The 108,023-nt window shown below is 40.2% G+C and overlaps 7 protein-coding genes across 7 annotated transcripts; 5 read left to right on the top strand and 2 right to left on the bottom strand.

The window, feature by feature from the left end:
• The first annotated feature begins 11,732 nt into the window (after positions 1–11,732).
• On the top strand, positions 11,733–18,837 carry LOC137888479 (transmembrane protein 26-like). Its single transcript, XM_068731881.1, has 6 exons — positions 11,733–11,914; positions 12,887–12,963; positions 13,176–13,285; positions 14,120–14,322; positions 14,540–14,619; positions 18,388–18,837. Exons 1-6 carry the CDS (start codon positions 11,733–11,735, stop codon positions 18,678–18,680), a joined length of 945 nt encoding a protein of 314 aa, XP_068587982.1. The 3' UTR covers positions 18,681–18,837.
• A 2,601-nt stretch (positions 18,838–21,438) lies between these two features.
• On the top strand, positions 21,439–29,620 carry LOC137888455 (transmembrane protein 26-like). The gene is made up of 6 exons (XM_068731857.1): positions 21,439–21,716; positions 22,675–22,771; positions 22,984–23,073; positions 24,914–25,122; positions 25,328–25,419; positions 27,354–29,620. The coding sequence occupies exons 1-6, from the start codon at positions 21,526–21,528 to the stop codon at positions 27,644–27,646; spliced, it is 972 nt and encodes a 323-aa protein (XP_068587958.1). The 5' UTR covers positions 21,439–21,525; the 3' UTR covers positions 27,647–29,620.
• A 3,658-nt stretch (positions 29,621–33,278) lies between these two features.
• Positions 33,279–39,773, bottom strand: LOC137888475 (high-affinity choline transporter 1-like). The gene is made up of 9 exons (XM_068731878.1): positions 39,759–39,773; positions 39,279–39,476; positions 38,845–38,961; positions 38,034–38,189; positions 36,965–37,113; positions 36,680–36,823; positions 35,738–35,891; positions 34,642–34,859; positions 33,279–33,897 (listed from the first exon to the last, which is right to left on the bottom strand). The coding sequence occupies exons 2-9, from the start codon at positions 39,460–39,462 to the stop codon at positions 33,337–33,339; spliced, it is 1,683 nt and encodes a 560-aa protein (XP_068587979.1). The 5' UTR covers positions 39,463–39,476; positions 39,759–39,773; the 3' UTR covers positions 33,279–33,336.
• A 3,573-nt stretch (positions 39,774–43,346) lies between these two features.
• LOC137888448 (ankyrin repeat domain-containing protein 1-like) lies at positions 43,347–50,523 on the top strand. The gene is made up of 8 exons (XM_068731849.1): positions 43,347–43,373; positions 47,462–47,644; positions 48,233–48,361; positions 48,983–49,081; positions 49,208–49,288; positions 49,753–49,851; positions 49,944–50,042; positions 50,431–50,523. The coding sequence occupies exons 1-8, from the start codon at positions 43,347–43,349 to the stop codon at positions 50,521–50,523; spliced, it is 810 nt and encodes a 269-aa protein (XP_068587950.1).
• A 2,500-nt stretch (positions 50,524–53,023) lies between these two features.
• LOC137888447 (high-affinity choline transporter 1-like) lies at positions 53,024–58,508 on the top strand. The gene is made up of 8 exons (XM_068731848.1): positions 53,024–53,207; positions 54,715–54,831; positions 55,276–55,431; positions 56,104–56,252; positions 56,751–56,894; positions 57,017–57,170; positions 57,276–57,493; positions 57,966–58,508. The coding sequence occupies exons 1-8, from the start codon at positions 53,024–53,026 to the stop codon at positions 58,506–58,508; spliced, it is 1,665 nt and encodes a 554-aa protein (XP_068587949.1).
• A 1,922-nt stretch (positions 58,509–60,430) lies between these two features.
• LOC137888458 (high-affinity choline transporter 1-like) lies at positions 60,431–68,737 on the top strand. The gene is made up of 9 exons (XM_068731862.1): positions 60,431–60,544; positions 60,723–60,920; positions 61,239–61,355; positions 62,290–62,445; positions 63,529–63,677; positions 64,187–64,330; positions 65,120–65,273; positions 67,471–67,688; positions 67,968–68,737. Exons 2-9 carry the CDS (start codon positions 60,737–60,739, stop codon positions 68,526–68,528), a joined length of 1,683 nt encoding a protein of 560 aa, XP_068587963.1. The 5' UTR covers positions 60,431–60,544; positions 60,723–60,736; the 3' UTR covers positions 68,529–68,737.
• Positions 68,738–74,084: 5,347 nt separating this feature from the next.
• Positions 74,085–88,656, bottom strand: LOC137888459 (high affinity choline transporter 1-like). Its single transcript, XM_068731863.1, has 8 exons — positions 88,473–88,656; positions 88,041–88,157; positions 82,240–82,395; positions 78,492–78,640; positions 77,895–78,038; positions 76,985–77,138; positions 74,927–75,144; positions 74,085–74,645 (listed from the first exon to the last, which is right to left on the bottom strand). The coding sequence occupies exons 1-8, from the start codon at positions 88,654–88,656 to the stop codon at positions 74,085–74,087; spliced, it is 1,683 nt and encodes a 560-aa protein (XP_068587964.1).
• Positions 88,657–108,023: the final 19,367 nt, after the last annotated feature.

The following is a 108,023-nucleotide window of genomic DNA, read 5'->3' as shown; positions in this document are numbered from 1 at the left end:
TGTAAAAGACGTTCACTATGAAAGCACATTTCTCACAGTAATGACACTGAGGCGCTTGCTGTGGATGCCTTCAAGAAACAATGTTACATGAAAGTTAATAGGGCTATCAAATGATTCCTCAAAAGGCAATGTGGGGACTCGTGAGGTGCCGGCTTTGCTTTGAGCGGAACTTGCGATGCTTTGGAGCTCAAGCGCGCGGGTTGGCGTTAATGCCGAAAAATAATGGCCTTTTTGGATATTTTGAGGCGAGCATGAAAAGACAAAAATTGGCCGAGTTAGAAAAGCGGGGCGTCACGAGACAGAATTCACGAGGCGGTCCATTATGCAGACATAAATCATCCTAGGACGCTGCGCTGACCTTGTGAAGACAGCGGAATAAATGTGACACGGGTTTACACATTTGCACGAGCAAAGCCTTTTATATAATTATGTTGATTGATATTGATTAGGCTTACAACACCTGGGGAATAACAAAAGGTGTTACAATACCAATACAAAGCTATGGATTATTAAATACAGCTACGATATTTAGACAAAGTTGCACAAACTTCACTGTTTCTATTTACATGTGTGGACTCATTGTCCTTTCGGTCTCCGCTGGTGAATGTGTCAGCTGTATTTTATCGGCTGTCTGGAATAAATAATGTGTTGAGAAGTACCGGCTCCGTCCACAGCGCTGTGCTGTTTCTACGCCGTCATCCACCCTTTGCCCTGCATTTATCCACTACTCAGATCACAGAGCATGCAACAGCGACATGGGCCTACTTCTGACACCAGCTATTTCAAGTACACTATTACGCAATGCGCTTTTTTTCCCCCCCTGAAATAACGGGCAGAGCATACAGGCGCATTAATTCACATCCAGTTAAGTGTTTTCCTGTCTACCAAACGGACATGTTTTTCTCTTCTGGTTCTGCTGCTGTTATGAATGTCTGTCTGGTCGTTATCTTAAAGACATATAGTGGAATCAAGGCTGATAGATGCCTTTTACCCCAATGAGGTGCAATAGACCATTATAATGCAACATCATACAATATAGAACATTTGAGAGCAGGATCATAATTTCAGTCCTCTAAAATTTAAATTGCATCAGCAGTTTCTCTTCACTGCCCTCTATTCAAAGAACATGATGTATTAATACTAAAACAGCTGAGGCAATGTTCTGTGACGCTTAGATATTTTAAGTACAAGTTCAGTGCATCCGTTGGGTTACACAGAGGCTCGTTGTCTTACATACGGCTGCTGCAGTGTTGGAATCCTGCAGTGAATCTCATATAAACCGCGACTCTTAAGTGTTATCTCTCCCGATTTCTCTCCCAGCCTTTTCAGTGGCTGAATCAATGGGGTTGCATTGTTAATGGCAGCCACTATAATGAAGTCCCTGGTTAATCAATGGCACCACTAGAGCTCTTATCTGGCAATTGCAAGTGTTTGCTTGTCAACAGACAGAGCCGAGCGCAGCGACTGCAACGTTGTGATGCAGATATTGATGCCAGTTGATGTGAGCGGAGCTTCATGTTGATCAAATCTTCATCGAGACAAATGTGATGGTTTAATGTCATAATATTAGGAACATTTTCTCAAAACTGATTGGTAGGTATAGCGCATGCTGCATGTTTAGTGTGAAGTCAATATGTTTGATCTCTTCTGCTTCTCTTTATCTCGACATGTCTTTGTGATTAGATAAGATTGCATGAAGGACATCAATAAGATATTTTTACATGGCTCAACGTCGCGAGTGAACTGAAAACATGAAAAGAATGAATGAATTAAAATAATAAGGGCTCTGGATTAGTCTGTAGACAAATAAGTAGCTTGAGGGATACACTGTAAGCCATATTGAACAGTTTGACATTAATTTCAGGCGCACTGGTTACAGCTCAAATCCCCTTCAGTAAATCTGAAAGTAACCCTCTTTAAGTCCAGCCACATATGTGGGTTGTGAATCCTGCAGGAGGAGTTTTTTTTTTTCACTTCAGACTGTTTACATTCTCAAGCTGTCTTTCCACTTTTGCAATCATTGCTTGCAAAATTGTTTATTGGGGCATTTTGCTGAGTGGTTGAGTGAAATAAAATCACTCACAATACGAATTGTCTTTGTTTCATTTTCAAATCTCGGACGCAAAACTTGTTTGCACCACCGATACAGTTCTGTGTTGACTGCATGTGAGTGAGCAAAGAAGCCTGAACAATCTCCACAATGGAGGCACTAAAAAGGCATTATTATGGGAAATAATGCGAGAAACTGGACAAAGACCTGTGGCAGAAGCTAGCTTATTTGTTGCGTATAGCAGACAAGTATAGAGGATGAGTGGTAAAAGCTTGGCTTTTCTAAGCACAGGTGTTCCACATTCTACCAAATGAGGCAGCATCAGCAGGGAGCCACAAATGAGTTTGGAAAGTCATCCCAAAATAGGAGAGCTGGGGTTACCGTTACAACCACAGCAAAGCAATACAAAAGCCATCAAAATAGCATATTCCTACATAATTCTGACCATCTTAATGATGAATATGAATGTTAGAATGCCTTAAAAATAGTATTAGAGCTACAGGTACGAAATTAACTCACAGAGAGCTGCAAAGATAAATTAAATCAACCCTTTGATGGTCCAACCCAGAAGAAAGCGAAGGGGAAATGATTTATTTGCATTTCTTCGTTCCTTTGAACAAAAAAGTTAATTAGGCTTATGAGCCTCTACCAAATGAAAGAAATGTTCATTTAATACACTTTTGACAATCTTCATCAATTATTCCTCATTAAATTGCCAAGCAATGTGCAAAACCTAATAAATAATACATTCAACATAAAACATAAACTTTTTGTATTTATAAATACAATAAAACCAAATTAATTGATGGTCATCATAAAACAAAAAAAAGTCATTAAATCGCAGTGTAATCTTTTTATATTACTGGCTTTTATTCAAAACACACACAAAATGATTTGCTTTATAGTTGAATCTGGACACAGAAGCTGCAGCTCACCCAGTGATCAGAGAGAAGTCGTCAATATACTACAACTGTTATTGTGTGATATCTTCAACATCTCCACATTAGCAATAAATCACATATTTGAAAGGGGTTGCTCGAAGTAACAAACCCAGAGATAATTATCACTTGACTCTGCAGCTCCCTTCAACTCTACGGAGCGTTTAGAGCCTTTTAGCTAATCGCTTTGGTCTGATAAGTCACTGTGCACTACCCGCCAAACAGCAGACAGGCAACGATAGCAACTAGCAAGTGAAACGTAATTTTCCACGGTAATATTCAGTTGTGTACCATTAATGGACTTTTGTACCAATTGTCGGAGCTTTTTTTGCTCTAATAAGAAATCAATAGACTGTGAGTATTCATTTACCTCATGCTGCTCAATAAGCCTGGGAATGTTTTGGGGCCTAACGTACTTAATGCAAACTAAGTGATAGAGATGCAAGTTGTCTTAAAAGAACAGTGTGTACCATTTAGACCAGGGGTATTCAATTAATATTCAAAGAGGTCCAAACTCCAGAACTGGAACATGACAACAATGTCTAACATGCGCTATGATTTAGTGCCATATACAGTATATTGAAGTAGCCTATAGTTGTACCAACGTCTGTATGTAGTCAACAACTGACTGTCAAATAACATCTCAACAATATATATATATATATATATATATATATATATATATATATATATATAGTCAGGTTTCAAATCGGCCTGGATGAATTATAAATAAAACAGTCTCTAATAATAAATAATAGTTCTTCTCTCATTTCAAGTAAAACAAGGGCTGGAGCATCTTAAAATAAAGTACTTAATCTTAGAAAAAAGTGTCCTTCCCCTGTACCTTTAAATACAGTTCATTCAGGTGTGATGTCAACCAAAAAAGCCACACTATCCATGACAAATGCTTCTGTTGACATACGTTCTTCTCCAAAGATTCTGTCTCTCGTCTCTCCCCATGTGTATGTATTTCTCACTCGAGTCGCGGTGCTTATCAGAAAACACGTAGTCGATTGGCTGAGTAGCATCGCGTGAGGTGATTTAAAACGCATTCAATTGGTCGGTGTGTTTCCCGGACCGCTGAATGAGCGCCGTAAAGGCTAGAAAAGTGCTCCGTCAAAATGTAATAACTCTCAGTTATCTATTGGTTATAGGTCCAGGTCTGGGTACAACCGCGTCAGGGTCCAGACCCGGACCGCGGCCCGCCTATTAGTGACCCATGTCCTACACACTTGGCACACGGGAGAATTTCAATCTGCAACATCATCACTAGATGATGCCAAATCCTACACACTGCACCTTTAAATAAAAAAAAATAAGAATTCTTTGACTCAAGTGAAAGTTGAGCAAAACCACAATGTAAAACTTTTACTTTTTAAAAAATATTTTTTTAATAAATTGTACCACTTATGGCCCAAACTCTCTCCCTCATCCATTTCTCTCTCAATGTGATTGGGATCCAAATTTCTAATGGTACTGCCAGGCATTATGAAAATCTACAGATGACTAAAGCAAGAACGCTTCTGAGAAATTAGGGCAACACACTCCTTTTCCTACTAATTCCACATGCACAATTGCATTACCCCAGTGGATATCCATCTATCATCAATGGAAAGCACCGGGACATTAAAAATCCATCAAGTAAATTTGTCCGGAGGAACACGTTTCAATAGTAACTTTACACCTACGTCTTTGTGCTGCTGTAATAACATGACAATGGCCCCCGTCTGCAGCGTGACTTTAGGAAAGGTAACAGGAGATGCGAGTGATGTTGCCGGGCTAATTTAAGCCTCTTAGACTCATTATAACGCGGTGTTACATTTCTCTCTCCGTTCAATCACATGTGAGTCCACCAACAGTCGAAAGCACACGCACACATGAAATCCAATTAGTTTAGTGAGAGGATCACTTTTAATCAGGACTTAAGTTTGATATGTTCATCTGGAGGCTATTTGAGATGATTTCTGTGTGTATTAGCAGGTGTCAGCCAGTGTACTGTTGGCTGAATATTAACTGACTTAGCTCATAAATATCTGTTACGCAGTGATATCTTCAGAACATCAAAGGAGTTGCTGCATGCAGTGAATTGTGTGGATTATTTCTGTTCACAGCAGAATAAAAAGACATATCTCTTTTTGTTCTTATCTATTACCACACTTGTTTATCTGAGCCACACTTCATCATGTTTCATGCATAATTTATGCTTTCTGCAATCCATCTATTCCGTTACAATATTCAACATTAAGGTCCGTCATTTCCAACAAACCAATTATTGAATCCATTCATAGCTGTGGTCATTGATCATATATCATATATTCATATATTTTAGGCGTAGTGATTCATAAGGCAAGCAGTGGTTGGGCCGGTCTGAATGACTGCCATGGCAATGAACTAATTGCCTGCAATACACAATTTCACATTCATGGGCCACTATTACTGCTGAATTGTTTGATAATGTCAAGTGAGTCATTTTATTAAGCGCCACACAAATGTAATCATGCAGCAGGGCAACGTGAATTTGAGTGTATACAAGTGTTAACATCACTATGGGTTTTAGGTTATTACCGCAGCAGCAAATGTAAATTTGCCTCATTGATCGAGAGTGCTCAACTGAATCAGAAATGTGCAAACCACAAACAAAATAGGCTGCTTCATTCCTCTCCCATCTGCATACACATCAGGACTCTCTCTCTCTCTCACACACACACACACACACACACACACACACACACACACACACACAGTCGCATTTGATATCTCCCCATCTGAAACTGGGATTAGAACCATGAATAATGTATTTATGTAAATGTCTGATGGGTATAACTATAAAAGATGAGAGTGATTGAAAAGGCATTTTGTTAGATTGAGTTACTGCCTGTGCGTTATGGATGTTTTCAGTGCAGAGAGAGAGACGAACACCGCTGAATCTAAAAAAAAATAAAGCTGTATTTTTGAAGCAAAGAGGTCACGGTGTAACCTCTACATCTGAGGAATACATTAATACACAACCTTTTTTGCTCGGTGCATTTCAACCATCAGTCAGGTTATTACACCCAGCGGTCAAACTATCATTGACTATGAAGTCGCTGAGGACAGTGACCTCAGCGTTTACCATCTGTGTAATGCATCACCAACTGACTTTTCTGTCAAACACTGAATTGTTATGAAACGGCTATAAATGTCAGCAGACATCTATGATCAGATTATTCACTGGTGCGTGTCACCCTCCCATCTGGGCTGAGAGAACTGCATTATGTACATGTCAAAAAAACAAAACGTGTGTAATTGCAATTGCAACGCAGCCATTTTACCCTGGTAGTTTTCAAGATTTGACATAAAGCATTCTATTTGAATAACAGCCTCAGTTGTCATGGGTGCAATACTATTGTAATGTGTGTAATCCCTGTGATATATCTGCAAATCAGGACGCAGCAATCAGCCCATTCAACAATGGAGACAATGGACACGCTTTGAAATATGACTGACAACTGCTGAATTGTTCCATTACAGCGGCTCAGGAGAGGAAATACAGTATTTTGTTCAGAGCTCAGAGTCTGAGCACACATAGAGGGAAAAAAAAACTCTCACCATTAATAATTTATCTCATTTTATAAGGCAATTTAGCAGTCACTTGGAAGTTGCTATGGTGACAGGGGGGTATTTTGAGACAACTAATGACCTATGCAAAACCCACTCGCTGTAAACTTCACTCAAGCTAAATGAGATTGCTGTCTGTGCTGTGTGTGATACATGGCTGAGAACTTAATCCCCACGCTATGCTTGGCCTTTTTCTGCAGAGGACAAATTAAGGTTCTTAATATCAATGTAAAACATCTGTGGGCTGTTTACTGTACAGGGAATATGAGCCAAGTAGCAACCAGGGGCCAGCACCGCGCTGCATAATAGTCTTTTGTTTTGATTGCTAACGCAGAATTCATAACAGTTGTCAGGTTAAGGTCCCCAAAAAAAAAAAAAAGCCAGCAAGTGAAAGGAAAATGAATACTCATGATATGGTTTGAATGTAACTCAATATGTTTCACACTAAATCCCCTTCAATATCTTTTTATTTTTCGGCTTACGTCAAAGATTCCACATTGGAAAAGCTTTGAAGACTCATTCTGTTCTGAGGCGAATCATATTTGTCCAATAACTGCTTCGCCTGTTGCAGCTGTCGAGCCTGAGACAGAATGAGTCATGTGTTATCCATTTAAGTCCAATTTCTCCCATGCAAATGCCTGACATGTGTGACTCTGCAGGGCCCCGAGTTGAAGCAGTATTTTTGAAACGAGGAGAGAGAATCAAGGCCAGAGCTGTGTGACCATTTAGCCACCTGCTTAGCCCGTGACCTGCACTGTTTAAAGAAAGTTTATATTTGGGAAACAATCCACTCGTGTCGTTTCAAACATGGCTTTAAAGCAGGCGCAGCTGCCATACAATTAAATGAATAAACAAAGGAGGAATGGGTTCTGTGGTTTCTCCTTAAAAGGAGCCCTCTTTAGGAAAATATGAGTTATATCCACTGAGCTGTGTGAAAACATTTGTATAATTCCTAAAAATAGATCGACAAACACATGGAGTAATGGCAGCTAATTTTAATAACAGCTCTTCAGTATCACCCCCCCCCCCTCTCTCCACAGTGGGCTGAGCCAATTGCACATTAGCATAAATGTCAGGTTGACTAATAAAAGGTGCGACTCCCAGAGCTGTTTTGCTCGGCTCCATCTGAAAGCTGTGGTGTTGAGTGCCACCTGTTGGGATACAACAGTAATGACACCGAGCTGGTGGCAGCTGTATTAAACGAGATTACTAAGGTTAATTTACTGTGTAACAGAATAGTCAAGTTATTAATTAGCCAGTCTTGAGAGAGGTGTAGCTGTTGGTCACGAGCTACTGATAAAAGCTGCACTGGAGCTGTGGCACGTTCACAGGCAGTGGCAGTGGTGGGAAGTAAGTACATTTACTCAAGTACTGTACAATTTTGAGGTAATTTACTTGAATATTACATTTTTTTTGCTACTTTATGCTTGTACCACTAAATTTCAGAGGGAAATATTACTTTTTACTTTAGTTACTTTGCAGATTTAGATTCAAAATACAAAATATAATGAACAATAAATGATTAAGTTATTATAGACTTTGATCCTCAGGGGTAAATTCACAAGCTACCCAACAGTACATAGGCAATTAAAAGTAGCTCTACCTTTACCAGCTGCAACATTAAAGTGATTTACACATTCATGTATCAACAATTATAATACCATAATATATTATACATTTTTCTGAATTGGCCCATTCTGGATAATGAGTACTTTTAATCTCTGCACTTTAAGGATTTTGATGCTAATACTTTTGCATTATAGATTTGAATGCATGTCAAGTATTTCTACTCTGTGGTATTGCTATGTTTTACTTAAGGCATGACTACTTCTTCCACCACTGAGGGCAGGCTGCAGTTTTGAATACAACCTGAAATGCCTCTAATATTCTCCTTTTAATATGATTATTTTAATGCTTTAAACATCAGTGTTTCACTTGAATTTTCTTCTTATCTGGGTGAAAAAAACCTAAACAGCTGTTCAGGCATGCAACACTTAAACTGTTAGCTGAAATCCAAACAAATAAAAGTCTCTGAGCGTTTGCAGATTTGTAAGACAGGATGACTCAACAAATCTATTGAAGGGGAAACTATCAGTAAAATTTGCACGATGCTTAAGAGAATGTAGGTGTATGAACGCCATCCAAATTAAAAGATATTGCCTAACCTTTCCTTTCTGCACCAAACTTGTTTAACTACCTTGCCTTCATTAGGGAACTACTTGAGTTGGTTTTCCTCAGATGTCAACCTCAATCACCTCAGACATGAAGGCAAGACAGCCGAAAACATTTGGCTAATTAAGCGTAACGTACTGCTCTAGAAAAGAGTTGTGCGGTAGTTTTACTTTGCAGTCTCAAACTTACAATCAAATACGTACACTATGAACGGCAACCCAACCAACCACAATTTTGAGTTCAGCTGTTAGAAAAAGTCGAATCATGCGTCCCTAATGTATAGAGCGACATGATCTTTTTGTTGTGTGTACACATTAGTTTCACTGATCCAGTTTTGATTGTGTTTTCGCCTCCCTGAGTGCCTTAATACGTTTTTAACAAAATATATTTAATAGTTATCATCCTTTGTAGTTTGTATAACTAGAAATATTTCGTATTATGAGTTGATTCATTGCTCCGCATTGCATTCTATTCTGCGTTACAAAGATACTTTTTTTATGCTGACACAGCAAACACAGCGGCATTACGTGAGCTTTGTAGCAGTGCTGATTGAAGCAGCAGAAAAGAGGGGAACGACTGTTCTGTGATCAGTGACCAGAGCCCCTCGGCCATCTCTTTCATTATCATCTCCACACAGCCAAGAGTCTTGAACAGCCCCCCCCCACACACACACAGAATCAGTGGGTAACAACAGGCCTGGGGTATGATGTTGCATGGCCTTTGTGTCTCAGTCAACAAAGGAGGGCTTGTTTCCCTTTATGACTGACTCTCACTCTCTGACAGAGTAAGTTGCTGTTGTCAAGAGGGAACAATTGGTTTGATTTTTGATTCAGTGCCACTTTTTTGTTTATTCTAGACGTCAATCGCTTGGAAACAAGAAAACGGGATAAAGATCAGGCACAACAAATACACAAGTGCTTTCTTAAAAAAACTTTTCTGAGGCAGAATGTAATATTTCTTCCCCTGCATACAGCTGGATACTCTCTCCCCTACTTGTTTCACTGTCTGAAACTCTCATTGTAATGTCACGTGACGCAAACCAAGAAGATGACAGATGCTTTGGAACAAAGACAGGAAAAGTCTGTCTCCTTTCCAAGGTCACAGGCCTTTCTACTGTTTCCTCTCTCCTACACTGGCGGGCCAGATTGATTTTAATAGAAATCTACTCCAAGTAGGGCAAACTGGCTTGAGTGTGTGTGTGTGTGTGTGTGTGTGTGTGTGTATGTGTGTGTGTGTGTGTGTGTGTGTGTGTGTGTGTGTGTGTGTGTGTCTGTCTGTGTGTGTGTGGGGGCTTTAGCCAGAGTGGACTTGGTCTGACATGTTATTTCCTGCATGGGGAAATAATAATATTAATAATAATAATAATAATAATAATAATAATAATAATAAAGATATGTGATCAGACTACATGATTGTGGCTTTATGTTGGACAAACCCTAATGACTGATGGGCAAGAACTGAGTTGTGTAAATTTGTATATATTATTAGAAATTATGAGTTGTTTTTTTAAACTTTAAACTTTTTAATCCATTGCTGTGTCAAATGTCCACCAGCAAAATCTGGTGGAAATGAGCTTCCATACAAAGCACAAAAAATATTTAAAAATAAAAGTCAAGGCAATAGAATGACCAACTAATCCTTATATAGCAAGCACATACCAGGGTAACATTAGAAGAAAATACATGAATGAATATAAATAAATAAACCTGGGCCGATGGGAGTATGTTAGCAACATTTGTTGACTACATGCAGTTTAATATGCATTTATCCATGTACACAGCAAAAATCAAGTTTTCGATTAATCAGTGCATAGTTTGATGCAATACAGTTCGTAATATAATTTAATCAAAGTCATTTTTGTGTTCACAGTTGTTTCTGTTGGCACTGATATTTGTTTTTCCACTGTATTGTGCTGTTGCTTTACCATATTTATACCACTAGATGGCAGTATACGTGTATTTAAACCATAGATTTAGACATATTTACCTGTGTCTTTGTTAATTATCCAGGTTATTGATACAGATGTATTTAATGCTGATTATTTCATCTGATATTTGATATTAATGGCTAATTTGCAACGTAGTTGTATACATCATGTATTTACTTGTTATATTTACATTTAAGAACTAAACATACCTACATGGAAGAGTGAGCATGTGTTGATCACGAGGCAATAAATAATGGCAGTTGAAAAATAAAGAGACGTTTGGTTCATTCTTATTAAACACTAAGCATAATTTACCACACATATTTGTCACACTTAAATCTTGAATTTAATAGTTAAACAGAAGAGGTCAAAGGGCCAAGATGAGAAGATATATTGTTGATCAAATACTGTGGTCCAAATAAAATGAATAAAATACAAAGATTTTGACCCCCTAATCTCACAAGACAAGAACAAAAACCAGATGAATTGGTTCTCTTTTCTTCTTTGCTACCATGTTAGCTGTCTCGTGACCCCTCAGATTGACCTCTGGAGCTGTCGGGGGATGCAGAACGTCAGAATTGGGTTGGGAACCAATGCCACAGACTACCAGCTCTTTAGCATGTTGGACACACCAGCATGACACTGTCTTGTAAAATGAATTTCCCATCCAATGACACTGGTCTGCAGAAGCAAGAAGCCTGCCCTCAAGATGTGATGCTGCCCTCTCCTGTACTTTGCATATTTTAGTGACGTACCCATTCATAAATCATTGATTGATTCTGAATGATGTTATGAGACACCTCGGTTTGTCATGTATAACAACAGCCCACTGAGTCCCGCAGTGCCTCACTGTCCCCTGTTAGGTAAAACTGGACGGGCCTTCCTTTATAGGCGCAGCTTACACTTTGGGGACTTTGTTCAACAAACTACATCCAACATTTTTCCCCTCACTGTTGAAGCAGCAACCACCGGCTTTCTGGGATCTTAACTTTTCAGGAATAACGGGGACATCTGCGGTGCACGATACTGATCTTCAACCAACAGCAAGATGTACAAGCTTATATGTGCGATTATACCCAGAGCGTTATTTATCCTCGCCTCTCTGCTCAGCATCGGCATGGTGAAACTTATTGAGGGCGAACTCTACTGGCTCCTCACTATCCTCTTGCTGCCGCTTCTCGCTGAAATGATAATAACGCTTAAGATTCGAAAGGGACAAGATTATGAATGGTAAGATGGGGTGCATGCATGGAAGTGTTTGTATAATTATATAGCTTTTATGCTGAGGATGCAACTTTACTGGAACATATAGGCTTTTTTGTTTTGTGTAAAACTAATCTTAACAACCTTGTTTGAAGATATTTTGTATACTGAATAGATTTAGAGTATAATGCATGGGTATTTTAAGCTTTTGTCATCTTCCCCGTTTTTATCCCTTCCCCCACCGCCATATATTCTCTGCATCCTGCTTGTCCCCCTGCTGCTATTGTTTAACCGGTCCTGGGACGGTGACGATGGGGTGGTACCCCTTAACATCCCCAAACATCCTCCATGTTTACATTTCATCTGAAAGATATTATAGTTGTTGTCGTTTTTTTGAACATTCAATGACAGCAGATATCTTTATTTATCACACAATAAAAAGAAAAAACTACAGTATGTAAGATTGTATAAGAGAAGCATTCACCCATTCATTTCCTTTCCAATGCTCAGAGATGTCCAAAACATGTAATTTGTTAAGCCTTACAAGAAGCAAAAGTTCATCATGTGGTAGTAACTTGATATATAGTAAACTGAAAGCAAAGTGATAATATAATACAATTGTAGGGCTGTAGCTAATTATTATTTTTATTATTATTATTACATTATCAATTCATCTCAATTTATTGTTCTGTTTATAGAATGTATCAACAACAAAAAAAGCCTAAGAACACGTCTTCAAACATCAACAGTCTAAAACCCCAAAATATTGTGTTTAACTTTATATAAGACAGACAAAATCAGCAAATCTTCATAATTCAAAACTAGATCTGACACATTTTGCTTGGAAAATGGTTAAATAATTAGTCAGTTGACTAATCGTTTCAGCCCTAAACAATTGTAATACGTATAACCAGTCTGTTCCTGGTGTGTGGACTTTTTTTTAACACAAAAGCGTCTTTATGAAGTTGTGTTGATGAAGGTCTTTTGTTTGTCTTGCAGGTTTTCTCCTCCTATCTTTCTGTTTCTCATCAGTATCATTCCCTCCATTTGGATCCTGGAGCTCCACCACCATCAGGGCAAAACCACTGACAATCTGGTACTCCACGCCAGAAACAAAAATACATTGTGTTTTAAAAAATAAATAAAACACTTCTAATGCTTTCTAAACATGTAATCTAATGACATATGTTGGTTGGTGTAGCTACAGTTTTATTCATAATCTACATTTGCTTTTAAACTTTTCATTTTTAACTGGAGGGGAAAGGACAAGCACTCTGTCTGTAAAAAGCCTCTTTCAACGATTTTCAGTGCAAAACGCTCGACTCCTGGGAGAATTTGCGTAAGGCGATCACTCTGAACGAGACCCTGGGAAACCTCACATTCCAGAGCGACGTGAAGGTAAGAGTGGCACACTGATAGATTCATAGAACGTCACTTGCCTCGTATAGACTACTAGAACATGCTCTATACTCTAAGAACTTCTTTTGTTTTGATCATGTATTTCTTGCAGACTGGATTATGCACAATATATAGGGTAATGAAAGAGCTTTACCCAAGAGCTCCTAAATGAAGCAACAGACAGGTGTAGTTGTATTTGTCAAGAAATTGCTTAGGACATGTTAAACTATTATTTCAATGTGGGAATCTTTCCAATCTTCTTAAGAATGTTGCTGATTGTTCTGATAAAGAGCAGGGTGCTTGAAACGTCACTCATAATAACACACTGTCTGCGGCACTGGATTCAGCAAGGCAATTATGTAAAGTAGCGAGACTTGAGCAAGAGCCTGAAAATCTCTGTGGACAATAATCGGGGGAAAAGAGGGGAGCATTTAAAATGGCTTCTATAAATAACAGCTAGACCACCACCACACCCGATAGCCCAGGAGAATTAGAAAGCTGGGGACACACCTCAAAAAGCTGTCTGAATGCCTCAATGTTTCAATTAGAAAAACAAAGTCCACACTGTGCAACATAATGGAGTCATTAAAAGGCTGAGGTATAGTTTTCTCTTTTTTTTTTACAATGAATTCATGCTACTGACAAGTATTGTCTTTGGCCTGATATAGCTTATTTCCTTATTTTAGTTATAACAGTGATGTAAATCTAAAAGTCTACAATAATATCTGACAGAAACTGGCAGCATCACATGAGCTGAGAGACAGCTTCATATTGAAGGATGCAAACTATTAACTTTCTGACAGAAATAACTCTCAATCTCTTCTCCTTTTCCAGAATTTGAACCAGGTGTCATCGACTGTCTGTTCCAACGACTGGATCCTGGCTCTTCATCAGATCCTGCTCCTCCTCCTCATCGTGGGGAAGTGGCTCCTCCCACTGGGAATCACGCGTGAGGAGCTCTCGCAGATTCTCCTAATTTTTGTTGGCACTGCAGCAGACATCCTCGAATTTAGTAGTGAGACGCTGTCAGATGTCAGGTGGGTGGCTAATCATGCATTGCATATAAGTATGTTCACTCACATAGTACACATATTATTGTACAAACAATAGACACAAAGGTAGGGAATTTACATAATCTGTGTCCCCAAATCATGACATTACATCAATGCATTAACTAGTAAAAGCAGCTTCCCATTGACATGTATTAAAACTATAGGGACTGACTTTGACTGTATTTTCTAGTGTCTTTTCCAGAGAGAACAGTCGTCAGCTGGTCTACATCGTCTTGGCTATATGGACTTGGAGCATGCTGCAGTTCCCCCTACATGTTTCTGGTCAGTGTGTGTTTGTGTCTTAAACAAATAACTTTGCTGCTTATCAAGCAGTTATTAAATTACTAACAGGAAGAGTGTATTTTAGGAGCTTGTATAAATGTTGACCGTCTTTAGGAGGAAATCCAGTCTCACATGTCTATTACAAAAATAGCTTTGCACCGACAAAGTCTCCTGATCTCAATTTAAGATAAGAGGAATCAGCCATTATCAGGCAAGGCCCAAAGAGCAGATGTCTTTCAGCAACTTACTACATTGAGCAAAAGGATGTAAACCCGCCTTCTCCAATCTGAGGGAACAAAGGATAGTGTTTCATGAATGACAGAAAGATAGATAGATAGATAGTTACTTTATTTATTTCGCTACTGCAGCATTTATGGTACAGGTAAAGCAATACAAATAACAGGATACAAATATTAAATATAAAAAATGCACATATAAAAATGCACAATATACACAATAAAAATAACAAAGTAACAAATATTAAATATAAAAATGCATATAATATGCATACATATACAATATACAATGAAATAGAATAATATAAAAAATTAACTAACTAAACAATAGTGCAAAGATTTAACCAAACAAACAAACAAACAAACAAACAACAGTGTAACGGAGTTATAGTTGTGTGAATGACTTGATTCACACAACTTTATTGTAGAGTCTTGTTGCAGTGGGCAGGAATGTTCTCCTGTATCTGTCCTTTTGACAGCAGAGCTGGAGTCTGTTGGAGAAAGTGCTCCGCTGTCCCTGCGGTAGGTGGTGGAGATGGTGATCCGGGTTATCCAATATGGATAATAATTGCTTCAGTGTCCTCTCCACCACCTTTTCCAGACTGTCCAGTTTGCAGCCGATGATGGAGCCGGCCTTCTTAAACAGTTTGTTAAGTCTGTTGGTGTTCCCGGCTCCAATGTTGCTCCCCCAGCAGACTACGGAGATGTACAGTGCACTGGCCACAACAGACTGGTAGAACATCTCCAACATCTTACTGCACACATTGAAGGATCAAAGTTTCCTTAAGAAAAAGAGTCGACTCATTCCCTTCTTGTACACAGCGTTGATGTTGGCCTTCCAGTTCAGTCTGTTGTCGAAGGAGACACCCAGGAACTTGTACTCCTGCACCATGTCCACATCCTCTCCCAGAACTCTCAGCGGTTGTGGATCTTCCTCCTGAAGTCGAACACCATCTCTCTGGTCTTGGTCACGTTCAGAAGCAGGTGATTTCTACCCACCCACTCCACAAAGTCATCCACTACTGCCCTGTACTCGTCATCAGAGAACTTGTAATGGAAGTCAGTGGTGTACAAGGAGAACAGGAAGGGAGACATAAGAGTTCCCTGTGGAGCTCCAGTACCACTGACCACCGTATCAGACACCACACCGCCCAGTCGGACAAACTGTGGTCTGCCTGTCAGGTAGTCAGTGATCCAGGAGACGGTGGACATATCTACCCCCACCACCCGCAGCTTCTCACTCAGCAGCAGTGGTTGGATGGTGTTGAATGCACTGGAGAAATCAAAGAAAGTGATTCTCACAGAGCCACCGGTTCGACTGAGCTCGTTGCAGCAGGTAGATGATGGCGTCATCCACTCCCACATGAGGCTGGTATGCAAATTGCAGAGGGTCCAGTGAGGATTTCACCTGCGGAGGTGGGCCAAGACCAGCCTCTCCAGCACCTTCATCACATGAGATGTGAGGGCAACCGGTCGGTAGTCATTGAGGCCAGATGGAGTCGTCTTCTTTGGAACAGGAACCAGGCACGACGTCTTCCACAGCATCGGGACTTCTTCCTGCTTCAGGCTCAGGTTGAAGAGGTGTTACAGGACATCAGACAGCTGGATGGCGCAGGTCTTCAGAACCCTGGGGCTGATGCCGTCAGGTCCTGCAGCCTTGCATTGGTGGAGTCTCTCAAGCTTTCTCCTAACCTGGCCAGTCGTCACAGAGAGGGGGGGGGGGGGGGGGGGGGGGTCATGGCATCAGTGGTGGAAGAGCCCTTTGATGTTGAACTAAACCTATTAAGGAGGAGGACAGTTAGCATACAGTAGGTCCAGAGTTTTATTGTTGCGCGTGGAGCAGTTAACATACTGGTGAAAAGTTGGCAGTGCTTTATCAAGTGTGGTGTGGTTAAAGTCTCCAGTAATTGCCAAAAATGCACCAGGATGTTGAATCTGTAGTTTAGACACAGTGGAGAGGATGGTGTCCACTGCTGCCTCTGCGTCAGCTGATGGAGGAACGTACACGGCGGCAACAATGGCGGATGAGAACTCCCTCGGCAAATAATAAGGACGCATCCCCAACCTCAGTAATGATCTCAATTATTCATAACCCAACATTAAACAATTTACAAATGGATGTTGAGGTTCTTCACAGTGATACTTTCATGTGTACCTTTACCGTCATAATGCATTTAGAGCACTCAGAGCATGCAGCATGGATCTGGTCACTCGACATTGTGGGCGTGTTTGATTTTGGTCACTTAGGGAACCGCTGGTGTTTGATTGAATTCTTGTTAATTTTTTGTACAGATGTCTTTCGGCAACTTATTACACTGAGCAGAGCAAAGAATGTAAACCCGCCTTCTCCAATCTGAAAGAACAAAGGATAGTGTTTCATGAAAGACATAAAGTAAGAACATTATAACGTGATTAGAAACCGCGTTACTTTGTTCTCGGAAAGGACAACTCCAGTAATGATCTTAATTATTCATAACCCAACATTAAATAATTTACAATTGGATGTTGAGGTTCTTCATAGTGATACTTTCATGTGTAGCTTTACCGTCATAATGCATTTCGAGCACTCAGAGCTTGAATGCGAAGTTTTCTGTTGTGTTCACAAAGGAAGCTGCTTTTATTTCCGTGTGTTCAGTTTGTGTTTGTGTCCGCTCACATGGGTGTGTCTTTTTGTTAGTTAGTGCAGTCATGTCCAGTATGTTTGCATGTAAACACAAAGTGTTGACAGACAGATGCAACATGTTCATCAGGGATGGAAGGAGTACTAGAATATTGTACTAAAGTTACTTTAATGACATTTACTGAAGGAAAAGTAAAAGTATTGTGTAAAAATATTATTATTATATTTAGATAAAGGAATGGAAATTATCCAGAAAGGAGGAAAAGAATCTGACAATAAACTAAAATGGCTTTCAATAAATATAAACACTATGACAGGAGCAACAAGCATTATCAAGCTACATAAATAAAATAACCAGACTTTTCTTCTAGAATTAACAGTAGAATAAACTAGAGACCATCAAAACAGCCGAGATGCTAAATCGGGCCAGGGGCATGAAGTGGGGAAAGGGGGCCATCTCTTCTTGTGGGCGTGTTTGATTTTGGTCACTGGCATTTGATTGAATTGTTGTTAATTTTTTGGACTATTCACTAACCGCTAACCAATTCACATCCCTATTCGTCCAGTGAGCTCAAACCACAACATGTATCATTTCCGGAGAGTCAAATCTGTGGAGCTCTTATCACTTTTTTATGGGGCTTTTGTAATCTGTAATGGATACAACTTGATAGAACTAAGCAGGCTACAATACTTGAAATACTAAAAATGTAATTTGTTAGCCCCACCCTTGATGGCTATACTTCTGATTTTGAAAGTTCATTTTTGACTTTGGAAACAGCAGTTGAGAAAAGTTAGGTCCATTTAGTAGCAGGTTAAATCAGGTTAAAACAACTAAACAAAGAAATCTATACAACAGACTGTTGCTTTGATTCTGAAGTCCTGTTTTTTTTTTGTCTCCCCATTTTTAAAAAGTGGTGAACGCCAAGCCAGACAATGAGGGTGAGCAGGAGGCCGGCGAGGTGTCCCTGTTGTCCAAGTACAGCAAGGACATGTGGAGCATTGTGGAGACCTTGTTTATCCAAGACGGGCCTTTCCTGGTGGTCAGGCTCACCATCATGATCTACTTTAAAGTCTATCATCAGATGCTGGTGTTCTTCACCGTTAAGAACTTCCTGGTGATCATACTGAACTTGTACAGGTTGGTTGGTATATACCAGGAATGGCGCAGTAGAGCCGGCCGGGGCAGCGCCGTCCCATTTGTTTGACAAGTCATCTCACGGGGTAATCAGGGAGACGTTGCACTTACAATGGCTAGGGAATTACAGCTGGTACAGTTACTTCAGACTGGTAAGAACTGCAATTGGAGCAGGAAGAGAAGGAAATGCTTGCTTTCTGTTTTCTTCTAACAATGTACTTAACTCTCTGGGATCATGGTGTTGTGAATAATTAACGTTGTTGTGAGCAGAAAACTGGGAACAACCATTTTCTTACACTTGCAAAAGGATAAAGTTGCCAAGTTGTCATTACGCCCTTGATTGCTCACCATCTGACTTCACAGCTCATACTTAACCTCAGTGACAGTTCAGTCCCTCTGGACAAAACCTTGGTCAACTCAGTTAAAACACCACTTTATTCAGTGCCTAAATGTGACTGTGTGCATGAGCATGCTGGGACAAAACCTGTTTTTATTTGTGTATAAAAATGCCTTATTATATATATATATATATATATATCTATATGTATATATATATATATATATATATATATATATCACCCAATAGCACAAATTTGCCTTGGGGGGCTTTGCAATCTGTACAGCGTACAACACCCTCTATCCTTATCGACCCTCGAAGTTTGATAAAGCCACCTTATCAGCACTGAATAAGGAAGGCCATGCATTTTATTATTTTTCAACATTTGAATGGGGATATTATTTTTAACTTATGTTATTTTGTTTCTCTTGGATAATTGGATAACAAGAGACATGTTATTGACAAGTCAAAAAGTCATCAAATTTATGATCTCAATCTATCCTTACTGTTACTGTTGGCCTGCTTTGACTGAGGGTTGTATCTCTGTGACGTGCAAGAAACTGCAATACCCCTATAAATAAACAGACTGAAGGCACTTAAATTTGCATTCAGGTGATCAACTTAGTCTGAGTTGTATTTGTTTCTTACCCTTTAAAGCTATTCTTTACTGTGTATGCTTTATAATGCCAAATAATCTGTATTATAACTCCCTGGTTAATGTAAACACAACCTCAGCTCAAAATGTGCATTTTGCCTCATATAATTGCTTTTGTCAAGTTACTTTTTAATTTTTTTCCCCCCAAAATAGTATAATATCCAATGTCGTCTTGCAGTTATTTTTTTTTTACCATGTTATAGTCATTGTTATATGTTAATGTCCTGACACAGCACAAATAAAACAATACATACCATTATCAGCTGTCTTATATTTATTTATCATTATTTCAAAAATATGTCCTTATAATATTGCTTTTACACAAGCAGTGGTAATCACTACTTTATGATTAGGTCTTCTGTGGCACATCCTGTATTATTTTACAGTAATATTTATTTATTCAACCAGTGTTGTTGCTTATGTAAACAGACAAAAACACAAATACATACTCATTCTCTAATCTCCTCTCTCAAAGAATAAATGATGTGAGCATAAAACAAGAGTTCACCTCACTGTAGCTACTCTCAATAATAAAATGAAAATCCATTCTACTGATAGTATTGTCGACATCCACAAACACAGACTACTGTCTCCCCTTGGTGGACATCAGAGTAATAACACCCACATTTCTTTTTGAATCGCTGACAGACTCTGTGAGCGCATACAGTTTTTGTTTCAGCTTTATTTAAATATAGAAGGGGCTTAATGTAAATGAGAAAGTGTTGCCTATATCCTACTAAAATCACAAAGCCTGCTGTCAAAGTGTCATGAGAGTATGGTGACTGAAGACCACAGCGCTTTGTTCACATCATTTTAACACTGACTGGTTGTGTCCTGTTTGGAAACATCTGCATGTGTTAAGTTTCTCCACTCTTTTATCATAAGATAAGAAACTTTATTGATCCTGAGCAAGCACTACAAATGAAGCATGAACAAAATAAAAACCACTAACCACTACTCCAACATAAATACAAACTATAAAGTGTATGGTGACAAATAAAATAAGAATAAAGTGTAGTGACCCCGTTGCTTATCAAAAAAAAAGGCCACAACGGTTGCTGATTGCTTGATTAGACGTGTGCCATAAATAAAATAAGTCCAACATTGGCATTTTATTTCTCACATAAACATAAGACAACCACTTACTCTGTCATAATCCATTTCCTCAACATAGACTGAAGAAATCATAATATTTACATTCCTTAAATATCGCACGGTCAAACAACTGTTTGCTCCTGTCTACTCAGCAACACCTGAATCAAGTGACCCTCCTGATTATATTAACCTGTGGCCTAATTGACAGCGGCACTACGCCCCCAAGTGGTGGGAGGTTGTACAAAACAAAACGATAACAACATGTCTCTTACAAGCTGGCCCCTAATTGGTTCTGGCTGCAGACAAAACCATTCTTTATATGTTTTACATAAGGAGCCAATACATTAGAAACAAAAATGTACTGTTTGAAACAATCAATTTCATAATAATTCCCTGCAATCAATAAAGTGTGTTTCCTTGTCTTAGAAACATGGTTGTGGGTCTTCACTATTATTCTTTACGAGTCACTTGCTTCACAAAGCAGACAAATCTTTGTCACTGGTCTTTCAGTTATGCTGGCCTTGATTTGAAGACGAAGGAAATGTTAACATAATTCACTCTGAATGATGTTATGAGACACCTCGGTTTGTCGTGTATAACAGCAGCCCACTGAGTCCCGCAGTGCCTCACTGTCGTCCCGTTAGGTAAAACTGGACGGACTTTCCCTTGTGGGCGTGGCTTACACTTTGGGGACTTTGTTCAAAAAACGACATCCAACATTTTTTCCCCCTCACTGTTGAAGCCTCAACCACCGGCTTTCTGGGATCTTAACTTTTCAGGAATAACGGGGACATCTGCGGTGCACGATACTGATCTTCAACCAGCAAGATGTGCATGTTCAAGTTTATATGCGCGATCACAACCAGAGCGTTATTTCTCCTCGTCTCTCTGAGCAGCGTCTGGAGGGTGACATACGTGAAGCAGGATATCAAATACTGGCTCCTCACTATCCTCTTTCTGCCGCTTCTCGTTGAAATGATAATAACGCTTAAGCGTCGTAAGGGACAAGATTATAAATGGTAAGACCAGGTGCATGCATGGAAGTGTTTGTACATTATATAGCTTTTATGCTGAGGGTGCAACTTTACTGGAACTTGTGTTTGTGTGAAACTAAACTGAGCAACCTGGTTTGAAGATATTTTGTATACTGAATAGATTTAGAGTATAATGCATGGGTATTTTAAGCTTTTGTCATCTTCCCCGTTTTTATCCCTTCCCCCACCGCCCTATATTCTCTGCATCCTGCTTGTCCCCCTGCTGCTATTGTTTAACCGGTCCTGGGACGGTGACGATGGGGTGGTACCCCTTAACATCCCCAAACATCCTCCATGTTTACATTTCATCTGAAAGATATTATAGTTGTTGTCGTTTTTTTGAACATTCAATGACAGCAGATATCTTTATTTAACACACAATAAAAAGAAAAAACTACAGTATGTAAGATTGTATAAGAGAAGCATTCACCCATTCATTTCCTTTCCGATGCTCAGAGATGTCCAAAACATGTGATTTGTTATCCTGTTTAACCATTAAGCCTTACAAGAAGCAGAAGTTCATCATGTGGTAGTAACTTGATATATAGTAAACTGAAAGCAAAGTGATAATATAATACAATTGTAGGGCTGCAGCTAATTATTATTGTCATTATCAATTCATCTCAATTTTTTGTTCTGTTTATAGAATGTATCAGAAAATAAAAAAACCAACAGTCTAAAACCCAAAGATATTGTGTTTAACTTTATATAAGACAGACAAAATCAGCAAATCTTCATATTTCAAAACTAGAGCCAGCACATTTGGCTTTCAAAATGATTAAATAATTAGTCAGTTGACTTATTGACTAATCGTTTCAGCCCTAAAGAATTGTAATATTTATAACCAAGCTTTAAAATTGTATAAATTCCTGGTGCGTGACTTTTTAACACAAAAGCGTCTTTATGAAGTTGTGTTGATGAAGGTCTTTTGTTTGTCTTGCAGGTTTTCTCCTCCTATCTTTCTGTTTCTCATCAGTATCATTCCCTCCATTTGGATCCTGGAGCTCCACCACCATCAGGACAAAACCACTGACAATCTGGTACTCCACGCCAGAAACAAAAATACATTGTGTTTTAAAAAATAAATAAAACACTTCTAATGCTTTCTAAACATGTAATCTAATGACATATGTTGGTTGGTGTAGCTACAGTTTTATTCATAATCTACATTTGCTTTTAAACTTTTCATTTTTAACTGGAGGGGAAAGGACAAGCACTCTGTCTGTAAAAAGCCTCTTTCAACGATTTTCAGTGTAAAAAGCTTGACTCCTGGGAGAATTTGCGTAAGGTGATCACTCTGAACGAGACCCTGGGAAACCTCACATTCCAGAGCTACGTGAAGGTAAGAGAGGCACACTGATAGATTCATAGAACGTCACTTGCCTCGTATAGACTACTAGAACATGCTCTATACTCTAAGAACTTCTTTTGTTTTGATCATGTATTTCTTGCAGACTGGATTATGCACAATATATAGGGTAATGAAACTAACCCAGAGCTCCTAAATGAAGCAACAGACAGGAGTAGTTGTATTTGTCAAGAAATTGCTGACACGCTAATGTTGACCTATTACTTGGAAAGCGTTCCAATCTTCTTAAGAATGTTGCTGATTGTTCTGATAAAGAGCAGGGTGCTTGAAACGTCACTCATAATGACACACTGTCTGCGGTGGGAGTTTCCTGTTTGCAGACTTTCATGACTCAAACAAAAAAGCTATTCTTTACCCTTTTGCAGCCACTTGCTTTTAGTTTCCCACAAGATATTTAAGTGTTTTTTTTTTTACCTGATTGAAGATGATTGGTCAACTTATTGACTAATGCTTTTAAAAGGATACATTTTGCCTGCAATTTTCTGTAAAAACTGTAAAATAACATTTTTACTTTTTACTCCAACTCCCCTCTTCAGTGGCAAAGAGTATAATCCTGTGTTTGTGTGAGGTAGTTATCTAAATCTAAATCTGATGACAAGCCAGCACGGGGTAATACGTGATCCTTGAAGAGAGTCACTCTCTTAGAAGTGGGGTTTCGGTCAGATTCCCAGATTGACAGTTTGGAAGGAATGCAGAAGAGAAAAACATAAACATGAATAGATTTGAAAGATGCAGCCCCAGGGTTCACAGAGTTCAGAAAGAATCCACCAGTGGGAGAAAGAAAGGCTCTTCCTACAAACACAGGCCTGGATTAGTTTTCTTGTGATTTAATATTAAAAAGCTATGAGTCATCTTGGTACTGGATTCAGCAAGGCAATTATGTAAAGTAGCAAGACTTGAGAGGTTACCAGGCTTTAGAAAAAGACTGAATATCACTAGAGTATAGGAATGATAAGAGACGGATTACCCTCAAAGCAGCATGTAGATGAAGAATAAAAGACCTTCCTTGAGGAACTTCACAGGTCAGAGGAACCAGAAATACACACAAAGAACTTGCAAAGTCATAAATAGGGAGAAACACACTCTTAGATAAACTGGTTAAATAGTGTATGTCAACAGTTCAATAGAAGCATTTAAATTAAGAACAACTCAAATGTAACGTTCACTGATGTGACTGCAACGGAAGAGTCGTCTTTTTGCTTTGCTTCAGATGAAGAGACAGATCTGAGAATAAACCTGAGAATGCAAGATGTAGAGCAGCATTCAAAATAATATTAAAACAGTTTACTTAGTCATTAGAATGAGAGGAAAGAGGCTTTCTGCCATTAATAACAAACACAAGAGCCTGAAAATCTCTGTGGACAATAACCGTAAGAGGGGAACATTAAAAATGTCTTCTATAAATAACAGAGAGACCACCACCACACCCTGTAGTCCTGGAGAATTAGAAAGCTGGGGACACACCTCAAAAAGCTGTCTGAATGCCTCAGCTCTTTACTGTGTTTCAATTAGAAAAACAAAGTCCACATTGTGCAACATAATGGAGTCATTCAAGGGAAATTCTGAGGCTATATTCTCTATTTTCCTCCTTTTTTTTTTTACAATGAATTCATGCTACTGACAAGTATTGTCTTTGGCCTGATATAGCTTATTTCCTTATTTTAGTTATAACAGTGATGTAAATCTAAAAGTCTACAATATCTTGACAGAAACTGGCAGCATCACATGAGCTGAGAGACAGCTTCATATTGAAGGATGCAAACCATTATTTTTCTGATGGAGAAATAACTCTCAATCTCTCCTCCTTTTCCAGAATTTGAACCAGGTGTTATCGACTGTCTGTTCCAACGACTGGATCCTGGCTCTTCATCAGATCCTGCTCCTCCTCCTCATCGTGGGGAAGTGGCTCCTCCCGCTGGGAGGCGGAGTCACGCGTGAGGAGCTCTCGCAGCTTCTCCTAATTTTTGTTGCCACTGCAGCAGACATCCTCGAATTTACTAGTGAGACGCTGTCAGATGTCAAGTGGGTGGCTAATCATGCATTGCATATAAGTATGTTCACACACATAGTACACATATTATTGTACAAACAATAGACACAAAGGTGGGGAATTTACATAATCTGTGTCCCCAAATCATGACATTCCATCAATGCATTAACTAGTAAAAGCAGCTTCCCATTGACATGCATTAAAACTATAGGGACTGACTTTGACTGTATTTTCTAGTGTCTTTTCCAGAGAGAACAGTCCTCAGCTGGTCTACATCGTCTTAGCTGTATGGACTTGGAGCATGCTGCAGTTCCCCCTACATGTTTCTGGTCAGTGTGTGTTTGTGTCTTAAACAAATAAATTTGTCGCTTAACAAGCAGTTACAGCCGTGCTCTGCTGTACATGACCTCCTCTCAGTGTGGGACAAACAACGTGTTTAGTCTGCAGCGTCCAGGCCAGTGCTGTAAGTAAACAGTGAAAAGCAGTTTGGCTCCTCTGTCTCCAGCTTTGTCAAATTATTAAACCAAAAATCAGTTTTCACTTCGCGAGCCATGGTAATGCCCCGACTTTCAGACTTCTTAAAAAAGACTTACCACAAAAATAAATCACTAACAGGAAGAGTGTATTTTAGGAGCTTGTATAAATGTTGATGTTCTTTAGGAGGAAATCCAGTCTCACACGTTCATTACATAAATAGCTTTGGACCGACAAAGTCTCCAGATCTGAACTTAAGATAAGAGGAATCAGCCATTATCAGACAAGGCCCAACAAGCAGATGTCTTTCAGCAACTTACTACATTGAGCAAAAGAATGTAAACCCGCCTTCTCCAATCTGAAAGAACAAAGGATAGTGTTTCATGAAAGACAGAAAGAAAGAACATTATAACGTGATTAGAAACCGCGTTACTTTGTTCTCGGAAAGGACAACCGCAGTAATGATCTCAATTATTCATAACCCAACATTAAATAATTTACAATTGGATGTTGAGGTTCTTCATAGTGATACTTTCATGTGTAGCTTTACCGTCATAATGCATTTCGAGCACTCAGAGCTTGAATGCAAAGTTTTCTGTTGTGTTCACAAAGGAAGCTGCTTTAATTTCCGTGTGTTCAGTTTGTGTTTGTGTCCGCTCACATGGGTGTGTCTTTTTGTTAGTTAGTGCAGTCATGTCCAGTATGTTTGCATGTAAACACAAAGTGTTGACAGACAGATGCAACATGTTCATCAGGGATGGAAGGAGTACTAGAATATTATTATTATTATATATATATTATTATATTTAGATAAAGGGATGGAAATGAACTAGAAAAGAGGAAAGAAATCTGACAATTTAAAAAAATGTCTTTCAATAAATATAAACACTATAGGAGCAACAAGCATTATCAAGCTACATAAATTAAATAACCTGACTTTTTTTTTTATAGAATTAACAGTAGAATAAACTAGAGACCATCAAAACAACCGTGATGCTAAATTGGGTCAGGGGCGTGAAGTGGGGAAGGGGGGCCATCTCTTCCTACGCCCTGCACCCTTGCTCGGACCACACCCATCTTCCAACTCGGCATTCATTTTGATCTCAACTACACACCTGTAAAGTTTAGAGTATGCATCTTGCACGGTTGTGACTCTATCTCGTGACAAAATCTGTCCACAGACATGAACACATGGCAAAGTACCCAAAACCGCTTCTGTGATAGTTCCGCTACGTTGTCTCCACAACCACATGCAGCATGCACCTGGTCACTCGACATTGTGGGCGTGTTTGATGTTGGTTACCTAGCATGCTCACTGGTGTTTGATTGAATTGTTGTTCATTTTTTGGACTATTCACTAACCGCTAACCAATTCACATCCCTATTCGTCCAGTGAGCTCAAACCACAACATGTATAATTTCCAGAGAGTCAAATCTGTGAAGTTCTTATCACTTTTTCGTGGGACTTTTGTAATCTGTAATAGATTTAACTTGATGCAACTAAGCAGGCTACAATACTTGAAATAAAAAATACACAAAAAAGTAGAAATATAAAAAAAACCCCTCACATTATCAACAGTAAATGTAATTTGTTAGCCCCACCCTTGATGGCTATACTTCTGATTTTGAAAGTTAATTTTTGACTTTGGAAACAGCAGTTGAGAAAGGTTAGGTCCATTTAGTAGCAGGTTAAATCAGGTTAAAACAACTAAACAAAGAAATCTATACAACAGACTGTTACTTTGATTCTGAAGTCCTGTTTTTTTTTTGTCTCCCCATTTTTAAAAAGTGGTGAACTCCAAGCCAGACAATGAGGGTGAGCAGGAGGCCGGCGAGGTGTCCCTGTTGTCCAAGTACAGCAAGGACATGTGGAGCATCGTGGAGACCTTGTTTATCCAAGACGGGCCTTTCCTGGTGGTCAGAGTCATCGTCATGACCTACTTCGACGTTTTCCACCAAATGCTGGTGTTCTTCGCCGTTAAGAACTTCCTGGTGGTCATACTGAACTTGTACAGGTTGGTTGTTATATGCCAGGACTCGCGCAGTAGAGCCGGCCGGGGCAGCGCCATCCCATGTGTTTGACGATGTCGCACGTACAATGGTACAGCTACTTCAGACTGGTAAGAACTGCAATTGGAGCAGGACGAGAAGGAAATGCTTGCTTTTTGTTTTCTTCTCACAATGTACTTAACTCTCTGGGATCATGGTGTTGTGAATAATTAACGTTGTTGTGAGCAGAAAAATGTGAACAACCATTTTCTTACACTTGCAAAAGGATAAAGTTGCCAAGTTGTCATTACGCCCTTGATTGCACCATCTGACTTCACAGCTCATACTTAACCTCAGTGACAGTTCAGTCCCTCTGGAGCAAACCTCCGTCAACTCAGTTAATAAAACAGTTATTCGGTGCTTAAATGTGTGTGCATGAGCTTGCTGGGCTTAAACCTGGTTTTAGTTGTGTATAAAAAGGACTTGTTGTTCAGATTGTAACTTGTATGACATTAAAATAATAGACATCAGGCAAACATCATGGAGGGGCCACAGAGGAAAAGAAGGGAACAGAGCAAAACAGGAAAAAGTTCAAATCAAATCAGTTTTATGTAGTATATACGACACCCTCTATCCTTTTTGACCCTCGCTTCAGATAAGAAAGAAAATAAGAAAACTGATAAAAAGGTGTGAGGGTCCAATATCACATGTCCACATTACTTAGCCTGTTAGCACGATAAACAAATGTGGTCACAAAGCACCACGTGTGCCAGCACCTACAGTAAGTGAAGCCAGGCTGCTGTTTCAGTGAGGACCGGACAGATTGACATTCTGCACAGTGTCTTGTTGAGCGGAAGTGAGCCCAGGGACAACAGGAAGACAGGAAGTTAGAGAGATACACTGGCTGACATAAAGGCCCAACCCTAATTTAGGGCTGTCCCACTGTCAAATCTCTCACAGACATTTTGAGCCCTTTATGAGCCCTTTCCATCAGTCTGCATTGCTGCAGACTTTGCCCAAGGGATTTACCCACAATTCATAGCAATGTGATGTTAAACAGGGGTTATTAGTGGAAGCATGGAGACTTAAAAAATAGGTAAACAAAGAGGACGGCACATGTGTGTTCAGCCTGGAATATTACATTAATTCAGAAACATTAAACATGGAACATAAAAACACATGAAATCAGAGGAATGAAGCAGAGATTATATTTCACAGATTCATTCATCAAACATTTCATTTTGTCATTGAAGCTGTTTGACAAAATCAAGTAAATAGATCATTAAAAATGGCCTCTCATCTTGTGAGGAAAGAGCCTGGAAGACGTTTAAATCATGGAGTAAAAAGTTAAAATGAATACCCTCTATTGGACATAATATTTTTTGACATTGTCCCATTCGTATTTCAAGCCCTTACAGTCTCTCACACTCAACCATTTAACAGTTGATGTCGTAAGTCCCCGAGGGTTCAGGGTTTAAGGCCTAAGGGGGGACATTGGGATTGGGCCATAAAGTGTAGACGGAAGCTCAGATTGAGGGGGAGCAATTTCCTTGGCTTAACCCAGACAGGAAGTTAAAACATTTAATTTAAAAAAAAGGAGAGACATGCTATTCACAAATCAAAATGTCATCAAATGTATGATCTCAATCTATCCTTACTATTACTGTTGGCCTGCTTTGACTGAGGGTTTTATCTCTTTGTGAAGTGCAAGAAACTGCAATACCCCTAAAAATAAACAGACTGAAGGCACTTCAATTTGCATTCAGGTGATCAACTCAGTCTGAGTTGTATTTGCTTCTTGCTCTTTAAAGCTATAATTACTGTGTATGCTTTATAATGCCAAAGAAACAGTATTATGACTCCCTGGTTAATGTGAACACAACCTCAGCTCAAAATGTGCATTTTGACTCTATAATTTGTTTTTGTCAAGTAATCTTTTGTATTTTTTGTATCCGAGATAGTAAAATATCCAACGTCGTCTTGCAGTTATTTTCTTACCATGTTATAGTCATTGTTATATGTTAATGTACTGACACAGCACAAATAAAACAAGACATACCATTATCAGTTGTCTTATATTTATTTATCATTATTTCAAAAATATGTCCTTATAATATTGCTTTTACACAAGCAGTGGTAATCACTACTTTATGATTAGGTCTTCTGTGGCACATCCTGTATTATTTTACAGTAATATTTATTTATTCAACCAGTGTTGTTGCTTATGTAAACAGACAAAAACACAAATACATACTCATTCTCTAATCTCCTCTCTCAAAGAATAAATGATGTGAGCATAAAACAAGAGTTCACCTCACTGTAGCTACTCTCAATAATAAAATGAAAATCCATTCTACTGATAGTATTGTCGACATCCACAAACACAGACTACTGTCTCCCCTTGGTGGACATCAGAGTAATAACACCCACATTTCTTTTTGAATCTCTGACAGACTCTGTGGGCTCGTACAGTTTTTGTTTCAGCCTGCTGTCAAAGTGTCATGAGAGTTGTTCTGTTATTCACCGTTATGAAGTGCGTTAGATTGACCCCAGATGTTTACCAGTCTGACAAAAGATTTCCCCTCATTTGGTGTTTTGATGGTGGTAGAGTGTGAAAACACCAAAATCTCCCCCAGGTGTTCAAGTGGGACGAGGTATGGTGACTGAAGACCACAGCGCTTTATTCACATCATTTTAACACTGACTGGTTGTGTCCTGTTTGGAAAAATCTGCATGTGTTAAGTTTCTCCACTCTTTTATCATAAGATAAGAAACTTTATTGATCCTGAGCAAGCACTACAAATGAAGCATGAACAAAATAAAAGCCACTAACCACTACTCCAACATAAATACAAACTATAAAGTGTATGGTGACAAATAAAATAAGAATAAAGTGAAGTGACCCCGTTACTTTTCAAGAAAAAGGCCACCACGGCTGCTGATTGCTATTAATAATGAAATTAGACTAAAGACACCATAACATTAACATTCATTAAATATTGCACGGTTTGCTCCCGTCTACTCATCAACACCTGTATCAAGTAATATCAAACAAAATGGCTCTTACAATTGCATTGGAAATGTAAACGCGCAGCAGTAATCATTCTACTTCAAGAGTAGAGACCTGTTCGAGGTCGATAGCAGAGCAAGTGTGCTTCATGTTGTTTTGCCTGATGAATGAACAGACGATGTGATGCGGCCCTCTCCTGTACATTCGTATTTTAGTGACGTACCATGTTCTCGTTCATAAATCATTGAATAATTCGGTTTATCATGTAACAACAGCCCACTGAGTCCCGCAGTGCCTCACTGTCGTCTTCTGTCAGGTAAAACTGGGCGGACCTTCTTTTATAGGCGTGGCTTACACTTTGTCCAAAAAACTACATCCAACATTTTTCCCCTCACTTATAAGTACCACTGATATTACGACAGTTACTGTTTTCATTACAGTCAGAGCATGTGAATGCAACTCCTACTCCAACTATTTACTTTTGCTCCTTAATTAAACACACGTATATTTTAGCCGATTAATCAATGGAATAATTACTAAAATAGTCAATAGCTTTTAAGTGGTTTAGAGTTTCCTCCTCAGGGTCACAGTGCTTTGAATTAATTTAGGAAGTAACTGATTCATCTTTGTTTTAGGCTCATAAGTCGACCATCTGGCAGGTGAAGCATCTTCCCCAAAACAGAGACATCTTCATGACTGCAGGGGGAGCAGGAAACTTACATCTCTGGAAATAGTGAGCGATTCACCTTTGACTACGACGATGTGTTCTCTAAGAATCAAGCGGGGCCTGTACGTGTGCTCGGGCTTCGACCAGGCGGTCGTGAAGACGCAGAGCGAGACCGAGGAGGTCCAGATCGATACGAGACACAAACAGAAAGTGAATCACTTCTGTGAGGCTCACTCGTCTTTTATCAGAAGACAACAACGTCCTTCTGCAGCTCTTGGCATCTAGATGTTTTTTTGAAATTCTCGCCAAAAAAAACATTTTACTTAAATGAACTCTGCTATAAAATAGCAGTGTAACAGAACATCAAATGAACTACGGCAATGTATGGTGCAGTATTGTATACAATAAAGAATTGATCCTATGATATAGAAAGACATATCAAATATCAGAATCAGAATCAGAATCAGAATCAGAACCATTTATTGTCAAGGAATAACCAATAACCAATTCAGGTTAATGGAGAAGATCTTCCCAAAACTGACGAGTTCACATATTTGGGCAACACTGTCAGACACGATGGGGGCACAGAAAAAGACATCAAGAATCATCTTAATAAGGTGTTAGAGAAATTCACTCGAAGCCGATGTAAAAGTAATTATCACAGGACATTTATTCTTGCAAGAAGGAGACAGAGTTGAAACACATACAAGTCATGTATCAAGGCTGCTCAGAGGTCTGTCTCTGAGTCTCTGATATTTATACTTCGGATAACACACAAGTGCGTTTGCACAGAATCATTTGCATAAAGCTACGTAGCATGTCTTGAACCTTGAACTCATCCCTTCCGCACAAGCAAACGTCATCTGGATGTTTAGTAAGATATACAATTGTTCCTTACAGAAGGTCACAGTGACTGCTAAACGAGGAACATCTGAGGATAACAAGTGTGAAGAGATTTCACACAGTAGTCACAGACTTCAGTGAGGTCTATTTTATGCGGACAATTGGTTGGAATTTTTTTTTTCTTTTTACAGTGCAGTCCCTCCCACCTCGGTGCATTCCAAGTTTTCATGACCTTGTGAGTGGACTTTTTATGAGTCCTCCTGAGTGGGAGAGACAAAACGTAATTTCTTTTCTTTTTAACATTTTTCACATATTCTGATTTAATTGTACCATTTGTTTTTTCAATCAACCCTGCTGACTGTGGGTGATAATAATTATTAATTTCATGTTTATTCCAAATACCTCAGTCAAATGTTTTATCACGTTATTTACAATATGTGTACCATTTTCACATTTTTCTATCTTGTCAATCAACAGTTGACATGCCAGGAGGCATGAAGGGCAATGAGATGAGATTAAAAAACACATAGAAATACAATGAAGTGTATGTCGACACTATAACAGTCTTACAGAATATAGCAGTGTAACAGAACATCAAATGAACTACAGCAATGTATGGTGCAGTATAGTATACAATAAACAAATAATCTTATAATATAGAAAGACATCAAATATATCAAAGTATATTAATAAATCAGCCCAACAGAGAGTCAAAAAAGATGGAGAGTGATGAGTCTGTGGTTTCCACTGTTGTTATAGTCTGATGGCAATGGGAACAAAGGATCGCCTGAAGTGTGATTATCTGGTGGCTAAATGAATCAGACAGCATGGAGAACTACCAAAAAGCAATTAAAAAAAAAGTAAATATTGAATTGATGGATTTCTTTCTAAAATATTTCCTCATAATAATGATAGTGCAAATGCTGCTGTAGACTAAATAAACACAATTTTTTTGATTAAGTGGCATCATTATCAAATTTGAAAACCTCTTTTTAAAAACCAAAACAAATTATAAAAATGTTGACAATTTGACAATGGATCCTGCCTTCTCTCAGGGTCTAGCTACATCACCTCATCCATATCACAAGCAATGTGATCATCCCTGGTCAAGTTCTTTGTTCCAGTCTTCCTCCTCAGAGGATAAGCCCCCGTTTATGAAAAACCCAAATACAGTAGCTTAAATACTCCAAAAGAAACCGCTTGCATGTTGATAATAATAATTATTATTATTATAATTACATTAAAGTACTGCACAGAAAATCTTTAACATGTGGTGGTAATCATTGGCTCTGATGTATCTTGGTGAGATTCGTCTTCATCAAGCTTCTCCTTCTCATTGTATCTGTTGCCGTCATCGCTTGGTGTCGGTGGTTGTGCTGAGTGCTGAGCTTTCGCTTTGAACACATCCCACTTCTCAGGAAGCAACCCTTTGTTAAAAAGCACACAAACCAGGTAGGAGAACAACAAGGTGGCAGCGATGGCAGACAGCATGGCGATGGTCCTCACTGGGGAGTACTGAACGTAAATGCCATCCTCGAGAGTGCATCCTGGGAAGTGTATGACTGGTGCTACCCCTAGTGATGGCTCTCCACTGAGCAGTCTTAACACCAACCCTGTCAACCAGCCCATAACAGCCCCGTAGAAGTTGGATATGTTGAAGAAGAGGACACAGACGAGCTGAGAGAAGATCAATATGTAGGACACTTCACAACCAAGGAACACCAGCCAATTGATACTATTTTTAAGGATGGTGAGTGATGCACCGATCAAGCCTGCCACAACCACAGTAGCACGGATCACCCACTGGATTTCTCTCTGTGATGCCTAAATAAGAAGGAAATAGAAAGGACAAATTTGTTTCAGAGAAGTAATGGAGTTAAGGTTTTACATTCTCTCAATATGAAGCATTGCGTTAGTTCATGCAGGACACGGAAGTCATACGCCCCTAGCTATAACCAGCTGACAGCTAGCTGATTGAATCATAGCTTAATCGGCCACACACCAATCACAGCCCACTCCCACTTCAAAGGAGGTTTATTTAAATATCACTCCCTCCTCACTGATTTATTCTACATCGACGCTGTTACAGACCATACTGCTGGCAAAGCTTTGCCTCCTTCACCCTTTTTTTAGTTCAGAGTTCATCTTTCATGGCAAATGGTGGAAATGTATTTAAAAAATGTACTTCTGGCTCATTCCTGTAAACCCTTGGGGGTTGTTGCACGGTGCTCCCGGTTTTGGCTTGGTAGCTGCTGGCTAATCCGGGGAGCATTCAAAGAGCGGAGCCATCAGCGCCAAGTTTAACTGTATTTCCATTTGTTGCAATAAATGGTTAAAATCTATGACGAGTGTTCCTGACTGAACTTTTCTCATTCTACACTTCTACTTTACCTACTGCACTTTTTCTCCACAATGCCCATTCATTACTTTTATTTCACTCACAGTCCCTTCCAACTGTTTTCAGTTTGTCAATCAAGTCTTTCAAATCTTTGAAAAAGGAAAAGGAGGTTTTGCCTCCTCTTTTTTTTGAGATGTAGCAATTTAAGAAACATTCTTAGTTGTTCACACCTGAGGCCTCAGGATAGTCTTGTAGATGTTGCAAGTGAAAATGGAGGCTGCAGAGAGCAAAGCAGAGTCGGCTGATGACATAGCAGCGGCAGAAATGGCTCCGGTGCCAATGATAGCGACGAAGGTTGGGGTGAGGTAGTTCAGGGCGATAGGCAGGACCATAGCTCCCTCCCCACGTTCCAACGGAGACGGAGAACCATAAGAAGTGAGGTTCCAGTCTGACATGTAGACAGATATGATTAACAAAGAGAGAATGAAGCATATTTTTGACCAGCTATGTTCACAGGAATTTAACAACTTGACCATTTTTGTGTTTGAGTTCAGTTCAGCCTAAATGATCTCACCAGGAGCTCCGCTTCCTTCTCTTATTTGTTTCCATGTCTCTCTTCCTCTTCCACTAATCTCTGTGCACTAATGAAGCAGATTCACAAAGCCTCGGAATTTGCACAAATTGGCTGCTCAAATTTTTCAATTTTCAACTATATGCTTCAATTCTAAATTGTGCAATTCCAAACTGAAGCACATACTTGAATTTCAAGTATGTGCTTCAGTTTGGAATTGCACAATTTGCCTGGGCGAATTTGAACCTAATCCTGTCTTTCCATTAACTTTGTATATAATGTTGTCCGTCAAATGAAGCGCTAGACTAAGTCCAGTCAGGAAGACTTCCCTGTTGCATGCTTAGGCCTGTAGTTTATTTCTCAAACTATCTGACACACAGTTCAGACATGCTCACTCTTAATCTCCATGCAGTCATTATTTGGTGCTTTCAATCAAGACTTATCATCTCATACAACTCATACATCATCTGTTATACTAAACAATTATTATCTTTGGGAACTCAAATGTCTCAGCAGTTATTAAACTTTTTTTTGTCTTAAACATCTCCTCTGATCCAATCAATGCAATCTTCAATTAACTATGCTAGGGACTCTTACCCAAACGTTGAGAAGCACAGCATTAAATGTGGTAACTTCTGGGGGATTTGTTTTAATGCAGTCATTAACTCACACACATTGTATGTACTTTTACTTTAGTTACCATCTTTACATGTTTTCAATACAAATCTGTTTATGTCTTTAGAAGTTTTTATTACCTGTGGATACAGCCACTGCCCCGATCAGTATAGAAGGTATTCCAAATATGATGACAGTGAAAGCTGCAACAAAGCATGTGGTCCTAGCCGCCAATGTGGAAGTAGCAGACAAGGTCCTCTGGTGGAAGGCTTGGGTTCCCAGGCATCCCAGTGACTTGGAAGTAATACAGTCATATTAATTGTTATTCCTATTGAATCTGTGAAAGTTGAGATAGTCAATCACGCATCATATTTAAGTAGTTTAATTCATTAAGACAACCATTTCATACCAATTGAACTCAGTGCTCTTCATTTATCAGCACTGGCAATCTTTTAGGGTCCTTCACATGGTAACAAGTGTCTGGTAACACACAAAACGTTCTTGTAATGGGTAACACATATGGATTTCTTAATGTGCGTACATGGGTATGGTTAGAAATTGATCAAATCTAGGTGGGCTGTGAGTTGAATAAACAGGAGAAAGAAGAAATTAAAATAACATCTACCAATGTCGTTTTATCAATCCAGGTGCATCAGTCCCCAAAACTGGACCGAAGCAGGACTCCCAATCAACCAATCTAGCACTGTGTAGGTTTTTTTTCACAACAAGTTCCCTGAATTATGTTTTTGTGGCCTACTTCATTTCCCTCTGAATGTTGTTTTTCAGGGTGGAGAAGGTCTGAAGAAACACTTAGACCATTGTGGGACATTTACAGTAAACCTTCCATTGCTTTATATTCCGTCAGCGAATTGACTGCAACTTGAAAGTGACAATTTGAATCAAATGATGATGATACAATTTGAATCATATTCCTGTGAGTTTTCATGAAAATCCTATGAAAATGTTATGCCAAACTTATACAAATCTATATAGCCATTTATTGTATGTAACCAGTAGCAACATTATATGGAGGCTGATCTATTTACACTGGAGCAAACCATCCTTGAATGTCTTGAGCTCACCATATACAAGAAGGTATCGATATTGGTCCAAGCAAACTTCCTCTCCAGTTTACCAATCCAGGGTGCCTGAAAAGTGTTGTTCAGGGCCGTCTGAGTAATGTCCACATGGGTGGGGTTTATCAGGACAAACGGTAAACAGACACTCTGCAAAGATAAAGAACACATGACAGCATGTCATGTCAGCATACATTTTTTCTGCACTAATGAAGTATGATTAGTCACAGGTTGTTCCAAACACAGTCAAGATTTCTTAAAACGTATAGCATAAAAGTATAGTATCCTCACCATGGTGATGAAAATGAGGATGACCTGTATGATGTCTGTGTATGCCACAGAGTAGAGGCCGCCCAGCAGTGTGTAGACAATCACCACAGCAGTAGAGATCCAGACGCTCACAGAGTAGGGCAAATCCAAAATCACATTCATAGTGGCACCTGAAACACACACATGCACCTGTTGTAGAAACTTGAGAAGATATCACACTGACTTAATGTAATTCCCAACCTATATGCAGCCCTAACCCACATAATAATCTTAATGTTTTTAAACTTAAGTGAAAAAACATCCTTGCTGTAAAATGGCATGGTTCACAATATTGGGAACAGCTCAAAACTCATCATACACATACATGACATTTGACATGCATAAAGTAGGAGCCAGGGATCAAAACTTGTGGTTACAGGATGACCCACTCTACCCAACAAGTACAGCCAACAATTTTGTAATAAGTCCCCATAATGTGATTGTGCTTAAACAAGAAGGTATGAATGAATAGTTTGGGTATTTTGAAGTGGGGTTGTATGAGGTACTTATCCATAGTCAGTGTATTACCAACAGTAGACAGCGGTTGGTGCGTCACCATAAGCAGACAGGAGTACCAGCAGCAGCATAACTATATCAGTTTAAGTGTACTCTTGAATATTTTCCGACATGGAACTGAACTGAATATTGCAGAGATACGTTTCCCTTTTAGTTCAGTTCCATGTCGGAAAGGACTGTCTGATTTTTGGGGGGCCTTTCTTTTTGGTGGCATAAATATGTTTTTGTGCCCCTGTCCACAGCTGTATATTGCTTTGCTTTCAGGTCGGTAATCCTCCCCGTTTCCCTAAACTGGAGGCGTGCCGACCGCCATCTACAGTAGGATAAGTACCTCATACAAACCCACTTTAAAACACCTGGACTATCCCTTTAATGTAGCTAAGGCTTTTCATTGCATCCCTGGTTTTAAACTCATTCTTCACTTGGACTTAACTGCGCTTCATCGTGGACTCAGGTCAGCTGGTTTTGACTACAACTCTGATTGTCAAAATAGAAACTATAAAGAAGTTGTAGGTATAGTGTTTATATACTGTACCTAAGCTGATCAGTGTTCCAGCCAACCACAAAATATCGGTTAGAAGTGCACCCAGTGACTGCATGGCTGTGAATGCTTTTCCATACTTGATCAGGAAAGGGTCCAACACGGTCACATATTTGTTGTCTCTCATTGGCTTGATGAACACAAGGCCACCTGAATAATGAAACAGACGGAGAGATTTAACAAATGCAAGATGCATACAGTCAAAAGAAAAACAACAGAAACATCACCTCCCTGGTATTTACATGCAGTGTGTCGTCTGGATACGTTATATGAACATCTGATCTATTTGAACATTACATGAACATCTGATCATGAGCCTTGCATTCACACCTGCTTTCATTAAGTGGCAGATCAGGCAGACTTCATCAAACATGGTCTCAAGTCTCAAGTCAAGTGAAGCTATGTGGGACTCAAGGCACAATGTGACGGACAGCAGAAGGTTACCTCTTCCACTTTGTTTGCGAACCTTTTGTTTGAAAATACCTAAGTTTAAATAAATACTGTTAAATTGTTACTTCCATTTTTTGACTATTTCACATTCGTTGGTTGTCATATGTTTGTCCCTACTTATCATCTAGCCTAATAGAAAAGGGGACGAAACAGGGACCAAAAATGCAGAGGAACAAAAAAGCCTGAAAAACGTTTTCAGTGTGAGCATCCTTTATCGTAATGAAAGGACCCAACCAATTTTTTTTAAATTTACACACAGCTAATCTGTCTTTTGATTGAAGCAATGTCAGTTTTTATTGTATGAAATATGCAAACATGATCAAACTTCTCTTGATTGTAATTCTTTAATACTTACCAAAAATCAACGAAAAAGAATAAGCTGTTATGAAGATTACTGCAGACATTAGTCCCATAGAGGGGGTGTATATCAGCTCACTTATGCCCATGATGAAGCAGCCTCCAACCCACGTGGCTACAGGATGGACAGACGTATACAAACACAGAAATTGGTTCACAGGAGAAACCAGTATTGAGAAAAGTACATGCATACAAAAGCAAATATTTTTTTCTGATGCTGTAGAGAATTCAGTTAGTCACCAAACCCGTCTTCTAGGATTTCTGTTTATATAATGCTAAATTGTTTTCCTATTTATGTTGTGGTAGCAAACGTGATGGCAAGTTGGAGTATGTTCACACATGTTTAAGCAGGCTTTAGCTACTTTCCAGTGAAAAGAATTAAATCCTGTTAAACTGCCACCTCCTCTACCTGTCTACAATGTAATGCTTCACCTGTCATTGTGAAGATCCCCACCACCTTTTTTATGCTTCGGTTTCCCAACAGAGCCATCTCCATTTTGTCAGCCGCACTTTTGTTCTCTTCCTTTTTGGACTTGATAGAAGACCAGATGCCGACTCCGAGAACCATCAGGTAGAAGAACAGCATTGCTATCAGTCCGGGAATGTTGACAGCCATGCTGAACCTGAAGACTGGTGAAAACAGTATAACTGTTTGACAGGAAAAATTAAATTCTTTAAGATGAAAAATAAAACAAAATAAATTATAGTCTTATTTCCCTTGAAGTTACAACAGTAGAAAACTAATTTCTGCTGTCAAAGTATGGATTTTAAAATTAGATTGTAGGTTTCAATTAAAAGTGCTCTCTCCTAATTAGTAAAACACAAAGTTGTCACTAAGTCTGATTTTAAGATATTAAAAGTTTTTAAAACTTTCTTTTTTTAACATACAAATACCAGGTTGTAGACTGTTACCTGAGCTCTGAAAGAAGTTCGGTGCTGCAACAAGAGAAGTATCCAAAAAGCAGGATTACATTAAGAGGTGCCACTGTTTGAAGTGGCCACTGCAGAGTTTTGATCTCAACCCGAGAGCTGCTAACACAAGACAGTTCAGAGGTACCAATGAAGTGAGGAAGGGCGGGTTTGTAGATACCTTGTTGCATAACTCTGATGAGCAGTGACAAGAAATGCTTTAAGTCATTCTCTGCTATGCATGAGAGACAAAATCCTGGACATTGTGGCTGACCCTCCCACGGTGAAAAACATCATTGTGCATACAGGAAGCTGTGATATTGTGAAACAACAGTCTGATGTTCTGAAGCGAGACTTTATTGATCTGTTAAACACAGTCAGCTCTGTCAAAGCTGAGGTGTTTATCAGTGGCCCTCTTCCACCAGTCAGAGGAGGAGATGAAGGATTCAGCAGGCTGTTTGCACTGAACAAATGGCTGTCAACTGCATGTACTGACCATTCAGTACATTTTATCAACAATTTCTACCTTTTCTGGGAGCGCAGGCATCTTTTTAAGGCACATGGAGTTTGCCTGAACAAGTCAGGGGTAAAACTATTTACCTCTAACCTATTTTTCTTCCTGCGTCACCCGTCTGTTCCCACTGCCAAGGACAAGAGACAAGAGGAATCTAAACAAGAGATAACCACACAGCATCGCCGTAGAGACCTTACAGGAAGGATGCCCCCGCCTAACGAGAGCCAAGAGGAGGAGTCTCCAACCTCATCATCAGGGACCGCCTCTGATCTCCCACTTTCCCCACCCTTCCGAGAGGAGGAGTCTTTACCTCCCTCCCCAGCACCTACTTCCACCCCCCAGACTCCATCCAGGTCCCTTTCCTCTCTCACACTCTCCCCATCCTCCCCCCACCTGGAGTTCACTGACCACATGAAAGAGCTGGTCATTGCTGGAACCAAACACACTCCTCGCCCCACTCCTCAACGTACAGTTCCAGCCCCACCCCCGCAACTGACTCCAAGTCCAGTTTTGACACAATTGGCGAAGTTAAAGCGCCGTGCCCCTCTCCCACCTCCACTACTGTCTCCCTTACATGATAAAGGCAATAATTGATATCTCCTGGGTCCAGGCTACAAGGCTAATGACACCAATGATTCTCTCCAGGAAAAGTCGGGGCCCTGTATGCAGCTAGCCTTCTCAATTCCTGTCCTGATAGTTTATAGAAAAAGAAAGGTGAGGCTGCGAGGAAACAATAGTAAACCTGCAAACTTATCAAACTTAACACTCATTCCTCGTCAGCCTGTCCAAATAAATTGGGCAAATAAAGCTTTAACCACATTAAACTTAGCTTTATTAAATGTCAGGTCTCTGTCAGGAAAAACATTTTTAATCAATGATTTTATTGTTAGGCACAAACTGGACATTTTGTTTTTAACTGAAACATGGTTAAACCAAGATAACAGTGCAGCTGTTCTTATTGATTCAACACCTCACAACTTCAGTTTCATGAGTGAAACAAGAGCGCATAAGAAAGGAGGTTGAGTTGATATTTTATTTAATGATTCTCTTCAATGCAAGCAGATGTCCTTTGGTCATTTTAACTCTTTTGAATATGTGGCTCTGAATTCCACTCGAGCTTTATTCCTAAACATGTACAGACCACCTAAATACTGTGCAACCTTCTTTGATGAGTTTACTGAACTGCTGTCTATAATCTGTATTGATTTTGACTGTGTTGTTATTGTTGGTGATTTTAATATCCATGTTGATAATTCCCAGGACAGAGGGTCTGTAGAACTATGTGGTGTCCTTGAAAACTATGATCTTACTCAGCATGTGACAGGACCTACTCACAACAGAGGGAACACTCTGGACCTAATCATCACCAAGGATGTAAACATTTCCAAGGTTGCTGTGACTGATGTTGCACTTTCTGATCATTTCTGTGTTTTCTTTGAGAGTGCAATCTCCTTGCACACAAATGTCCAAACCGAGGTTGTGACAAAGCGTTACATCTTTGAAAACACCAGTGAACTATTTATTCAGAAGTACTCTTCCACACCAGCCCTCTCTTGCATCTCAGTCAATGAGCTTGTAGATAGCTTCAATTCTAAAGTTAAACATGGTATTGATGCCATTGCACCCACTAAAGTGAAGGTTGTCTCGGGTATGCAAAGATCTCCTTGGAGAAATGCTACGCTGGTCCGAATAGAGAAAAGAAAGTGTCGGAAAGCTGAACGCAGGTGGCGAAAAACAAATCTCCAGGTCCACTGTGACATCTATAAAGAGAGACTTTGCAATTATAATTTGGAACTTAGAAATGCAAGACAGTCCTTCTTCTCTGACATCATAACTAAAAACAATAACAATACACGCGCCTTATTTGCTACCGTCAACAGGCTAACACACCCTCCAGTGTCAGTAGCTGCTGAGCTCCAATCCACCTGGGCATGCAATCAATTTGCCTAATTTTTTACTGACATAATTCAGAAAATTAGACAAGCAGTCAGTGCCTCCACACCAACCACAGGATATGTGTTGTCTCCATCTCTGAATAACATCCATTCAAATATCATGACACAATTTCATTCAATCGACCTTAGAAGCCTAGAAGACATTATTCAACATCTGAAGTCATCCTCCTGCTGCTTGGATATTCTACACTTTTTCAAAAATATTTCAAACTGCATGACCACTGATCTTTTACAGATTGTAAACACATCCCTTCTCTCAAGTGTCTTCCCACAAGCCCTAAATACTGCAGTTATTAAACCTCTCCTAAAGAAGGCTAATTTAGACTCCGCAACAATGAAAAATTATAGGCCAATATCAAACCTCCCTTTTTTAAGTAAAATAATTGAAAAACCGTTTTTTCAACAACTGAACAACTTCTTGGCTGTAAATAACAGTTTTGAATATCTTCCAGTCAGGCTTTCGACAGCACCACAGTACTGAAACTGCTCTTGTTAAGGTTTTCAACGACATCCACTTAAACACAGACAATGGCAGAATTTCAGTCTTAGTATTATTGGATCTCAGTGCTGCATTCGACATGGTCGACCATGACATACTAGAAAGACTAAAAATCTGGGTGGGACTCTCTGGCACAGCACTCAACTGGTTGGAATCCTACTTGAAGGACAGAGAATACTTTGTGTCTGTAGCTAATTACACATCAGAGCTGACTAAAATGACATGTGGTGTTTCCCAAGGTTCAATACTGGGGCCTCTTCTGTTCAACATCTACATGCTTCCACTAGCTCAGATTATGGAAAACAACAAACTGTGTTATCATAATTATGCAGACGACACACAAATCTACATAACTATATCACCAGGAGACTATAATCCCATACAGGGACTGGCTACATGCATTGAACAAATCAACAACTGGATGTGCCAGAATTTTTTTTGGTACCAAGGATGAACGATTGAAAGTCAGCGCTCAGCTTCAATCACTGATGTTAAAAACCACAAACAAAGCCAGAAACCTAGGTGTAGTTATGGATTCAGACCTCAACCTGAACAGCCACATCAAGACAATCACAAAATCAGCCCATTATCACCTGAAGAATATATCAAGGATTAGAGGATTTATGTCTCAACAGAATTTGGAAAAACTTGTCCATGCATTTATTTTCAGTAGACTGGACTACTGTAACGGTGTGTTCACAGGTCTCTGTAAAAGGTCAGTCAGAAAGCTGCAACTGATTCAGAACGCTGCAGCTCGAGTCCTCGCTAAGACCAAGAAAGTGGATCACATCACTCCAGTTCTGAGGTCTTTGCACTGGCTTCCTGTCCAACAAAGAATTGACTTTAAAATCCTGCTGTTGGTTTATAAAGCACTGAATGGTTTAGGACCAAAATACATCTCTGATCTGCTGCTACCTATGAACCATCCCGACCCCTTAGGTTGTCTGGGACCGGTCTACTTTCTGTTCCCAGAGTCAGAACTAAACATGGAGAAGCAGCGTTCAGTTTTTCTGCTCCACATATCTGGAACAAAGTCCCAGAAAGCTGCAGGTCTGCTGAGACCCTCAGCTCCTTTAAATCCAGACTGAAGACTTTTCTGTTTGCTGCTGCCTTTGATTGAACCACATTCAAGGATTTTAATCAATTGCTGCATTTTACTGTATTTTATTTCTTAAACTGCACTGCACTGTTTTTAGCTTTTTAGTGTTTTAATGACTGTTTTTAATGTTTCTTAATTGTTTTTAAATCTCCTTTAATTTTGCATTATGTTTTGATGCTTTTAATGGTTTTATGTGAGGCACTTTGAATTGCCTTGTTGTTGAAATGTGCTATACAAATAAACTTGCCTTGCCTTGCCTATGCTAGATGCCTGACAAAAACATCTGCAAAGCTGAAACCAAACCTACATCCTCGGGGCAAATTCATAATTTATACAGTTTTTCATTCTTTCATTCAATTGTCAGTTCAACATCCAGACATGTATGGATGGTGATATAACCATAAAATATATCAGCCGTTGAACACCCATAGTATCCTGTTATTACACAAAGTAACAGCTTGTCAACTGCCATAAATTCCACAAAACTTTCCAAGTGATCAAGTGTCGACTGGATTAATAGCTTCGAGAGTGACGGCTCCTCTCAGTCAAAGCGTCCACACACATAACTGTTGTCACAGATGGATCACAGATTGTCCATAAAAACACAAAATAAATGGTTACAAGCGTGCAGATTATATTTTGTCCTGAAATCTCTCATGGAAATCTTACTTCCTCTGACTGTTTTTGTTTATTCTTTGTCTTTTTCTGCTTCTCTCAGGATGGAAACCATAAGTTAACCAGATTGTGACCAGTAATATTCGTCTCAAACAGGTAAATGTGGCTGATGAATTCAGGAAAACCAAAAATATATGCCAACTACACATTGAGAAAATTCCAATAACAATGGTCAGAGGGTACATCACATTGCAAGTATGTAGATTTAACAGGATTTGGAATAGATCTTCTTTTTATACGTACAGCCAGTCAAGGTTTACAGTTATTTTAAGGGAATTAAAGTAATGCTCACCTTTGATTATCAACAAAAGAGTGTTTCTATGCACAAATTTCCCTAGAAATTAATGCTATTACAGTTTTTACCATGTTACACCCAAAACACAGTTACTCAATTATTATATATTGATGATCTGTCCAAGCAACTGAAAGCCTGTAATACTGGGTGCATGATTGGAAATACTCTGGTTAACCATATCGTGTATGCAGATGATCTGGTGATTTTTAGTCCATCTAGCACTGGTCTTCAACAGCTCCTTAATATATGTACTGTGTATGGTGTCAAACATGACATCAAATACAACGCCAGTAAGAGTGCTATCTTGATCTGTCCAACCAAAGAGGACAAATGTTTAAACTTCCCTGACTTCAAATTGTCTGACAAAAATCTTGGTGTCTGTGGTGAAGTAAAATACCTTGGTCATTTTTATAACAGAACACATAACCGATGACAAGGACATTTCTAGGCAATGCCGTATGATGTATGCACAAGCAAACAGTCTCTTTCGCAAGTTTGGTATGTTTATAGATAAAGTGAAGATGTCTCTGTTTAGAGCATATTGTACACCACTCTACACTGCACACTTGTGGTCAAACTACAGAAAGAAGAGCTTACAGAGACTTCAAGTAGCTTATAATGACGCCATGAGGATACTGCTGAAGAGACCGAGATGGAGCAGTGCTAGTGAAATGTTTGTGAATGCACGAGTCAATACCTTCCAAGCTGTTTTGAGAAATCTCATGTACAAATTCATTGGTCGACTTAATAACTCTGAAAATGACATCATAGTTGTTTTAACCAACATAAAGCTTAGTAGCACACGCTACCAGTCCCAGCTGTGGCAACATTGGTACAGCTGTCTCTTTGTAAGGCATTGCTAGGCCTATGTACTTTACTGTTCGTGTATGTCTTTTTATGTATTTGTCTCTCTGGACCCCGAGTCTGAAATAAAGTCTATCTATCTATCTATCTATAAATCATATATTTTAACAATTAATCTGCTGTTTAATTTACATACTTAGATGTAGTTGCAACTGGTAGCCCATTGTCATGTATTTATTTGCTTTTTACTGATAGTATCACTTTTTACAAATAGTATCACAAATGAATGATATTTGTTGAAATAGAAAGTTGAAATAGAAAGAAGGGAGGGTTTATGACATGTTGACTGCTGGAGGTTACAAGATTTTTATTTTTTCCGTTGTGATATATACAGTACATGACAACTTGTATTTTCACCATGTATTCATTCTGGGAATAAAAACAACTAAACTTGGCTTCATCAGTTAGTAGACAAAATTATTTCAAGTTTCCCTGATTTTCACCCCAGCAATGGCTCCATGTGAACCTGAATTGGAATCCAGATGAATACGGAGGCATCAGGAAGATCAGAGTCCCTTCAACCGACATATGGAAACCAGACCTGGTGCTGTACAACAAGTAAACACACACTACTCAAATATATATATATTTATTCACAGGGTTGTCAGATCAGTGTGAAAGCTTATGCTTGTGGTTTTCACTATATATATATATATATATATATATATATATATATATATATATATATATATATATATATATATATATATATATATATATATATATATATATCATTCCTGTCATAAAACTGTAGTTTACAACATGTAACCCCTATATATCTGTCTTCTAGGACAATGATCGGCCTGACCTCAGTAACTTCATGGAGTCTGGTGAATGGGTGCTGAAGGACTACAGGAGCTGGAAACACTGGGTTTACTACACCTGCTGCCCCGACACGCCATACCTCGACCTCACCTATCACTTCCCGATGCTGCGTCTGCCTCTCTACTTCATCGCCGACGTCATCATTCCCTGCATGCTGTTCTCGTTCCTCACCGGACTGGTCTTCTACCTGCCCACTGACTCCGGTACGAAGGCGTATACAGAAACTTGTCCAAAACAACTTTGACGGTGTGACTAAATAAAGTAGTAAACATGATTGTTTTAGTTTTTCCCACAGAAAATTTGAATCCCCATGAAAAAGACCATATTTCCCTTCAATATGGTTTATGTTCTTCCCCCTCTTCCACAGTGCTCCATCATCAGCAAGTGAGCAATAGTGAGCATTTTCGTAGACATCCAATATCTTTCGCTGCACTCCGCCGGTGGCTCCCCTCCCCAAGCTTGGACGATAAGTTTGGCCTTTTGTCCGTTTGGGAGTATGGTCCTTAGCCTCTCCATAAGCGCTGTCTCATCATACCCACGCAAGGCCAACTCAAAAGCCCCACAAAACTTCACACAATCAATTATTTTGGATAGAATGTGCCTGTTTTATTTCCACCTCCTCGTTGTGTTTCCTCACTGAAATCCTGTGTCTGTCGTCCAGCTGAGTAGCGATGTTCACTTTGCCTAATGTGGCTAGCTTGACGGAGTTATGCATGCGTGTCCTGGTATTCTCATGTTTTCTTAATTTCTCAGACAGGTGCTTCAAGTCCAAAATGCAAAGAAGTTTACTGAACTTTCAAATAAGCTATGCTCAGTTTTGTAAAGCTATGGAGAGAGATTTAGATTTTTAGAATTTTCCATAAAAAACACATGACATCAGTGTAACACATTTTATATCTGGTTTCATTTAAGTCTCCTGTCTGCCTGTGTCATGACTCAGGCTCGGAGTGTACAACATCTCCATCTCTTCTCTCCCTCAGGTGTCCGGTAAGAGGTCAGAGGGCAAAGAGGCGGACAACTTCCAAGGGGGCGTGTACGAGGCGGCTGTCAATCAAGAGAAGCAGGATGACCGCAGGTCCCACAGGGAGCAGGTGGACGGAGGTCTGTCAGAGGAGAGTGACAGTGGCAACGAACAGGAGCAAGTCAGCGTTGCAGCTCTCCATGTAAGAACACACACACAAATATATAGTACCTTTTATAAAGTTGTTTCTTCTTTTCTGGGAACTACAGTAAGAGTTCACACAAATAAAGAGTCTAAAAACAAGTTTTGAATTGACAATTGTACCGAGTAAGTTACATTAAAGAAGTATTATCAGCTTAATGTACTCACAGTAGAAAATATAAGGACACATATTGTTATACTGTTGGATCCATAGTATTTAATACATTAGCAGGTAAGAAGTAGTACTGCTTTACTTTACAAAGTATTTTCCGCTGTAGAGGGAGGAGGAAGAGTTGTAGCTTTAAATAACATTCAGTGAAGATTCTGAAGTAAAGTACTTAAAAATGTTGCATACATGTACTTAGTGACATTTCACCACTTGTAGTTAGTCAGTTACATTGCATGGAACGCCCGGCCCACATGGACTAATAGGCTGACGTTAGTCTTAGACAGTCTGTGGTTACCTCTTATGAGTTTGTCTCTTGGTCCATGCTGCCACCTGAAGGCGATGGCAGTGTAACACATCTTGATAGCAGTCAGGAGTACATAGGTTATAAACCTCATCATCAAAACCTCTGTGTTGTCTCAGACGGATAAAAGCGGCAGGCTGAAGTTGGAGACAGTGGATGACCTGTTCAACATCCTGCAGCTGAGGAAGAGGAGGAGGGAGAGGAAGGCTCCCGTCCACAAGAAACAGCAGCCAGAGCCTGAGATTGTGGTAAGATCATGTTCTTCATGTCTCTGTTATCATGATCAGTGTCTTACTTTCCCGACTCAACAAACCAACATTTGACTTTGCTCTCCATAAGAAGAACATACTTATATGCCTATCATGACATTATTACTTTGTTTAGTCTTTCCTGATTTTCTTTCTTTTATCCCTCAACTGATACAGTTTTATACTGTAACTCTGAGGATGACATCAGATGAATGAAGAGAAAGTTAGAGCTGAGGTGTTTCGGAACTGGCAAAATCATAAATTTAACAGCCACATGTAAATGTCGTACAAATGTTCTTTGTCGGGCTTGTAGTGCATTTGTTTTCATTAAACCTGACTGATGGAGGAAACCCCAATGCAGCCGACCACGTGAGTGTCACACAGTGATGTCTGCAACCTGTCAGAATTTCATTATAACATGCTAATCAACAAAAGAAATGTTCACATGTTATCAAACTTTCATGATAAAAATACTTGAGGCAGCTGAGGCTAATGATGATAGTAGCAGGCTGTAAAATACTACTATTATTATGAAGCATGAAGCTCTTTTAAATAGAGTATTAATTCAATACACTTTCTGTTTTGTTATCTTAACTTAATCTTAATCAATTTAATGTCCAGTTCCAGAGAACAGCTCTGCACAAAGCCTCGTTCAAAGGACACGTGGACGTCATGAAAAGACTCCTGGAGGCCGGCGCTGCCATCGAGAAAAAAGACAAGGTAAGAGATTTAAAACGCTCAAATGCTGCACAGACGGAAACACACACACACACACACACACACACACACACACACACAGACACACACAGCGTCAGTCTAACAGTTCTCTGTGTGTATGTGTGTCAGCTGGAGGCCACAGCAATCCACTGGGCCTGCAGAGGAGGCAGCCTGCCGGCCCTGGGAGCCAAGTTCACCTGCAGAGACAAGGTTGGTAGCAACACACTGGTTTGGCGATCTGTGCAGGTTACGGAAACCCCTTCCTTTGGCACCATCACCTGGTGGAAATTACATTACATTACATTACATTACAGTCATTTAGCAGACGCTTTTATCCAAAGCGACTTACAATTCAGTATCTATCTAGACACCGTAGACGCAGCTACGGGATCTAGCAGCTACTGTCTTGCTCAAGGACACATTGACATGGGCCTAGTAGAGCAGGAGCCGGGGATCGAACCGCCGACCCTCTGATTGAAAGGCGGCGACGCTCTCCACTTAGCCATGGTCACCCCATAAAATAAAATAAGACAACTGTTTCTTTGAGGATTTCTCTGCATACCTCCAGTAGTGACCACAAATTGTACATATTGGGCCTTTAATCTTTTACTGACATTTTTTGGAGTATTTTCCTCGCATTAATCGATAACACTGAAACTCTTTCCTCTCCTCAGTTGCACAGCACTCCTCTTCATGTCGCAGTGCGGACAGGACACTGCGAGTGTGCTGAGCATCTCATTCACTGTGGAGCGGACGTCAACGCCAAAGACAGAGTAAGGACTTAACGCAGAGATGATCAGTCGTCTCACAGCTACATTAAATGCTGAAACGATGCTGAATACTTTGCTTTCCTCCCCTGCTGAAGGACGGAGACACGCCCATGCACGATGCTGTGAGAATAAACAGATTCAAGATGATCAAGCTGTTGATGATGTATGGGGCCAGTCTCAACACCAAGAACTGTGTAAGTTCAGAACAACTTGGCACATCTTTCTGAATCCTCTGAAAGTAGTCAGAGGTAGTATTTTCAAATTCTGGCATGAAAGGCAACCAATTCAGGCACTTACTTTAGTGCAAACTAAGCTTTTTAGACTCTTATAGTTTTCCATTCAACGCGCTGTCGTCATGTGTGCTGTTTGTTAAGGTATTCTGTACAGTGCACCAACGTCTGCAATTAGAAAAACAGGTCTGACAATTGGCACAAAGCCAACAACGCAGACTCTATGAGGACAACTACTGAGGCTATAGACCTACCTGTGCCTCCCTTATCTACATGTGTGAATCTTAAGTGTACATGCTCCAGTTTTTCCAGTTTTCATTTTGAGTCCTGTGTGTTTGTTTCTCCTGTTCAGGATGGAAAAACTCCACTGGAGACACTGTCTTCATGGCAGAACGGAGCCAAGAGCCTCCTGTGCAACTTCAGCCAGGAGAATCCCAACCAGTAGACCCCAACACATTCCACTAAAGGCTGGAATTCAACATGAGACTCCAAAGGAGAAGTGTTTATCCAGCGAGGCTGTGGCAAGTGTTCACCTCACATTCAAACAGTCCCACGTTTTGACTGACAGATGTTGACGCCCTCAGGAAATATCTGTAGTATTAAATCTGAAGTTGTCACAGGAGTGCTGGCAAACATCTTAACTAAGTCATTCAATACTTAACGCCTGGTTCAGCATTTTGAAGGTTACCGGCAGAGTTACATTTCTCATGTTACATGTTCATGCATCCTACTTTCAGATGAACAGCAGAACCTGAAGAAGACTTTGATCAACAATGTGAAATCTAATCAGCTTGTTAATAATGTGATAATTAGCAGCGATAGATTAACTATCGCCAAATATTGCTGAACAATGTCTCGGCTGACAACATGAAGATGTTCTTCTTCTTTTCTTAACTTTTAATTTAAGCTGAGTTGAAGTCAGCGATACTGCATCGAGAAGATGGTGTATTTATTGATTAATGACAACTGTCAGCAATCAACCTATTGGGTTTGATTGATTGATATCAATACAATACACTTAATAACCAAGTGACTGTCTAGAGTTATACTGTAGTTAGATGTTTTGAAAATGTATCATGGTTAAACTTTATACTTTATTTATTGATTTTCATTCACTAACTAATGGAAACTGTTTTTTATCCAGATGTACAACACCTGGTTAACATGTTCCTCACAGTTCCATTGGATCAACAGTCTGTGGATCAATCCAAGTGTAAAACTGAAGTTATTTATTTGTGTAAAATGACTCCAGCTCAGAGTAAAACGTTAAAAAAGGGAGGAACTGAGCCTCACCTTGCTGACAGATTTTGTGTGTTATACTTAAACATTCAGAAGAGTTTAACTAAGTTCTTTGGTGTTATGCATTTTAAGATTGAGAGATGAAGAAAGTTTTTAGATCAGGATGAGAAGAACCTCTCCACTTACACTTGCTTTATTGATGTTGGTGATCTGCAGTTTTACAATTCTTTGTTTTGTTTCTCGAGACACACCTTTTCTCCTGCATCAACATCATAAGTAAGCTGTAAGTTAAATAAACTTACTGCTTGATATTCACACTTTTCCACATAAAGTCAAGTTATTTTGACTCATCTTAATCTTGGCTGTAATTTTGTTACTTTTTTCTCCTTTCAAACACCACTAATCATTGTGAAAATGAGTTTCATTTCATCATTTGCGTTCCCAAAAACAATCCTACAACCCTCTTACTCAATCCATAACATTGATTAGGCATTTGTTTGGAGGTTTAGTCTAGACAACCTTCAGACAAAAGTTGATCTTTTTCAGATTTTCCCAGTTTCTCCTACTGGAGCTAATTTTGAGCATCTGGGGCCCATACACCTTATCAAAGGTCACCTCAGTGATACAAATGCTTCAAATTGCCCTAGCTGACATCCCAGCTGCTGGCCCATTTTGTCACACACAGACACACACACACACACACACACACACACACACACACACACACACACACACACACACACACACACACACACACACACAGAGTGCAGAAGCAGAAAAGTCCGTGTTGGTTCAAAGGATGTTTGACAAGTGTTTATGAGGATGAAACAGGTCTTGGTATATGGCTGGAAATAAGATTTATTTTTTATTGTCAAAGATGTATGTGCATTTTGCCTTGTATTTATGGAGTGTTTAAATAAAACAGATTTCAAATTTGAGCTTTCTTTATTAAGAGAGAGAGAGAGAGAGAGAGAGAGAGAGAGAGAGAGAGAGAGAGAGAGAGAGAGAGAGAGAGAGAGAGAGCACTGAACACAACCTTCATGAAACACATGTACACGAAACCCATATATTTGCCACTTTATGATTATTTCGCAACCTGCCGTGATACTCGGCTGGAAACAATGGAGTTTCTGTCTTACAGTTTTTCTCAGGCGCTAACTTATGCACAGATACAGCCGCTGGCTTTTAACCAGATCCAGTTTTCCAGCTTTAGGTCTCATACTGTCTCAAGATAGAGGCCAGATGGGAGGAGAATGAACTTTCTCCCTCCTTTTTTTTCTTTAGGTGATCTCAATCAGACGTCACAATCAGTCTCCATGTGTTTATAACAAATTATATATTCATCCAGTATCTCTGGTTTCACCACAGCAACTCATAGAACCCAGATCTTGCATGAATGTATACATTATTCATACTGATCGTGTAGAAGATCATTTTCTTGATAATATTGGTTCAGCAGATTGATTTAAAAATAGCTCTTTCAATTGATCTAGTTGTTTAGTCTGCACCAGACACTTTGATGTACAGCTGAAACTGAACAAAAGCCAACCGACAAACCACACTTAACAAATTACAGGAGTAAGCACGTTCAAATTCTAGAGGCAGGAGTGAGACAGGCGACAAAAAGGCAATGATAACCCACTGGTACTATCATTATACTCTGTTAACACACAACCTCACTCTGTCAAACAACCCTCAGGTTCAGGATGGCTGTCAGTATCCCAGGAGTAATAGCAATGGTTTTCTTCTACCTGCTGATCCTTGGAGTCGGCATCTGGGGTTCGTTCAAGTCCAAAAAGGAAAGGAACAATTCTCCGGGTGATAATATGGAGACGGCCCTGCTGGGAAACCGAAGCATCGGTAGAGTTGTGGGGATGTTCACCACTGCAGGTGAGTTCACCTTATATTGCAACCCAGTATCATGACAGTGATAACGGACACAAATTGAAAACAAGGCAAAGGAAAAGTCAATAAGGATCCTTTGGTAACACTTTATAAAAACTACACACTATGAAGCATTAGTTAAGTATGAGTAAACACTTCAGTCATCATTTATAAAGCATTGTTCTAACATTAACACGCATTAGTACACAATTCGTAACAGTTCCAAACAGTTCGTCAATTATGTGTTTGGTGATTGTGTTTTCATACTTTATAAATTATGGATTCCCCATTTGTAAATGAAGTATTATATATATATTACAAACCAATTATTAAGGAGTTGTAGATGATTAATAACATCGCATTCATAGCATGAATGCAATATACTGAGTAGAAATATATACTACGTAAAAAATCACCATTACGCTCCTTATTAATTGATTTGTAATACATATAATACTTAATTTACAAATGGGGAATCCTTCATTTATAAAGTATGAAAACATAATCACCAAACACATAATAGACAAGCTTATTAATCAAGAATAAAACATGTATAACTGCTGTTATAAATTACATACTAATGAGTGTTAATGTAGGAACAATGCTTTATAAATGATGACTGAAGTGTTTACTCATACTTAACTAATGCTTCATAGTGTGTAGTTATTATAAAGTGTTACCGATCCTTTTTCATGGTTGACAGACAAATGAAATGCATCCATGTGACGATGCAACGGGTCATTGCTAGTGATGTAGCATTGAGTATTGACAAAGACCACTAATGGTGGGCTGGAGAGGAGGTGAATGGATCCAACAAACAGGACTTTCAACCATGAGATTGGTGTTCAATACTGCGTGTCCCAGAGTGCTGTTGTGAAGAGACTCATTTGTGACGGTGTTCCTCAACCTAACTTTCCTTCAGTAGCGTAATGTCATCCCTGAAAAATTAACAATTTGTGTCCGTGTGCGTGAAACGAATTTTGTGTAAAACTGCTGTGGACTGTGTTGGTGCATGTTAGTAGTAAGAGATGATGGCTCAGAGAGCACTTTTTGTAAAAGCCATATTACTGTTTTAGTTTCAACACCTTCAAAACAGCTTCTTTGATGAAATCCAGACCCCACAAGTACCTTAAAACCCATCCAAATGGGAAATCCATGAGAAGACTTTGTTTGCATTGTTTTGTTTTGTCTTTACAGATGTGCAAATCTTTAATACAAAAAACAATGTAACTTCCAAATTCTAAATCGGCACATTCTCTCTCATACAGATAAAAAGTCATCTTTGAAAGCATTGAAACATTTCCATGCACAATTTAACCTTAGCTAATTACATTCAAAACTGCTATTTTTAATATGAATCTGCAGTCCAAAGGGTATACTTTCCCTGTACAAAACTCAACAGAGCTTGAAACAATGTCAAGCAGACTTGCTGGTGTGTGTGTGTGTGTGTGTGTGTGTGTGTGTGTGTGTGTGTGTGTGTGTGTGTTTTCATATACGTTTGTTAATTTTTCAGCTACGTGGATTGGAGGAGGCTTCATTATTGGAACGTCAGAAATGGTGTATGACCCGTCAAAGGGCCTAATCTGGGTTTCCAGCTATATCATAGGAGACGCATTAAGTTTGGTTATTGGTAAGTCTACTAAAGTGTAGTGTGTTTTATTTGTGTTGCCAGACAAAACTAACAATGTTGAAGTTGTATTGTACCTTTTTGGCACATGCAGTTCTGTTGAAGAGGAATTTCCTCCTAACGAATGGAATCACAGATCATTTCCAGATTAGGAAACGTTGCAAAAATTGCCACTGAATGTATTTCATTTGAGTACATTTTTTTCACTATAGAGTCTCGACAGTCTTGTTTGTCTTGAACTGTTAATCCAGTCCAAAATGTTAACATTCATAAGCATGCAGAGGTACATGATGCATGTCAGCATTGCATTGAGTATGTCAAGCAGTCAAAATTGCAGATCACAGGTGGTAAGATGGTACAGTGGTTACCACTGCTGCCTCTAATTAAGTGGGTTCTGCATGTTCTCTGTGTGGGTTACTTAAAAACTGTCCTTGTCTCATTAATTAGGTGGTCTTTTCTTTGCTGAGCCAATGAGAGAAAAAAAATATGTGACCATGATGGATCCTTTCCAGATCAAGTATGGAAAATTACCAATGGCTCTTTTTGCTCTGGCCGCACTGATGACTGACATTTTGTGGGTGACAACAACACTGATTAGTTTAGGTATGTAAGCCATTACAGTTTGAATAAGATAACTGATTAATACATTAATAAACATTTTATGTATACATGTTTTGCATATATGATCTAATCCCTACCTGAAGGGACTAGCACTGCTGTTTCTTGCGTATGGAAAGATACACTTACACACACACACACACACACACACACACACACACACACACACACACACACACACACACACACGCGCACACACACACCTACACACACACACACACACACACACACAGACACACACACACACACACACGCCACCCAGTAATTACACACAATCTAAACTTGCTCCCCAAAACAGGCTCTTTAAAAACTGCATTCTGTAAAAAGACATACTGTTACTTTACTTTTATGCTAATTTTGTGAATGAATCAGTTTTTGTCCCTTTTACAGATACATAGAAATGACACTACATTAATACAGCTGGGTATATAAGGGAAGAGGTTCTATCGATGTAGCCCTGTTCGCAAGATTTATAACTGTTGCCAGACACCTCCAAAGAAAAGATTTCTCTTGTTTTGGGCATCGAATGTTTTCACATTTATATAAATAGAAAGGTATGTCTAATACATTACAGATAAATGAGCAACACATAGTAAGGATTGTTGCAAATAATGTAATTTGTACAACAATTAATGATTGCCACCTGTGTTTCTACAGGTGCAACCATGAGTGTGATTCTGGATTTACCATTCACCATATGCATCTGGATCTCTGCTGCTGTGGCTGTTATCTACACACTAATGGGAGGTCTCTACTCTGTAGCCTACACAGATGTCATACAGCTTGTCCTCATGTTTATTAGCTTGGTAAGTTTTCTCACGTCCTGGTGTTTTAGAGCAGGTTTGTAGTCACTACTCTCAGAAAACAAGCATGCGATAGTCACACACAGAGTGAGGGGCGTTGACTAACAAACAGGTATCAGCATGCGAGAGGATTGCTGCTTCTTTGGCTACAGAAGCTAAAATGTCTGTCTCCTACAAATTATGTTCATATATTACTAACTTGTTTTGCTAATTATGTGTTATGGGTGTTTGGTGGCCATATGTTTAGTTTATGCAACAAAAGCACAGGTTCAAGTTGGAAAAAGATCAGGTTTTTTCAACAAGTAAAAAACGTAAAACACATTGTATTGTCAGTGTCAACTTCTTCAATTAAATTTAAAGAGCAGTGTGAGAAGCTATGGAATATTGTCATATTTTTGTTACAAAGGATGTGGTCTCGCCATTAGAAGCATCAGATCACTTTTATGTATTGTTCTGGAAATCTGTGTGGGTGCTTCAATATTATGTTGCTTGTCTCTGCAGTGGTTCTGTGTCCCCTTTGTCCTGATGAGCCCCTCCTCCTCTGACATCACTCAGATAGCCCTCAACAACACTTTACAGGCTCCCTGGTTGGGTACACTAGAAGCAGACAAAGCCTGGAGATGGATTGACAATTGTTTTGTTTTGGTAAGTGAAAGATCACATCATTGTTTATAAAAAAAAACGTAGTGCAGAGCCAAAACCCTTTCAATTTGGAAAATGGTTGTGATTTTTATGGTGTGTTAAATTGACATTGCATTTCTTTGAAGACTCTGGGTTGCCTAGGCTATCAGACGTTCCATCAGAGGACTTTGTCTGCCTGTTCCTCAGCCACAGCTAAAATCAACTGTTTTGTTGCTGCTGCAATTATTCTTATTTTTGCAATTTCTCCTGTCCTGATTGGTGCAGTGGCCGCATCAACAGGTAATTTATTCCGAATCAAAACTCTGTTAAGGAATGAAACTTCCCTTTAAACCACTTAATGTGTCTCAAAAATGTGTACTATGTATGTATCTATCCATGCCTTAGATTGGAATCTGACTTCTTATGGTTCTCCATCTCCATTTGAACGTGGGGAGGCAACTCATGTAATGCCCATTGTCTTGCACCACCTCACTCCAACCTATGTCTCCATCGTTGGCATTGGACGTATCGCTGCCGCCGTGATGTCGTCGACTGATTCTGGCATGCTCGCTGCAGCTTCCGTCTTCACCTCTAGCATCTACAAGAGCATCCTGAGGACCCAGGTCACAACCTTGAAGTTGTTTTCATAATCATAAGCCCTGACTTACTTGGGCAAGAGTTAGATTGACAGATGGTTCTTCCAATCCCCTGCCGTGTATTTTGTGAATGTTCCTGTTCTTTCAACAGTTTCCAATGAATGCTACTCAGATAGTTATATGAAGCAAACAGGTCATGTTAATGGATATAATCCCTCTGCAAAACACTTGAGAAAATGAATCTCTTTTAGTCTTTCTGCCCACGGTGGTGAAATCCGTTAAAGTAATGCAGAATTAACAACAGCAGTGTTTTTAATCACTACAAAAATCTTGGGATAGGTCAAGAAGAAAAGAGAGGAGAGGAGGGAAGGAAGGAAATGAGCATTGTGATAACGGAAAAATGGAGTAGGAACAAACAGGAATAGGATTGAGTTGAGACAGATGGTAGATAGGATAATTAGCTCATCATGTCGTTTTTTTTCTATTTCTCCTTTCCCAGGCATCAGAGAGAGAGATCCAGTGGGTGATTCGTGGCTGTGTGGTGGGAGCAGGCTTGATTGGCACATCACTCACCAGTGTCAATAGCAGCACATTAGTGTTTTGGTTTCTTAGCACATTGATAACCTACGTTATTATCTTCCCTCAGCTGGTCTGTGTTCTGTTCTTTAAAATCTCCAATGGTTATGGGGCTGTTATGGGCTGGCTGGTGGGGCTGCTGTTAAGACTGTTGTGTGGAGAGCCATTGATTGGGCTACCGCCCATCCTCCATTTGCCAGGATGCACCCTTGAAGATGGTGTTTATGTCCAACACTCTCCAGTGAATACCATCTCCATGTTGGCTGTCATGGCTGCCAACCTCTTGTTTTCCTACTTGTTCTCTCTGCTCATCCACAAAAACCTGCTTCCTGAGAAGTGGGATGCATTGAACATGAAAGTCCAACAGTTGCCAAAACAACAGACATCAACATACAGCGTCAAAGGCAACAATGACAATATTTGTGACAATGAAGCTTCAGAGCCTATGATGAGTACAGCGTGTTAAATAAGCAAAACCATACCTTGTGTGACATACAAGCTGAAGCAAGTTTTTTGGGGGCAGCAGGGCATTTTCACATTAACTTTGACAGCGAAGAGGCAGACAGGAAACGGGGAGAGAGAGGGGTGTGCATGCAACAATGTTTTGGTCTTCTTTTTCTGTTCATTTTTGTCTATTATTTTTCTGTAAAAATACAAGTGTAACAAAATAAAAACATCTAAGTAAATGTCAAATAATGCCTATATCATCTCAATTTGGTAGATATCATCCCTGGTCAACCAGCTAACTGATGTCATCACTGACATTTTTAACATATCACTGTCACAGGAGAGTGTTCCCACCTGTTTCAAGAGAGCCACCATCGTCCCTCTACCTAAAAAGTATGCAGTGTCAAGATCGTAGTGAAGTTCGCAGACGACACAACGGTCATCGGCCTCATCAGGGGCGGTGACGAGTCTGCATACAGGCGGGAGGTTGAACAGCTGGTCCTCTGGTGCGGTCAGAACAACCTGGAGCTGAACAAGCTGAAAACTGGAGATGACAGTGGACTTCAGGAGGAGCCCCCCCAACACTGCCCCCCCTCACCATACTCAACAACACTGTGTCCGCTGTGGAGACCTTCAAGTTTCTGGGATCCACAATCTCCCAGGACCTGAAGTGAACCCCAAACATCAACACCATCAGGAAAAAGGCCCAGCAGAGGTTGTACTTCCTGCGCCAGCTCAGGAAGTACAACCTGCCTCAGGAGCTGCTGATCCTGTTTTACTCAGCCATCATGCAGTCCAGGTGAACCGAGCTGATTGTTGATATAAGAAAAAAATAAGGCACACACACACACACACACACACACACACACACACACACACACACACACACACACACACACACACTCCCCTGTCTACATCAATGGAGCTCAGGTGGAGCAAGTGAACAGTGTTTGCATCACAAACAACCTGACGTGGTCATCACACATCTCCATCCAGGTGAAAAAAGCCCTGCATATTTCTATTGGAATTGTAAGAAGTCAAAGTTCCTGTGCCCACTTCTTGTTAACTTATACAGAGGAGCAAAAAAGCATCCAGACTGGAAACATTACAAACCGGCATTAAACATGCACCGAGCTGGACAGGAGGGCTCCACAGCAGATGATTAAAGTCCAGAACACCATTGGTACCCATCTACCGAGCTTCAGTGATATTGGAGCCAACGAAGAGCCCAGAGGATATTAATAGTCAATACCCAGCACAGCCACAAGCTGTCTGTCTTGCGGTAACCTTGTATTCCTTCCATTGACAGCTGGAGACAAAACAAGCATGTTGCTTGAGTTCGGTCAGTAAGATAACTGTGATGTTTACTCTATTTATTTGATTATAACTCACCAATTTAAATAATATTTAGGCTTAAAATTGTGCATTAAGGGTGTGGACGCTTTGACTGAGAAGTGCTGTCACTCTCGAAGTTGCTAATAATACATAGTGTGTGATTCATAGAATCAACAAATTAGCAAGTGAATGAGCACCCAGCCATTAGCATTTTGAATGTGATTCAGAAACATTTACGCAGAGTTAATCCCAGTTGACTCTTGATCAATTGAAATGTTTTGTGGAATTTATGGCAGTTGACAAGCTGTTACTTTGTGTAATAACAGGATACAATGGGTGTTCAACGGCTGATGCATTTTATGGTTATGTCACCATCCATACATGTCTGGATGTTGAACTGACAATTGAATGAAACAATGAAAAACAGTATAATTACCCTGAGGATGTAGGTTTGGTTTCAGCCTTGCAGATATTTTTGTCAAGCATAGCAGAGAATGACTTAAAGCATTTCTTGTCACTGCTCATCAAACATGCACAACAAGGTATCTACAAACCCGCCCTTCCTCACTTCATTGGTAGCTCTGAACTGTCTTGTGTCAACAGCTCTCGGGTTGAGATCAAAACTCTGCAGTGGCCACTTCAAACAGTGGCCCCTCTTAAAGTCATCCTGCTTTTTGGATACTTGTCTTGTTGCAGCACCGAACTTCTTTCAGACCTCAGGTAACACTCTACAACCTGTTATTTATTTATTTTTATTATTTTTTGAAATCAGACTTTATTAGCGACAAAACTTTGTGTTTTACTTATTAGGGGAAATAAGACCACAAAGTATTTTCTTTTATCGTTCATCTTAAAGAATTTATTTTTCCTTGTCAAACAGTTATACTGTTTTCACCAGTCTTCAGGTTCAGCATGGCTGTCAACATTCCCGGACTGATAGCAATGCTGTTCTTCTACCTGATGGTTCTCGGAGTCGGCATCTGGGCTTCTATCAAGTCCAAAAAGGAGGAGAACAAAAGTGCGGCTGACAAAATGGAGATGGCTCTGTTGGGAAACCGAAGCATAAAAAAGGTGGTGGGGATCTTCACAATGACAGGTGAAGCATTACATTGTAGACCGGTAGAGGAGGTGGCAGTTTAACAGGATTTAACCTGCAAGCGGTGTTGCCAATTCCTTTCACTGGAAAGTAGCTAAAGCCTGCTTAAACATGTGTGAACATACTCCAACTTGCCAACTTTGCTACCTCATCATAAATGGGAAAACAATTTAGTTTTATATAAACGGGTTTGGTGACTAACTGAATTCTCTACAGCATTAGAAAAAAATCTTTGCATTTGTATGCATGTACTTTTCTCTATACTGGTTTCTCTTGTCAACTAATTTCTGTGTTTGTATACGTCTGTCCATCCTGTAGCCACGTGGGTTGGAGGCTGCTTCATCATGGGCATAACTGAGCTGACATACACCCCCTCTATGGGACTAATGTCTGCAGTAATCTTCATAACAGCTTATTCCTTTTCATTTGTTTTGGGTAAGTATTAAAGAATTACAATCAAGAGAAGTTTGTTCATGTTTGCATATTTCATCCAACGAAAACTGACATTGCTATAATCAAAAGAAATAGTTCGGGCCCATTCATTACGATAAAAGATGCTCACATTGAAAACGTTTTGCAGGCTTTTTTGTTTATGCTGGGCCCACTCTGTTGATTGGCCAGCTTGAAATGACTGACCTGCACAGGTGGAAATTAATCATCTGATTGGCACCTGAAGAGGAAACAAGGGAAGGAGAGAGAGAGAGAAAGAAAGGCAGGAGGGGATAAAGCACATAACACGTAACACGCACACAGAGGCCTTCTCTGAATTAATTAGTTGACTTCCTCTTGTCTGGTGCTTCAAGATTCGAATGAAATTCTAATCATAGTAGATTAGCAGTGTTTTTGACATTCAGTCATCTTATAATTATCACTGTAAAGCCATCTCTTTTGTAATGACTGTATGTATAGGGAGAACAAGTATTTTAGGGCCCGTGTGCATCATGTGATCCTGTGGGCTTGGTTTGGGTATATTAAGAGAGCTGGACACAGCACTGCCACAGAAATGAGTAGAACCAGCATTGCTTCAGGAGACTTTCAAAGGAAAGAACCAGGGTTAATAGACCAACAGGGATAGCAGAGTTAGCATGACTTCCTCTGTAAGTAAGGTTAGCCTAGTTAGCTTCACTTGACTTGAGACTTGAGACCATGTTTGATGAAGTCTGCCTGATCTGCCACTTATTGAAAGCAGGTGTAAATGTAAGGCTCATGATCAGATGTTCATGTAATGTTCAAATATATCAGATGTTCATATAACATATCCAGACGACACACTGCATGTAAATACCAGGGAGGTGATGTTTCTGTTGTTTTTCTTTTGACTGTATGCATCTTGCATTTGTTAAATCTCTCCGTCTGTTTCATTATTCAGGTGGCCTTGTGTTTATCAAGCCAATGAGAGACAACAAATATGTGACTGTGTTGGACCCTTTCCTGATCAAGTATGGAAAAGCATTCACAGCCATGCAGTCACTGGGTGCACTTCTAAGTGATAGTTTGTGGTTGGCTGGAACACTAATCAGCTTAGGTACAGTATATAAACACTATACCTACAACTTCTTTATAGTTTCTATTTTGACAATCAGAGTTGTAGTCAAGACCGGCTGACCTGAGTCCACGATGAAGCACAGTTAAGTCCAAGTGAAGAATGATTCTAAAACCAGGGATGCAATGAAAAGCCTTAGCTACATTAAAGGGATAGTCCAGGTGTTTTAAAGTGGGTTTGTATGAGGTACTTATTCTCCTGTAGATGGCAGTCGGCACGCCTCCAGTTTAGGGAAACAGGGAGGATTACCGACACAAGAGCAAAGCAATATACAGCTGTGGACAGGGGCACAAAAACATATTTAAGCCACCAAAAAGAAAGGCCCCCCAAAAATAATAAAAAATGTGTTTGAGTTGTTATGTAGAATATTTGTACCACTTTATCTTGCCGTCAGACAGCCCTGATGACAAGACAGGAACTGATAGGGAACTGAACTGAAAGGGAAATGTATCTCTGCAATCTTCAAAGCCACACGACTCTGTTGACAAAAAAAGTATTGATATGTTTCACTTTTAATTCAGTTCCATGTCGGAAAATAATCAAGCGTACACTAAACAGATATAGATTTTTTTAGGTGGGTCTTCCTTTTAGGTGGTTTAAATACGTTATGCTGCTGCTGGTACTCCTGTCTGCTTATGGTGACGCACCAACCACCTTCTACTGTTGGTAATACACTGACTATGGATAAGTACCTCATACAACCCCACTTCAAAATACCCAAACTATTCATTCATACCTTCTTGTTTAAGCACAATCACATTATGGGGACTTAATACAAAATTGTTGGCTGTACTTGTTGGGTAGAGTGGGTCGTCCTGTAACCACAACTTTTGATCCCTGACTCCTACTTTATGCATGTCAAATGTCATGTATATATATGATGAGTTTTGAGCTGTTCCCAATATTGTGAACCATGCTATTTTACAGCAAGGATGAGTTTTTTCACTTAAGTTTAAAAACATTAAGATTATTATGTGGGTTAGGGCTGCATGTAGGTTGGGAATTACTTTAAGTCAGTGTGATATCTTCTCAAGTTTCTACAACAGGTGCATGTGTGTGTTTCAGGTGCCACTATGAATGTGATTTTGGATTTGCCCTACTCTGTGAGCGTCTGGATCTCTACTGCTGTGGTGATTGTCTACACACTGCTGGGCGGCCTCTATTCTGTGGCATACACAGACATCATACAGGTCATCCTCATTTTCATCACCATGGTGAGGATACTATACTTTTATGCTATACGTTTTAAGAAAACATGAAGCAATAGTCTCTTGACTGTGTTTGGAACAACCTGTGACTAATCATACTTCATTAGTGTAGAAAAAATGTAATGAAAACAAACTGTTCTAATGAAATCCGATACAGTAGTTGTGCATTTAATGAATGGTGCTACAGTTTGTGGTGATCTAGTTGGTTAATTCATGTTGTTATTTAATGATGTTGATAACATATTGTAATAAAACACTAATTCTGTCCTAAAAAATTATTCATTTCATTATGAGCTTTGCAAAGGTCTTTTCTGGGCCTGTTGTACTGGATTGCATTGGAATGCAGGTGTACCTATTATATGAATATTAAAAGTTTTTGTTTGTCTTGAGAAGGAATTTGTTTGTCATATTGAAATGTACACACACACATGTTCTGTAGCTTACCTTGCCTTATTTTGCTGTTTAAGTGATTTATTTTTGCTTCAGTTGCTGTCATGTGTTCTTTATCTTTGCAGAGCGTCTGTTTACCGTTTGTCCTGATAAACCCCACCCATGTGGACATTACTCAGACGGCCCTGAACAACACTTTTCAGGCACCCTGGATTGGTAAACTGGAGAGGAAGTTTGCTTGGACCAATGTTGATACCTTCTTGTATCTGGTGAGCTCAAGACATTTAAGGATGGTTTGTTCCAGTGTAAATAGATCAGCCTCCATATAATGTTGCAGCTGTTTACATACAATAAATGGCTATATAGATTTGTATAATTTTGTCATAACATTTTCATAGGTTTTTCATGAAAACTCACAGGAATATGATTTAAATTTGATCATCGTCATTTCATTGGAATTGTCACTTTCAAGTTGCAGTTAATTCGCTGACGGAATATAAAGCAATGAAAGGTTTACTGTAAATGTCCCACAATGGTCTAAGTGTTTCTTCAGACCTTCTCCACCCTGAAAAACAACATTCAGAGGGAAACGAAGTAGGCCACAAAAACATAATTCAGGGAACTTGTTGTGAAAAAAATCCCTACACAGTGCTAGATTGGTTGATTGGGAGTCCTGCTTCGGTCCAGTTTTGGGGACTGATGCACCTGGATTGATAAAACGACATTGGTAGATGTTATTTTAATTTCTTCTTTCTCCTGTTTATTCAACTCACAGCCCACCTAGATTTGATCAATTTCTAACCATACCCATGTACGCACATTAAGAAATCCATATTTGTTACCCATTACAAGAACGTTTTGTGTGTTACCAGACCCTTGTTACCATGTGAAGGACCCTAGAAGATTGCCAGTGCTGATAGATGAAGAGCACTCAGTTCAATTGTTATCTAATGGTTGTGTGAATGAATTAAACTACTTAAATATGATGTGTGATTGACTATCTCAACTTTCACAGATTCAATAGGAATAACAATTAATATGACTGTATTACTTCCAAGTTACTGGGAAACATGGGAACCCAAGCTTTCCACCAGAGGACCTTGTCTGCTACTTCCACATCGGCAGCTAGGACGGCATCCTTTGTTGGGGCTTTTACGATCATCATATTTGGAATACCTTCGATACTGATCGGAGCAGTAGCTGCATCCACAGGTAATAGGAGTTTCTAAAAACATGAACAGATTTGTATTGAAAACATGCAAAGATGGTAACTAAAGTAAAAGTACATACAATGTGTGTGAGTTAATGACTGCATTAAACCAAATCCCCCAGAAGTTATTACATTTAATGCTGTGCTTTTCAATGTTTGAGTAAGAATCCCTAGCATAGTTCATTGAAATTGCATTGATTGGATCAGAGGAGATGTACCCGTAGGTCCCCCATTTGGACGCAGAGTACATCAAAACTTAGAGAGTTTTGTGTTAAAAGTAACTGGCAGAGAACCCACGAAGAACGAATATAGTGATGTTATAGTTCTGCAGAAACCTCAGCGTCCTGGGAACAACATGAACTAGGTCACTTCTACATGAGACAAACACATCTCCCATCAGCCAAGCAAACAAATAACAAAATATCATAAATCATACTCGATATGACTGGGACAGACCGGAGAAAACGGCTGCTACACTCCGTTAGCAACGTGCTACCTACAAACATGCAGCATGAAAAAGCACGAGCGCCTGACGGAGATTACGGACATAGTTTCCATTTCTCTCCCCGGTAAACCATCGCAGAGATATTCAGCTTCGAACACAAAAAGTCACACAGCTTTCATCAAATATTGTACTTAGTTTTGGTCGAATCTCAGCGAAAAAATGGAATATCTCCGTACTTCCAATGCATGTTTGTCCAGCTGCTGGTGCTCCGTGTGAATCCGTTCGATTCGTGTCTCTCCGACACTCCTCGGATTCTTGAGAGGGTTGGAAGCTCAGCAAATCAGATTTCAGAGCTGGACCTTTTTGAGCTTTATTGGCTAATAGTGCTGTCAATCATCTAGCTTTCAATTCCAGGCACTTCTATTGGCTCCTATGGTTCGAAGGATGTCTCAATGGTGAAAATCGGAGAAGGGGGGGCTGAGATACAGCCCTGAACAGAGAGTCTGAAGCAGTATTTGACCTTAAACTAAATAACTAAAAAGGGCATAGAAAGAGCTTAAAACACTCAAAAAAGGTCCAATCTTCGGTCTATTGATTCAATGAACATATAGATACATAGAAGTGATATAGAGTGTTTTTGAATTTAAAAAAATACTTTTTTATTCAAATATTGGAATATTTGATCAGTTTTCTAATTTGAAATGCTCTATATTTCATAAATGTTTCACTGTATCTATGTATAGCTGTGTATATAGAGCCTATATCAGTTGTTCTAAGAGCCCAGCATATTAAAAGTCTTGGATACCCATACTTTCCAAAAAACAATACCCTAAAAGTGCTGTTTTTCAAGATCGAGCTTTTGAGTTTTCCAAGTTCTGCTGTGTTCCATCCTTATCTTATGTGAACCAGTAACATGTATTCTGATAGTTCCATGATTTTTCTCATCTCAAAAATATATACAAAAGTTTTTTTTTTTTTTTTTTTTTTTTATTTATTTATTTTTTTTTTTATACAATTAATTAGGTATTTCTTATCTTTATTCGAGCTGAGGCCTGCAAATAGGCCTCGTTTTTTAAGACAAAAAAATAGTTTAAGAACTGCTGAGACATTTGAGTTCCCAAAGATAGCTGAAACAAGTAACTGTGTTAAGACAGAATAGGAAATCATTTAAATCAGCAGAGACAAGTGAATGGAGAAAAGATAATTGTTTAGTATAACAGATGATGTGTGAGTTCTGTGAGATGATGAGTATTGATTGAAAGCCCCAAACAATGACTGCATGGAGATTAAGAGTGAGCATGTCTGAACTGTGTAAGAAAGAAATTACAGGACTAAGCATGCAAAAGTGAAGTCTTCCTGACTGGACTTAATCTAGCGCTCAGGATTAGGTGCTAATTCACCCAGGCAAATTGCACAATTCCAAACTGAAGCACATACTTGAAAATTGCACAATTTAGAATTGAAGCATATAGTTGAAAATTGAAAAATTTGAGCAGCCAATTTGTGCAAATTCCGTGACTTTGTGAATCTGCTTTATTAACGCACAGAGATTAGTGGAAGAGGAAGAGAGATTACTGGAAGAGGAAGAGAGACATGGAGACAAATAAGAGAAGGAAGCGGAGCTTCTGGTGAGATCATTTAGGCTGAACTGAACTCAAACACAAAAATGGTCAAGTTGTTAAATTCCTGTGAACATAGCTGGTCAAAAATATGCTTCATTCTCTCTTTGTTTATCATATCTGTCTACATGCCAGACTGGAACCTCACTTCTTATGGTTCTCCGTCTCCGTTGGAACGTGGGGAGGGAGCTATGGTCCTGCCTATCGCCCTGAACTACCTCACCCCAACCTTCGTCGCTATCATCGGCACCGGAGCCATTTCTGCCGCTGCTATGTCATCAGCCGACTCTGCTTTGCTCTCTACAGCCTCCATTTTCACTTGCAACATCTACAAGACTATCCTGAGGCCTCAGGTATAAACAACTAATAATGTTTCTTAAATTGCTACATCTCAAAAAAAAGAGGAGGCAAAACTTCCTTTTCCCTTTTTAAAGATTTGAAAAACTTGAATGAGAAACTAAAACAGTTGGAAGGGACTGTGAGTGAAATAAAAGTAATGAATGGGCATTGTGGAGAAAAAGGGCAGAAGGTAAAGTAGAAGGGTTGAATGAGAAAAGATTGAGATAATGTAAAACCTTAGCTCCATAATTTCTCTGAAACAAATTTGTCCTTTCTATTTCCTTTTTATTTAGGCATCACAGAGAGAAATCCAGTGGGTGATCCGTGCTACTGTGGTTGTGGCAGGCTTGATCGGTGCATCACTCACCATCCTAAAAAATAGTATCATTTGGATGTTGTTCCTTGGTGCTGAAGTGTGCTACATATTGATCTTCTCTCAGCTCGTCTGTGTCCTCTTCTTTAACATATCCAACTTCTATGGGGCTGTTATTGGCTGGTCGACAGGGTTGGTGTTAAGACTGCTCAGTGGAGAGCCATCACTAGGGGTGGCACCAGTCATACACTTCCCAGGATGCACTCTTGAGGATGGAATTTACGTTCAGTACTCCCCAGTGAGGACCATCGCCATGCTGTCTGCCATTGCTGCCAACTTGTTGTTCTCCTACCTGGTTTATGTGCTTTTCAACAAAGGATTGCTTCCTGAGAAGTGGGATGTGTTCAAAGTGAAAGCTCAGCACTCAGCACAACCACCGACACCAAGCGATGACGGCAACAGATACAATGAGAAGGAGAAGCTTGATGAAGAAGAATCTCACCAAGATACAACAGAGCCAATGATTACCACCACATGTTAAAGATTTTCTGTGCAGTACTTCAATGTAATAATAATACTAATTGTTATTATCAACATGCAAGCGGTTTCTTTTGGAGTATTTAAGCTACTGTATTTGGGTTTTTCATAAACGGGGGCTTATCCTCTGAGGAGGAGGACTGGAACAAAGAACTTGACCAGGGATGATCACATTGCTTGTGATATAGATGAGGTGATGTAGCTAGACCCTGAGAGAAGGCAGGATCCATTGTCAAATTGTCAACATTTTTAAGAATAGTCCATTTATTTAGTTTTTTGACGAGGGGTTTTCAAATTTGATAATAATGCCACTTAATCAAAAAATTGTGTTTATTTCATCTACAGCAGCACTTACACTTATTATTATGAGGAAATATTTTAGAAAGAAATCCATCATTTCAATATTGACTTTTGTTTTTTTAATTGCTTTTTGGTGGCTCTCCATGCTGTCTGACTCATTTAGCCACCGAATAATCACACTTCAGGCGATCCTTTGTTCCCATTGCCATCAGACTATAACAACAGTGGAAACCACAGACTCATCACTGATTTGATTTGTCTTACTATATTATAGGATTATTTCTTTATTGAATAGTATACTGCACCATACATTGCCGTAGTTCATTTGATGTTCTGTTACACTGCTACATTCTGTAAGACTGCTATATTATAGTGTCGACATCATATACTTCATTGTATTTCTATGTGATTTTAAATAGATATTGTTAATTTGTCTTTATGGACAGTATACAAAAGAAAATGTATTTCATTCTGAACTCTAAGTAACAGTAGCAACTAGTCAGTTACTTTTAACATGAAATACATCAAGGTAAAATTTGCCAATTTTTATTTGGATGTTTAATTAGTGCTGATGGTAAATGCAGGCCATTGCAGAAATAAAGTCCCCAGGTATTGCTATATTGATGTTGGCTGCTGCACCCTAAAGCAGCCTCTCTCTGTCTGAATAGAGCTGAATAGCCGAGTTAGACCAAATACAAATAAAAAGAGTAAAACAATGTATCTTTTGTTTGAAGAGGAATTTTGGATGGATCTGGATGTGTGTGATGCTGTCAGATGGATCAGTCATGTCCCTGCACCTTGTTGTGGCTTGTCTTTTGGAGTTCTGATTAAAGTAATACATTATATTTGTATAGCACTTTAAAAAGTTCTCAAAGACACTTTACATGGTAAAAACAGAAACTATGAAGCAATTACTGTATTGGTTATTTTATATGTCTTTTAGCAACACCTAGTGGTGAATGTGAATAGCTGCACTGAACAGGAAGTGAGCTAACAGTAAATAGTGATGTTCAAAAAGTGCCGTGTGCCCATGGACTCATTGAGTGACCATCTCAACGTTCAATCTTTATAATCCTGTGTCTTGAAGTCCACAAAATCGGCTTCATCCGTAAGTGTGCTACTATTTACAGTTATATTAGCATGTTTACATTCATATTTCTATGGTTCGATTACAGTATTGTTGATGTTAGTTTACTGTCAACTACACATGTATGTATTAGTATCTAGTGGTTAAATCATTAGTGCTTGTCTAAATGTTATTTGCTGTTGTGTCTCATCCTTCATGTATATTGAAATACATTTGAATGCCTGTTTGGTTTGTGCTAGTAGCATTTTAAACTGATGTACTAGATATATTATTAAGTACTTTCAAAGGCACTTACTTTTTGTATTCTTGTGCTCTTTTTCAGTTTTACAAAAATATTACATATTTTCCTCCATTAAATTCTGCCAAATACAACAACCTGTCTGTTCCTTGGAGAATACGGTGCTGGAAAATATATTGTTAAAGCTGGCTGTATAGCTGAAAACTACATTCCTGAAACAACTTTTAGTGAGGACAGCACAATTACAATATAAACAAAACTGATGACATAACAGTAAGGAACAGCACAAAAACATACATAAGTAACTTTACAGGTTAGAAGCAGATTTAAATAGATGAGTTTTAAGTGCAGTTTTGAAAGTGGCGAGTAGCGGAAAATGTCTGAGGTGCTGGGGGAGGGAGTTCCAGAGGGAAGGGGCATTAATGGAGAAGGCCCTGTCCCCCCAGGTCCAATGCTTGTTCAGAATAGGGGGGGTGTGGAGGTTGGAGTCTTGTTTGGAGCGTGTCATTGCAAGAGGTCTAAAGGTATGAAAGGGCGAGGTTATGAAGGGCTTTGTATGTGAAGAGAGTTTGATCAAAAATGATACGTAGGTTACTAATGTGTGGAAGCAGGAACAGTGATGCCATTGATGCAGAGAGAGAGGTTGTTTTGGGATTTGTTTAGCGATTTGGGGCCGATGATGAGGGTTTCAGATTTTTCGCTGTTTGAGAAAGTTGGCTTGCATCCAGGTGTTTATATCTGTGAGGCAGTTGGTGATGGTGGAGTGGGTGGTGGCGGTGATGGATTTGGTGAAGATGTAGAACTGAGTGTCGTCAGCATAGCAGTGGAAATGGAAACAATGGTGGCGTATAATGTCGCCAAGGGGGAGCAGGTTGAGGATGAAGAGGAGGGGACCGAGTACCGACCCTTGGGGGACACCTTGAGAGACTGGGGCTGTGTCAGACTTGAATTTGTTGGTACTAATGAACTGTTCACGGTCAGAGAGGTATGATTTGAACCAGGAGAGGGCTGTGCCAGTAATATGGAGGGAGGATTTGAGACGGGAAAGGGGGATGGAGTGGTTGATGGTGTCAAAGGCTGCACTGAGGTCGAGTAGTACTAGGATGTTGAGGGAGTGGTCATCAGAGGAGAGTTATAATCAAATTCCCATCTGTACAGTTGTCATTTGTTTTTCAAGACAGTTTTAAGTGGCCATTTTTTGGCACTTGGGTGTTGGCTTAATTTTTTAACACCGGAGATTGCCATGTATCTCATGTATCTGATTTGATCATCTCCAAGGTTGAATACATACATATATTAGGGCTGGGCAAGTTAGCGCGTTATTATCGTGTTAACGCATTAGCTAATTAACGCCAACCATTTTTTTATCGCGCATTAATGGAGGTTTTTTTTATTATTATTTTAAAAGTCCGTTGCTCACTGGCAACGGTGGAGGGAGGCTTCGGCAGACTACTTTAGATGCAGCGTGTGGGAGAAGTATAAATAAACAAAAGCAAGACAAGCTAACAAATGCCATAGCAAAGTGGATAGCTACAAACTGCAGGCCGTTCAGTGTTGTGGAAGATGTCGGTCTGAGGAACGTTCTTAGGATCGCAACGAATGACGGCACGTATGAGCCTCCCTCAAGACGCACCATCACAAGAAGAATACACAAGTTGTATGAAAAGGAGAGGACTACAAAAGTGACGGCGCTACAACGTGCACCAACTGTTGCTCTCACTGGAGACTACTGGACATCACTGGGTAACCATAATTACCTCGGAGTTACAATGCATTATATTGATGAACAGTGGGAACTGAATTCACATAATCTGACTGTAATGAAAACAGAAGATAGACATTTTGCTGAAATGTGCGCAGAACATTTTATTCATGTTGCACAGCAGTGGAACGTTTCAAATAAAGTCAGCACACGTAGCAAGAAATATCATCGCTGCTGCGAAACATCTGCCTTTTGAGCACGTCCCCTACAGTCTCCAGCATTCTGTCACAGTGTGTTGAGAATTTAAGTTTTATAAGCATTCCTAGTATGTTTAATAGCACCCCTAGTGGTGGATGTTAAATGTCAATATCAACTTACAGAGGTCATAAAGCATAACATCATAATCATTGAATGCATTAGATTAGAAGTATAGTTACTGAATGTTTAGAGCTATAAGGGAGAGATAGGGATCTTTTAAGACAGGCGTTTCAGAGCTTTCATGACCATATGTGGAGATAAGATGAGTCGGAGTGGAATCGGCACCAAGTGGAAACAGGACCGTGGAGGCAAGGGTGTCGGATGGACGGAGCTTTTATGAGGTGGAGGACAGGCTGGACCAGCGGACACAATCCAGATCATCACTTTGACCAATATTGAGCATTGTCTGAGGCCAGGAGGAGACAATTGTATTTCAGCCAGTCACTGAAGCTAATACTGGATTTTGAAAGTAAACCACTGACTTTCAAGTATAAAGGCACTATACGGAGAGAAGTTATATAGTTCTCGGCGTTCCTATTTTACAGCTAACTGGCTGTTGCTCAAACAAACAACAGAGTGAGAGGTCCGCGGCCTCCTGCAAGGAGAGGTTTTCTACCATCACATGTGTAAAGGGAATACTGCTGTTAAAAAGCACCTTAATTGTTTAAAGTGTTTGCAAACCAAATGTTATTGCACTTTTGTTAATATAGCAGTACCTTTAAAATAAAATTGCGCAATACACTACTTTTTAATTTATTATTGAATTTTGCGCATAACAATGCGATTAATCGCGATTCAAAATTGTAATCGATATATATATATATATATATATATATATATATATATATACACACGCAGATGTTACCGGTAGTATCGTTCGATTGAGATAACGCTTCTCTTTTTTCTGCATTTGGCTCAATAACGTCCATCATTTTGTCTACGTTTTAAACTTTTAATCATTTTTCTACGTTAAAGTATGGCTGGTCAATATAGGTCCAAAGTTAAGTGGTTTTTTTAGCTCTCTTCACGACGAAACCCCATTCAAGTCAATGGGGAAATTTTGCTCCATTTTTGGGGATTTTCGGGAAAATCTCTTATAAACGTCATTACACACCATTCCCGATCAGGCCGCACGTTTTGGTGTATTTTTTGCGCAGGTGTTGGCAACGCTGTGTGAGGAGAAGCGCGCTAAACTTTCTGGATAAACATTAAACAGATTAAGCCCGATGGATTATATACAGTGTGCTTTGGCACAGGCAGTTTTACTGCCTTATGCTACAAAGCCACACTGAATAAGCCCACAGGATTACAGTCAGTGTGCTTTGGCACAGGCAGTATTACTGCCTTGTGCCACAAAGCCACACTGAATAAAGAAATAATCCTATAATATAAAAAGACATATCAATTATCAGAATCAGAATTAGAACCATTTGTTGCCAAGGAAGTTTGCACCTACAAGGAATTTGTCATAGCAGGATATAAATATATCAAAGTATATTAATAAATCAGCCCAACAGAGAGTCAAAAAAGATGGAGAGTGATGAGTCTGTGGTTTCCACTGTTGTTATAGTCTGATGGCAATGGGAACAAAGGATCGCCTGAAGTGTGATTATCCGGTGGCTAAATGAGTCAGACAGCATGGAGAGCTACCAAAAGGAAATTAAAAAAAGTCAATATTTAATTGAAGGCTTTCTTTATAAAACATTTCCTCATAATAATAAGTGTAAGTGCTGCTGTAGACTAAATAAAAAATGTTTGTGATTTAAGTGGCATTATTATCAAATTTGAAAATCTCTCGTCAAAAACCAAAACAAATAAACTATTTTTAAAAAATGTTGACAATTTGACAAGTTCCAGTCCTCCTCATCGTCAGAGGATAAGCCCCCGTTTATGAAAAACCCAAATACAGTAGCTTAAATACTCCAAAAGAAACCGCTTGCATGTTGATTGCATTAAAGTACTGCACAGAAAATCTTTAACATGTGGTGGTAATCATTGGCTCTAATGTATCTTGGTGAGATTTCATTTCATCAAGCTTCTCCTTCTCATTGTATCTTTTGCCGTCATCGCTTGGTGTCGGTGGTTGTGCTGAGTGCTGGGCTTTCACTTTGAACACATCCCACTTCTCAGGAAGCAACCCTTTGTTGAAAAGCACAGAAGCCAGGTAGGAGAACAACAAGTTGGCAAGGATGGCAGACAGCATGGCGATGGTCCTCACTGGGGAGTACTGAACGTAAATTCCATCCTCGAGAGCGCATCCTGGGAAGTGTATGACTGGTGCCACCCCTAGTGATGGCTCTCCACTGAGCAGTCTTAACACCAGCCCTGTCGACCAGCCCATAACAGCTCCGTAGAAGTTGGATATGTTGAAGAAGAGGACACAGACGAGCTGAGAGAAGATCAATATGTAGCACACTTCAGCACCAAGGAACACCATCCAAATGATACTATTTTTTAGGATGGTGAGTGATGCACCGATCAAGCCTGCCACAACCACAGTAGCACGGATCACCCACTGGATTTCTCTCTGTGATGCCTAAATAAAAAGGAAATAGCAAGGACAAATTTGTTTCAGAGAAGTAATGGGGAAAAGGTTTTACATTCTCTCAATCTTTTCTCATTCTACACTTCTACTTTACCTACTGCCCTTTTTCTCCACAATGCCCATTCATTACTTTTATTTCACTCGCATTCCCTTCCAACTCTTTTTTAGTTTCTCATTCAAGTTTTTCAAATCTTTAAAAAGGGAAAAGGAAGTTTTGCCTCCTCTTTTTTTTGAGATGTAGCAATTTAGGAAACATTCTTAGTTGTTCACACCTGAGGCCTCAGGATAGTCTTGTAGATGTTGCAAGTGAAAATGGAGGCTGCAGAGAGCAAAGCAGAGTCGGCTGATGACATAGCAGCGGCAGAAATGGCTCCGGTGCCGATGATAGCGACGAAGGTTGGGGTGAGGTAGTTCAGGGCGATAGGCAGGACCATAGCTCCCTCCCCACGTTCCAACGGAGACGGAGAACCATAAGAAGTGAGGTTCCAGTCTGGCATGTAGACAGATATGATAAACAAAGAGAGAATGAAGCATATTTTTTATCAGCTATGTTCACAGGAATTTAACAGCTTGACCTTTTTTGTGTTTGAGTTCAGTTCAGCCTAAATGATCTCACCAGGAGCTCCGCTTCCTTCTCTTATTTGTCTCCATGTCTCTCTTAATGTCTGTGTGTTGATGAAGCAGATTCATAAAGCCTCGGAATTTGTATCAATTGGCTGCTGTCTTTTTTGCAATTTTCAAGTATGTGCTTCAATTTGCAATTGTGCAATTTGCCTGGGCGAATTTGCACCTTATCCTGTCTTTCCATTAACTTTGTATATAATGTTGTCCGCCAAATGAAGCACTAGACCAGAGGTCTTCAACAGGGGGTCCGCGACCCATAGGGAGTCCGTGGAGGTACTGCAGGGGTCCAAACATTTTTGGTTGATTAGACAATTCATATTATTTAATTTTTTTCACAAATTCAAATGTCTTTAAATACACATTAACATGAATCCAATATTTTGAAGATGTTATCTTTCAGTGAGAAATGCACATATTCAGCGACACACAGGAGGTCTCACAAGCTGGGTACCGGTTCACTCACAACACGAGACTAGCCTGGACCTGTCCCTCCAAGCCTCCTGCACACAAAGAGGACCCGCCCCTATCGCTGCTGTGCCAATCACGAGGCCGCAAGTTACATACTGGCTCTGTCAGGTTCTCCGTGATTGACCGAGAGCCTATTCAGTCCCCAGCTGATTAAGATCCCAGACACAAGGACGCACGCTGCAATATTATTTGAAGAGAAGATACCGTTGTAAAAACAACGACATTTACTTCACCCACGAATCCTTTTGCAATAATTTTTGCAAGATTATCCTGGCTAAAACACTGCAGCTCCTATCCACAACAGCCAACAACTGAGGCCAGTTTATTATTGTGCCAAGTGTATGGACATTGTTATGAGCAAAAAAGGATTGTTTTGTAACTCGACCAAAAAACATGAATCTGTCCATTACTTTAATAGTTCAGTATTGTATGCAAGATAACAGGTATGTTTATGCATAGCAGTGGCACTAATAGGCCATCACTCATTTTTCATTTTCACATTTATGTTTAAAATAAAAACGTCAATTTGAATAGCTTGTATGCATGGGTTGGCAATTGACAGACAGTGTTGATATTGGCATTGGTATCAGTTGACAAGGTATGTTTATACATGGAACTGGGCCTAGTTTAATATAAAACACAATTTTATACAATATAGTAGGGGTCCCTGCTCCATCTCTATCAGTTTGGGGGTCCTTGGTCTGAAAAACATTGAAGACCCCTGCACTAGACTCAGTCCAGTCAGGAAGACTTCCCTTTTGCATGCTTAGGCCTGTAGTTTATTTCTCACACAGTTCAAACATGCTCACTATTAATCTCCATGCAGTCATTGTTTGGGGCTGTCAATCAAGACTTATCTCACACAACTCACACATCATTTGTTATACTATCGTTTCTCCATTCACTTGTCTCTGCCGATTTAAATTATTTCCTATTCTGTCTTAACACACAGTTACTTGTTTCAGCTATCTTTGGGAACTCAAATGACTCAGCAATTCCTAAATATATATTTTTTTGTCTTAAACATCTCCTTTGATCCAATCAATGCAATCTTCAATTGACTATGCTAGGAATTCTTACTCAAACATTGAGAAGCACAACATTAATTGTGGTAACTTCTGGGGGATTTGGTTTAATGCAGTCATTAACTCACACACATTGTATGTACTTTTACTTTAGTTACCATCTTTGCATGTTTTCAATAAAAAGCTGTTCATGTCTTTAGAAGCTCTTATTACCTGTGGATGCAGCCACTGCTCCGATCAGTATAGAAGGTATTCCAAATATGATAATAGTGAAAGCTGCAACAAAGCATGTGGTCCTAGCCGCCGATGTGGAAGTAGCAGACAAGGTCCTCTGGTGGAAGGCTTGGAATCCCAGGCTTCCCAGTGACTTGGAAGTAATACAGTCATATTAATTGTAATTCCTATTGAATCTGTGAAAGTTTAAACATTTAAGTAGTTTAATTAATTAAGACAACCATTAGATAACAATTGAACTGAGTGCTCATCATTTATCAGCACTGGCAATCTTATAGGGTCCTTCACATGGTAACCAGGGTCTGCAACGCACAAAACGTTCTTGTAATGGGAAACAAATATGGATTTCTTAATGTGTGTGCATGGGTATGGTTAGAAATTGATCAAATCTAGGTGAGCTGCGGGTTGAATAAACAGGAGAAAAAAGAAATTGAAATAACATCTACCAATGTCGTTTCATCAATCCATGTGCATCAGCCCCCAAAACTGTACCGACGCAGGACTCCCAATCAACCAATCTAGCACTGTGTAGGGTTTTTTTCACAACAAGTTCCCTGAAAGATGTTTTTTTGGCCTACTTCGTTGTTTTATAGGGTGGAGAAGGTCTGAAGAAACACTTAGACCATTGTGGGACATTTCCAGTAAACCTTCTATTGCTAAATATTCCGTCAGCGAATTGACTGCAACTTGAAAGTGACAATTTGAATCAAATGACGATGATAACATTTGAATCATATTCCTGTGAGTTTTCATGAAAAACCTATGAAAATGTTATTCCAACATTATACAAATCTATATAGCCATTTATTGTATGTAACCAGTTGCAACATTATATAGAGGCTGATGTATTTACACTGAAGCAAACCATCCTTGAATGTCTAGAGCTCACCAGATACAAGAAGGTATCGATATTGGTCCAAGCAAACTTCCTCTCCAGTTTACCAATCCAGGGTGCCTGAAAAGTGTTGTTCAGGGCCGTCTGAGTAATGTCCACATGGGTGGGGTTTATCAGGACAAACGGTAAACAGACACTCTGCAAAGATAAAGAACACATGACAGCAACTGAAGCAAAAATAAATCATTTAAACAGCAAAATAAGGCAAGGTAAGCTACAGAAAATGTGTGTGTGTGTACATTTCAATATGACAAACAAATTCCTTCTTAAGACAAACAAAAACTTGTATTATTCGTATAATAGGTACACCTGCATTCCAATGCAATCCAGTAACAGGCCCAGAAAAGACCTTTGCGAAGCTCACAATGTAATAAATCATTTTTGAAGTTTTATTAGAATATGTTATCAGCATCATTAAAGAACAATATAAATCAACCAAATAGATCACCACAAACTGTAGGACCATTAATTAATTCTACAACTACTGTATCATATTTCATTAGAACAGTTTGTTTTCATTACAATTTGTTCTGCAATAATGAAGTCTTCTTGACAGGTTGTTCCAAACACATTTTTTTAAACAATCCTCACCATGGTGATGAAAATGAGGATGACCTGTATGATGTCTGTGTATGCCACAGAGTAGAGGCCGCCCAGCAGTGTGTAGACAATCACCACAGCAGTAGAGATCCAGACGCTCACAGAGTAGGGCAAATCCAAAATCACATTCATGGTGGCACCTGAAACACACACATGCACCTGTTGTAGAAACATAATAATCTTAATGTTTTTAAACTTAAGTGAAAAAACATATCCTTGCTGTAAAATGGCATGGTTCACAATATTGGGAACAGCTCAAAACTCATCATACACATACATGACATTTGACATGCATAAAGTAGGAGCCAGGGATCAAAAGTTGTGGTTACAGGACGACCCACTCTACCCAACAAGTACAGCCAACAGTTTTTTACTAAGTCCCCATAATGTGATTGTGCTTAAACAAGAAGGTATGAATGAATAGTATGGGTATTTTGAAGTGGGGTTGTATGAGGTTGTAATGATTGCCAGAAGTCTGCCTGTATGTACAGAAAGTGTAAATGGGGAACCTGTGGGTTACATTCCTTCACCTATAAAGTACTGGAATGTTATTAGTTGCTTGTATTTATAACACAGGTTATTAATAGGATCTGTTATTGTTATTGTTGTAGTTGGGTTGACCCGTTTTTGGTATAAATTGTGTTAGGGGGAAGTGATGCGAGGGAAGATGGTGCGTGCAGACTGGAGGAAGCGAGCTACGTTCAGTGGACTCAGGAGATCACGGTTTGCCGGCGATTGCTCAGCCACGGATCCGAAGCAAGCGTTTCAATGGATTATTAGGCTGGAGTCTTCACTGGGAACGGCACAGAGGGCCACCATCGGAACGAGCTGTGGTGAGGTAGCACGGGTTCGGTGGACACAGGGACCGCGGCGTCTCGCCACGCTTCCGCCGGTTATTGATTTTGCCTCGGGGATTATTTTTGTCATCGGACTGTTTTTCGTTTATTAAAGGAACTTTGTGAACTAATGGGACTCGGGGATTGGGTGATCATTTGTAAATGTTTAGTTTATTGTGCCGAAGTACGGCGGGAGCCTCACAGTTACTTTGTTTTTGGTTCGGTTTATGTAATTAGGTGAATTGTTACAAGGTACTTATTCATAATCAGTGTATTACCAACAGTAGAAGGTGGTTGGTGCGTCCCCATAAGTAGACAGGAGTACCAGCAGCAGCATAACGTATTCAAGCCACCTAAAAGGAAGACCCACCTAAAAAAATCTATATCTGTTTAATTGTACGCTTGAGTATTTTCCGACATGGAACTAAATAAAAAGTGAAACATATCTATACTTTTTTTGTCCACAGAGTCTCGTGGCTTTGAAGATTGCAGAGATACGTTTTCCTTTTAGTTCAGTTCCCTATCAGTTCCTGTCTTGTCGTCAGGGCTGTCTGATGGCAAGATAAAGTGGTACAAATATCCTACATAACAACTTAAACACATTTTTTATTATTTTTGGGGGGCCTTTATTTTTGGTGGCTTAAATATCTTTTTGTGCCCCTGTCCACAGCTGTATATTGCTTTGCTCTTGTGTCGGTAATCCTCCCTGTTTCTTTAAACTGGAGGCGTGCCGACCGCCGTCTAAAATAGGATAAGTACCTCATACAACCCCACTTTAAAACACCTAGACTATCCCTTTAATGTAGCTAAGGCTTTTCATTTTAACCCTGGTTTTAGAATCATTCTTCACTTGGACTTAGCTGTCCAAGCCGTCCGACTGAGGAAAAAGGCCTTCCGGGATATGTTATCCTGTGGGACTCCTGAGGCAGTTGCAAGGTACCGACAGACCCGAAGGGCTACAGCCGCTGCCGTGAAGGAGGCAAAGCAGCGGGTGTGGGAGGAGTTTGGAGTAGACATGGAGAAGGACTTTAGGTCGACACCAAGGTGTTTCTGGAAAACCATCCGGAACCTCAGGAGGGGGAAACGGGGAAACATGAAACATCCAAGCTATATACAGTAAGGATGGGACTCTGTTGACTTCAACTGAGGGGGTAATCGGGCGGTGGAAGGAGCACTTTGTGGAACTCCTGAATCCGACTAATACGCCCTCTACTGTAGAGGCAGAGCTGGAGGCTGATGGGGGAGCATCATCAATTTCCCTGGTGGAAGTCACTGAGTTAGTCAAACAACTCCACAGTGGCAAAGCCCCAGGGATTGATGAGATCCGTCCAGAAATGCTGAAGGCACTGGGTGTGGAGGGGCTGTCTTGGATGACACGTCTCTTCAACATTGTGTGGAGGTCTGGGACGGTGCCTAGGGAGTGGCAGACCAGGGTGGTGGTTCCCCTGTTCAAAAAGGGGGACCGGAGGGTGTGTGCCAATTATCGCGGTATCACACTACTCAGCCTCCCTGGTAAAGTTTACTCCAAGGTGCTGGAAAGGAGGGTTTGGCCGATAGTTGAACCTCGAATTGAAGAGGAACAATGCGGATTCCGTCCTGGCCGTGGAACAACGGACCAGCTCTTCACTCTCGCAAGGATCCTGGTGGGGGCTTGGGAATACGCCCATCCGGTCTACATGTGTTTTGTGGACACTGGAGAAGGCGTATGACCGGGTCCCCTGGGAGATACTGTGGGAGGTGCTGCGGGAGTATGGGGTGAGGGGGCCACTTCTGGAGGTCATCCAATCCCTGTACGCCCAAAGCGAGAGCTGTGTCCGGGTTCTCGGCAGTAAGTCAGACTCGTTTCCGGTGAGGGTTGGCCTCCGCCAGGGCTGCGCTTTGTCACCAATCCTGTTTGTGGTATTCATGGGCAGGATATCGAGGCGTAGTCGTGGAGAGGAGTGTTTACAGTTCGGTGGGCTGAGGATTGCATCGCTGCTGTTTGCAGATGATGTGGTCCTGATGTCTTCATCGGGCTGTGACCTCCAGCACTCACTGGATCGGTTCGCAGCCGAGTGTGAAGCGGTTGGGATGAGAATCAGCACCTCTAAATCTGAGGCCATGGTTCTCAGCAGGAAACCGGTGGATTGCCCACTCTGGGTAGGGAATGAGTCCTTACCCCAAGTGAAGGAGTTCAAGTACCTTGGGGTCTTGTTCGCGAGTGAGGGAACAATGGAATGTGAGATTGGCCGGAGAATCGGAGCAGCTGGGGCGGTATTGCAGTCGCTCTACTGCACCGTTGTGACGAAAAGAGAGCTGAGCCGCAATGCAAAGCTCTCTATCTACCAGGCAATCTTCGTTCCTGCCCACACCTATGGTCATGTGGACTGGGTCATGACCGCAAGAATTAGATCGCGGGTACAAGCGGCCGAAATGGGTTTCCTCAGAAGGGTGGCTGGCGTCTTCCTTAGAGATAGGGTGAGAAGTTCGGTCATCCGTGAGGGACTCGGAGTAGAGCCGCTGCTCCTTTGCGTAGAAAGGAGCCAGATGAGGAGGTTCGGGCATCTGGGAAGGATGCCACCTGGGCGCCTCCCTAGGGAGGTGTTCCAGGCACGACCAGCTGGGAGGAGACCCTGAGGGAGGCCCAGGACCAGGTGGAGGGACTATATCTCCAAACTGGCCTGGGAGCGCCCAGTAAGAGCTGGCTGATGTGGCCCAGGAAAGGTAAGTTTGGGGTCCCCTGCTGGAGCTGTTGCCCCCGCGACCCGATCCCGGATAAGAGGTTGAAGATGAGATGAGATGAGATGAGACTTGGACTTAGCTGTGCGTCATTGTGGACTCAGGTCAGCCGGTCTTGACTACAACTCTGATTGTCAAAATAGAAACTATAAAGAAGTTGTTGGTATAGTGTTTATATACTGTACCTAAGCTGATTAGTGTTCCAGCCAACCACAAAATATCGCTTAGAAGTGCACCCAGTGACTGCATGGCTGTGAATGCTTTTCCATACTTGATCAGGAAAGGGTCCAACACAGTCACATATTTGTTGTCTCTCATTGGCTTGATGAACACAAGGCCACCTGAATAATGAAACAGACAGATAGATTTAACAAATGCAAGATGCATACAGTCAAAAGAAAAACAACAGAAACATTACCTCCCTGGTATTTACATGCAGTGTGTTGTCTGGATACGTTACATGAACATCTGATCTATTTGAACATTTCATGAACATCTGATCATGAGCCTTGCATTCACACCTGCTTTCAATTAGTGGCAGATCAGGCAGACTTCATCAAACATGGTCTCAAGTCTCAAGTCAAGTGAAGCTATGTGGGACTCAAGGCACAATGTGACGGACAGCAGAAGGTTACCTTCTTTGGTTACCTTCAGTCATGCTAACTAGGCTAACCTTACTTACAGAGGAAGTCATGCTAACTCTGCTATCCCTGTTGGTCTTAACCCTGGTTCTTTCCTTTGAAAGTCTCCTGAAGCAATGCTGGTTCTACTCATTTCTGTGGCAGTGCTGTGTCCAGCTCTCTTAATATACCCAAACCAAGCCCACAGGATCACATGATGCACACGGGCCCGAAAATACTTTTTCTCCCTATACATACAGTCATTACAAAAGAGATCAAGATAAAGATAAAGAGGTTTTTATTGTCATTGTCATTGTAGTGATACAACAAAATTTTGTTTGGTAGCTCTAAGCAGCAAACAGTAGCAATAACAACAATATACAAGATTATATACAAAAGGAATAAGAACATTAGTAAGCAATACAATTTAAGTAATAAAATCTGTGCAAACAGTGCAGTGTAAACATGTTTTGGCAGTGCAAACAGAGTTTTTAGCAGCTTGATGGGGGGGGGGTGTTAGCTGTTCAGGTCTTAGTTACAGCTCCAGTGGTGACTGTGTGTGTGTGTGTGTGTGTGTGTGTGTGTGTGTGTGTGTGTGTGGGGGGGGGGGGGGGGGGGGGATGAAGGCTATTGTATTCATACTAGCTTGTTGCACTTATTGTATTCATATTACTTATAGCACTAACTGTTTTTTTTGTTTCTGCACTGTACTTTGGCTCTGAGTTATGCACTGCTTCATGCTCTTAGATGCTTGTTTGGAAAAGGAAATGTACTTATGACTCCTGGTGACTAGTAGTTCTTTTGATTACCAATGTTGAATGCACTTATTGTAAGTCGCTTGTCGATAAAAGCGTCTGCTAAATGACTGTAATCTAATCAAATCTAATCTGTACCGTCTCCCCGATGGCAGGGGGACGAACAGACTGTAACCTGGGTGGGTTGGGTCCTTGCTGATGTTGCTAGCCTTCTTGTGTAGACGGCTAGCATATACCGTGTCCAGAGTCGGGAGCTCGGTTCCTATGATCCTCTGTGCTGTTTTGACTACCCGGGCCAGGTCTCTCCGGTTCTCTGCAGTGCAGCTGGTGTACCACACGGTGGCGCAGTGGCAGAGAATTGTCTCTATGGTGCTCCTGTAGAAGTTGACTAGGAGCTGAGAGGGGAGTTTGGCTTTCTTGAGTTTCCTCAAGAAGAAGAGCCTCTGTTGGGCTTTCTTCACCAGGTGGGAGGTGTTAAGGGCCCATGTCAGATCCTTTGTGATGTGGAGTCCCAGGAATTTGATGTTACTTACACTCTCCACCTCCTCACCATTTATGTGGAGAGGGGGAGGTGTGGTCTTCCTGGTTCTCCTGAAATCCACAATGATCTCTTTGGTTTTCATAGTGTTGAAAACCAGGTTATTATCAGTACACCACTCAACCAGATGTTGTACCTCCTCTCTGTAGTGCGCCTCCTCGTTGTTAGATATCAGTCCTACTATAGTAATGTCATCAGCGAACTTCACTATAGTGTTAGAGGAGTGGATGGGGGTGCAGTCATGGGTGCAAAGGGTGAAGAGGGCTGGACTGAACACACAGCCCTGAGGAGCTCCTGTGTTCAGGATGAGGGTGGAGGATGAGCGGTTGCATTACATTACATTACAGTCATTTAGCAGACGCTATTATCCAAAGCGACTTACAATTCAGTATCTATCTACACACCGTAGGCACAGCTACGGGAGACATTTTTGGGGTTAAGTGTCTTGCTCAAGGACACATTGACACAAGACTAGTAGAGCAGGAGCCGGGGATCGAACCGCCGACCCTCTGATTGAAAGGCGGCCCTGCTCTCCACTTAGTCATGGTCACCCCTCCGGTTGCCCATTCTGACGGTTTGTGGTCTGTTTGTGAGGAAGTCCATAATCCATGAGCAGAGTGTAGTGGATAGTCCAAGGTTATTGAGTTTATTTACCAGTTTATGGGGGACTATTGTGTTGAAAGCTGAGCTGAAATCAACAAATAGCATCCTGGCGTAAGTGTTTGGATGCTCCAGATGGGACAGGGATGTGTGGAGTGCTATTGAGACAGCATCCTCCGTAGATCTGTTTCCCCGGTAGGCAAACTGGTGGCTGTCTAGATCAGTGTGGATGTTGGCCTTGATGTGGGATAGTACAAGTCTCTTAAAGCACTTCATCACAATTGGTGTCAGGGCTATTGGGCGATAGTCGTTGAGACTTCTGACTGTTTGTTTTTTGGGCACGGGGGTAGTGGTAGTGGATTTGAGGCGTGTGGGGACCACAGACTGTTGCAGTGAGAGGTTAAAGATGTTGGTAAACACCCCTGCTAGTTGGTCGGCACATGACTTCAGTGTGCGGCCTGGTACCTTGTCTGGTCCTGCTGCTTTGGTGATGTCAATCTTCATCAGAGTGGATCTCACCTGGTGGTGCTGTAGGACGAGTACAGGGTACTCCCTTGTTGGTGTTGTTGTAGTGCTCACTCTGTTGGTGTGGTTGTCAAAGCGAGCAAAGAACTGGTTCAGGACATCAGGAAGCGTGGCGTCGTGGCTGGTCTGTGGGGTGCTGTTTTTGTAGTCCGTTAAAACTTTGATGCCTCTCCACATGCTGCGGGGGTCGCTGTTTCTGAAATGCTCCTCGATACGCTGCTGGTATCTGCTCTTGGCTTCTCTGATGCTCTTCTTTAGTTCTTTGCGGGCATTACTGTAAGCCAGGCTGTCTCCTGACCTGTAGGCAGCATCTCGTGCTCTGAGCTGAGACCGTACATTCCTGTCCAGCCATGGTTTCTGGTTTGGGAACACCTTGATGGTTTTGGTGGTAAGCACGGTCTCAGTACAGAAGGCTATGTAAGCCAAGACAGATGAGCTATATTCCTCCAGGTCTGTGCTCTGTGCAAACAACTCCCAATCTGTGTTTCCAAAACAGTCCTGCAGCAGCGAGGTGGACTCTTCTCTCCAGACTTGGGTAGTTTTGACAGTTGGTCTTGTTCTGCAGATTAGAGGTCTATAGGATGGGGTCATTTCCAGTGAGATGTGGTCTGATAGGCCTAGGTGGGGGGATGGTGCGGTTTTGTATGCGCCTGGGACGTTTGTGTAGATCTGATCGAGAATGTTCTTGCCTCTGGTTGGAAGTCTTACATTTTTGTGCAGTTTGGGCATTATAGTCTTTAAGTCTGTGTGATTAAAACCTTTTAAACCCTAGGCCTAGTTTTAGGCCTCAGCTTGAAAAAGAAAACCCATACGAAAATGAGTGTAGCGTTGCAACTGTAAGGGCTATTTTAATACTTTTTTTAAAAATAACCCTAACCTTTTTGAGATGTGTTGATTCATGTAATTATCAGTATATATGTTACTGGTTAAGAGAATATTAAGATGGCACACAGCACAACATTGAAATTCTAACTCTCGTTTGAAAAAAACAGCAATTTCAGGATATTTTTTTTTTGAAATTATGGAAATCCAAGATATTCACTTAGTCCCAGATCTTATAACTATATATTAAGGGTCTCTATACACATTTATACATAGATACAGTGAAGCATTCATACAATATAGAGGATAAAGTGAACAAAATGCAAGCAAATATTCCAATATTTGCATAATAAAATATTTTTTAAACTAAAAAACACTATATATCACTTGTGTATATCACTACTGATGTTCAGTAAATCAAAAGATAGAAGATTGGGCTTTATTTGAGGGTTTTAAGCCCTTTCTAAGCCCTTTTGTGTTCATTCAACTGCTTCAGATTCAGCCCACTCTCTCTGTTTAGGGCTGTATCTCAGCCCCCCTTTCTCCGATTTTCGCCATTGAGCCCTCCTTCGAACCGTAGAAGCCAATAGAATTGCATGGAATTGAAAGTTAAATGATTGACAGCACTATTAGCCAATGGGAATGTAAAACGTCCCATCTGATGTCAGATCTGAAATCTAATTTGCTGAGCTTCCATCCCTCCCAAGAAGCCGAGGAGTGTCGGAGAGACACGAGTCGAACGGATTCACACACAGCACATACAGCTAGACACACAGAGACGTGGAAGTACGGAGATATTTAATTTTTTCGCTGAGATTCCACCAAAAGTGAGTACAATATTCGATAAAGCTGTGTGACTTTTTTGTGTTCGAAGCTGAATATCTCTGCGATGGTTTACCAAGGAGAGAAATGGAGCATATGTCCGTAATCTCCGTCAAGCGGACATGCTTTTTTATGCTGCATGTTCGTAGGTAGCACGTTGCTAACGGACAGTAGCAGCTGTTTTCTCCGGTCTTTTCCAGTCATATTGAGTTATGATTTATGATATTTTGTTATTTGTTTGCTTGGCTGATGGGAGATGTGTTTGTCTCATGTAGAAGTGACCTAGTTCATGTTGTTCCCAGGTCGCTGAGGTTTCTCCAGAACTATAACATCATTATATTCGTTCTTCGTGGGTTCTCTGCCAGTTACTTTTAACACAAAACTCTCTACGTTTTTATGTACAAGGTACCCCAATTGGGGGACCCTCGGGCTTATAAGGTTTTAAAGTCTCCTGCTATGATCACAGCTCCCTCTGGGTGTGCATTCAGCTGGCTGTTGATAGCGTCGTGCAGCTCCTCCAGGGCTAGCTTAGCGTTAGCATGTGGTGGTATGTAAACAGCTGTGATTAAGATAGCAGTAAAGTTTCTCGGCATGTGGAAAGGTCTGCATTTTAGAACCAGATATTCTATGTCCGTGGAGCAGTGTGCTCTTATAATGTCTGTAGATGTACACCAGTCATTTTTACGTATATACATACTCCTCGACCTTTGCTCTTTCCGGAGGCCGCAGTCCTTTCTGCTCGGTAAACACAGCGGCCTGCTAGCGCGATAGCTTCGTCGGGGATGGTGCTATTTAGCCAGGTCGCTGTGATAATCATCACACATGATTGGCTTTACAGTGATAATTATAACATGAATGAATGTCACAAACACCTCTGATTTACTATATATGATTAGAATTTCATTTCATTCATGAGGTTTGACAAAATTTCTAAAATCTTGAAACACCAGACAAGAGGAAGTCAACTAATTCATTCAGAGAAGGCCTCTGTGTGCGTGTTACGTGTTATGTGCTTTATCCCCTCCTGCCTTTCTTTCTCTCTCTCTCCTTCCCTTGTTTCCTCTTCAGGTGCCAATCAGGTGATTCATTTCCACCTGTGCAGGTCAGTCATTTCAAGCTGGCCAATCAACAGAGTGGGCCCAGCATAAACAAAATAGCCTGAAAAACGTTTTTCAGTGTGAGCATCTTTTATCGTAATGAATGGGCCCGAACTATTTCTTTTGATTATAGCAATGTCAGTTTTCGTTGGATGAAATATGCAAACATGAACAAACTTCTCTTGATTGTAATTCTTTAATACTTACCCAAAATGAACGAAAAAGAATAAGCTGTTAGGAGGATTATCACCGACATCAGTCCCATAGAGGGGGTGTATATCAGCTCAGTTATGCCCATGATGGAGCAGCCTCCAACCCACGTGGCTACAGGATGGACAGACGCATACAAACACAGAAATTGGTTGACAAGAGAAACCAGTATAGAGAAAAGTACATGCATACAAAATGCAAAGATTTTTTTCTAATGCTGTAGAGAATTCAGTTAGTCACCAAACCCGTTAATATAAAACTAAATTGTTTTCCCATTTATGATGAGGTAGCAAAGTTGACAAGTTGGAGTATGTTCACACATGTTTAAGCAGGCTTTAGCTACTTTAGAAAGGAATTGGCAACACCGCTTGCAGGTTAAAGCCTGTTAAACTGCCACCTCCTCTACCTGTCTACAATGTAATGCTTCACCTGTCATTGTGAAGATCCCCACCACCTTTTTTATGCTTCGGTTTCCCAACAGAGCCATCTCAATTTTGTCAGCCGCACTGTTGTTCTCCTCCTTTTTGGACTTGATAGAAGCCCAGATGCCGACTCCGAGAACCAGCAGGTAGAAGAACAGCATTGCTATCAGCCCGGAAATGTTGAAAGCCATGCTGAACCTGAAGACTGGTGAAAACAGTATTACTGTTTGACAGGGAAAATTAAATTCTTTAAGATGAACGATAAAACAAAATAAATTAAAGCTGCAAGCAGCGATGAACGGGCCCTCGCCTCCTCCCGCACGTCGGGGGTGCCGGCGGGACTCCAACCTATGCGGCCGAGTTCGTCTGCGACAGTCGGACAACGCGCTTAGGAGTCCGATGCTTTTTTTCTGCTTGGACCGCGTGATGCAGGAAATTATGCAATGCAAATAGTCCACAGCATCCTGTATCCGCTGTGTGGTGCTACAGAACATGCACAAACATGTATTATGTTGCTCTCTAACAACTGTAGACGACATTGTGTTAAAGTCATGTAAATCGGATGCCGGTTGTCAAAAAACGCAGAATTACTTTGGCCAGCAGGTGGCGCTGTGAGTATTAGTGATAATTAGCTTGTAGACATCCTCAGGCCATGAGTGTTATCAACCATGTGAAGTTTGGGACTGTTTGGAACAAGTCCGGATTAGTTACATCAGCTTCTTTGGTGGGGAATCACGCAAAGTAGCCGCCCGCTACGGCTAAGCCATTCTGTCAAACGTAAAGCTTTTGATAACTTTTAATCACAAAGGTCTTGAGACTGTACCGACCAAATTTGAAGTGGATCCGACAAAGTCCCTAGGAGGAGTTCGTTAAAGTATAGCGACTAAAAGTAAGCCTAAATCTATTGAAAAATGACACAAAAATCAAAATGGCCGACTTCTGGTACGGTTTAGAGCATGGTCCTAAGAGACATATTTGTAAGTCTCTCTGAGATACATAATCCTACAAAGTTTCATACAGGTACCTCAAACGTAGCGCTGGGGCTGCTCTTTTGAAATATTGTAGGGGGCGCTATGGAGGCAATTTAAAACGGCCAAGCCAAACACCCATATAAAATATGTCCTCCCATTACCTATAACACATGTATAAAGTTCCATGAGTTTTGAGCATCGCAAGCCACTGATCCATCAGCCTACTTTTTCATGGCGAATGATGCGTTGCCGCGGCAACAGCGTTCAACGAAAACTCCCAATATTCATGATGGTGCATCATCAACATGTTAAGACTATCTTTACAAAATTTCAGACTGATCTGGTGAACTGGCTAAGAGGAGTAAATAAAAGTATAAAATATGACATTTCCTTTTGCCAGTAGGTAGCACTATGAGTTATTGAACATTTTTCAATTGACATGTGCTAAGAGTTGAAGTAGCATCATGCATAAGAGATTTCATGCAGATTGAATAATGTACCTTGGAGTTATAACAACTTCTTTTTTCCCGGCCAATGAGGCAAAATGGCCGCCCCGCCACGTCAAGGGTCTTTGATGAAAACTCTAAAAAAAAAAAAAACTTCATGTGATCTTGATCCAATAATGATCCACAGAAAATTTGGTAGCAATCGGACCAAGTGAGTAGGAGGAGTTCTCAAAAATGTGTTTTTCACAAAATTCAAGATGGCGGAAAATTTTGGGAGGCGGACCTTAGGGGTCTGAGAGGCTTTTTTTTTAGAGCTAGTGGATCTGGACATGTGTGTCGAATTTCAAGTAAATCGGACATACTGGCCGAGGGGCGTCGCCGGTCCAACTTTGAGGGGGCGCTCGAGAGCCATTTTTTTACACCAAAATATACAACTTGTGCCAGACCTGACAAGTCTGCAAAATTTGGTGAGTTTTGGGGTATGGCAAATACTCCAAATATGCGCCCAAAGTGGAAAAATAAAAATCTGAATAAAAATAATAATACCCCTTAGAATTTCAATAGGGCCTTCGCTGGCCCGACGTTATCGGTGGCTCGGGCCCTAATAATAATCTTTAGAATCTCAATAAGGCCTTCGCTGGCCCGACGTTGTCGGTGGCTCGGGCCCTAATAATAATACCCCATACAATTTCAATAGGGCCTTCGCTGGCCCGGCGTTGTCGGTGGCTCGGGCCCTAATAATAATAATAATTAAAGCTGCAAGCAGCATTGATCGGGCCCTCGCAACTACGCGCACGTAGGATACCGGCAGGACTCTGGTTGACGCGGTCATGCATTTCCGTGACCATCATACACTGCGTGCACGAGTTAGATGATATTTCTGCGTCGACCAGCAGCATAGCAAGATCATGTTGCCAGGTCTTAAGCCTCAAATGTTTTGAGTTTACTCCGATACAATCATAAATGTAAGCCTGTTAAGATCATTAAGAAAATGAATGTGCGTGAATGCGCTTCAGTGTTTGTAACATAACAGACTTGTCAGTTTACTGGGTGCAGTGTCCTGCTGATTGTATTTGGACTCACATGAAAGTTAACAGAACAGTAGTGTCATTTGCTTTTACTTGAACACTTTAATTTAACACTGTTTTCATTTTAAGCTCTTCTGTAACTTTACATTGTAGTGTGAAGCATTCATTGCAACATTTATTCTGATTCTCGAGTAGAAGCTCTGGACTGATCATTTATACTAATGCCCACTGACATGGTTTGAGAACCACTGTTGTCTAACTTTTGCTCTCCAAGCATCTTAGTTTGCACATATTTAGATCAGAGAAGTCTTTTTCTCATGGTGTGTCCACAAACCCTTTTATTAAGTTCAGTGTTCGGGCCGCTGTAATTATAGAATCCTGCTTACGTCCGTGGTTGCCAGTAGGTGGCGCTATGACTATGAGTTAATATTGGCATGCAGATGTCCTAAAATCATGACAGTAATCAAGCATGTCAACTTTGGGACAGTTTTGACAAAGTACAGTTGAGTTACAACAGCTTGATGGATGATGGCGAACCATGTAAAATGGCCGCTACACCAAGTCCATGTTTGATGAATTCTAAACTTTTAATCACAAAGGTCTTTAGATTGTTCTGACCAAATTCTAAGCTGATCTGATTAATTACCTAGGACTAGTTCGTAGTACAGCACCTGGAAATGGGAAAAATACACGAGAAATTCATACAAAATTAGAAATGGTTGACTTCCGGTTGGGTTTAGAGCATGGACCCCTAAGACTTTTTTTTAAATCCACATGTGATACATCTGCTTACCAAATGTTATACATCTAGGTGAAACGTACTGCGAGGGCTGCATCGTCGAAATATTGTAGGGGGCGCTATCAAGCCGAGTTGCCACTCTGAAGCATTAAAATCACATCAGATAACTACATTCAGGATTTTAAATTTTTTTGACAAGTTTGATTTTGTTTTGAGTATTTTTAGCCCCTCAAAAACACCTTTGTTTTTCATGGCGAGGAATGCGTCGCCACGGCAACGGCCTTTCACGAAACAACAAGCTTTGAGTAACTTTTCATCACAAAGGTCTTTAGATTGTTCTGACCAAATTCTAAGTTGATCTGATTAATTCCCTGGGAGGATTTTGTTAAAGTAGAGCGCCTGGAAATTGAAAAAACAACACTAGAAATTCAGACTAAATTCAAAATGGCTGACTTCCCGTTGGGTTTAGGGCATGGCCCCAAGAGACTTTTATTTAAGTCCACATGTGATACATGTGCCTACCAAATTTTGTTAATCTATGTGAATCGTACTGCGAGGGCTGCTTCGTCGAAATTTTGTAGGGGGCGCTATTGAGCCGATTTAACACTCTGATTGAATAAAATCATATTATAGAACTACATTTTGGCCTTGTGATCTGTGTGTCAAGTTTGCTTGTGTTTCGAGCTTTTTTAACCTCTCCAAATGACCATCGTTTTTCACGGCGAAGACTGCATTATCACGGCAACGGCGTTCGACGAAACATCAAAAGCTTAGAGAACTGGCATTATGAACTTCTTACATTTGTGTGGAACAAATTTGATGTTGATCTGATTTTCCAACTAAGAGAAACAAGCCAAAGTATAAAGACTTTAACTTACTGTTGCCAGTAGGTGGCGCTATGACTATGATTCAAAATTGGCTTGCAGATGTCTTCAGGCCTGGAGTCTAATCAAATATGTGAAATCTGGTAAAGATCTGATGATGCGGAGTCGAGTTACATCAGTTTATTCGTTCATGGCGAAGGATCGAAGTTCGCCGAGCTGCCACGTCGCCGCCCTTCGACAACTTCCTACAATTTTCACAATGAAGCATTATCAACATCTTAAAGCTTTTCTGACAAAACTTTAGAGGGATCGGAATAATCTGTGAGCAGTAGGGTGTCAAAGTACAAAACGTACAACTTCCAGTTGCCACTAGGTGGCGCTATTACTATGATTCTAAATTGTCATATACATGTGTTCAGGGTCAGGATGTTATGACATATGAGAAATTTGGAGCAGATTAGGCAATGTACAGCCGAGTTACAACAACTTCCTCTTTCATGGCGAATGGTGTTTTTTTGCCGCCACGCCACGGACACATAGTTTGATAACTTTTTGATCTTTGAGTATCGTTTCACTGCCAAGGTCTCAAGAGCATACTGACCAAATCTGAAGGCAATCGGGTTTAATCTCTAGGAGGAGTTTGTTAAAGTACGGCGCCTTGAAACAGTCCAAAAACGTCATAAAATTCAAAATGGCCGACTCCCTGTTTGGTTTAGGATATACCTCCTTTTGACTTTTTTGTACGTCCCATCACGTTCCACATACCTACCAAATTTCATACAGCTAGGTGAAACCCAAAGTTGGGGCTACTCTGTAGGGGGCGCTATCGAGCCAAAATGTCATGCCGCAGCTGGACACCCCTATAATACTGGAATTTTCACCACGATTGAATTTTGTGCCAAATTTCAAAAGATTCCCAGTATCCCAAGCACCTCCTTTTTGCGATGAAACTGGTACGATAATAATAATAATAATAATTAAAGCTGCAAGCAGCATTGATCGGGCCCTCGCAACGTCACACACGTCGAGGGTACTGGCAGGACTCTGGTTGATGCGGCAATGCATTTCTGTGACCATCATACACTGCATGCACAAGTTAGATGATATTTCCTGCGTCGACCAGCAGCATAGCAAGACCATGTTGCCAGGTCTTAAGCCTCAAATGTTTTGAGTGTACCTCCGATACAATCATAAATGTAAGCCTGTTAAGATCATTAAGAAAATGAACGTGTGAATGTGCTTCAGTATTTGTAACATAACAGACTGTCAGGTTACTGGGATGGAGTTCAACTCCCTGCAGTGTCTTACTGATTGTATTTGGACTTACATGAAAGTTAACAGAACAGCAGTGTCATTTGTTTTTACTTGAACACTTTAATTTGACACTGTTTTCATTTTAAGCTCTTCTGTAACTTTAGACTGTAGTGTGAAGCATTCATTGTAACATTTAACCTGATTCTCATGTAGAAGCTCTTGACAGATCATTTATACTAATGCCCACTGACATGGTTTGAAAAACACTGTTGATTAACTTTTGTTCTCCAAGCATCTTAGTTTGCACATATTTAGATCAGAGAAGTCTTTTTCTCATGGTGTGCCCACAAACCCTGTTTGGGCCGCTGTTATTATAGAATTCTGTTTACGTCCGTGGTTGCCAGTAGGTGGCGCTATGACTATGAGTTAATATTGGCATGCAGAAGTCCTAAAATCACGACAGCAATCAAGCATGTCAAGTTTGGGGCAGTTTTGACAAAGTAAGGTTGAGTTACAAAAGCTTGATGGATGATGGCGAATCATGTAAAATTGACGCTACACCAAGTCCATGTTATCCGATGAAACATCAAGCTTTGAGTAACTTTTAATCGTTAAGGTCTTTAGATTGTTCTGACCAAATTCTAAGCTGATCGGATTATTTCCCTAGGAGGAGTTCGTAGTGCAGCACCTGGAAAAGGAAATAAAACCACAAGAAATTCAGACTAAATTCAAAATGGCTGACTTCCGGTTGGGTTTAGAGCATGGACCCCTAAGACTTTTTTTTAAATCCACATGTGATACATCTGCTTACCAAATGTTATACATCTAGGTGAAACGTAGTGCGAGGGCTGCATCGTCGAAATATTGTAGGGGGCGCTATCGAGCCGAGTTGCCACTCTGAAGCATTAAAATCACATCAGATAACTACATTCAGGATTTTAAATGTGTGTGACAAGTTTGATTTTGTTTTGAGTATTTTTAGCCCCTCAAAAACACCTTTGTTTTTCATGGCGAGGAATGCGTCGCCACGGCAACGGCATTTCACAAAACAACAAGCTTTGAGTAACTTTTAATCACAAAGGTCTTTAGATTGTTCTGACCAAATTCTAAGTTGATCTGATTAATTCCCTGGGAGGAGTTCGTTAAAGTAGAGCGCTTGGAAATTGAAAAAACGACACTAGAAATTCAGACTAAATTCAAAATGGCTGACTTCCCGTTGGGTTTAGGGCATGGCCCCAAGAGACTTTTATTTAAGTCCACATGTGATACATGTGCCTACCAAATTTTGTTAATCTATGTGAAACGTACTGCGAGGGCTGCTTCGTCGAAATGTTGTAGGGGGCGCTATTGAGCCGATTTAACACTCTGATTGAATAAAATCATATTATAGAACTACATTTTGGCCTTGTGATCTGTGTGTCAAGTTTGCTTGTGTTTCAAGCTTTTTTAACCTCTCCAAATGACCATCGTTTTTCACGGCGAAGACTGCGTTACCACGGCAACGGCGTTCGACGAAACATCAAAAGCTTAGAGAACTGGCATTATGAACTTCTTACATTTGTGTGGAACAAATTTGATGTTGATCTGATTTTCCAACTAAGAGAAACAAGCCAAAGTATAAAGACTTTAACTTACTGTTGCCAGTAGGTGGCGCTATGACTATGATTCAAAATTGGCTTGCAGGTGTCTTCAGGCCTGGAGTTTAATCAAACATGTGAAATCTGGTAAAGATCTGATGATGCGGAGTCGAGTTACATCAGTTTATTCGTTCATGGCAAAGGATCGAAATTCGCAGAGCCGCCACGTCGCCACGCTTTGACAACTTCCTACAATTTTCACAATGAAGCATTATCAAGGTCTTAAGGCTTTTGTGACAAAATTTGAGAGGGATCCGATTAATCTGTGAGCAGTAGGGTGTCAAAGTACACAACCTATGACTTCCTGTTGCCACTAGGTGGCGCTATTACTATGATTCTAAATTGTCATATACATGTGTTCAGGGTCAGGATGTTATGACATATGAGAAATTTGGAGCAGATTAGGCAATGTACAGCCGAGTTACAACAACTTCCTGTTTCATGGCGAATGGTGTTTTTTTGCCGCCACGCCACAGACACATAGTTCGATAACTTTTTGATCTTTGAGTATCGTTTCACTGCCAAGGTCTCAAGAGCATACTGACCAAATCTGAAGGCAATCGGGTTTAATCTCTAGGAGGAGTTCGTTAAAGTACGGCGCCTTGAAACGGTCCAAAAACGTCATAAAATTCAAAATGGCCGACTCCCTGTTTGGTTTAGGATATACCTCCTTTTGACTTTTTTGTACGTCCCATCACGTTCCACATACCTACCAAATTTCATACAGCTAGGTCAAACCCAAAGTTGGGGCTACTCTGTAGGGGGCGCTATCGAGCCAAAATGTCATGCCGCAGCTGGACACCCCAATAATACTGGAATTTTCACCACGATTGAATTTTGTGCCAAATTTCAAAAGATTCCCAGTATCCCAAGCACCTCCTTTTTGCGATGAAACTGGTACGATAATAATAATAATAATAATAATAATAATAATAATAATAAAAAACATTAGAATAACAATAGGTCCTCCGCTCCGACTACGTCGGTGCTCGGGCCCTAATAATAATAATAATAAAAAACATTAGAATAACAATAGGTCCTCCGCTCCGACTACGTCGGTGCTCGGGCCCTAATAATAATAATAATAATAAAAAACATTAGAATAACAATAGGTCCTCCGCTCCGACTACGTCGGTGCTCGGGCCCTAATAAAAAACATTAGAATAACAATAGGTCCTCCGCTCCGACTACGTCGGTGCTCGGGCCCTAATAATACCCCAAAGAATTTCAATAGGGCCTTCGCTGGCCCGACGTTGTCGGTGGCTCGGGCCCTAATTATAGTCTTATTAGGGCCCGAGCACCGACGTAGTCGGAGCGGAGGACCTATTGTTATTCTAATTAGGGCCCGAGCACCGACGTAGTCGGAGCGGAGGACCTATTGTTATTCTAATGTTTTTAGGGCCCGAGCACCGACGTAGTCGGAGCGGAGGACCTATTGTTATTCTAATGTTTTTTATTATTATTATTATTATTATTATTATTATTATTATCGTACCAGTTTCATCGCAAAAAGGAGGTGCTTGGGATACTGGGAATCTTTTGAAATTTGGCACAAAATTCAATCGTGGTGAAAATTCCAGTATTATTGGGGTGTCCAGCTGCGGCATGACATTTTGGCTCGATAGCGCCCCCTACAGAGTAGCCCCAACTTTAGGTTTCACCTAGCTGTATGAAATTTGGTAGGTATGTGGAACGTGATGGGACGTACAAAAAAGTCAAAAGGAGGTATATCCTAAACCAAACAGGAAGTCGGCCATTTTGAATTTTATGACGTTTTTGGACCGTTTCAAGGCGCCGTACTTTAACGAACTCCTCCTAGAGATTAAACCCGATTGCCTTCAGATTTGGTCAGTATGCTCTTGAGACCTTGGCAGTGAAACGATACTCAAAGATCAAAAAGTTATCAAACTATGTGTCCGTGGCGTGGCGGCAAAAAAACACCATTCGCCATGAAAGAGGAAGTTGTTGTAACTCGGCTGTACATTGCCTAATCTGCTCCAAATTTCTCATATGTCATAACATCCTGACCCTGAACACATGTATATGACAATTTAGAATCATAGTAATAGCGCCACCTAGTGGCAACAGGAAGTCATAGGTTGTGTACTTTGACACCCTACTGCTCACAGATTAATCGGATCCCTCTCAAATTTTGTCACAAAAGCCTTAAGACCTTGATAATGCTTCATTGTGAAAATTGTAGGAAGTTGTCAAAGCGTGGCGACGTGGCGGCTCTGCGAATTTCGATCCTTCGCCATGAACGAATAAACTGATGTAACTCGACTCCGCATCATCAGATCTTTACCAGATTTCACATGTTTGATTAGACTCCAGGCCTGAAGACATCTGCAAGCCAATTTTGAATCATAGTCATAGCGCCACCTACTGGCAACAGTAAGTTAAAGTCTTTATACTTTGGCTTGTTTCTCTTAGTTGGAAAATCAGATCAACATCAAATTTGTTCCACACAAATGTAAGAAGTTCATAATGCCAGTTCTCTAAGCTTTTGATGTTTTGTCGAACGCCGTTGCCGTGGTAACGCAGTCTTCGCCGTGAAAAACGATGGTCATTTGGAGAGGTTAAAAAAGCTCGAAACACAAGCAAACTTGACACACAGATCACAAGGCCAAAATGTAGTTCTATAATATGATTTTATTCAATCAGAGTGTTAAATCGGCTCGATAGCGCCCCCTACAAAATTTTGACGAAGCAGCCCTCGCAGTACGTTTCACATAGATTAACAAAATTTGGTAGGCACATGTATCACATGTGGACTTAAATAAAAGTCTCTTGGGGCCATGCCCTAAACCCAACCCGAAGTCAGCCATTTTGAATTTAGTCTGAATTTCTAGTGTTGTTTTTTCAATTTCCAGGCGCTCTACTTTAACAAACTCCTCCCAGGGAACTAATCAGATCAACTTAGAATTTGGTCAGACCAATCTAAAGACCTTTGTGATTAAAAGTTACTCAAAGCTTGTTGTTTCGTGAAATGCCGTTGCCGTGGCGACGCATTCCTCGCCATGAAAAACAAAGGTGTTTTTGAGGGGCTAAAAATACTCAAAACAAAATCAAACTTGTCACACACATTTAAAATCCTGAATGTAGTTATCTGATGTGATTTTAATGCTTCAGAGTGGCAACTCGGCTCGATAGCGCCCCCTACAATATTTTGACGATGCAGCCCTCGCAGTACGTTTCACCTAGATGTATAACATTTGGTAAACAGATGTATCACATGTGGATTTATAAAAAAGTCGTAGGGGTCCATGCTCTAAACCCAACCGGAAGTCAGCCATTTCTAATTTTGTATGAATTTCTCGTGTATTTTTCCCATTTCCAGGTGCTGTACTACGAACTAGTCGTAGGTAATTAATCAGATCAGCTTAGAATTTGGTCAGAACAACCTAAAGACCTTAACGATTAAAAGTTACTAAAAGCTTGATGTTTCATCCGATAACATGGACTTGGTGTCGCGGCAATTTTACATGATTCGCCATCATCCATCAAGCTTTTTTAACTCAACCTTACTTTGTCAAAACTGCCCCAAACTTGACATGCTTGATTGCTGTCGTGATTTTAGGACTTCTGCATGCCAATATTAACTCATAGTCATAGCGCCACCTACTGGCAACCACGGACGTAAACAGAATTCTATAATAACAGCGGCCCAAACAGGGTTTGTGGGCACACCATGAGAAAAAGACTTCTCTGATCTAAATATGTGCAAACTAAGATGCTTGGAGAACAAAAGTTAATCAACAGTGTTTTTCAAACCATGTCAGTGGGCATTAGTATAAATGATCTGTCAAGAGCTTCTACATGAGAATCAGGTTAAATGTTACAATGAATGCTTCACACTACAGTCTAAAGTTACAGAAGAGCTTAAAATGAAAACAGTGTCAAATTAAAGTGTTCAAGTAAAAACAAATGACACTGCTGTTCTGTTAACTTTCATGTAAGTCCAAATACAATCAGTAAGACACTGCAGGGAGTTGAACTCCATCCCAGTAACCTGACAGTCTGTTATGTTACAAATACTGAAGCACATTCACACGTTCATTTTCTTAATGATCTTAACAGGCTTACATTTATGATTGTATCGGAGGTACACTCAAAACATTTGAGGCTTAAGACCTGGCAACATGGTCTTGCTATGCTGCTGGTCGACGCAGGAAATATCATCTAACTTGTGCATGCAGTGTATGATGGTCACAGAAATGCATTGCCGCATCAACCAGAGTCCTGCCAGTACCCTCGACGTGTGTGACGTTGCGAGGGCCCGATCAATGCTGCTTGCAGCTTTAATTTCCCTTGAAGTCACAACAGTAGAAAACTAATTTCTGCTGTCAAAGTATGGATTTTAAATGAGATTGTAAGTTTAAATTAAAAGTGCTCTCCCCATATCAGTAAAACACAAAGTTTTGTTACTAACAAAATAAAATACCTGAGGTCTGATAGAAGTCCGGTGCTGCAACAAGACAAGTATCCAAAAAGCAGGATTACTTTAAGAGGTGCCACTGTTTGAAGTGGCCACTGCAGAGTTTTGATCTCAACCCGAGAGTTGCTAACACAAGACAGTTCAGAGGTACCAATGAGCTGAAGAAGGGCGGGTTTGTAGACACCTTGTTGTGCAACTCTGATGAGCAGTGACAAGAAATGCTTTAAGTCATTCTCTGCTATGCTGGATGCCTAACAAAAATATCAAAAATAATATAAAGCTGAAACCAAACCTACATCCTCGGGGCAAATTATACTGTTTTTTATTTTTTCATTCAATTGTCATTTCAATATCCAGACATGGATGGATGGTGACATAACCATAAAATGCATCAGCCGTTGATGTAAATACAGAAATCTCCCAACACCCATAGTATCCTGTTAGTACACGAAGTAACATCTTGTCAACTGCCATAAATTCCACAAAACATTACAAGTGATCAAGTGTCAACTGGATTAACAGCTTCGAGAGTGACTGCACTTCTCAGTCAAAGCGTCCACACCCTTAATGCACACTTTTAAGCCTAAATATTATTTAAATTGGTGAGTTATAATCAAATTCCCCTCTGTACAGTTGTCATTTGTTTTTCAAGACAGTTTCAGTTGGATATTTTTTGGCACTTGGGTGTTGGCTTCATCTTTTAACACCGGAGATTGCCATGTATCTCATGTATAATTTTACGAGGTAACTGTACAAATTAATTATATTTTGACAGCATGATTTACTGTTTGCTACTTATTGTGTTCGTGTCCTGAGTGTGAGAGAACAACACTCTTCCAAGGTGCTTGTCAGTGAATGTTTAAGTTCAAATTGGGGGAAAGAAATACGTGATGTGCGAGTCCAACTGGTTTTGGCAGCAAGTCTGCTCTTTGACGTGCACTGTCTGTAGGTGGGCCACATCCTGTGCACATGGCTGATATGAGGGAGAAAGAACAGCTGCCAACCTTTGTCCTAAACTTGAGTCTGTTGAGTCGAGGGACAAACACAAAACAAGATTCTACCACTTATTATTCTTATGAGAGACATTTTGTTGAGCGTGCTTTTTAATGATTAATTTCTCAGATGTTTTTAACCTTTTTTGCATAAAAGCATGCTCTCTTTAAGAAATATAGAGTAAACATCACAGTTATCTTACTGACCGAACTCAAGCAACATGCTTGTTTTGTCTCCAGCTGTCAATGGAAGGAATACAAGGATACCGCAAGACAGACAGCTTGTGGCTGTGCTGGGTATTGACTATTAATATCCTCTGGGTTCTTCGTTGGCTCCAACATCACTGAAGCTCGGTAGATGGGTACCAATGGTGTTCTGGACTTTAATCATCTGCTGTGGAGCCCTCCTGTCCAGCTCTGTGCATGTTTAATGCCGGTTTGTAATGTTTCCAGTCTGGATGCTTTTTTGCTCCTCTGTATAAGTTAACAAGAAGTGGGCACAGGAACTTTGACTTCTTACAATTCCTATAGAAATATGCAGGGCTTTTTTTCACCTGGATGGAGATGTGTGATGACGACTTCAGGTTGTTTGTGATGCAAACACTGTTCACTTGCTCCACCTGAGCTCCATTGATGTAGACAGGGGAGTGTGTGTGTGTGTGTGTGTGTGTGTGTGTGTGTGTGTGTGTGTGTGTGTGTGTGTGTGTGTGTGTGTGTGTGTGTTTGCCTCATTTTTTTCTTAAATCAACAATCAGCTTGGTTCACCGACATTAAGCAGTAGATGGAACTCTGGGCACCACTCTGCAAGATGGCGGATTTCCTTTCTATATTAATTCTCAACGTTGTTTGTAATCAGTCCGTTGATGATAGTGTCATCTGCAAACTTCACAACACTTCTCTTCATGTCTGGGGTTGCAGTCGTGGGTCTACAGCGTGAAGCTGAAAGGGCCGAGCACACAGCCCTGCGGGGTGCCCAGGGTTCAACACTAGAGTGGAGGAGGTGTGGCTGCCAATCCAAACTGTCTGGGGTTTGTTTGAGAGGTATTCAAATAACCAACTGCAGATTGTGCTACTGAAGCCCAGAGTGCTAATTTAACCAAACAGTTTCATGGTGGAGATTGGGTTGAATACTTCGCTGAAATCACCAAACAACATTCTGATGTATGGTTTTGTTATTTTCAAGATGTGTGCAAGGCTGAGTGGAGGGCAGTGAAGAAGACATCCTGTGTGGATCTGTTGTCTCTCTTTGCAAACTGGTGAGGGTGCACCTTTGCTGGGAATGTTTTCAATATGCTGGAGAACCAGTTTCTCAAAGCACCTCATCAAAATGGGGGTGAATGTCACAGAGCGGTAGTCGTTTGATCAGAATCAGAAACAGAATCAGCGTTATTGGCCATATGTGCGTACGCATACATGGTGTTAGAGAAATTCACTCGAAGCCGATGTAAAAGTAATAATCACAGGACATTTATTCTTGCAAGGAGACAGGGTTGTACACATACAAGGTAATGTGCCAAGACTGCTCAGAGTTTCAACTCCAAGCCACCAGGTTATATAGTCGCAAACCTGCATACACACAAGTCACAAGACGGCCCAAGACAGGCTCCCTTAACATATCAAACAGACCTTACATCAACACGTGAAAGAGGACATGGTATCTTAGATGTCCTGTTCTTGCATAAAGGTCACTCTTGGGGTCAAAGGAGACGGCCCAAGACAGGCTCCTTTAACATATCAAACAGGCTTTACATCAACACGTGAAAGAGGACATGGTGAGAATGCGTTTGCTTTTCCCCCAGGGCATGTTGATTCCCGCAGAATGTGACCACCTGCCCTTCCTAAGTGTCAACGAAAGTTCAACCGGTCAAACCACATGTGGCGGGGCCTTGTGTGCAGACCATATCTTCGATATCAAATAGGAGAAAGATAATTAGCCTTTAAATTTTCCTCCAACATAACCCTCCTTTTTATACTAAGTATAACAAACAAAATGTATGGATAATTATGATTAGCATAAACATACAAATGTATAGATGTATGAACTTTCAACCCAACCTTCATAATAAATGCATAAATGAATATAAATGGAAAACATAAATCAAAACATAAAATTTAATAATCAACAATGCTGTGTACTGTCTTTATCAGCTACAGGTAATACTGCAATCATCATTTTGTCTCTTCTTTTGATTTTCGACATATGAATCATCATCACTTTACAGTTCAGTTTCAGCATTTCGTCCAAACAGAGTCACGAGGCTGTCGTCATAGTCCGATATGTAGCTCTGTGTGTCTCCCTGTGTACAGTAGCTCCCCATCTCATCATCCTTCTGGGGAATCTGTTGATACACTAGAGTTTGTTTAGACATGGCCACATCAATCCATCGTTGTATTAGTCCTCTCACACATGGTATGAAACAACACCAACAAACAGTCATAAATGCACCTGCCGCAAAGACTGAAGTAAACAGTGATAATTCTCCTTATCCCAGATCTCTCTGGCTGTCTGAAGAAATGTCCCTGTCTTGGCGGTGTCATGTCGACCAGTTCCCGCGATGTTATGTCTACCACTGAGCCCTTGTGCTTCTTTACAGACACCACTAACCCCCTCTGAGCGTGTTAGTATTTTCACTGGTCAGACAAGCGGCCTTAGAGACTTTCACCTCTCTGTTAATCCAGACTCACTCAAAGGTGGGACAGGTGTCTGCAAGAAAAAGAGTTATCAGTGCTTCTATTTTATGCGGACAACTGGTTCACCTTTTTACAGTGTGTGAGATGGATCCAGGATGATCTCTCTGCTATGCGGACAGCTGTCGGTGTGCTTAGGAGCACTTGAAACATGCCAGGTTTTGCGTTTTATGACTTTGACCAGGACCCAGTCACCTGGTTTCACTGCATGGACTGGATCAGGCACCTCCTGAATAGGAGAGACAACAGTGGGCGTAATTTCTTTTCTTTTTAACATCCTTGCCATATTTTCAACTGTGTTTTCTCCCATATGTTCGTCTTATCTTACGAATGGTTTAAGCTCAGTTAGATAGTAAGGTCTACCATATAACAGTTCAAAAGGTGTGAGCCCTCTGCTGCTAGGCAGTATGTGCATACTAAGCATAACTGGAGCTAAGCATTGTACCCAATTCTTTCCCGTTTTAGCCATCATTTTCTTTAGTTTTGATTTAATTGTACCATTCGTTCTTTCAATTAAACCTGCTGACTGTGGGTGATAAGAGCAATGATATTTCATGTTTATTCCAAATACCTCAGCCAAATGTTTTATGACCTTGTTGACAAAATGTGTACCGTTATCACAATAGATTTTCTCTGGTATCCCAAACCGTGGTATTATGTCTTTTGTCAAAGCTTTAGCTACCGTGATAGCATCTGGTGCCTTAGTTGGAAAAATCTCAACCCATTTAGAATATTGGTCAATTATTGTCAAACAATATTTCTTCCCTTCTCACTGGTTTAGTTCAATGAAATCCATGCAAATGTGTTAAAATGGATACTCTGGTTCTGGTAGTTTACCTCTAACAGGTCTTTGCTGCTCCTGAGGATTATGTTTCGCACATACAGAACACGCTAAACAAACATTTTTTTTGTATAATTTGTAAAGCCATATGCTGTGAAGACTCCGCTTATCATAGATACCATCCTCCCTTTTGAGACATGGTCCAACCCATGGCTCAACAGAGCCGCATATCTATATAAGGTCTTAGGTAACACTAATTTGCCCTCAGGTCATTTCCAGAACCCATTGTCATTTATTTTGCAGTTTTGTTTCATCCAAAAAAGTTTATTTTTTTTTGCTGTGGAGCATTTGTTTGCATGTCTTTTAAGATTTCATGATCTAAATGTTGTACTTCAAAAGAAATTTTAGTCATAAGGTTAGTTGATGTCACCATCTCTCTATTTTGTTTTATTTTTACTGTTGAGCGAACACATGTACGCATGAGTATGCATAGTTACTATCTGTATAGATGGTGATGACCTTGTCCTTGTCCTAGTTTGCATGCTTCTGTTAGAGCGTTTAGTTCAGCAGCTTGTGCTGAAGAATGTGATGGTAAAGGTTCAGATTTTAACTCTTTATTATTTGTCACTACTGCATATCCGTTACATTTGTACCATCCAAATTCTTTTACATGAACCATCAACAAACATAGTCATATCTGCATTTTCAAATGGAGTGTCCGTTAAATCAATTCTTGGTAAAACACGACTCTGTTTCAGCAACACAGTCGTACATGAAAGGTGTCATGCAGGTGACATGTAAGTTATTTTGTTTTGCAGAAGTAGAACTGCAACTGCATGTGGCACTTTAAGTGTTAAAGGACGGAATAACACTATTGGTGCAGATGTTTGCACAGCCATCGAGGCTGCTATTACAGCTTGTAGACAGACAGGCATTGCTCTGGCAACTGAGTCTAACTGTGAGGAGTAGAATGCGATAGGCCTCGGCCTTCCCCCATGCTCTTGTGTTAAAACAGATGTCATAAAGCCCCCTCTGCAGTCTACCGTTTGTGTAAAACATTTGTCATAGTTTGGCAAACCCAGCACCGATGACCTTGTTAACATTCTTTTAATGTCACTTAAAGCTTTCTCAGCTTCAGGAGTCCAGCATAATTTGTTATGTGCTGCCATAGGTTTTCCATAAATCAATGTTGATAGAGGCTTAGTTAATTCAGCATAATTAGGAACCCAATTTCCACAGAAATTAGTCATTCCTAGAAATGACATCATCTGTCTTTTTGTTTGAGGTTTTGGTGCTTTGAGAATGGCTTCTTTTCTTTTGTCATCTAGTGACCGGCCATTTCCAGACAAATCATAACCCAAATATTTTACTTTTTCCTTCCAGAGCTGGAGTTTGTTTTTGCTTACTTTATGACCTTGTTCACAGAGGAACTTTAGCAACGCAAGAGTGTCCTCTTTGCATTGTTGTTGTGTCTTAGAGCATATAAAAATATCATCAACATAAAGTAAGATTTTACTTCCCCCAGTTGGCTTGAATTTAGTTCTGTTAGCTGCCATCATTTGAGAAAAGATGGTAGGATTTTCACAATACCCTTCTATTATAAGTGTACTTTTCCCCTTTGAATTGTAAAGCAAACCAGAATTGACCATTTTTATGCCCTAGTATTGAGAAAAATGCATCAGCTAAATTTATCACAGTCATGAAGAGTTTTCTCTCTTCTGGCTGCAGTCATCACACCACTCCTGTTCATCTTATCCTAGCTGTTCTGTTAAAGAATGTCTCTGCATATTCTTATCTGGCCCTGGAGTGTCTGTAGTACATGCATGTCTTCAATTTATTGTTTTTGTACAGTCTGAGGAGCTATTTTATCAACTTTTTCTTTAACTCCTGTGTACTTTTGTACAGATCAAGACTGTAGTAATAATTTGGTGAGTTAGAACCTCTTGCGTACAACAGTCAATCATTTATTCAAACCACTTTCATTCTCTTTCTAACAGGTTAACTGGACAGTTTTTCGTTGATCGCACAAATTTCTGTTTTGTCTGTAAGCCTGTTTTTGATCTTATGATCGCTTCATTAGTTGTTGTTTTTTTTTTTTTCTTCTGAGGTTAAGATAACAGATTTGCATGCTCCGGAATCACACAAAAATACCACTTCACACCCTTCTATCATCAAATCACAAATGTGTTTTTTTTCCTGCATCAAACACAATTTTTTATTTGATCTAATTCTAATATTTCTATCTTTATTGTTCACCTTTAGTCTGCGTCTGTGTATCAGTGTGTGTGCGTGCTTTTACATGACCTGATCTGTCTGATGAATGTGTTGTCCAGACGTCCCCCTCCTCCGATGTCCCACTCCTCGCTCCGTTATTCCTGCCACAGACTTCACTCTGCCTGTTGAATCCTCCTGCCTCTCCTCCTCTCTCTCTTTATCCTCTGCTCCGTTCGCGGAAGCCTCCATGTCTTTGATTATCTCGGAAATACACATTAGAACAAACAGGTTCAGATATTTCATCAAATCATCATATTCAAATAGCATAATTTTGTTTCCCTTTTTTACTTATGATGGTTACGCTGCAACACTGTTGCTGCATATTCAACATATATAATACTGGTGGGTGTTGCTCACCGTATTCTGTGCCTGATCTGGTGGATGCTGGCTTGGAGAGCGGTCCGCCAAAAGTCTCGCATGACCCTTGTCAGTCCCGTCACAAGCTCAGTTGCTGTTGTTTCTGCGTTTTGTCTGAGCACCTCCGGGACAGTGCAGGAGGGAGAGAGTGGAGAGAGGTTTCCAGAGGATCAGGCTGCTGTGCCCGTGAAGTTTGAATCTCCACGGGCTGGAATGTCTGGAGGGGAGACAGAGGGTGGGCGGACATACAGAGGAGGCTGCCTTCCTCACACTATTCACACAAATCAGGGGAATTAGTCACATTATTTTCACAGTTTTTGTCATTGTCCTGTAGTCGTTTCAGTCTGGGTTTTTTTTTACTCCCTTTCTGCGCTCTTGCGCCTCCTTTAACCACATTTTTTCTTCGGTTAAACCTTCTTTTCTTTCCCTGCATTTCCCTTTCACTGTTTTTCTATCTTTATTGCTTTTGCTCGTTTTTGAGCCCATCTTTTATTTAGTATAGTTATTTATTATTTTGATCTTAAAAGAAGATGAAGCTCTTTTTTTTTCTTTTCTTTTTTTCTTTTTTGTTATTAGTACAAATAGTTACCGATAGCTTGCAAAATAAAATCTCTTTTGTTCAGTAATTAAGTTTAGGCTTCCCAGAAACCAAGGCTTATGAAACCTAATAAACTTTTAAATTCCCAGAATTTCAGGTGTTTATCAAACCCATTGATAGTTTTTTAGATTGTTAATCTCAGGTGTACATCACTCCCATTGATAGTGTTTTAGATTGTTAATTTCAGGTGTACATCACTCCCATTGATAGTTTTTTGGATTGTTAATCCCAGGTGTACATCACTCCCATTGATAGCTTTTTGGATTGTTAATCCCAGGTGTACATCACTCCCATTGATAGCTTTTTGGATTGTTAATCTCAGGTGTACATCACTCCCAATTTAGCTTTTTAGATTTAATTTTGTAAATCTTAAAAATTATTCAATTCAATAGCTCAAACTACTTCTTTTAAGATTGTAAGTCTTAAGAATGCTAGTTTTTTTTACCTGTAATGATTCTTCTACTGGCTCGGTTCACAAAAAGAATCTTGTCACTCTGTCTTCTCTACAGCAGAATTCTGGCCTCCAAAATG

This window comes from Cebidichthys violaceus, unplaced genomic scaffold (assembly GCF_023349555.1).
Source record: "Cebidichthys violaceus isolate CVI_PGR_0920_01 unplaced genomic scaffold, fCebVio1.0.p SCAF_54, whole genome shotgun sequence".
NCBI lineage: Eukaryota > Metazoa > Chordata > Actinopteri > Perciformes > Stichaeidae > Cebidichthys > Cebidichthys violaceus.
This window is presented reverse-complemented; position numbering and strand designations above follow the sequence as displayed.

What these genes read in the sequence shown, in the direction of transcription:
- LOC137888479 (XM_068731881.1), top strand. Translation starts at nt 11,733, where the DNA reads ATGTACAAGCTTATATGTGCGATTATACCCAGAGCGTTATTTATCCTC. An exon ending in GGAGCTCCACCACCATCAGG is followed by an intron (nt 12,964 to 13,175) that starts GCAAAACCACTG and finishes GTCTGTAAAAAG; the next exon opens with CCTCTTTCAACGATTTTCAG. An exon ending in CATTCCAGAGCGACGTGAAG is followed by an intron (nt 13,286 to 14,119) that starts GTAAGAGTGGCA and finishes CTCCTTTTCCAG; the next exon opens with AATTTGAACCAGGTGTCATC.
- LOC137888455 (XM_068731857.1), top strand. Translation starts at nt 21,526, where the DNA reads ATGTGCATGTTCAAGTTTATATGCGCGATCACAACCAGAGCGTTATTT. An exon ending in GAGACGCTGTCAGATGTCAA is followed by an intron (nt 25,123 to 25,327) that starts GTGGGTGGCTAA and finishes TGTATTTTCTAG; the next exon opens with TGTCTTTTCCAGAGAGAACA. An exon ending in GTTCCCCCTACATGTTTCTG is followed by an intron (nt 25,420 to 27,353) that starts GTCAGTGTGTGT and finishes ATTTTTAAAAAG; the next exon opens with TGGTGAACTCCAAGCCAGAC.
- LOC137888475 (XM_068731878.1), bottom strand. Translation starts at nt 39,462, where the DNA reads ATGGCTGTCAACATTCCCGGACTGATAGCAATGCTGTTCTTCTACCTG. An exon ending in TCGATACCTTCTTGTATATG is followed by an intron (nt 35,892 to 36,679) that starts GTGAGCTCAAGA and finishes ATTACTTCCAAG; the next exon opens with TCACTGGGATGCCTGGGAAC. An exon ending in AGACTATCCTGAGGCCTCAG is followed by an intron (nt 33,898 to 34,641) that starts GTGTGAACAACT and finishes CTTCTTATTTAG; the next exon opens with GCATCACAGAGAGAAATCCA.
- LOC137888448 (XM_068731849.1), top strand. Translation starts at nt 43,347, where the DNA reads ATGTCTCAACAGAATTTGGAAAAACTT. An exon ending in AACAGAATTTGGAAAAACTT is followed by an intron (nt 43,374 to 47,461) that starts GTCCATGCATTT and finishes TCTCTCCCTCAG; the next exon opens with GTGTCCGGTAAGAGGTCAGA. An exon ending in GTCTCAACACCAAGAACTGT is followed by an intron (nt 50,043 to 50,430) that starts GTAAGTTCAGAA and finishes TCTCCTGTTCAG; the next exon opens with GATGGAAAAACTCCACTGGA.
- LOC137888447 (XM_068731848.1), top strand. Translation starts at nt 53,024, where the DNA reads ATGGCTGTCAGTATCCCAGGAGTAATAGCAATGGTTTTCTTCTACCTG. An exon ending in GGGGATGTTCACCACTGCAG is followed by an intron (nt 53,208 to 54,714) that starts GTGAGTTCACCT and finishes TTAATTTTTCAG; the next exon opens with CTACGTGGATTGGAGGAGGC. An exon ending in TGCAGTGGCCGCATCAACAG is followed by an intron (nt 57,171 to 57,275) that starts GTAATTTATTCC and finishes TCCATGCCTTAG; the next exon opens with ATTGGAATCTGACTTCTTAT.
- LOC137888458 (XM_068731862.1), top strand. Translation starts at nt 60,737, where the DNA reads ATGGCTGTCAACATTCCCGGACTGATAGCAATGCTGTTCTTCTACCTG. An exon ending in TTCCTTTTCATTTGTTTTGG is followed by an intron (nt 61,356 to 62,289) that starts GTAAGTATTAAA and finishes TTCATTATTCAG; the next exon opens with GTGGCCTTGTGTTTATCAAG. An exon ending in AGACTATCCTGAGGCCTCAG is followed by an intron (nt 67,689 to 67,967) that starts GTATAAACAACT and finishes CTTTTTATTTAG; the next exon opens with GCATCACAGAGAGAAATCCA.
- LOC137888459 (XM_068731863.1), bottom strand. Translation starts at nt 88,656, where the DNA reads ATGGCTTTCAACATTTCCGGGCTGATAGCAATGCTGTTCTTCTACCTG. An exon ending in TTCTTTTTCGTTCATTTTGG is followed by an intron (nt 82,396 to 88,040) that starts GTAAGTATTAAA and finishes TTCATTATTCAG; the next exon opens with GTGGCCTTGTGTTCATCAAG. An exon ending in TCGATACCTTCTTGTATCTG is followed by an intron (nt 77,139 to 77,894) that starts GTGAGCTCTAGA and finishes ATTACTTCCAAG; the next exon opens with TCACTGGGAAGCCTGGGATT.